The 110,816-nt window shown below is 44.8% G+C and overlaps 1 long non-coding RNA gene across 1 annotated transcript; it reads right to left on the reverse strand.

The window, feature by feature from the left end:
- Positions 1–8,864: 8,864 nt before the first annotated feature.
- On the reverse strand, positions 8,865–50,431 carry LOC138667408 (uncharacterized). The gene is made up of 5 exons (XR_011318745.1): positions 50,379–50,431; positions 43,755–43,832; positions 15,729–15,871; positions 10,406–10,631; positions 8,865–9,586 (listed from the first exon to the last, which is right to left on the reverse strand). It is a non-coding gene; the product is annotated as an uncharacterized lncRNA (long non-coding RNA).
- Between the last annotated feature and the right edge of the window lie 60,385 nt (positions 50,432–110,816).

Here is a 110,816-nt window from a genome sequence, read left to right on the forward strand (position 1 = left end):
GTCCCCGTGTAAGGTGGTATGGTATGCGGGAAGGGGAATCTGACTTTCAGCAGGGTCACAATCTTGCTGTGTAGCGTGCACGGGGAATGTTGCGTTATGGGTCAATGTACCAGCAGACTCATCTATCACTGGCTGGGTAATGGGCAGGATGAGGATGAAACAGATATGGGCCCAAAGAATAAAGTGGGCTAAATGCAGTTCAAAATTGGTAACAGGACTAACCAGGGGGCATTGCTTTGTTCAATGGAGGACAACTGTAATGAGAGGCTGACACAGAGAGTAGGCCCAAATCAGTAAGTAGTCTAAATGCAGTTCAAAATTGGCAACAGTAGTAAACAGGCGGCACAGCTTTGTTCACTGGAGGAGAATGGCTGAGTGGCGCAGCCAGACACTACAAGTAGGCCTTACACCACAAAGTTGGCTCGACGCAGGTTAAAAAAAGGTTACATGGGTACACGGTCTGCATTGGTGTGCTCAGTGGAGGACAATTGGAAGGAGGGACCGCAGAAAGACTTAGTAGGCGTAAAATAACAAAATAGGCTCTATGCAGCTTTGATTATGTGGCAACCTGGAGAACACCTTGGAGCGGCAGACACCATCTCTACGACCCAGACCCAACTTGTAGGCCTAATGTAGTGTTGTTTCAACAACTACTTAACATGAGAATGAAGATTGAAGCAATGGAGAGGCAACCTGGAGAACACCTTGGAGCGGCAGACACCGTCTCTACGACCCAGACCCAACTTGTAGGCCTAATGTAGTGTTATTTCAACAACTACTTAACACGAGCATGAAGATTGAAGCAATTCAGAGGCAACCTGGAGAACACCTTGGAGCGGCAGACGCCGTCTCCACGACCCAGACCCAACTTGTAGGCCTAATGTAGTGTTGTTTCAACAACTACTTAACACGAGCATGAAGATTGAAGCTATGGAGAGGCAACCTAGAGAACACCTTGGATCGGCAGACACCGTCTCTACGACCCAGACCCAACTTGTAGGCCTAATGTAGTGCTGTTTCAACAACTACTTAACACGAGCATGAAGATTGAAGCAATGGAGAGGCAACCTGGAGAACACGTTGGAGCGGCAGACACCGTCTCTACGACCCAGACCCAACTTGTAGGCCTAATGTAGTGTTGTTTCAACAACTACTTAACACGAGCATGAAGATTGAAGCTATGGAGAGGCAACCTGGAGAACACCTTGGAGCGGCAGACACCGTTAGTAGGCCTTACCGAAGTAGTAGCCCCAATGCAGTTTTCAAATTCCTATAGGCTGAAAACCAGACTATTGACGCTCAGCTTTTTTCAGAGGAGGACAGCTGTATTGAGTGGCGCAGACAGACACAGGTAGTAGGCCTTAAACAAAAAATTTGGCTCAATGCAGTTTAAAAAAGGTTACAGGGGTACACAGGCAGCATTGCTCTGGTCAGTGGAGGACAATTTCAATTATGGACCGCAGACAGACTTAGTACGCCTACAATTAAAAAAAGGATGCTCTATGCACTTTAAAATAGGTTCCAGGGGTACACGGGCAGCAGTGGTCTGGTCAGTGGAGGACTATTGGAAGGAGGGACCGCAGACAGGCTTAGTAGGCCTAACATAACAAAAGTAGGCTGTAGGCACTTTAAAATAGGTTCCAGGGGTACACGGGCAGCAGTGGTGTGGTCAGTGGAGGACTATTGGAAGGAGGGACCGCAGACAGGCTTAGTAGGCCTAACATAACAAAAGTAGGCTGTAGGCACTTTAAAATAGGTTCCAGGGGTACACGGGCAGCAGTGGTCTGGTCAGTGGAAGACTATTGGAAGGAGGGACCGCAGACAGGCTTAGTAGGCCCAACATAACAAAAGTAGGCTGTAGGCACTTTAAAATAGGTTCCAGGGGTACACGGGCAGCAGTGGTATGGTCAGTGAAGGACAATTTCTATAATGGAAAGCAGACAGGCTTAGTAGGCCTAACATAAAAAAAGTAGGCTGTAGGCACTTTAAAATAGGTTCCAGGGGTACACGGGCAGCAGTGGTCTGGTCAGTGGAGGACTATTGGAAGGAGGGACTGCAGACAGGCTTAGTAGGCCTTACATAACAAAAGTAGGCTGTAGGCACTTTAAAATAGGTTCCAGGGGTACACGGGCAGCAGTGGTCTGGTCAGTGGAGGACTATTGGAAGGAGGGACCGCAGACAGGCTTAGTAGGCCTAACATAACAAAAGTAGGCTGTAGGCACTTTAAAATAGGTTCCAGGGTGTTATGACCTGGTGGTTAGGACAAGAATGGACCTGATGGTCAAGAGCACCCGGAAAGACCTGATAGCTACAAAAACAAAGGACAAGCTTTGGGAAGTGGAAACTCTGCTGACCGCAATCCCTAATCCTATCACACACACTAGAAATAGCCGTTCATTGCTCCTAACGCTCCCTATGCAACTCGTCACAGCCTCAGAACTAGCTAGCCCTAAAGAAGGAAAATAAAGCCTACCTTGCCTCAGAGAAATTCCCCAAAGGAAAAGGCAGCCCCCACATATATTGACTGTGAGTAAGATGAAATCACAAACACAGAGATGAAATAGATTTAGCAAAGAGAGGCCCGACTTACTGAACAGACAGAGGATAGGAAAGGTAACGTTGCGGTCAGCACAAAAACCTACAAAAAGCCACGCAGAGTGTGCAGGGAAAAAAAACCTTCGGCACCGACTCACGGTGCGGAGGCGCCCCTCTGCGTCCCAGAGCTTCCAGCAAGCAAGGCAATATTCACAATAGAAAGCTGGACAGAAAAAATAGCAAACAAGAAAATAGCAAAGAGGAACTTAGCTTCTGCTGGAGTAAACAGGTACCCAGAACGATCCAGGAGCGAACTAGACCAATAGTACAACATTGACAGCTGGCATGGGGCAAAGATCTAAGTGGAGTTAAATAGAGCAGCCCAATAACGATTTAGCCTCGTCACCTGTGGAAGGAAACTCAGAAACACCCACAGCCACCAGAGGAAGTCCATGGACAGAACCAGCCGAAGTACCATTCATGACCACAGGAGGGAGCCCGACAATAGAATTCACAACAGTACCCCCCCTTGAGGAGGGGTCACCGAACCCTCACCAGAGCCCCCAGGCCGACCAGGATGAGCCAAATGAAAGGCACGAACCAGATCGGCAGCATGAACATCGGAGGCAAAAACCCAGGAATTATCTTCCTGACCATAACCCTTCCACTTGACCAGGTACTGGAGTTTCCGTCTCGAAATTCGAGAATCCAAAATCTTCTCCACCACATACTCCAACTCCCCCTCAACCAACACCGGGGCAGGAGGATCAACGGATGGAACCACAGGCGCCACATATCTCCGCAATAACGACCTATGGAACACATTATGGATGGCAAAAGAAGCTGGAAGGGCCAAACGAAATGACACAGGATTGATAACCTCAGAAATCTTATATGGACCAATGAAACGAGGCTTAAACTTAGGAGAGGAAACCTTGATAGGAACATAACGAGACGACAACTAAACCAAATCCCCAACACGAAGTCGGGGACCCACACAGCGCCAGCGGTTAGCGAAATGTTGAGCCTTCTCCTGGGACAATGTCAAATTGTCCACCACATGAGTCCAAATCTGCTGCAACCTGTCCCACCACAGTATCTACACCAGGACTGTCTGAAGACTCAACCTGCCCTGAAGAGAAACGAGGATGGAAACCAGAATTGCAGAAAAACGGCGAAACCAAAGTAGCCGAGCTGGCCCGATTATTAAGGGCGAACTCAGCCAACGGCAAAAAGGACACCCAATCATCCTGATCAGCAGAGACAAAGCATCTCAGATATGTTTCCAAAGTCTGATTAGTTCGTTCGGTTTGGCTATTTGTCTGAGGATGGAAAGCTGAGGAAAAATACAAATCAATGCCCATCCTAGCACAAAAGGATCGCCAAAACCTCTAAACAAACTGGGAACCTCTGTCCGAAATGATGTTCTCCGGGATACCATGTAAACGAACCACATGCTGGAAAAATAATGGCACCAAATCAGAGGAGGAAGGCAATTTAGACAAGGGAACCAGTGGACCATCTTAGAAAAGCGATCACAAACCACCCAAATGACCGACATCTTTTGAGAGACGGGGAGATCCGAAATAAAATCCATAGAAATATGCGTCCAGGGCCTCTTCGGGACCGGCAAGGGCAAAAGCAACCCACTGGCACGAGAACAGCAGGGCTTAGCCCGTGCACAAGTCCCACAGGACTGCACAAAAGAACGCACATCCCGTGACAAAGAAGGCCACCAAAAGGATCTAGCCACCAAATCTCTGGTACCAAAGATTCCAGGATGCCCAGCCAACACAGAACAATGAATCTCAGAGATAACTCTACTAGTCCATTTATCAGGGACAAACAGTTTCTCCGCTGGGCAGCGGTCAGGTCTATTAGGGTATGTGTCCACGATCAGGATGGCCGGCGGTATCGTCGGAGCGGCTTAGCCGCTCTGCGGTAAGCCCCGCCCCCTTTCTGGGACGCGATGATGCCGGATGTGTTCACCGCACACATCCGGCATCATCGCTCCCCACCATAGGGCCCTGTGCTATATCTTGCGGCGACGCAGCGTCGTCGCAAGATATACGGACATGCTGCGATCTGAAAAGACGCGCAGCATGTCCGGAGTCGCAGGGCCGCCGCGTGCGTGTTAACACGCATAGTGGAGACGGGATTTCATTAAATCCCCTCCACTATGCTGTAACATCTGGACGCTGCGTGTCTGACGCTGCGGCTCTATGCAGCGTCAGACACGCAGCGTTTCCTGCACGTGGACACATACCCTTAGCCTGAAATTTTTGCAGCACCCGCCGCAAATCAGGGGAGATGGCAGACAAAATTACCCCCTCTTTGAGAATACCCGCCGGCTCAGGAACACCCGGAGAGTCAGGCACAAAACTCCTTGACAGGGCATCAGCCTTCACATTCTTAGAGCCCGGAAGGTACAAAACCACAAAATCAAAACGGGAGAAAAATAACGACCATCGAGCCTGTCTCGGATTCAATCGTTTGGCAGACTCAAGATAAGTCAAATTCTTGTGATCTGTCAAGACCACCACGCGATGCTTGGCTCCTTCAAGCCAATGATGCCACTCCTCGAATGCCCACTTCATGGCCAACAACTCTTGATTACCAACATCATAATTGCGCTCAGCAGGCGAAAACTTTCTAGAAAAGAAAGCACATGGCTTCATCACCGAGCCATCAGAACTTCTTTGCGACAAAACAGCCCCTGCTCCAATCTCAGAAGCATCAACCTCAACCTGAAACGGGAGCGAAACATCTGGCTGGCAGAACACAGGGGCAGAAGAAAAACGACGCTTCAACTCCTGAAAAGCTTCCACAGCCGCAGAAGACCAATTGACCACATCAGCACCCTTCTTGGTCAAATCAGACAACGGTTTAGCAACACTAGAAAAATTAGCGATGAAGCGCCGATAAAAATTAGCAAAGCCCAGGAACTTTTGCAGGCTCTTCACAGAAGTCGGCTGAGTCCAATCGTAAATGGCCTGGACTTTAACAGGGTCCATCTCGATAGTAGAAGGGGAAAAAATGAACCCCAAAAATGAAACCTTCTGAACTCCAAAGAGACACTTTGACCCCTTCACAAACAAGGAATTCGCACGAAGGACCTGGAACACCATTCTGACCTGCTTCACATGAGACTCCCAATCATCCGAAAAGACCAAAATATCATCCAAATACACAATCAGGAATTTATCCAGGTACTCTCGGAAGATGTCATGCATAAAGGACTGAAACACTGATGGAGCATTGGAAAGCCCGAATGGCATAACCAGGTACTCAAAATGGCCCTCGGGCGTGTTAAATGCTGTTTTCCATTCATCGCCCTGTTTAATACGCACAAGATTATACGCCCCTCGAAGATCTATCTTGGTGAACCAACTAGCCCTTTAATACGAGCAAACAAATCAGACAGCAACGGCAAAGGATACTGAAATTTGACTGTAATTTTATTAAGAAGGTGGTAATCAATACAAGGTCTCAAAGAACCATCCTTCTTGGCCACAAAAAAGAACCCTGCTCCTAACGGTGATGACGACGGGCGAATATGGCCTTTCTCCAAGGATTCCTTTATATAACTCCGCATAGCGGCGTGTTCGGGCAGAGATAAATTGAACAATCGGCCCTTAGGAAACTTACTACCAGGAATCAAATTACATAACCAATATCCAAAAAAAAGTGGACTCACCACCTCCAATAAATCATATAATACCAACCAACACCCTATCATAAAGGGTGAAAAAGAGGCATTAAGCGCTAATGATGTATTAAAAAACTTAATATTTTATTATTACACAAAAAACAATAAACAATAAAAACTTCAAGACAAGAAATTACAAAGAAATTACTGATATGGCGCATACAAGAGAAGGAATAAACGGACAAGACTGCAATATATTATGACACCTTCAAAATATGTTCATGGGAACCAGCCCTATACAGATAAAGAATATTACATAAAGCGGCAGGCACATATCAAGTTTGATTGCTGAAAAAACGCATCTGGCTAATGAATTGACATGTAAGTATATCTGCTATAATAATTAAAACTATAAATTACCTCGTATAAAATACTTTGGTTTTAATCAAAAAACACATATCAATATAGACGTATGTGCACCACCTGAAAACCAGGGGAGAAAAAGAGTTTTTTTGCAGAAAATCACCAGAATGTATTAAATAAGCAGTAGTGACAAAACACCCATTACTCAAAAAATACTAGTATTTATGGTAAACAAATTGAAAATAAATAAATCCGCACCATTAGCAGGTAAAATAAAGGTGCCTAGTGCTGTGCAAAACAACGCAAGTGTGTGTCAGCAGTAGAAAATACTAGTATTTATGGTAATAAATATTTTTTTGAATATAAATATATCTGCACCATTAGCATGTAAGATAAAGGTGCCTAATGCTGTGCAAAACAACACAAGTGTGTGTCAGCAGTAGAAAAAGCTATAGGCAGGATGTAAGCGTGTCTGCTACGCTAAAGAAAGTGCCAGGTACAAAATAACAAACAAGTATGTTGAAAGAAGATATGTATTAGCAGCTAAATCCTGTATACCTCACTGTGAGTCCTTCCTTGTGTGCCCATCAGCGACCCCGACAGCGCCGTTTCGCCTGGTGGCTTCTTCAAATGGGGGCATGTATGTGCGCTGCCTAGCCCCGTATATTTATAACCCTGCTCACAGCTGAGTCTAATGTCGGCATTCGTGGTTCTATATTGCGCATGCGCCGACAACCGAAGCTCCCACATAGAAAGTGAAGTCTTCATAGACTCCGCACTGGGGATGCAAGCAAGAAGCGCTCAACATCGCCGATGATGGGCGGAGTAGGAAGACAAAGGGAAGCTCTTATCTGCGCATGCGCCTTCCAAGTGCCGAGGTAGAATCGCAACTATACAATACTGGAAACAGGAACACATGGGCTACTTGCACAGTGAACAAGTCTGTATGATCATGTTCACACACCACCAAGAAACCTGAAGACACAAAAGAGAATAGTAAAACCAAAAACACTCAGTTTGAAAAAATGTTGCAGTAATCCGCAAGTGCTAGTAAAGATGTAAAAAAACAGGGTATTTGGTTGATACGTTTTTTGCAAAAAATGTATACTAAGCTGCTCTACCAAACTTCACGGTATACCCTTATCAGAGCAGTCCTAACTAATGTATGCAATCCCTATCTGATGTATTTAAAAACCTGATCATCTGTATATTACCTGTGTGAACAGGGTTCAGAGAGGAAAAATCCATGTGTGCATACAGGGTAGAACAGCTTTTGTGCAGATAGCCCAAGAGGAGTGGTGGAACTCCCCAGTCTTGTAGACACAAGAGAACAATTATGGAAACAGGAACACATGGGCTACTTGCACAGTGAACAAGTCTGTATGATCATGTTCACACACCACCAAGAAACCTGAAGACACAAAAGAGAATAGTAAAACCAAAAACACTCAGTTTGAAAAAATGTTGCAGTAATCCGCAAGTGCTAGTAAAGATGTAAAAAAACAGGGTATTTGGTTGATACGTTTTTTGCAAAAAATGTATACTAAGCTGCTCTACCAAACTTCACGGTATACCCTTATCAGAGCAGTCCTAACTAATGTATGCAATCCCTATCTGGTGTATTTAAAAACCTGATCATCTGTATATTACCTGTGTGAACAGGGTTCAGAGAGGAAAAATCCATGTGTGCATACAGGGTAGAACAGCTTTTGTGCAGATAGCCCAAGAGGAGTGGTGGAACTCCCCAGTCTTGTAGACACAACAGAACAATTATGGAAACAGGAACACATGGGCTACTTGCACAGTGAACAAGTCTGGTAGAGCAGCTTAGTATACATTTTTTGCAAAAACGTATCAACCAAATACCCTGTTTTTTTACATCTTTACTAGCACTTGCGGATTACTGAAACATTTTTTCAAACTGAGTGTTTTTGGTTTTACTATTCTCTTTTGTGTCTTCAGGTTTCTTGGTGGTGTGTGAACATGATCATACAGACTTGTTCACTGTGCAAGTAGCCCATGTGTTCCTGTTTCCATAATTGTTCTCTTGTGTCTACAAGACTGGGGAGTTATCCACCACTCCTCTTGGGCTATCTGCACAAAAGCTGTTCTACCCTGTACGCACACATGGCTTTTTCCTCTCTGAACCCTGTTCACACAGGTAATATACAGATGATCAGGTTTTTAAATACATCAGATAGGGATTGCATACATTAGTTAGGACTGCTCTGATAAGGGTATACCGTGAAGTTTGGTAGAGCAGCTTAGTATACGTTTTTTGCAAAAAACGTATCAACCAAATACCCTGTTTTTTTACATCTTTACTAGCACTTGCGGATTACTGCAACATTTTTTCAAACTGAGTGTTTTTGGTTTTACTATTCTCTTTTGTGTCTTCAACTATACAATACTATAGAATAAGCTATACTGGCTAAAAAGATAATGCTACATGCGCTCCAAAATAAGTGAACGATTCAATAAAAGAATTAACCCTGTGTAAACTAGTGATACCGCACCTATAAAGTGAGTGTATACGTATATAAGAAATATAACAACTCTGCCATAATATGATGACAATTCTATTAATATAAACAGTAATATGAATATTATACTAAAAATAAGAATATTAAGTATATACATTACAAAAAAGGTATATATGGTAACTGTAATAAGTAAACCCACAAGTACATGACATCAATAAATAATAAAATAATAAAACTATAAAGAACACCATTATATTAATCAATGTGTGAATTTTAAAGGCAGTGCATATATTAAAAATAAAAGTCCAGAAAACCAGATATTGCAAGAATCAAAATATCCATAAAAAATAAGTTGGAAATGGGAGAAGAGAGAATATACAGAGCAACAAACATGTTAAAACTATAGAGGGTATATGTTCTTCTTATAATGTTGTTGACGAAAATTCTCTGTCCCAGGATAATTCCGTTAGTGCTCAAAATCTTCAAAATCTAGAGCTCGCTCATCTTCAATAAGGAATAAGAACAGAGATATATTTCATAACAGACCCTTCATGAACTAAGATAAGAAATAAAAAATAAATAAGTAATAAATTATTAAAATATGACAAGCAACACACAACACAAGAACTATATTAAAAGCAGGATAGACGGGAAATTATTCTTAATCTGGTTTAGAGACCTCAAATTGCCAGAATGAACATCACAGAAAGGCATTAAAGCCTAGGCTCTCATTAAGGCCTTGCGGGGCCATAGTGCCTAGTAGGAATATCCATTTGCTTTCTTTCTGAGCCAGAATTTTACCAATATTACCTCCTCTAAGACCGAGACATACTTGGTCTATAGCTTGAACTTTCAGACCTGATGGATCACATTTATGATACAATCTGAAATGCCTTGGTAGCGTTTTAAGGGTACTGATATCATCACATATGGCTGCTTTTCCAATATCCCTTATGTATTCCCTTGTCCTCACTCTCAATTCACGCGTTGTCAAACCTATATAGATTTTATTGTACGGACAACAGGCATGGTACACTACTCCTTTTGACGTGCATGTTAGGGTCTTCCAAATCTTGTAGACTTTTGTTCCTTTATAGTTCTCAAATGAGGTACTTTTAAAATGGTTATTGCACGCCTTGAAGGAGTTGCATGGGAAAAAGCCATTTAGTTCAGTCCTAGATTTTTTTATAGGAATTTCAGAGTAGTGACTATGCACCAAATAGTTTCCTAAATTTCTAGATCTTTTAGGTGTCATTAGGGGATGGCTAGGTTGAATATTCTTCAGGATTGGGTCCGATAGTAAGACCCCCCAATGTTTTTGCATGATGGACACCAATTCTGGCCATTGTTTGTTGTATTCGGTAATGAACCTTACCTGGTTATTTTTCTCTGTCTTTTCTTTTTTCTTCTGGGTATATAGAAGGTCTTCCCTGGAACATCTTAATGCCTTTTTAAAACCTCTTTTTATTTGCCTGTTACTATACCCTCGATCTTTTAATCTTCGAGTGAGGTCCTCTGCTTGATGTTTGAAGTCTTCTTCTGTAGTGCAGATCCTCTTGATCCTCATAAACTGTCCTGTAGGGATTCCGTTTAGAGTCGACCTATGATGGGCAGAAGAGGCACATAAAAGGGTATTCGTAGCTGTAGGCTTTCTAAAAACATCTGTAACAACCCTTCCGTCCGGGAGGGCCTCTATTTTAAGATCCAAGAATTCTACCTTTCTACCGCAGTTATAGGTCAATTTAATGTTCAAATTATTTTGGTTTAATCTTTCCATCAACATACGTAGGTTATCCAGAGAGTCCTCCCAGATAAATAGGACGTCGTCTATATAACGACTCCACCCGTGAATTGCCTCATTACCCAGAATACCATCATCCTGGAAAATCTTGCGCTCCCAAAACCCCATAAAAAGATTTGCATAAGCGGGGGCACATTTGGCCCCAAGGCTGTTCCTTGCATTTGCATGTAAATATCCTTATTGAAAATGAAGACATTGTGTTCTAATATAAATTTCAGTAATGCCAGTAGTAATTCAATTAGGGGTGGATCTAGGTTGCTTTCGTATAAATAATGTGAGACAGCATCCAACCCGTCAGAATGTCTGATAGAGGAATATAGTGCCTTTATATCTGTTGTGACAAAAAATGCCCCTTCCTCCAACTGTACGGAGTCTAACCTCTGCAACATCATTGTTGTATCTTTTATATACGAAGGCAGAGACAAAACGAATGGTTGTAGATAGTGGTCTATAACTGCACAGACTGTCTCACATAATCCCTCTACACCCGACACTATAGGTCTCCCAGGGGGGTCTACTGGGTCCTTATGCAGTTTTGGCAGAATGTAAAAAGTAGCCATCTTCGGTTGTAATTTACTGATCACTTCAACAAATTTCTTGGGGATAATTCCATCTTCATATGCTGTTTCTAAGATACCCACCAAATCCTGTTGGAATTGTGTCAGGGGATTGAAACCCATTTTTTTGTAACATCCTTTTTTATTTAGGATCTTAGCTACTTGTTTCTCATAAAGGGAGTTGGGCCATATGATTATGTTTCCACCTTTATCAGCTCTTTTGACTACTACATCATCAAAGGACTGTAGTTCCCTCAGGGCTTTATTCTCTTCTACACTCATATTAGAAATCCAATTAGGAATAGACGGCAAGTCCTCTACCTCTTTAGTGACTAGTCTTGTAAATATCTCCACAGCTGAGCATGTACTTAGGCTAGGGAAAGTTTTAGATTTACCCATAAGGTGGAGTGGAAACTTACCCTCTTTATATTTTTCATTCTCTTTACTTTCAATTGTCTTTTTATTGAATTTTTTTTTAGAATAATATAACAGCTATCGGTAACAGTTAGCATAACATGTTGCCTAGTTTGAAATACATGAATTACATGGTAGGCATAACTGTTCACTTTAAATGAGGACATAAAAGAAGTAAATAGAAGGGGAGACAACAGGGTAGGGGGGGAAAAGGGTGGGGAGCGGCAGTTCCTTGGGTCAATTGTGTATTCATGATGATATTGTGGAGAGAAATGTCGATCTAGTTCTAAATAGGGTCCAAGATCTCCAGGTATTGTGAAATTTATCGATGGTATGATTTATTTTTGAGGCTAGTTCTTCTGTGTGGTAAAGCTGTTCAATCTTGGAATATATTTGTTGTGTAGTAGGTATTGTTTTTGAGTTCCAAAATTTCGGAAACAGAGTTTTTCCTGCCGTCAGGATGAATTGTGCCAATTTGGAAGCATTCCTATCATCTGGCCAGATTGGCAAGTTTAGGAGGACAAATTCTGGCTTCAGGACAGTACATTTACCCACTATTTCGTGTATGATAGATTCCAACACCCTCCAGAAAGTGGAAAGTATTGGGCAAGACCACCATATATGTTTGTAGCTGCCTTCACCTGTTCCGCATCTCCAACAGTTTAAAGACGAGGCACGGCTCCATTTTTGCATTCGATTGGGTGTCACATACCATCTAGTGATAATTTTAAATGAGTTTTCCTGAATGCGCACGCATTTAGAGGGACCGTGTGAATGTCTGTATATATGATTAATTTGTGATTCAGAAAAGGAGGTACCCATGTCCTTTTCCCATTTCATAATATAGGCTCGTTTCAGCGATGTTTCCAGTTTTAGTATAGATTGGTATATTATTGAGAGGATACGAGTTGGTGGTAGCTTTCTGGCACATAGTGTTTCATAGGAGGTCAGGGGTCTATTGAAGTCGACCGAATGGTGACTCTGGCGAAGAAAATGTGTGAGTTTACCGTATTGCAAGAATGTTAGACCTGAGAGTCCGGTGATTTTGCGTATTTCTTGTAGGGAAAGAAGGGTTCCATCTTCACATAGTCGCTCCAATGAGATGTGTGCCGCTTGGTTAGGCAGTGAGTCTAAAATGTCTATGACTTTTGTTAGTGGAGAGAGGGAAGGGATCAGGGCACGATGAAGTTTACCCCATATCTTTAATGTAGCTAGTGTATGTAGATTTTTTGATTTAGTTAGAGTCGGGTCATTGTTTTGCCCTAGCAGAATAGAGCGTAGTGGTAAAGGGGACATTGCTTCTTCTATTTTGAGCCATTGTTTGTCTTCTGTGTTTCTGATCCAGTGGATCGTTCTAGATAAGTGCGATGCTTGGTAGTATTTTACAATATCTGGTGCACCCATTCCACCCATATCTTTTGGTAATGTAAGAGTTTTGAAATTAATACGCGGTTTATTTTTGTGCCAGATATATCTAAGAAATAGGGAGTGTATTTTAGCTAAGAAAGAGTCGGGGACCTGGATAGGGATCATATTAAACATATACAGAAATTTTGGTAGGATAAAACTTTTTAAGATGTTTTTTCTCCCAATCCAGGATAGAAAATTGTCCTTCCAGGACCTAAGAGATGAAGTCGTATCTCCCAATAGACGATTATAATTAAGAGTGAAGAGGTCTTTATCAGTAGCACATAACTGAATGCCTAAGTATGTTAAGCTTTTCTGTTGCCAGGGAAAAGGATATGTAGACTTGATGTAGTTCACCTCTCTGGTTGGTAGGCCTATGTTTAGTAATTCGGATTTTGTTTTGTTCATTTTAAAATTTGATAGTTTACCGTAGCGCTCTAGGATATCCATTATGGCTGGCATACTTTTTAAGGGTTTTGAAATTACTAGTAAGAGGTCGTCTGCAAACGCTGCTGTTTTGTAGTGGTTGCCGCAGATCTGCATGCCCTCTATGTCTCTGCATTGTTGTATGGCTTGTATGAGAGGTTCTAGGGACAGAACAAAAAGTAGCGGAGACAGTGGGCAGCCCTGTCTGGTACCGTTTAGGATTTGGAATGAGTCAGTGAGAAATCCATTTATTCTGATTTTCGCTGTGGGGTCTGAATACATGCCCATAATTGCCTTTATTGTTGCAGGGGGTTGTTGCAGGGGTAAGCTAAATTTTATTAAAGTTTCCTGTAGGAAGATCCAGTCAACCCTGTCAAAAGCTTTTTCAGCATCTATACTCATTAGTGCAATCGGAATCTTTTTTAGTTTGGCATATTGTATCAAGTGTAAAATTTTATATGTGTTATCTTTCCCCTCTCTACCTTTCACAAATCCAGTTTGGTTTAAGGAGATTAACTGAGGCAGCACGCCCGCTACTCTATCCGCCAACATTCTCGCGTAAAGCTTTAGATCCAGATTCAACAATGATATGGGTCTATAACTACCACATTGTTCTGGATCTTTCCCTTCTTTATGAATTAGTGAGATCCTTGCTTCAAGAAGTTGGCGTGGCGCCTGCTCACCTCCCTGTAAGGCGTTACACATTTTGAGAAGGTAAGGGAGCAAGATTCCGGCATTGGACTTGTAATAATGGGCCGTGAAGCCATCAGGGCCCGGAGCTTTCCCCTTGGGGCACTTCGACAGGGCTGACTGGAGCTCCACAAGAGTAAATGGTTTAATTAGTAGTTCTTGTTGGGTTGTTGAGAGGGATGGGAGATTTAAGCTTTTTAAGAATGTTTGGATGTCATGTTTCCTCTGGTTTTTTCTTGTCCCTCTTCATTAAGGTGCAATTGGTAAAGGGATTTATAATAGTTTAAAAATTCTTTTTCTATTTGGGAGTAATTTTGGGTTTTAGAACCGGTTCTAGTTAGAATAGAATGAATAAATGTGCGTGCTTGTCTTCTCTTGATTAATGACATGGATAGTTTTGAGGCTTTATCTCCATGCACTAGTATGTGATTTTTCCAAGAAGTGAAAAATTTAGCTGATTGCTGTCTAAGAATATCCTTTAATCTTTGTCTTTTTTCTGTGAGTTCTGTTAGGCTCTGTTGTAGTAATGTTTTCTTGTGTTGGGATTCTAGCCGTATTATTTTTATTTTTTATTTTATTCAGGTAAGACGCCAGTGATATCAGTTCACCCCTTATCACCGACTTGTGCGCTTCCCAAAGTATTAATGGTGATGTTTCGGCTGTATTGTTTAATTCAAAATATGTTTTAATGGCTTTAATGATACGAGGTTTAATGGTGGGGTTGTCTAAGAGGGAATCGTTTAGTTGCCAAGATCTATTGGGGGAGAATTCTTTGGACAGGAGCAGCGAAGTTACCACTACCGAGTGATCTGAGAACAGCGAGGGGATAATGTCTGCTTTTTGGATACTAGATAACAATGATCTAGGTGCAAATAAGTAATCTATCCGGTGATAAGAACCATGTGGGCGTGAGAAAAAAGTATAGTCTCGTTCAGTCGGATGTAAATATCTCCAAATATCTATGAGGTTTAAGGAAAGAAGAGCTTGCTTTAGTCTTGCCAGGTCTTTTAGTGAGACCGCACTTTTTTTCTTTGTAGTATCTATGGAAGGTTCTAAGGCCAGGTTGAAGTCACCCCTAGTATGAGAGTACCTTCTCTAAAAATCTCTTATTTTCTTAAACATAGACAGGAGCCATTTTAATTGTTTCTTGTTGGGGGCGTATATATTACAGATCGTAACAGCCACTTCCGCCAAAGTTCCTTTTATCATTAAATAGCGGCCATTTATATCTGCCATTTGGTCTTGGAGTAAAAATGGGATTCCTTTAGCTAAGGCTATGGATACTCCTTTGGATTTTGCCTGGGGGGAAGTGGCATGGTACCACCTGTCATAGTATGCTTTTTCAAATGTAGGAACTTTATTGCTAGTGAAATGCGTTTCTTGTAGGAGTGATATGTCAATACCTTTTTTCTTAAAATGTGAGAGGGTTTGGCCTCTTGGTATCGGAGAATTGAATCCATTGGTATTGGAAGTGAGCAGCTTAAAGACCTTCTGGTTGTCAGCCATGTGGTTGTATTTCCCAGCGATAGTGTGCGTCCCAAGGTGCCTGGAGGAACATAGTAACATAGTTAGTAAGGCCGAAAAAAGACATTTGTCCATCCAGTTCAGCCTATATTCCATCATAATAAATACCCAGATCTACGTCCTTCTACAGAACCTAATAATTGTATGATACAATATTGTTCTGCTCCAGGAAGACATCCAGGCCTCTCTTGAACCCCTCGACTGAGTTTGCCATCACCACCTCCTCAGGCAAGCAATTCCAGATTCTCACTGCCCTAACAGTAAAGAATCCTCTTCTATGTTGGTGGAAAAACCTTCTCTCCTCCAGACGCAAAGAATGCCCCCTTGTGCCCGTCACCTTCCTTGGTATAAACAGATCCTCAGCGAGATATTTGTATTGTCCCCTTATATACTTATACATGGTTATTAGATCGCCCCTCAGTCGTCTTTTTTCTAGACTAAATAATCCTAATTTCGCTAATCTATCTGGGTATTGTAGTTCTCCCATCCCCTTTATTAATTTTGTTGCCCTCCTTTGTACTCTCTCTAGTTCCATTATATCCTTCCTGAGCACCGGTGCCCAAAAATAAATCTTTATTTTTATATAGCGCTAACATATTCCGCAGCGCTTTACACATTATCATCATTGTCCCCGATGGGGCTCACAATCTAGATTCCCTATCAGTATGTATTTGGAATGTGGGAGGAAACCGGAGTACCCGGAGGAAACCCACGCAAACACGGAGAGAACATACAAACTCTTTGCAGATGTTGTCCTGGGTGGGATTAGAACCCAGGACCCCAGCGCTGCAAGGCTGCTGTGCTAACCACTGCGCCACCGTGCTGCCCAAAGGAAGAGAAGGATGAGGAAGGATGGGGGAGGGAGAGAGAGGGAGGGCGTAGAGAAATTATGAGAATAAAAAGTTAGAAATTGGAGAAACATAACATAGTGCCAATTCAGGCGTAACATTTCGAAATATGATATCAAAATATTGAGGTAATGCCCGCTGGTAGGAGGCAAAATAACTTGTAACAGTAGCTACATTTTAAAACTTGTGATATTACTTTGAGCTATAGAGAATATTTATAAAAAAGAGAAAAAAAAAAAAAGAAATGAATAAGGAGAAGAAATGGTCAAAAACCAGGGTATGTTCTACAAATTACTCCCAAAGGGTCTCAGTACAGCTAAAACCGACTAATTTCCAGGTCAAACTTTCAAGTGTCTTGATCTTTGATAGGAGTCGATTTGGGTCCTTTGCGCTTTGATTTCTGGGACTTAGGAGTTGAGACCTGGTGCCAAGGGGCGGGAGCAGGTAAAGGTTGTAATTGAGCAGCTGCATGGAATGTCTCGATGTCGGGGTATTGGTCTAATGAGATGTTCAGTTCCTTGCATAATTTTTGTATTTCAGCAGAGGTTCTGGCTTGTAATCTTTTATCTTCAGTGATGACTTGTATTCCAAATGGGAATAACCAACGGTACTGAAGTTTTTTATGAAGTATCGCATCGGTGAACGGTTTTAACAAATATCGTTTCTTTAGGGTGATTGCTGACAAGTCCTGGAATAGTTTGATCTGCGTGCCTTCGAATTTGATGTCCTGTGCTTCTCTCGCACGCCTCAACACCAAGTCTTTAGTGCGAAAGTCTAAGAATCTGCATATTATATCTCTAGGCGGATCTCCTTGCTTAGGTTTGGGACGGAGTGCTCTATGAATTCTTATGATTTCCATGTCTTTGGGATCTTGTTCCATTAATAGGGAACCGAAGATTTCAGTTGCTGCCTTATTTAAGGCTTCAAAGGCGACAGATTCCTGCAGGCCCTTTATTCGAATATTATTCCTGCGCTCCCGGTTCTCATGGTCCTCTAAAGTAGCTTGGACGATTTGTAGTTGTTCTTCCTGAGCTTTAATACAGGTCAAAATAGCATTAGAGTGATCTATGCAGCTGTTTTGAGTGTTTTCCAGGGTCTCTAGTCTATGGCCTTGTTGGGATATTTCCTGCTTGATATCTGCCAATTCTTTTCCAATAGGCCCCAGTGCCTCGGATAGGATCCGTTTAATGAAGGAGCGTGTCACCGGTTGGTCTCTATAATCAGAACCTATGTCCGAATCGCTTTCCATGTCTGTATCTGTTTCCCCTACTAGTGCTGGGTTAGCAGGGTAGTTTGCTTTGTTGTCACTGGGGTTAGTAAGACGCTTTTTTAGATATTTATCTAGGTCTGATTGGGTGGCCTGTGAGTTTGTCTTAGTTGACCTTGGTGTCTTCGTACTGGTTTTGACCATTGTGTATCTTGTAAAACACAAAGAAAGCAACTGATTCCTCCTTTTACCAGCAGGCAAAATTTCTATTGCATCATATTACTGGAATATTTGCACTGTAGCTCAATCATTAATTTAGTTATCACTGTCCCAGCTATAGAAAAGAAGAGCTACAGTTCTTTTAAGTGGCCACTAGGTGTCAGTGTCAGCTCACTTAATTATTTTCTCCCACTGTAATAGTGCACTATACTAGCAAGTCTCTTGTTGGACTGGCTGGACTCTTGTTCTTATATAGGTATAGCGTTGATGAGAGGTTAAATATTAAATGGTTAATAGAGTTCAACCTCTCATTCAGATGCGGATCACAATTTTCAGGTATCCGGTTTTAAGGTCAGACTTGCAAATGGTTTTATGTGTCAACTGTAGTTTCAGTTCAGTTTGTGTAAGGTTAACTGTTCTGAGCTACCAGCTATGTTGGTTACTAAAGAGTGTATTGTGCTCTTGGGAGCGGGATAGCAGGTGAAGAGGTCTACAAGAGCAACTGGAGGTAAGGGTACTCCTGCCTCAGATCTGGGATGTAGCAGGTGCTGTTACCAGCAGAGAGAAACACATTAAAGGATGATATAACGCCTGGTGCAGTGGTTAACTAAGCTGGATCCCCCTCTCTCCACACCTCAGACACTGAGCGATAGTCAGAACGGAGTCAGCTAAGGGGGAGAGCCTAGGACAGATAGAAAAGGGGTCCAGTTTCTTGTGCTCTATCGTCAATCACAAACACCTCCTCGTATCGGAATTAGTCCCCCTGGGACGATATCTCCCTGTGGGTCAGATGGCTGCCAATCGCTTCCAACAGGGCCCCTGCACCACAACAGTCAAACGCCAGTGCCGGATCTGAGGGGGTATCAGAGGAGGCCAACAGCCGAGGGGAAGCGCGACCCAGGACAGGGACGACTATACCTTCAGAGAGCCTTCTCAGTCTGCCGCCTGTGTGTAGTCCAAGATGGCGCCTGCCTCCTCGCACCGCACCCCCCCTCAGCACAGGGCCGACCAGCGGAGGCACCGGTGAGTTGTCGCTAGATCCGGGGCAGCGGCCGCTGCAGTCGGCGCCCCTCCACTCCGCTCTCCCAGGTGCGCCCCTCCACTCCAACGTTCTCCTGGTGATCGCGGTGAGGGCGCCGGCGGTCAGCGACGGAGATGCTGGAGCCGCTCCAGGGAAGCTGCTCCGGGGCACTCGACCAGCAGGTGTCAGATGGCATCCTCCGCGGTGTATATTCTAAAGTCGAGGTTCCGGTGCAGGCGAGGGGGGGGGGGAGGGAGAGCCAGGCGGGAAAGCGTCCCCGGTGCGTCCGCAGTCCGCTCACCTCCTGCAGGGTCTTCCACCAGTAATCGTTCCTCCCTGGCAAGAAACACCGGCCCCCAGCAGTGAGGCGCGAGTCTCTCCACAGTCTCCTCTATCCGACCTCCTCTCCGTGGAGGGGAGATAAGCCGCAGGTCTGCGAGCAATTGGCGGGCTTTTTCTTCTCCAGTCAGGCTTTAGGCCTGCCTGTCGGCCTCAGGATTCCAATGTGCTTGGAACGCGGATTTGCGACCAATATGAGGCACAGATGTCTTTAGAGTTCAGAGGCAGATATATAATGCCCTCCGGATGCGTGGATGAGTCCACAGACTCTCGGATTCATTAGATTATAATCTCCCACAGAGAAGCTCGTGGAAAGTGAGTCCTGCTCCCTCAGTTGCTAGCCACGCCCCCCCATATTTTTCATTCTCTTCCAAGAGGTCTTCCAAATCTTTTAAGGCTTCCATTTCCATACTATTGCAATCAAAACCATCCAAATCACTTTTATGATGTAACTTCTGTAGAATAATTTTGCGTGCAAACAAATGCACGTCTTTTACTACTTCAAATTTATCTAAATGTGAGGAGGGAGAAAAAGTCAAACCCTTTTCTAAAAGTTTTAATTGTGACTCACTCAAAACATGATTAGACAAGTTAATTACCTTTGATTTATCATTATGCCGTTTATTCATTTTCCTCTGATTGAAGATATCTGGGTATTTCCGTTTTTCCCGATTATTAGCCCTTGTGCGCATCTGGTGTTCATTTGAACTCTCTGCTTCGCTGCATGAGGTACTGCTTTCAGCAAAGGAGGTATGATCTCGTCCTGAGCTGTTATAATTTCCTCCGCCTTCTTTTTGCTTTTTTTTGGGAAGCTGCCATCTAAAAATTTTATCAGATTCAAAATCGGCCATGTCCCTTTGGAATTTTTTCAATTTGAGCTCGCTTATTTCATTTTCCCACTTATCAATATCTTTCCCAATAGAATTAATAAAACTCTCCATTTTATCGACAGCCAGATGTTTTTTAATATTTTTATGTAGTTCTTCAATATTGGCATCTAGGATACTGATACTAGCCGCATTTTTGTCCACTATAATTTTAATGAATTCCAGGGAGCATGTTAAAGCTGCTTTTTTCCATCTCTGGATTAACTCGGGGTCTTCCAACTCAAAAGAGGGGTACACTTGTACTCTTAGGCCCCTGGGGACAATGCTCTGTGCCAAATAATTTTCTAGAGTGGCCCTGTTCCACCATAGTTTCGTCTTTCTGTGTATGGCATTCTTATATTGCAAAGTAAGGTCTTTATTTTCTACCGTCAATTCCTGTGATACCAATGTAGCTCCTTGCTTGAATAAATCTGTGACTTTGGACCGCCAAGTGGTTTCCCTGGCTTTCAGGTCTATCATATATAATGCGGATACTCTGTTAGAAAACAGAAAAAAAGTCTTATGCATAACTAATATCCAAAAAAAAGTGGACTCACCACCTCCAATAAATCATATAATACCAACCAACACCCTATCATAAAGGGTGAAAAAGAGGCATTAAGCGCTAATGATGTATTTAAAAACTTAATATTTTATTATTACACAAAAAACAATAAACAATAAAAACTTCAAGACAAGAAATTACAAAGAAATTACTGATATGGCGCATACAAGAGAAGGAATAAACGGACAAGACTGCAATATATTATGACACCTTCAAAATATCTTCATGGGAACCAGCCCTATACAGATAAAGAATATTACATAAAGCGGCAGGCACATATCAAGTTTGATTGCTGAAAAAACGCATCTGGCTAATGAATTGACATGTAAGTATATCTGCTATAATAATTCAAACTATAAATTACCTCGTATAAAATACTTTGGTTTTAATCAAAAAACACATATCAATATAGACGTATGTGCACCACCTGAAAACCAGGGGAGAAAAAGAGTTTTTTTGCAGAAAATCACCAGAATGTATTAAATAAGCAGTAGTGACAAAACACCCATTACTCAAAAAATACTAGTATTTATGGTAAACAAATTGAAAATAAATAAATCCGCACCATTAGCAGGTAAAATAAAGGTGCCTAGTGCTGTGCAAAACAACGCAAGTGTGTGTCAGCAGTAGAAAATACTAGTATTTATGGTAATAAATATTTCTTTGAATATAAATATATCTGCAATGAAGATCCAGGAAATGAAGAGAAATAAAGTGGCACTCACCCGATATTACTATATGAGAAATGTCCTTTATTCAGAGTATACACTCACAGACATCTGGTGGAGAGGCGGCTTGGTAGGAAGGAAGGTGCAAGAGGAGGCAAGAGGACGACGGCCGTTTCGCGCCTGCGCGCTTCAACGGGTCCAGGTGCGTGAATTAAGAACGTCACATCCTATATAGAGGACTAAATATCTTGGTGTGAACAGGTGATACCATTAAAAACATATTTGGATACAAACACCAAATTATGCTAATAAGCACAAGCATAAACGCTTTCTGTATATACTATACATAATGCTAATACAGTAAATATAATTCTTACAGGAAAATAGACATGTCCAATTTGTCATTCAATCCTATTGCGCCTTGCGCATTCGTTTCAATAATCCACCTCGCTTCTCGTTGTAGCAATGCATTACCCCGATCTCCTCCATTCTGGGGATTTTTTACGATTTCCAAGCCTGCAAACCGCAAAACATTCAGGTTTGCGTTATGTATATCGCGCATATGTTTGATAAAGCGGGGACAGCCCTTCCCAGAGGAGACCGAACTATAATGTTCTCTAAACCTATGGTAAAGTGGGCGGATAGTTTTACCGATATAGAAGGAATGGCATGGGCACATAATTAAATAAACCACATACTGTGATTTACATGTTATTAATTGACGGACTGTGTGACAGATGGGACCGATATGAATGGGATTATCAAGTAGTCTAAATCGACAATAACTGCAGTTTCCACATTTGTGGTTACCTGTAGGTTGCAGTTCCCTCAACCAATTTGAGTTTTCAATGATTGACAAGCGGTTTTTCACAATGAGATCCCCCAAATTTTTTGTTCGTCTGTAGGCGAAAATTGGGTGATTTTTTGTCAAAGATGAAAGTTCCCGATCAGACTGCAAAATGTGCCAGTTTTTCTGTATAGCCGCATAAATTACTTTATTCATCGGGCTATGCATAAACGTAAATACAAATTTATGACTATCACTGTCACTAGGGGAACTTTTTATTTTTTTACGATTTTTGAGCAGGTCTTCTTGTACTAATTTTCTAACCCTATTTTCAGCTACAGACAGAATTTTAGGGGGATAATTTCTTTCCAGAAAATTGGTTTTGAGTTCAGCTATTTGTTTATCAAAAACTTCCTCATTATTGATAATTTTCCTATATCTAACCATCTGGCTGTAAGGTATGCTGTTTTTTGTGTGGAAAGGGTGAGCGCTATTAAAATGTAATAAACTATTTGTCGCTGTCAATTTTTTATGTACCGATGTGTTAATTTTACCTTCGGCTATCTCGATCTTGACATCTAAAAATTCAAGCGACAAGCCCCCAAATACGGCGGTAAACTGCATATTATCATCATTATTATTATTGAGATAAGAAACGAAATTCTCAAAATCCTGTTTTGAGCTGTCCCACACAATAAAGACATTGTCTGCAAACCTATAATAGGCACGTATGAACCGTAAAAACGGGTTATTAATAGAGGTTATGTACCGTTCCTCAAATACTGCCAGAAATAAATTCGCAAAAACACATGCGACCGGCGTGCCCATTGCGGTTCCGGTTCGTTGTAGGAACCATTTATTAATGAACCTAAATGCATTGTGGGATAATACAAAGTCCAGGCTTTCAGTGATAAAATCAATGAAGTCCTGGTCTTTATTACAATTCTGTAATATCAAACGTATTGCTTCGATGCCTTTATTGTGGGGGATCCGTGTATACAAATTCACGATATCGATTGAGACCAATGAAAAAGTGGGCTGCCAGTCTAAAGCGCGTAAAGCTAGTAAAAAATCCCCAGAATCCTTAACAAAGGAGGGAACTTTATGCAGCAGGGGTTTGAGCAACCAATCCAGGAATTTAGACAAGGGCTCCGTTAATGAGCCAATGCCCGATATTATGGGTCTTCCGGGCGGTTTAGTAGCATGTTTATGAATTTTTGGCAAACTGTACCAGTTAGGGATGGTAGGATGCTCAGGAAGCAGTTTCTCTGCTTTATTTTTTAATAGAACGCCTTTTGTTACATATTTATTTAAATGCGCTCTCAATTTTTCTTTAAATTTCGAGGTAGGATTGAAATCTAACGGAGTATATGTGCATCTATCATTCAACTGGGACATTGCCTCCTCAATATAGTAACTTCTATCAAGAATAACTATATTGCCCCCCTTGTCTGCTTTCCTGAATATTGTGTCATTCCACTGCTGCATTTCATGAATAGCATTCTCCTCTTCCCTTGACAAATTTTTTTGGGGACGGCGATATAGAATGGCTTCCACGTCCTTTATCACCAAGTCCTGGAATAAGTCTACAGCATTTCCTGGTGAGATGGGAGGCATAAACGTTGATTTTGTGCCCCCTTTAAAAGGTTCTATACTGGGGGTAGCCTCTGTAATAATATTTAAATCACGTATTGTGGCCATTGATTCATCCAGATTGGCAAGGAGCCATGCATCTTCAATATCTTTCTGATCAGTAGGTGGAAAAGCCATGAAGCCTAAACTCCCAATACGGGCAGGACTTTCTGTGGAAATATCAGAAGAGGATTTTTTCTCTTTAATATTAGAAAAAAATTTTTTTAGATGCAGCTTTCTTGTGGCTTTGAACAGATCGATCTTGAAATCTGTAAAATTAAATTCCTCTGGGATGCAAAAATTTAAACCCAACGATAGTACTTTTTCTTGCTCCTGGGTCAAAGTTCTCTTAGACAAATTAATTATTTGCAATTTATTATTATCAGTTATCACTTTCTCCAGGATACTTGTTTGCGTTTCTTTTGTGGGTTTCTTTTTTCGTCCACCTCGTCGGGTCTTTTTTCTAAAGGGATATCACTGTGAAGGCAAACAGCTATGGCTCCTTGATTGTCTGGACCCTCTTCTACCCCACTAGAATCAGAGTCCGTTACCCATCCGTCTCTTTGCGTTTTTCGTTTATTAAATTTTCTAAAAGATTGATTTCTTTGAAAATTTCTCTTTTTGTTACTAAACTTGTTCCAGGAGAAAATCTGCCCAGTGGCAAAATCATTTTTGTCTCTCAAAAATTTATCTTTTTTCTTTTGTTTTGTTTCAATCTGTATTAAAACCAATTTTTTATTTAATTTTTTTAAAAATGCCTTATTTTGAATTTCTGCAACACGTGAACTCAGCTCTTGTTTAGCTAAACAAGAACTGAGTTCATGTGTTGCAGAAATTCAAAATAAGGCATTTTTAAAAAAATTAAATAAAAAATTTCTGCACGTTAGCTAAACAAGAACTGAGTTCACGTGTTGCAGAAATTCAAAACAGCATACCTTACAGCCAGATGGTTAGATATAGGAAAATTATCAATAATGAGGAAGTTTTTGATAAACAAATAGCTGAACTCAAAACCAATTTTCTGGAAAGAAATTATCCCCCTAAAATTCTGTCTGTAGCGGAAAATAGGGTTAGAAAATTAGTACAAGAAGACCTGCTCAAAAATCGTAAAAAAATAAAAAGTTCCCCTAGTGACAGTGATAGTCATAAATTTGTATTTACGTTTATGCATAGCCCGATGAATAAAGTAATTTATGCGGCTATACAGAAAAACTGGCACATTTTGCAGTCTGATCGGGAACTTTCATCTTTGACAAAAAATCACCCAATTTTCGCCTACAGACGAACAAAAAATTTGGGGGATCTCATTGTGAAAAACCGCTTGTCAATCATTGAAAACTCAAATTGGTTGAGGGAACTGCAACCTACAGGTAACCACAAATGTGGAAACTGCAGTTATTGTCGATTTAGACTACTTGATAATCAGATTCATATCGGTCCCATCTGTCACACAGTCCGTCAATTAATAACATGTAAATCACAGTATGTGGTTTATTTAATTATGTGCCCATGCCATTCCTTCTATATCGGAAAAACTATCCGCCCACTTTACCATAGGTTTAGAGAACATTATAGTTCGGTCTCCTCTGGGAAGGGCTGTCCCCGCTTTATCAAACATATGCGCGATATACATAACGCAAACCCGAATGTTTTGCGGTTTGCAGGCTTGGAAATCGTAAAAAATCCCCAGAATGGAGGAGATCGGGGTAATGCATTGCTACAACGAGAAGCGAGGTGGATTATTGAAACGAATGCGCAAGGCGCAATAGGATTGAATGACAAATTGGACATGTCTATTTTCCTGTAAGAATTATATTTACTGTATTAGCATTATGTATAGTATATACAGAAAGCGTTTATGCTTGTGCTTATTAGCATAATTTGGTGTTTGTATCCAAATATGTTTTTAATGGTATCACCTGTTCACACCAAGATATTTAGTCCTCTATATAGGATGTGACGTTCTTAATTCACGCACCTGGACCCGTTGAAGCGCGCAGGCGCGAAACGGCCATCATCCTCTTGCCTCCTCTTGCACCTTCCTTCCTACCAAGCCGCCTCTCCACCAGATGTCTGTGAGTGTATACTCTGAATAAAGGACATTTCTCATATAGTAATATTGGGTGAGTGCCACTTTATTTCTCTTCATTTCCTGGATCTTCATTGCTTCTTTGTTGAGCACCACCCTAATGCTATTGATTATCGCATGCCGCAGTGGTTCTGAATTGAGTCTTCATTTTCCAGCGCTGTTGATTTGCAGTCTAGGCGAACTCCACGTTATATCACATTTGTGGAGAAAACACTTGGTGCCATTCTATCTTCACTTTTATATCTGCACCATTAGCATGTAAGATAAAGGTGCCTAATGCTGTGCAAAACCACACAAGTGTGTGTCAGCAGTAGAAAAAGCTATAGGCAGGATGTAAGCGTGTCTGCTACGCTAAAGAAAGTGCCAGGTACAAAATAACAAACAAGTATGTTGAAAGAAAATGTGTATTAGCAGCTAAATCCTGTATACCTCACTGTGAGTCCTTCCTTGTGTGCCCATCAGCGACCCCGACAGCGCCGTTTCGCCTGGTGGCTTCTTCAAATGGGGGCATGTATGTGCGCTGCCTAGCCCCGTATATTTATACCCCTGCTCACAGCTGAGTCTAATGTCGGCATTCGTGGTTCTATATTGCGCATGCGCCGACAACCGAAGCTCCCACATAGAAAGTGAAGTCTTCCTAGACTCCGCACTGGGGATGCAAGCGAGAAACGCTCAACATCGCCGATGATGGGCGGAGTAGGAAGACAAAGGGAAGCTTTTTAATATATGCACTGCCTTTAAAATTCACACATTGATTAATATAATGGTGTTCTTTATAGTTTTATTATTTTATTATTTATTGATGTCATGTACTTGTGGGTTTACTTATTACAGTTACCATATATACCTTTTTTGTAATGTATATACTTAATATTCTTATTTTTAGTATAATATTCATATTACTGTTTATATTAATAGAATTGTCATCATATTATGGCAGAGTTGTTATATTTCTTATATACGTATACACTCACTTTATAGGTGCGGTATCACTAGTGTACACAGGGTTAATTCTTTTATTGAATCGTTCACTTATTTTGGAGCGCATGTAGCATTATCTTTTTAGCCAGTATAGCTTATTCTATAGTATTGTATAGTTGCGATTCTACCTCGGCACTTGGAAGGCGCATGCGCAGATAAGAGCTTCCCTTTGTCTTCCTACTCCGCCCATCATCGGCGATGTTGAGCGTTTCTCGCTTGCATCCCCAGTGCGGAGTCTAGGAAGACTTCACTTTCTATGTGGGAGCTTCGGTTGTCGGCGCATGCGCAATATAGAACCACGAATGCCGACATTAGACTCAGCTGTGAGCAGGGGTATAAATATACGGGGCTAGGCAGCGCACATACATGCCCCCATTTGAAGAAGCCACCAGGTGAAACGGCGCTGTCGGGGTCGCTGATGGGCACACAAGGAAGGACTCACAGTGAGGTATACAGGATTTAGCTGCTAATACATATCTTCTTTCAACATACTTGTTTGTTATTTTGTACCTGGCACTTTCTTTAGCGTAGCAGACACGCTTACATCCTGCCTATAGCTTTTTCTACTGCTGACACACACTTGTGTTGTTTTGCACAGCATTAGGCACCTTTATCTTACATGCTAATGGTGCAGATATATTTATATTCAAAAAAATATTTATTACCATAAATACTAGTATTTTCTACTGCTGACACACACTTGCGTTGTTTTGCACAGCACTAGGCACCTTTATTTTACCTGCTAATGGTGCGGATTTATTTATTTTCAATTTGTTTACCATAAATACTAGTATTTTTTGAATAATGGGTGTTTTGTCACTACTGCTTATTTAATACATTCTGGTGATTTTCTGCAAAAAAACTCTTTTTCTCCCCTGGTTTTCAGGTGGTGCACATATGTCTATATTGATATGTGTTTTTTGATTAAAACCAAAGTATTTTATACGAGGTAATTTATATTTTAATTATTATAGCAGATATACTTACATATCAACTCATTAGCCAGATGCGCTTTTTCAGCAATCAAACTTGATATGTGCCTGCCGCTTTATGTAATATTCTTTATCTGTATAGGGCTGGTTCCCATGAAGATATTTTGAAGGTGTCATAATATATTGCAGTCTTGTCCGTTTATTCCTTCTCTTGTATGCGCCATATCAGTAATTTCTTTGTAATTTCTTGTATTGAAGTTTTTATTGTTTATTGTTTTTTGTGTAATAATAAAATATTAAGTATTTTAATACATCATTAGCGCTTAATGCCTCTTTTTCACCCTTTATGATAGGGTGTTGGTTGGTATTACAGGAATCAAATTAATTGCAAAATCGCAATCCCTATGAGGAGGTAGGGCACTGGCTTTGGGCTCATCAAATACATCCCGATAATCCGACAAAAACTCTGGAACTTCAGAAGGAGTGGAAGACGAAATTGACAAAAATGGAACATCACCATGTACCCCCTGGCAGCCCCAGCTGGATACAGACATAGATTTCCAGTCCAATACTGGATTATGAACCTGTAGCCATGGCAACCCCAAAACGACCACATCATGCAGATTATGCAACACCAAAAAGCGGATATCCTCCTGATGTGCAGGAGCCATGCACATGGTCAATTGGGACCAGTACTGAGGCTTATTCTTGGCCAAAGGCGTAGCATCAATTCCTCTCAATGGAATAGGATACTGCAAGGGCTCCAAGAAAAAACCACAGCGCCTAGCATACTCCAAGTCCATCAAATTCAGGGCAGCACCTGAATCCACAAATGCCATAACAGAATAGGATGACAAAGAGCAAATCAGAGTAACGGACAATAGAAATTTAGACTGTACCGTACCAATGGTGGCAGACCTAGCGAACCGCTTAGTGCGCTTAGGACAATCGGAGATAGCATGAGTGGAATCACCACAGTAAAAACACAGCCCATTCTGACGTCTGTGTTCTTGCCGTTCAGCTCTGGTCAAAGTCCTATCACATTGCATAGGCTCAGGCCCATGCTCAGATAGTACCACCAAATGGTGCACAGCTTTACGCTCACGCAAGCGTCGATAGATCTGAATGGCCAAAGACATAGACTCAATCAGACCAGCAGGCATGGGAAATCCCACCATGACATCCTTAAGGGCTTCAGAGAGACCCTTTCTGAAGATTGCTGCCAGGGCACATTCATTCCACTGAGTGAGCACAGACCACTTTCTAAACTTCTTACAATATATCTCCGCTTCATCCTGACCCTGACACGGAGCCAGCAAGATTTTCTCTGCCTGATCCACTGAATTAGGTTCGTCATAAAGCAATCCAAGCGCCAGGAAAAACGCATCTACATCACGCAATGCCGGATCTCCTGGCGCAAGGGAAAATGCCCAGTCTTGAGGGTCACCACGTAACAAAGAAATAATGATCTTTACTTGTTGAACAAGGTCACCTGAGGAGCGAGGTTTCAAGGCAAGAAACAATTTACAATTATTTTTGAAATTCAAGAACTTAGATCTATCACCAAAAAACAAATCAGGAATTGGAATCCTAGGCTCTGACATCGGATTCTGAACCACAAAATCTTGAATGTTTTGTACCCTTGTAGTGAGATTATCCATCCAAGAGGACAGACCCTGAATGTCCATGTTTACACCTGTGTCCTGAACCACCCAGAGGTAAAGGGGAAAAGAGAGACAAAACACACTGCAAAGAAAAAAAAATGGTCTCAGAACTTCTCTTATCCCTCTATTGAGATGCATTAATACTTTGGGCCAGCTGTACTGTTATGACCTGGTGGTTAGGACAAGAATGGACCTGATGGTCAAGAGCACCCGGAAAGACCTGATAGCTACAAAAACACAGGACAAGCTCTGGGAAGTGGAAACTCTGCTGACCGCAATCCCTAATCCTATCACACACACTAGAAATAGCCGTGGATTGCTCCTAACGCTCCCTATGCAACTAGTCACAGCCTCAGAACTAGCTAGCCCTAAAAAAGGAAAATAAAGCCTACCTTGCCTCAGAGAAATTCCCCAAAGGAAAAGGCAGCCCCCACATATATTGACTGTGAGTAAGATGAAATCACAAACACAGAGATGAAATAGATTTAGCAAAGAGAGGCCCGACTTACTGAACAGACAGAGGATAGGAAAGGTAACTTTGCGGTCAGCACAAAAACCTACAAAAAGCCACGCAGAGTGTGCAGGGAAAAAAAACCTTCCGCACCGACTCACGGTGCGGAAGCGCCCCTCTGCGTCCCAGAGCTTCCAGCAAGCAAGGCAATATTCACAATAGCAAGCTGGACAGAAAAAATAGCAAACAAGAAAATAGCAAAGAGGAACTTAGCTTCTGCTGGAGTAAACAGGTAACCAGAACGATCCAGGAGTGAACTAGACCAATAGTACAACATTGACAGCTGGCATGGGGCAAAGATCTAAGTGGAGTTAAATAGAGCAGCCCACTAACGACTTAGCCTCGTCACCTGTGGAAGGAAACTCAGAAACACCCACAGCCACCAGAGGAAGTCCATGGACAGAACCAGCCGAAGTACCATTCATGACCACAGGAGGGAGCCCGACAATAGAATTCACAACACCAGGGGTACACGGGCAGCAGTGGTCTGGTCAGTGGAGGACTATTGGAAGGAGGGACCGCAGACAGGCTTAGTAGGCCTAACATAACAAAAGTAGGCTGTAGGCACTTTAAAATAGGTTCCAGGGGTACACGGGCAGCAGTGTGTTGTGAATTCCGCTCTTGGGCTCCCTCCGGTGGTTTTAAGTGGCACTTTTGTGAGTTCTGCTCTTGGGCTCCCTCTTGTGGTTTCTAGTGGTATGGCTGCTCCTTGGAGTTAGCTGTCTTCAGCTGCTTCCACCTGATCGTCGTTTCTGCTCGGCTATTTAAGCCTGGCTTTCCCTTCAGCTTGTGCCACTTGTAAATGGTTTCTGGTTGGATTCACATCTCTTTGGATTTCCCTGTTATCCTGACCAGTTCAGCTAAGCTAAGTTCTTGCTTGCGCTTTTCTGTCCACAGATTGTGGACTTATCTGTTCTGTGTTTTCTATGTTTGTCCAGCTTATCAATATGAATTAATTCGGTCTTGCTGGAAGCTCTGGGAAGCAGATTTACCCTCCACACCTTTAGTCAGGTGTGGAGTTTTTAGTAAACTCTGCGTGGATTTTTGTAGTGTTTTATACTGACCGCACAGTATTCCATCCTGTCCTATCTATCTAGCTAGACTGGCCTCCTGTGCTCATTCTGGTTTCATTCTGTGTATGTCTTTTCCCTCTCCACTCACAGTCATTATTTGTGGGGGGCTAATCTATCCTTTGGGAATTTTCTCTGAGGCAAGATAGTTTTCCTGCTTCTATCTTTAGGGGTAGTTAGCTCTTAGGCTGTGTCGAGATGTCTAGGGAGTGACAGGTACATCCCACGGCTACTTCTAGTGTGGTGTTGAGCTTAGGGACTGCGGTCAGTACAGATACCATTTCCTTCAGAGCTCATTACATGTTGCTCCTAAACCACCACATCATAACAGCAGTGGTGTGGTCAGTGAAGGACAATTTTTATAATGGACCGCAGACAGGCTTAGTAGGCCTAACATAACAAAAGTAGGCTGTAGGCACTTAAAAATAGGTTCCAGGGGTACACGGGCAGCAGTGGTCTGGTCAGTGGAGGACTATTGGAAGGAGGGATTGCAGACAGGCTTAGTAGGCCTAACATAACAAAAGTAGGCTGTAGGCACTTTAAAATAGGTTCCAGGGGCACACGGGCAGCAGTGGTCTGGTCAGTGGAGGACTATTGGAAGGAGGGACCGCAGACAGGCTTAGTAGGCCTCACATAACAAAAGTAGGCTGTAGGCACTTTAAAATAGGTTCCAGGGGTACACGGGCAGCAGTGGTGTGGTCAGTGGAGGACTATTGGAAGGAGGGACCGCAGACAGGCTTAGTAGGCCTAACATAACAAAAGTTGGCTGTAGGCACTTTAAAATAGGTTCCAGGGGTACACGGGCAGCAGTGGTCTGGTCAGTGGAGGACTATTGGAAGGAGGGATTGCAGACAGGCTTAGTAGGCCTAACATAACAAAAGTAGGCTGCAGGCACTTTAAAATAGGTTCCAGGGGTACACGGGCAGCAGTGGTCTGGTCAGTGGAGGACTATTGGAAGGAGGGACCGCAGACAGGCTTAGTAGGCCTAACATAACAAAAGTAGGCTGTAGGCACTTTAAAATAGGTTCCAGGGGTACACGGGCAGCAGTGGTGTGGTCAGTGGAGGACTATTGGAAGGAGGGACCGCAGACAGGCTTAGTAGGCCTAACATAACAGAAGTAGGCTGTAGTCACTTTAAAATAGGTTCCAGGGGTACACGGGCAGCAGTGGTCTGGTCAGTGGAGGACTATTGGAAGGAGGGACCACAGACAGGCTTATTAGGCCTAACATAACAAAAGTAGGCTGTAGGCACTTTAAAATAGGTCCCAGGGGTACACGGGCAGCAGTGGTGTGGTCAGTGAAGGACAATTTCTATAATGGACCGCAGACAGGCTTAGTAGGCCTAACATAACAAAAGTAGGCTGTAGGCACTTTAAAATAGGTTCCAGGGGTACACGGGCAGCAGTGGTCTGGTCAGTGGAGGACTATTGGAAGGAGGGACCGCAGACAGGCTTAGTATGCCTAACATAACAAAAGTAGGCTGTAGGCACTTTAAAATAGGTTCCAGGGGTACACGGGCAGCAGTGGTCTGGTCAGTGGAGGAATATTGGAAGGAGGGACCGCAGACATGCTTAGTAGGCCTAACATAACAAAAGTAGGCTGTAGGCACTTAAAAATAGGTTCCAGGGGTACACGGATAGCAATGGTGTGGTCAGTGGAGGACTATTGGAAGGAGGGACCGCAGACAGGCTTAGTAGGCCTAACATAAGAAAAGTAGGCTGTAGGCACTTTAAAATAGGTTCCAGGGGTACACGGGCAGCAGTGGTCTGGTCAGTGGAGGACTATTGGAAGGAGGGACCGCAGACAGGCTTAGTAGGTCTAACATAACAAAAGTGGGCTCTATGCACTTGGAATTATCTTGCAGGGGTACACAGGCAGCATTGGTGTTGTCAGCGGAGGCCGATTGTAAGGAGTGTCTGACAGTTAGTACTCCCAAAAAATAAATAGATGTTAATGTCTCGCAATACAACAAAACCAAAAAACAGAAGGGTGACATACTTAGGTACAGGGGTGGGCTCCTCTGCTGAGTTTCAGACCTAGTAATTTGGCGCAAAGTATTTACTGGTGTAAATATAGGACACTGCCCCTGACTATTTTAAGTAGCATCATACATGTCAACACATTGGTATTGTCAGTGCCAGGCATTGAAGGATGTCAGCGCATAGACTAAACATTGGTGGAGCTGTGAGAGATAATTTTGCAAATCGTAGAGCACTGTTTGAGCTGGGGGGTGGGGGGTGGGAAACTGTCTTGTGGCCGGCGGTACAGGCCCAGGGCCCCTCATGTTACAACGGTTTGTCTGGCGTTGGTTGAGCGCCACCACCGCCAGAGACACTTTATTGTACTATGAGGGACCCAGTTGCAGTGCCGTCGACCAAAAGCGTGCACACCCACCTCTTCAGACAAACGGCACTCTCACGGGTGCTTGCGCCAAGCGGCGAGACCACGGCCCCGTGGGGGGAGTTTGGCCATTTAGGGAGGTGTAAACATGTCGTATGCTGGACAAACAGCTGCTGCAAATTACGAGATTGGAAAACTCAGTCAGAGCAGTCCACAAGCAAGACCTTTTCATAGGAAAGCTAGGTGTCAGCCGGGAAAGGTGGGGCAAAATAATTCGAAATCCAGTAGTGGTTCATTTTAATGAAGGTTAGATCATCAACATATTGGGTAGCCAGACGAGTCCTTTTTTCGGTTAATATTGAACCAGCAGCACTGAATACTCTTTCTGATAGCACACTAGCTGCTGGGCAAGCAAGCTCCTGCAATGCATATTCTGCCAATTCTGGCCAGGTGTCTAATTTGGATGCCCAGTAATCAAATGGGAATGACGGTTGAGGGAGAACATCGATAAGGGATGAAAAATAGTTAGTAACCATACTGGACAAATGTTGTCTCCTGTCACTTTGAATTGATGCTGCAGTACCTGTCCTGTCTGCGGTCATAGCAAAATCACTCCACAACCTGGTCAGAAAACCCCTCTGTCCAACGCCACTTCTGATTTGTGCACCTCTAACACCTATGGTCTGCTGCCCCCTGCAGCTCGTGTGAGAACGATCACCGGCGCTGTGTGCTGGGAATGCCTGAATCAAACGGTCAACAAGAGTTGATTGTTTGGTTGCTAATATTTGTTCCAGGTTCTCATGTGGCATAATATTTTGCAATTTGCCTTTATAGCGAGGATCAAGGAGGCAGGCCAACCAGTAATCGTCATCGGTCATCATTTTAATAATGCGTGGGTCCCTTTTGAGGATACGTAAGGCATAATCCGCCATGTGGGCCAAAGTTCCAGTTGTCAAATCTGCGGTTGTGCTGGGTTGAAGGGCAGTTAGAGGCAAATCTACGTCACTTGTGTCCCTCAAAAAAACAGAACCCGGCCTTGCCACGCCACCAATTTCCAGTGGCCCCGGAGAAGCTTCCTCATTAAAAAAATACTCATCCCCATCATTCTCCTCGTCCTTCTCCTCCTGTTCGCTCGCTACCCAATCTAACCCAAGAAGAGGTGCGAAACCGGCTAAATAAGATTAAAATAGATAAATCTCCGGGTCCGGATGGCATACACCCATGAGTACTAAGAGAACTAAGTAATGTAATAGATAAACCATTATTTCTTATTTTTAGGGACTCTATAGCGACGGGGTCTGTTCCGCAGGACTGGCGCATAGCAAATGTGGTGCCAATATTCAAAAAGGGCTCTAAAAGTGAACCTGGGAATTATAGGCCAGTAAGTCTAACCTCTATTGTTGGTAAAATATTTGAAGGGTTTCTGAGGGATGTTATTCTGGATTATCTCAATGAGAATAACTGTTTAACTCCATATCAGCATGGGTTTATGAGAAATCGCTCCTGTCAAACCAATCTAATCAGTTTTTATGAAGAGGTAAGCTATAGGCTGGACCACGGTGAGTCATTGGACGTGGTATATCTCGATGTTTCCAAAGCGTTTGATACCGTGCCGCACAAGAGGTTGGTACACAAAATGAGAATGCTTGGTCTGGGGGAAAATGTGTGTAAATGGGTTAGTAACTGGCTTAGTGATAGAAAGCAGAGGGTGGTTATAAATGGTATAGTCTCTAACTGGGTCGCTGTGACCAGTGGGGTACCGCAGGGGTCAGTATTGGGACCTGTTCTCTTCAACATATTCATTAATGATCTGGTAGAAGGTTTACACAGTAAAATATCGATATTTGCAGATGATACAAAACTATGTAAAGCAGTTAATACAAGAGAAGATAGTATTCTGCTACAGATGGATCTGGATAAGTTGGAAACTTGGGCTGAAAGGTGGCAGATGAGGTTTAACAATGATAAATGTAAGGTTATACACATGGGAAGAAGGAATCAATATCACCATTACACACTGAATGGGAAACCACTGGGTAAATCTGACAGGGAGAAGGACTTGGGGATCCTAGTTAATGATAAACTTACCTGGAGCAGCCAGTGCCAGGCAGCAGCTGCCAAGGCAAACAGGATCATGGGGTGCATTAAAAGAGGTCTGGATACACATGATGAGAGCATTATACTGCCTCTGTACAAATCCCTAGTTAGACCGCACATGGAGTACTGTGTCCAGTTTTGGGCACCGGTGCTCAGGAAGGATATAATGGAACTAGAGAGAGTACAAAGGAGGGCAACAAAATGAATAAAGGGGATGGGAGAACTACAATACCCAGATAGATTAGCGAAATTAGGATTATTTAGTCTAGACAAAAGACGACTGAGGGGCGATCTAATAACCATGTATAAGTATATAAGGGGACAATACAAATATCTTGCTGAGGATCTGTTTATACCAAGGAAGGTGACGGGCACAAGGGGGCATTCTTTGCGTCTGGAGGAGAGAAGGTTTTTCCACCAACATAGAAGAGGATTCTTTACTGTTAGGGCGGTGAGAATCTGGAATTGCTTGCCTGAGGAGGTGGTGATGGCGAACTCAGTCGAGGGGTTCTAGAGAGGCCTGGATGTCTTCCTGGAGCAGAACAATATTGTATCATACAATTATTAGGTTCTGTAGAAGGACGTAGATCTGGGGATTTATTATGATGGAATATAGGCTGAACTGGATGGACAAATGTCTTTTTTCGGCCTAACTATGTTACTATGTTACTATGTTACCTCGTCCTGTACACTGCCCTGACCAGACAATGGCTGACTGTCATCAAGGCTTTCCTCTTCCTCTGCTGCAGACGCCTGCTCCTTTATGTGCGTCAAACTTTGCATCAGCAGACGCATTAGGGGGATGCTCATGCTTATTATGGCATTGTCTGCACTAACCAGCCGTGTGCATTCCTCAAAACACTGAAGGACTTGACACATGTCTTGTACCTTCGACCACTGCACACCTGACAACTCCATGTCTGCCATCCTACTGCCTGCCCGTGTATATGTATCCTCCCACAAATACATAACAGCACGCCTCTGTTCGTACAGTCTCTGAAGCATGTGCAGTGTTGAGTTCCACCTTGTTGCAATGTCGATGATTAGGCGATGCTGGGGAAGGTTCAAAGACCGCTGATAGGTCTGCATACGGCTGGAGTGTACGGGCGAACGGCGAATATACGAGCAAAGTCCGCGCACTTTGAGGAGCAGGTCGGATAACCCCGGATAACTTTTCAGGAAGCACTGCACCACCAGGTTTAAGGTGTGAGCCAGGCAAGGAATGTGTTTCAGTTGGGAAAGGGCGATGGCAGCCATGAAATTCCTTCCGTTATCACTCTCTACCTTGCCTGCCTCAAGATCTACAGTGCCCAGCCACGACTGCGTTTCTTTCTGCAAGAACTCGGACAGAACTTCTGCGGTGTGTCTGTTGTCGCCCAAACACTTCATAGCCAATACAGCCTGCTGACGCTTGCCAGTAGCTGCCCCATAATGGGACACCTGGTGTGCAACAGTGGCAGCTGCGGATGGAGTGGTTGTGTGACTGCGGTCTGTGGATGAGCTCTCGCTTCTGCAGGAGGACGAGGAGGAGGAGGAGGGGGGGCGAACGGCTACAGCCAGCTGTTTCCTAGACCGTGGGCTAGGCAGAACTGTCCCAATATTGCTGTCCCCTGTGGACCCTGCATCCACCACATTCACCCAGTGTGCCGTGATGGAAACGTAACATCCCTGGCCATGCCTACTGGTCCATGCATCTGTTGTCAGGTGCACCTTTGTACTCACAGATTGTCTGAGTGCATGGACGATGCGCTCTTTAACATGCTGGTTGAGGGCTGGGATGGCTTTTCTCGAAAAGAAGTGTCGACTGGGTAGCTCGTAGCGTGGTACAGCATAGTTCATACTGCAGGTGGTGCGGGAAATGGTGGCCTTACAGTGACGGAAGGGATGTAGCGTTGCTGACTAGCTTCATTGGCCGAGGGTGCTACAACCTTAAGGGACGTTTGGTAGTTAGTCCAGGCTTGCAAATGCATGGTGGTTAAATGTCTATGCATGCAACTTGTATTTAGACTTTTCAGATTCTGACCTCTGCTTAAGGTAGTTGAACATTTTTGACAGATGACTTTGCGCTGATCAATTGGATGTTGTTTAAAAAAAATGCCAGACTGCACTCTTTCTAGCATCGGATACCTTTTCAGGCATTGCAAACTGAGCTTCTTTAACCGGATGGCCACGCTGTCCTCCAACTGGTTTTGGCTTTGCCACGCGTTTTGGGCCAGATACGGGCCCGGCAGATGGAACCTGTTGCGATGTTGATGCCTGCTGCGGCCCCTCCTCCTCCGCTTCAGAACTACTGCCACCTGCACCCTGTTCCCCCAATGGCTGCCAATTGGGGTCAACAACTGGGTCATCTATGACCTCCTCTTCTATCTTGTGTGCAACTTCGTCTGTGTTACCGTGTAAGGCTGGTTTCACATTTGCGTTTTTTTGGGTGCGTTTTTGCGGTAAAAAACGCAAAAAAACGCATGGCGTGCAAACGCTGCGTTCTTTTGACGCATGCGTTTTTGCATGTGGTGAAAAAAACGCGGTGTTTTGACGCGTTTACATGCGTTTTTTCATGCGTTTGCGTTTTTTTAAACGCATGCTGAGAAATGTGTGACAGCCGCCAATCATCAAAATAAAGTAAAAAAACCCTCTATAAAGAGAAAGTTAGGGTTAGGGTTAGGGATCATAACCCTAAAGGGATCCTAACCCTAACCCTACTGCTAACCCTAACCCTAAAGGGATCCTACCCATACCCCTAACCCTACCTCTAACCCTAAGGGATCCTAACCCTAACCCTACCCCTAACCCTAAAGGGGTTAGGGTTAGGGGTAGGGTTAGGGTTATGGTTAGGATCCCTTAGGGTTAGGGGTAGGGTTAGGGGTAGGGTTAGGATCCCTTTATCACCTTTATGTTGGGGGGTGGCATATCAGTGTGTTTTCTGTTTTTTTAATATAAAAACGCATGCGTTTTTTAACGCAAAAAAACGCATGCACAAAAAAATGCATGCGTCCCCATTGACTCCAATGTATTTTTTGACCCAAAAAAACCGCATGAAAACACATGCGTTTTTTTTTGGTCCAAAAAACGCTCTAAAAAATACTACAAGTTGCATTTCTGAAAAAGAACGCATGCAGCAAAAAAAGCATGCATTTTAAAACGCGACCAAACGCGTACAACAAAAAACGCATGCGTTTTCAATGTTAAACATAGGGAAAAAAAACGCATGCGTTTTTTGTGCAAAAAACGCTGCAGACAAAAACGCAAGTGTGAAACCACCCTAAGCCGGTGGTATAGCGTTTGTGACGGGGCACCATAGTCTCATCAGGGTCTGATTCTGGATCAGTACACTGCGAGGGCAATGATGTGGTCTGAGTCAAAGGAACAGCATAGTAATCTGGCTGTGGCTGTGCATCTGTGCACTCCATGTCCGATTCAACTTGTAATGGGCATGGCCTGTTAACTGTTTCACTTTCTAACCCAGGAACGGTATGTGTAAAGAGCTCCATGGAGTAACCCGTTGTGTCGCCTGACGCATCCTTCTCTGTTGTTGTTTTTGCTGAACAGGACAATGGAGCGACTTGTCCCTGAGCGTGAACATCCACTAACGACGCGCTGCTTTTACATTTACCAGTTTCAGAAGAGGAGGCAAAAGAGCTAGAGGCTGAGTCAGCAAGGAAAGCCAAAACTTGCTCTTGCTGCTCCGGCTTTAAAAGCGGTTTTCCTACTCCCAGAAAAGGGAGCGTTCGAGGCCTTGTGTAGCCAGACAACGAACCTGGCTCCACAACTCGAGACTTAGGTGCTATATTGCTTTTCCCACGACCACCTTATGCTCCACCACCACTACCATCATTACCAGCTGGCAATGACCGCCCACGGCCACGACCTCTTCCACCAGACTTCCTCATTGTTTGAAAATTGTAACCAAACTAACGGTATTTGTTACTGTAAAACAACTTACAAGGTGAACTCAAACTTCTGTAGGATTTAGATATCCCTTTATAGGTGGGTGAGACTGCAAGGAAAATCAGGCACAATGTTACACACTAGGTTTTCTGTGGCACAAAATGAGAGAGATGCCACACACGCAGGACTGTCACTCAAGCACAAATGCCAATATTAATCTCCCACTATTTTTTTTTTCAGGGAGAATACAAAAAACAAAAGACAAAACAGACACTAGGCTTTCTGTGCTCCACAATTTGAGAGACATGGCACACACGACTGGCACTCAAGCACAAATGCCAATATTAATCTCCCACTATTTTTTTTTTTTATTTCTGGGAGAATTGGCAAGAAATCAGGCCCACTGTTAGACTGTATGTTTTCTGTGCCAGAAAATGAGACACAGATGCCACACACAGGACTGCCACTGATGCAGATTTGCCAATTTTAATCTCCACCCTTTTTTTTTTTATTCAGGGAGACTAGTGAATAAATCTGGGCCACTGTATTAGAGCATATTTTCTGTGGCAGAAAGTGGCTTGAACAGATGTAACGAGAAAAAAAAAAAAAGGGACTGTCCTACAATTACTATCTCCCTGCAGTAATCTCAGCAATGTATGGCAGGCAGCAATAACAAGGAGTTGACTGCTGCACAAATTAAATAAAAAGTGTGGACAAACAAACAAGATAGCTTTGCAGAAAGGAAGGAACAACAGGATTTGTGCTTTGAAAAAAGCAGTTGGTTTGCACAGCGGTGTACAAACAGCAATGCAGCTATCAGGGAGCCTTCTAGGGCAGCCCAATGAGCTACAGCGCTGAGGAAAAAAAAATGTAGCCTCCACTGTCCCTCCAAACAAAAGGTGGTGTTGGACAGTGGAAATCGCTACAGTACAAGCGGTTTGGGGGTTAATGGACCCTGCCTAATGCTATCCCTGCTTCTGACGAAGCGGCAGCAACCTCTCCCTATGCTCAGATCAGCAGCAGTAAGATGGTGGTCGGCGGGAACGCCCCTTTATAGCCCCTGTGACGCCGCAGACAGCAAGCCAATCACTGCAGTGCCCTTCTCTAAGATGGTGGGGACTGAGATCTATGTCATCACTCTGCCCACACTCTGCGTCCACCTTCATTGGCTGAGAAATGGCGCTTTTCGGGTCATTGAAACGCGACTTTGGCGCGAAAGTCGCGTACCGCATGGCCGACCCCACACAGGGATCGGGTCTGGTTTCATGAAACCCGACTGTGCCAAAAGTCGGCGACTTATGAAAATGACCGACCTGTTTCGCTCAAACCTACGTGCCACACAAGAGGTTGGTACACAAAATGAGAATGCTTGGTCTGGGGGAAAATGTGTGTAAATGGATTAGTAACTGGCTTAGTGATAGAAAGCAGAGGGTGGTTATAAATGGTATAGTCTCTAACTGGGTCGCTGTGACTAGTGGGGTACCGCAGGGGTCGGTATTGGGACCTGTTATCTTCAACATATTCATTAATGATATGGTAGAAGGTTTACACAGTAAAATATCGATATTTGCAGATGATACAAAACTATGTAAAGCAGTTAATACAAGAGAAGATAGTATTCTGCTACAGATGGATCTGGATAGGTTGGAAACTTGGGCTGAAAGGTGGCAGATGAGGTTTAACAATGATAAATGTAAGGTTATACACATGGGAAGAAGGAATCAATATCACCATTACACACTGAACGGGAAACCACTGGGTAAATCTGACAGGGAGAAGGACTTGGGGATTCTAGTTAATGATAAACTTACCTGGCGCAGCCAGTGCCAGGCAGCAGCTGCCAAGGCAAACAGGATCATGGGGAGCATTAAGAGAGGTCTGGATACACATGATGAGAGCATTATACTGCCTCTGTAATCCCTAGTTAGACCACACATGGAGTACTGTGTCCAGTTTTGGGCACCGGTGCTCAGGAAGGATATAATGGAACTAGAGAGAGTACAAAGGAGGGCAACAAAATTAATAAAGGGGATGGGAGAACTACAATACCCAGATAGATTAGCGAAATTAGGATTATTTAGTCTAGAAAAAAGACGACTGAGGGGCGATCTAATAACCATGTGTAAGTATATAAGGGGACAATACAAATATCTTGCTGAGGATCTGTTTATACCAAGGAAGGTGACGGGCACAAGGGGGCATTCTTTGCGTCTGGAGGATAGAAGGTTTTTCCACCAACATAGAAGAGGATTCTTTACTGTTAGGGCGGTGAGAATCTGGAATTGCTTGCCTGAGGAGGTGGTGATGGCAAACTCAGTCGAGGGGTTCAAGAGAGGCCTGGATGTCTTCCTGGAGCAGAACAATATTGTATCATACAATTATTAGGTTCTGTAGGAGGACGTAGATCTGGGGATTTATTATGATGGAATATAGGCTGAACTGGATGGACAAATGTCTTTTTTCGGCCTTACTAACTATGTTACTATGTTACTATGACGCAATAATTAGCTTCACCATCTTGCTTCTTAGCATTCTGAAAAGCTCTCTGCTCACAATTAAAGAGGATGCATTGCAGGCAGAGCACAAGGACATGGAGCAAGGAACCATACAGGGGGATTACACTCAGCCCAGCCTCATGTCTTCTCAACGTGGATTGGTAGATAATGAGGAGGAGGAAGAACAGGAGCTACTTTCATGCGCTATAGACAGTACTACAAGCACAGCTGTCATACCATCAGTTCAGCGGGGATCGCCTGAGGACAGAGAGGAGGAGGATGAGGATGAGGAGGACAGCATGGTTAGCCATCTTGTTGGTGAGGACACAGAAGTCTTGCCTGTCAGCAGTCTGGCACGCATGGCTGACTTTATGTTGCGCTGTGTTTCACGTGACCCTCGCATTATAAAAATTTTGGGTGACACTCATTACTGGTTGGTGACACTTCTAGACCAATGCTACAAGGAGAACTTTCAATCTCTTCTGCCAGAGGGAGAGAGGTGTACTAAAATGTTGCAGTACTAGAGGGCCCTTCTAGCGGAATTACTTCGAAAATTCCCATGTGAGAACGCTGGCAGCAGAAGTCAGAGTTTGTTGTACAACCAAGGAGTCCAAGCGAGAGAGACAGAAGTACAATCCAGCTCAGGCAGGGACACAGTGGAAAAGTTCTGGGACAGTTTTCTCAGACCCTCCCGCCGTGACGGCACAGAGGCAAGGGGTGCTGTCACAAGAAGTGCAATGTTTGGGAAGATGGTGAGAGAGTACCTTGCAAATCGTACAAACGTCCTCCGGGATTCCTCTGTGCCTTTTAAATATTGTGTATCCAAGCTGGACACGTGGCATGAACTGGCTCTCTACGCCTTAGAGGTCCTGGCCTGCCCTGCTGCTAGCGTTCTGTTAGAGCGAGTTTTTAGTGCCGCTGGTGGAATTATAACAGATAAGCGCATCCAGCTGTCAATTGAAAATGCTGACAGGCTGACTCTTATAAAAATGAACAAGGGCTGGACTGGGAAAGACTTCTGTACACCACCAAGTGAAAACAGCGAAACATAACCTCAAATACATTCTCTGTTTTGGGGAGGTGTATTCTCATGCACCTCTTCACAACAACACATGGGTATACGCTTCCAGATTTGGTCTGTTTGTTCTTATCCTCCTCCTTATCCTCATCCTCATCATCCAGAATCACTAGATGACCAGGGTGAATGTGCTCTGTACTGTTATAGGCCGGTGAATTTTGGGCAAGGGGGCTGTGATGGTGCTATTTTATTTATTAAAAAATGGACCCCCATTGGGGAATTGTTTGTCAGCTCATGCCCTCCATTACAAGTCTCGGAGACCCACAGTCTTACCTTGGGCCTACTTAACTCTGTCTTCTACAATGTTTCGTCCTTAGCTGCCACTAGATCACCAGGGTTAACGTGATCTGTACTGTTATAAGCAGGGGTGGATTAAGGGGAGCCAGGGCACCGGGCTGTTAAGACACTGTGGGCCCCCCGGTCATGTGACGGGGTCATGTGACGGGGTCATGCGACGAGGTCATCATATACCTGAACCAGATTATTCCAGAAAAATAGTTTCTGTGTGAAACTATAACCTGTCAAACATCCATTGATCTAGTCAATTTACCCTTCAGTTCAGTATACAGTATACAGTGTATAGTGTCAGTGTATAGGTAACACTGACTCACCAGTGACGTATCTAGGTGAAGTTCTTCATCTTTTATCCAGCACAGACTGCCATCACTTCATCCAGTCAGGACTCGTCTCTGCAGGAAATAACACAGTTATCTCAAGCTCCGCTTGTAGAACACATCACGTAATTTTTCCCAACTTCTACATTACACCACATGAAGAAAGAGAGGCGACATAGTATCACTCTACACAGTAACAGGACCGCCCCCCATTTAAAATAGTGTCCTCAAAAAATAAAATAGATACATCACTGCAGTAATAATATCCCTTAAAGGGAACCTGTCACCCCGTTTTTTGAGATTGAGCTATAAATACTGTTAAATAGGGCCTGCGCTGTGTGTTCCTATAGTGTATGTAGTGTACCCCGATTCCCCACCTATGCTGAGAAATAACTTACCAAAGTCGCCGTTTTCGCCTGTCAATCAGGCTGGTCAGGTCGGGAGGGCGTGGTGACATCGCTGGTTCTTCCTCAGCTTTACGTTGGTGGCGTAGTGGCGTAGTGGTGAACAAGCAGCGCGCGATCTGCGCTGTCATCTCTTTCGTCGGTGGGGGCGGCCATCTTCCTGGGGCCGCGCGTGCGCAGATCGAGTGCTCTGCTGCACGGGGCTTCAGGAAAATGGCCGCGGGATGCCGCGCGTGCGCATTAGAGATCGCGGCGGCCATTTTCCCAAAGCCGAGATGCAAACTCGGCTTTGGGAAAATGGCCGCCGCGATCTCTAATGCGCACGCGCGGCATCCCGCGGCCATTTTCCTGAAGCCCCGTGCAGCAGAGCACTCGATCTGCGCACGCGCGGCCCCAGGAAGATGGCCGCCCCCACCGACGAAAGAGATGACAGCGCAGATCGCGCACTGCTTGTTCACCACTACGCCACTACGCCACCAACGTAAAGCTGAGGAAGAACCAGCGATGTCACCCCGCCCTCCCGACCTGACCAGCCTGATTGACAGGCGAAAACGGCGACTTTGGTAAGTTATTTCTCAGCATAGGTGGGGAATCGGGGTACACTACATACACTATAGGAACACACAGCGCAGGCCCTATTTAACAGTATTTATAGCTCAATCTCAAAAAACGGGGTGACAGGTTCCCTTTAATTAGCCCCTATGGTAATAATAATATCATCCATCCTGGCCCCAGCCATATGTTCTCCCATTCTGCCCTCATGAGTATCCATCCTGCCCCATATGATCTCCCCATCCTGCCCCATCAGTATCCATCGTATCCATCCTGCCCCATGATCCTGCATGATCTGTCTCCAATCCTGCCCCATGTGTTTCATTCTGCCCCATGTCTCCAATCATGCCCCGTATCTACATTCTGCACATGTCTCCAAACCTGCCCCATCTGTCTCCAGTCCTGCCCCCAGTGTGTACAGTATCTCTGCCCCCAGTGTCCAGCATCTCTGCCCCAGTGTGTGCAGCATATTGCCCCTAGTGTGTCCAGCATCTCTGCCCCAGTGTGTCCAGCATATTGCCCCCAGTGTCTCCAGCATATTTCCCCCAGTGTCTCCAGCATATTGCCCCCAGTGTGTCCAGCATATTGCCCCTAGTGTATCCAGCATTCTGCCCCAGTGTGTCCAGCATATTGCCCCTAGTGTGTCCAGCATTCTGCCCCTGTGTGTCCAGCATTCTGCCCCTAGTGTGTCCAGCATTCTGCTCCAGTGTGTCCAGCATCTCTGATATTCCATACAGATGCTGTTTAAAAGCCTCTTGATGATGTAAGTATACTGTATGTAGTTAATCTTTATATATTCGCAGTCAATATATGTATTTATTCCTTATTAACCGTTGTATGTTAAGTACATATACAAAAATGTACGCATTCATACTATTCAATCGTACTATTCCTTGAATTTTGTAATTTGCAATAAAATTGCATTGTATTGCAAGTATTAGCCTTCTTTAAAGCCGCATCTGAACCATAGTGTTAAAAACGTGGCAAATAAAATTGCCAAATTCTCCTGTAAACCATCATACCATTAAAAAATACGAGTGGATTTTCATGGACCCATCCAGTATGTGGGTTCAAAGGCATAATGGGGTGCATATGACTATGTAGCAGGGCTGGCCTTGCTGCCAATGTGTAAAACAAAGGAGTACGGGAGTACAAAAATGCATATTGTGAAGTGGATATTCATGGGCCCATCCAGTATGTGGGTTCCAAGGCATAATGGGGTGCATATGACTATGTAGCAGGGCTGGCCTTGCTGCCAATGTGTAAAACAAAGGAGTACGGGTGCACAAAATGAATATTGTGAAGTGGATTTTCATGGGCCCATCCAGTATGTGGGTTCCAAGGCGCAATGGAGAGCATATGACTATGCAGCAGGGCTGGCCTTGCTGTCAATGTGTAAAGCAAAGGAGTACAGCAGAACAAAACGAATATTGTGATGTGGATTTTCATGGGCCCATCCAGTTTGTGGGTTCCAAGTCGTAATGGGGTGTATATGACTGACTATGCAGCAGGGCTGGCCTTCCTGACAATGTGTAAAACAAAGGAGTACGGGAGTACAAAATGAATATTGTGAAGTCGATTTTCATGGACCCATCCAGTATGTGGGTTCAAAGGCGTAATGGGGTGCATATGACTGACTATGCAGCAGGGCTGGCCTTGCTGCCAATGTGTAAAACAAAGAAGTACCAGAGTACAAAATGAATATTGTGAAGTGAATTTGCATGGGCCCATCCAGTATGTGGGTTCAAACGCTTATTGGGGTGCATATGAATTGATAGCAGGGCAGGCCTTGCATTCAATGTAACATTTTTTCAGGAGGCCCTCCTGGACATCTTATGACAGGGGTATTGTGGTGCGTTTAATTCTTGGCAGCCCATCCACTCACAGCATAGGCTACAACAGTTTAGGAGACCCACTGTTTAATAATGGCCCTTTAAGAAGATTAATGCTGCCTGATGCACCAGTAAAAATAGGCCCTGTGACTTTAAGGCTAAGTGCACACGTTGCAGTATTGCCGCAGAAATTTCGCAACTCCTGACACGGATATATCGCATGCAGAATTGGCATGCCTTTTCCTGCTAAACACTAGCGTTTTACAAGCGTAATTAGCTGGCAGAATGCTAGCATTTTCCAAGCAATCTGTAGCATCGCTTGGAAAAGTGATTGACTGGTTGGTCACACTTGACAAACATAGTGTTTGACAAGTGTGACCAACTTTTTACTGCCTATGCAGCATCAATAGTAAAAAGATCTAATGTTAACAATAATAAAAAAATAATAAATCGTGATATTCTCACCTTCCGGCATCCCAGACAACCTTCCCCGCTCCTTGCAATGCTCCGGTCACAGTAATGCTTTGTGGCATGACCCCAGATGATGTCACGTCATCACAGATCATTTTCGCAATGCATTACTGGGACCGGAGCGTCACGAGGAGCAGGAAGCCTGCCGGGGGACGCTGGAAGGTGAGAATGTCATTATTTTTTATTTTAATTATTTTTTTAGCAATTATATGGTACCTAGGGCCTGGAGGAAAGTCTCCTGTCCTCCACCCTGGGTACCAACCGCACATGATCCGCTTACTTCCCACATGGTGGACATAGCTACATGCGGAAAGTAAGCGGATCAATGCATTCCTATGTATGTGGAATCCCCACGATTCCGCACAAGGAATGAACATGCTGCGTTTTTTTCCAGAATGTGATTCCGCTGTGGAAAAAAAACATGTGCACAAAAAATGCGTAATGCATTCTAATAATAGGATGCTTAATGTGTGCGGGTTTTTTTGCGGTTTTATTGCGCTTTTATAGCTAAAAAACACGAAAAAAACAAGAAAATTCCTAAACGTGTGCACACAGCCTAAGACTCCCTCCTTCATAAATGAAACAAGATGGGTCTGCTTATGTGTCACACACCACATGGCCAGCTAGGGGTGTTAAATGTTACAATGACATTTTCTAGTGAATGTATTTGTAGTGGTTGAAAGCAATGTTAAAGTTGAAAAACTCTTAAAAAACTCTGCGTCTGAACTAAGCCCAAGTAGGGGAGGAAATTTTCGGTCTGTGGTTAATTATTTGGCCTTACAGGCAAGTCATTAACCTACAAAGGATGTGCATTAACATATTTCCCTGCAAAATCCGTTTTGGCTTCGTTTTAGTGTGTTTTTTTTTGGCACTGGGGAAAAAAGTAAGGGAATGTCAGAAAAAATTGTTTAAAGCTGTGAACTAGGAGTCAGGAATGCTTTCAGGGGCCATCCCCATGATGTTCCTGTGTCATTTGAGCAGTGTTTCCATCATTAAAGGACCCCCGGGGGAATCATGGTAAAAATACTCGGGTCTCCCATAGACTTACATTGGGCTCGTTGCTCGAATCAACAACAAGTGGAACACAATTGTGAAGTTGAACGAAATGTATTACCGTATATACTCGATTATAAGCTGAGATTTTCAGCCCATTTTTTGGGGCTGAAAGTCTCCCTCTCGACTTATACTCGAGTCATACCCAGGGGTCGGCAGGGGAGGGGGAGCAGCTGTGTAATTATACTCACCTACTCCTGGCGCGGTCCCTGCGCGTCCCTGCTTCTTCCAGCGCTGCAGCTTCTTCCTGTACCTCCCATAGAAGTGGAGCCGCATATTCATTACTGTAATGAGCGGTAACTGTGACCGCTCAATACAGGAAGAAGATGCAGCGCTGGAAGACGCAGGGACGTGCAGGGACCGCACCAGGAGTAGGTGAGTATACGGGGAGGGGAGCACTGCGCTGCGCGATATTCACCGTTCCTCGTTCCGGTGCGGCTTCGTCTTCAGCGTCCTCTGGCTGTGACGCTCAGGTTAGAGGGCACGGTGACGTAGTCGGGGGTCCTGAGCGACGAGAGGTGAGTATGTGAATTTTTTATTTTTTTTTATCGCAGCAAAAGCATATGGGGCAAGTGAATGTATGGAGCATCTTATGGGGCCATAACGTTTGTGCAGCACTATATGGGGCAAGTGACTGTATGGATCATCTTATGGGGCCATAACGCTTGTGCAGCACTATATGGGGCAAGTGACTGTATGGAGCATCTTATGGGGCCATGTGCAGCATTATATGGGGCAATTATCTGTATGGAGCATTTTATGGGGCCATAACGTTTGTGCAGCACTATATAGGGCAACTATCTCTATGGAGCATCTTATGGGGCCCTTATTACCCTTTATGCAGGATTATATAGGGCATATTTTAATATGCAGCATCTAATGGGGCCCATCAAACTTTATGGAGCATTATATGGGGCTCCTGATTCAATATGGATATTCAAAAACACTTAAACTGATGTCTCAATTAATTTTACTTTTATTGGTATCTATTTTTACTTTTGACATTTACCGGTAGCTGCTGCATTTTCCACCCTAGGCTTATACTTGAGTCATTAAGTTTTCCCAGTTTCTTGTGGCAAAATTAGGGGGGTCGGCTTATACTCGAGTATATACGGTAACTCCTTTTCTGAAAACTTTGTCATCACCCCTCAAAGGGCGCTTCTTTCCCTTGACATGGAGCAATTTGACCCCTCGGTTAGAAATGTCATCATACATCCTCCTAGTTGTCAAAAATGCATTGGCATTCTGGTGGAAAAAACCCGAAACATCCAAATTCTCAGATATTTTGGACAAAATTCACCAACATAGCGCTCTGGAATGGAGATTTGCGGCTAACAATAGCAGTGTTTGCAAATATTCTAAGAAATGGAAGATCTGGAACAGCAAATATAAGGTTTAAAAATTGCCATTTTGTGCCTCTTTCCTCGGAATTGTATACATGTAAGTATGACATCTACATACAACATTCTTCACATTGCAAATCAGTATTTGTTTGTTAGAGACTGTTATTAGGGTTCTCTAATTTTATTGATCCCTTCCACTGTCCATTGTTAACCCTTCCCTTCCCTTCACTCATTTCCCTAATCTCAGTTTTTAATTCAAAACCTAATAAAAATATTTTAAAAAGAAAAATGAAAATATGGGACTAGTGTATGCAATGTTACTGTGCAAAAAGGGAAATAATAAAAGTGCAGATGTGCTGCTAAGTGCTAAACTGATAATTATCCCAATTGTAAAAGATATTTTTTGCGGTTATTGTGAACAGTTAAGCAAGTTAAAGGTTAAATGATGTCTAAAAGGCCTAAAGTTAAAGATAACACATTTCCTTTGTATTTTAGGTATATATATATATTTGCATTTTTTACATTTTAAAAAGAGTACAAAAAGGAAAAGGCGGTGATGTAAAAGTTTGGGCAACGCTTGGAGATGTGTGTGCTCAGATAACATTGACCCAGGTTTCACACCTTAATTAACCTGTTAGGGTTATCCCTTGTTCACTATCATTGTTAGGAAAGGTCAGGTGATGCAAATTTCCCAGCTTTGTAAAAACCCGGCCTCCTCCAACCTTGTGCCAAAAAACAGCAGCCATGGGCTCTAAGCAGCTGCCGAGCTCTGACAATGGTGGAGGCCACAAAGCAGGAGAAGGATAGAAGAAGATAACAAAGTGTTTACAAGTTGCCCTTTCCTCAGTCCTAAATGTAATTAAGAAATAGCAGTTACCAGGAACAGTGGAGGTCAAGATAAGGTCTGGAAGACCAAGCAATATATTTCTAATATTAATGCGCCAAAAATGGGGAATCTCCACATACCTTCACCTGCAGAGCCGCACACCACATATATGGCAGTTCTGTGCGCACAGGACCTGTGATGAGGTCACAGGAGGGGAGGGGTCAGGGGTCACATGATCAGGGGTCTCAGCGTATGCAGGACTCTGCTGTGCTGGTTGTCATGGTGCTGGATGAGGGGAAGTTTATGTGTGGGGTCAGGAGGGGTTTACAGTGTGGATGTAGCAGAGCCGTGTGTGTGCAGGGTGTACGGAGCGGAGCCGTGTGTGTATGAGGTGTATGAAGTGGAGCCATGTGTGTACGAGGTGTACGGAGCGGAGCCGTGTGTGTATGAGGTGTATGAAGTGGAGCCATGTGTGTACGAGGTGTACGGAGCGGAGCCGTGTGTGTATGAGGTGTACAGAGCGGAGCCGTGTGTGTACGAGTTGTACGGAGCGGTGCCGTGTGTGTACGAGGTGTATGAAGCGGAGCCGTGTGTGTGCAGGGTGTACTGAGCAGAGCCGTGTGTGTACGAGGTGTACAGAGCAGAGCCGTGTGTGTACGGAGCAGAGCCATGTGTGATGTATTTAGTGAAGCCGCCTGTGTACAGGGTGTGTTGAGTGGAGCTGCGTGTGCAGGGCCGGCGTCAGCACCCGGCGTACCCGAGCAAATTCCGGGGCCCTGGCGAGATGGGGGGGCCCATTTACGGTGCGCAGCTGCAGCCGGAATACTCACCTCCGGGAGTCGGGACCGTCTGTCACCATGGATACGCAGCCAGAGTCACTTCCGGGCCGTGCCTGCTGCTGGGACTGAGTTTCACACAGCTGCCTGCAATACTCACCAGTCACCGCCGGCGCCGCCATCACCATGGATACGAGTCACTTCCGGGCCGGCGGTCGCTCTGTCCTGACACTTCCGGCTGCTGTAATCCACGCGTCCACCATCCAGGAGTCCAGCGGCAGCGCAGGTGCAGTGGCAGCGCCAAGAAGAAATACGAGCGGAGCAGGAGGCAGGAGCAGCAGTCAGGTGCACGGACGGTGCACCCGGTCCCAGGCGCAGGCTGTGTCCCCAATGGAAACAATGGCGAGTGAGTGAGTCTTCCTCCAAGTTCATGGACCTGGTCCCAATGCATTGCGGTGGTGGGGGGGTCTTTTTGGCAGCCTGCTGTGAGCCAGGCCTGGTTGACTAGTCCTAGCCTAGACTGTCTATACTAAATGGCTGGCAGTCTGTGCTATATACTACGTGGGTTGTGCTATATACTGCGTCTGTGTGGGCTGTGCTATACACTACGTGAGCTGTGCTATATAATACGTAGCTGTGCAATATATTACGTGGCTGGGCAATATACTACGTGGCTTTGTTATATACTGCGTGAGCTGTGCTATATACTATTGAGCTGTGCTATATACAACGTGGGATGTGCTATATACTACGTAGCTGTGCAATATACTACGTGGCTTTGTTATATACTGCGTGAGCTGTGCTATATACTACGTGGGATGTGCTATATACTACGTAGCTGTGCAATATACTACGTGGCTGTGCTATATACTATGTGGCTGTCCTATATACTACATGGATGTGCTATATACTACGTGGCTTGACAATATACTACGTGGCTCTGTTATATACTATGTGGGCTGTGTTATATACTACGTGGCCTGTGTTATATAATACGTGGGCTGGGCTATATACTGCGTGGGCTGGGCTATACACTGGGTGGGCTGTGCTATACACTGCGTGGGCTGTGCTATATAATACATGGGCTGTGTTATACAGTGCATGGGCTGTGCTATATACTACGTGGGCTGTGTTATACACTGCGTGGGCTGTGCTATATACTATGTGGGCTGTGCTATATACTACGTGGCTGTGCTATATACTACATGGCTGTGCTATATGCTACGTGGCTGTTATATGCTACATGGCTGTGCTATATGCGACGTGGGCTGTGTTATATGCTACGTGGGCTGTGTTACATGCTACCTGGCTGTGGTATATTTCTCTGCTGTATCTGTGCATCATGAATCGTGGTATGTGTTAAAGAGGGGGGCCCACTGAGGCTCTTTCGCCCGGGGCCCACAAAAACCTGGAGCCGGCCCTGTGCGTGTGTACAGGGTGTACGGTGCTGAGCCGTGCATGTACTGTATGTACAGACCAGTTGTTTGTGTATGGACAGGAGCCATGTTTGTACGGAGTGAAGCTGTGTGTCTACAACATGTACTGAGCAGAGCTGTGTGTATGAGGTGTATGGAGCGGAGCCGTGTGTGTATGCAGCTGAGCTTTTTTTGTTTAACCCCTTCATGACCTTGGGATTTTTCGTTTTTCCATGTTCGTTTTTCACTCCCCTCCTTCCCAGAGCTATAACTTTATTATTTTTCCGTGAATCTGGCCATGTGAGGGCTTATTTTTTGCGGGACGAGTTGTACTTTTGAACGACATCATTGTTTTTAGCATGTCGTGTACTAGAAAACGGGAAAAAAAATCCAAGTGCAGTGAAATTGCAAAAAAGTGCAATCCCACACTTGTTTTTTGTTTGGCTTTTTTGCTAGGTTCACTAAATGCTAAAACTGACCTGACATTATGATTCTCCAGGTCAGTACGAGTTCATAGACACCTAACATGACTAGGTTATTATTTACCTAAGTCTTGAAAAAAAATTCCAAACTTTGCTAACAAAAAAAATAAAAATTGCGCCATTTTCCGATACTCGTAGCGTCTCCATTTTTCATGATCTGGGGTCGGTTGTGGGCTTATTTTTTGCGTGCCGAGCTGGCGTTTTTAATGATAGCATTTTGGTGCAGATACGTTCTTTTGATCGCCCATTATTGCATTTTAATGCAATGTCGCGGTGACCAAAAAAACGTAATTCTGGCGTTTTGAATTTTTTTCTCGCTACGCTGTTTAGCGATCAGGTTAATGCTTTATTTTATTGATAGATCGGGTGATACCAAATATGTGTAGGTTTGATTTTTTTTTATTGATTTATTTCGATTGGGGCGAAAGGGGGGTAATTTAAACTTTTATATTTTTGTTATTTTTTTTTTAACTTTTGCCATGCTTCAATAGCCTCCATGGGAGGCTAGAAGCAAGCACAGCACGATCGGCTCTGCTACATAGCAGCGATCTGCTGTTCGCTGCTATGTAGCAGAAAATCAGGTGTGCTGTGAGCGCTGACCACAGGGTGGTGCTCACAGCTGCCGGGGATCTGTAACCATAGGGATCCTGAGAAGCACAAGGAGTTACTGCAGACAATAAAGACGTTTCGGGACGATGAGATGGAGCACCATGATACAGGACTGGAACATGATGCCGAACAGGCTCCCGCTTATTTCCTGCTGAAGAACGCCATACAAATCGGATGTCGAGCCACGGTATATTTATCAGAACAAATATAAGGAAAGAAGATTTTTTAGAGGTCTCAAGGACCTCTATGGTTACAATACTGAAGCATCGCCGACCTCCGATCATGTGACGGGGGTCGGCAATGCAGTCATTGCCGGCTTTGATATGGAAATTTGGGTTGGATAAATCTATCCCGTGTGTGCTGCGGCCGTTCCCAATAAGACTGAGTATTTTGAGCGCTCAAGGAATGAGACTGCACACCATTGTGTCCATAGCATTCCATCAATACTGATCCTTTATTTCCTGATACATAGTTTTATGATTGCATATAGAAAGGAGTGGTTAGGAGTGGTTAGTGAATTAACGTATTGTCTAGCTCCTATGTTATTGGTTATCTGAATATATATGGAAAATTGTGATTAATGCACATATGATTGCTGATTAAGCAACTAAAATGTATCTCTGCATCTGGGACAAAGTTGAGACATTTCATCAGCACTTAATACATCTGGAGTTCTTCTGCTTTTCGGGTGGAAATCACCGATCAGTCTGTCTGGCTTATATCAGTTTATGTCAGCCATTTTAAGCAATTGATTATAGTGTATATAGATATATTTGTGTTTATATGAGTATATATGATTATAGAGGAGTATACATGCACGTGAGATCTACATGATATAAATATTTCTATCACAAGCCCCCCTTAGATATCACTTGTCCTAATCCTAGCCTCCTGTCCCAAAGCGCTGCAACTCTTTTGTCCTGCCGGCGAACTGACGCAAGCCTAGTGCCCACACCCTACACAGTACAGACTTTTTGCAAACGGGCGGTCAGGAGATCTGTCCCTAACGGGGGTTAGTTGCAATCAGTCTCTTAGTCAATAGCATGTGTAGTGTATTCTTTATCAGGTAGGTCATCTATTCGGTCAGGCAGGGCATCCACAACATCGTTCTGGCTTGGGTGTCAACTTCTGGTAGGGGAGCGTTCTTGCAATGCGATGAGTGGATCCAAGTGGGTCTTCCCACCGGCTTCACAGAGGTTGGTGTCATCAGCGGCACTTGGACAGGACCATCAGATCTGGGATCGAGTGGTGTTCTCCTTACAAACTTTTTTCACCAACACCCAGTCTCCTGGCTTCAAGGAGTGCGTACCGGACACTGAATCTGGATCTGGCAATGAAGAAAAAACTCGAGAATGGATGTTAGCAAGTTTCTTGGTGAGTTCAGTTACATAAGCAGACAAAGTATCATATTACATAGTCAGCTGCTGAGGGAAAGAATACCCCTAACCTGGGACTAGACCCAAACAAAATTTTATATGGTAACAGCTTTTCTGGGCCTCTGGAAGTGTGCCTAACACTAAGTAGTGTGATTGGGAGTGTGTAGGCCTAAGTCTGACCCTACTGCTGACCAGATCTCTCGTGTGAGACTTGCTGTGAATGCGGGTCCCTGGTCACTGCCTATCACTTCTGGGACCCCATATCTGCGTATCTCATCTCTGAGGGTAGTCTCTTTGCAGTAGTCTTTGCTGACTGGTTCCTCACTGGGAAAACTTCTGGCCATCCTAAGAACACGTCCACGACCACAAGGGCATATTCAAACCCTCCACTTGGCGGCATCTGGATGTGGTCTATCTGGATCCTCTGGAAGGGCTACAGCGGTCTGGCAAGATGATGTGTAGGAACTTTCTCTATTCCTCCAGGGTTGCATTTGCTGCTGGTCAGACAGCTGCTAGTGAACTTGGCAGTTAGGGTGGAGATCCCTGGAGCGAACCAGTAAGCACCTATCAGATCATTCATCTGTGTCTTTGATCTGTGTGTGGGCCCATGTGCCCACTGGACCACCATAGGATACATGCTTCGGGATAAACAGGGCGGGGTAAACAGGGTTTTGTAGTCCATTGCATATACCCTTCCTTCTTCATGTGTTGCTCCATTCCGCATCCAGCATTCCTTCTTGTCCTTTTTGGGGCTTGCTCTTGCAGGTTTTTGAGCAGATCCCAGGACGTCATCTGGTCAGGTTTCTTGTCTTCAGTCGTCATGTAGTAGCTGTCCAGCTCTGCGACCTCTCCCACTTCTCCATTTTGCCTTCCTTTGGCTGCTTATTTGGCTGCTATATCCGCCATGTTGTTACCCCATGCCTCTACTGTGTTCAATTTTCCATGTGCTTTGACTTTTAGTACTGCCACCATTTTTTGGAAGTTGGAGTGCATCCAGCAGGTCCTTGATGGCTCCATGATGCTTCACGGTTGTTCCGCTTGCTGTGATGAAGTCTCTTGCAGTCCAGACGGGTCCAGAGTCGTGTGCTATGCCATGCGAGTACCTTGAATTGGTGTATATGTTCGCAGTTTTGCCTTCTGCAATCTGGCAGGCCTTCGTCAGCGCTATCAGTTCTGCTTTCTGAGCTGACAGACTAGGCGGCAGACTTCTGGACCACAGGATCTCTTGATTGCTGGTCACTGCACATCCCATGTGGAATCTTCCTTCATCATCTGCAAATCTGGAGCCATCCATGTAGAGGATCAACTCTGGTTTGGTCAGTGGCTCTTCTGCCACCTTAGGTAGTCCTGCTGTTTCCTGTTGCATGATGCTGAAGCAATCATGGTCATCCGTCCGGAGCAAATCCAGATCCCTGCGGAAGGTATCATGCAGATTTTGATCAGAATTTTGATCTGAGGGTCCATATCTGTATCCCCCCTTGGGAGTGGGAGTAGAGTGGACGGGTTGAGGACTGTGCATCTGGAGATGGTGACATTGTCAGGCAGGAGTAGAGAGCACTGGAGGCGAAGATGCCTGGCGGTGGAGAGATGTTTTGGCTGGGTTTGGTTGAGGATTGCTGAGATGTCATGCAGGAGGGGGCTTCCCTTGCAACTGGATCCAAGCAAGCTGAAAATTAGCCCAAAGGTCTCGGCTTTCCCCCCTGAAGCTGCTTCAGGACTCCAGTAGAAAGGTCTTCTTTTTCCTTCAGGTAGAGACGGAATGACTTCTCGTAGTCCGGTAAGCCTAGTGCTGGTGCTGAGACTAGAGTCTTTTAACTTCTTGAACGAGCTGAAGTCTGCATCTGTCAGGAGGAACGGGGTTATGTTGACACAGTCATACAGATGCTGCATTAGGACTGAAGCATCAGGAATCCAGGCTCTGCAATACGAAACTAGACCAAGGAAGGCCTGTAGTGCCCTTGGAGTTGTTGGAGGAACCGTCTTCTCCACTGTGGTCTGCACAAAGGAGTAGATTGCCCACGTATTGTAGCAGGGTTACTTCTGCATGTTATGTGACCCAGTTGGTAAGGACTGTGGACATTGCTTTGCTGAACTGTGAAGGGCTGTTCTGGACCCGCTGTGGCATAACTGTCCATGTGTGCTGTCCCCCCTGGGGTGTTAAGGCAATCAGGTACTGGTCTTCTGGATGAAGTGAACACTGGAGAAAGCATTAGCCAGGTTGGTCACTGTGAACACTTTTGCTGTGGAAGGCACATTTTGAGAGCAGAGTGGGTGGATTCGGCACAATTGGAGTTTTAAACACCGTGGTGTCATTCACATCTCTCAGGTCATGCACCATTTTGAACTTGGCTGGCTCTCCTTTGCAATCTTTTTCTTGACAGGGGTATTGCAAGGTGATGTGCAAGGAACAATGATTCCTCTTTACAGGTAGATCTTCAGTTGGTCAGAGACAGCTTGACTCTAGGCCTGGCCTGGGCCTTACGAGGGTACGGGGTACCTGGCTTGAGTGACACCTGTACTGGGGCAACTTGAGGTTTTCCCACATCCTGAGGTCCCTTAGACCATAAACTTTCTGGTACTACGTCCAGTACCTCCTTGGGTAGGCCTCCGTCGGTTGTTTGAGGTTCTTGTAGGGCCGCCAGCATGACCATGATTCCTGTTGGGTCAGGGATGAAGAAAGTGTCATGGCCCCATCTTCCTGGAACACTGTGGTTGCCTTCAGCTTCTGCAGTAGGTCCGCTCCCAGCAGGTTGAGTGGCAGGTTCTTGACACCACAAACTTGGACAGGATATAGTGTCCTGGCTGAGTGCACACGCTCAGAGGCTTTGTAAGCTGAGAATGTCTGACTTGACCATCAATGCCCATGCGAGACAGAGGATTCTGATGGGCAGGTGGGATCAGCGAGTTCCACAGGTCTCATCACACTTCTGGCTGCACCGGCGTGCAGAAGAAAAGATCTGACAACGCCATCCACTTTCAGGGCAATTTGAGGTATTGGTCCTGCAGACGGGGTTTTACATGTCAGGAGTGTAGTGTCTTGCAGACCTGGCTTGCTTATCCCTGTCCCATGGACGGTGTACTTCACTGCCTTCTGTACTTCTTCCTTGACCTGTTTCTCTGGATCAACTCTTGGGTTGCATGGGTGCTCTGCACTGGTTCCAGAAATGGCCAAACTTGCCATAGATGTAACACTTGACACTTCCTCTGTCTTTGTAGGGTGGTTGCGCTTCCAGGTCAGTGGTCACCATGAGAGGGGCTGTCTTCTGCACTCCTGGTTGGGACTCAATCCCTTTGGCTACTGTGGACAAGGGCATGATGGACACTGTAGCGGCAGCGGGGTCCGGCCTGCTGATTGAAGCTGCGGTGGTAAGATGGGGCCTGCAGGTGCGTCCGTGGCGAGGCCCAGGGGTGCCATGAGACCGGCGGCTGCATCCAACCCAAGGTCTTGGGGCATTACAGGGGCTGCGGCTGCATCTGCCATCACTTCTTCCCCCTGGTTTGACATAACTTCTCCCCTTTGCTAACCTTATTGAGGTCGGTGTCTCCTCTCCAGAGTCTGCAGCGGTTCTTCCGGAGTGTCGCTCGACACTTTGCAGCGTCTTCACCTCTGGCTCCCCTTCCGGCGTTCTCAGCAGCACAGCACCCGTTTCCTTCTTCGCGCGCTTTGTGGCGCTATAATGGCAGCAGTTTTGGCGACAATTGGCAATAAACAGTCTCCCAGGCGCACATAACTCGTTTTGCTAGGTCAGTCCACTGCTATTGACCTGTTCTCGGGCCTAGCCACTATCAGTGGTTTCCTGATTGGCTGTCTCAGTCCATGCACAAAGGCCTGTGCCAACATTTTCGTGTGTATCTGGTCATGAATGGTGAATCCCAAGTCTTGGAACACTTGCATTACTCTGCCATGAAAACTTCTTTACAGACTCTGTCTTGTCTTGACTCATGTCATGTAAGCTGAGGGCTTGTCCTGCCAATCTGCCTTTGGCCCACTCTCTGAGCTGTTCAATTAGCTGTGGTCCTGACTCCCAAGCGTGAACATCTAATTCTGCTGGAAGTTTGAATTGTTCCTTCATGATTGGCCAGAGTGCATCACCTGCTTTTATTTCCACTTATGGCCCAGAGATCATTCCAGATGACTGTATATGTTCGCTGGTTCTGCTACATTCTTCAGTAAAATGGCATGGGATGCATCCTTGGGTCTGAAAGATTGTCACCTGACTTGAAGTGCATATAGTGCAATGGTGGTGCCTCTATCTGCCCCTGCATTCTTGGTGCCTGTGGGTTTCTTTAACTAGTACTGGACAGCATGTATGATGGTCCCTCCTCATCTTCATCAGAGGAATAGTTGTGATAGTGTGTGCTGGAGTCACACAGTGGCTGATTTTGGACTTAGAAGCTGCCTTTTTGTGTGAGGATGTCTCTCCCCTTGCTGAAGCTGTGGTGGACTAGGCTTATGGCTCTATGTTAATGTGAATGTAGGCAGCTCTGACTGGTGCTGAAGTTGTACATTATCAACCGATGGTGAGTCCTCCCCCCTCTGCACCCAGGGCTGAGCTGTCTGCTGCCTGATGTGTCTGTATCTTGGGGGGTGCCTTCTACTGGGGGATTTCCACCTTCCTCCCCCGATACCATGACTGTCAGAGGCTGGGCTGTATTGGAAACATATAATGTGCCTTGTGCTGTGAGCACCGGATACAGAGACACCTCACTGCTTGAATCTGGCACCTGCCCAACAGGCGGAAAAGCAGGAGAAGGAGAGTGTGAAACAGGAAGAGATACATGGTGCGGAGGAAAAGAAGGAGGTAGAGATGTAAGGTACGCAGAAGGTGGGACGTTCGGAGGTGAAGAGTGAGGGAGGGGAGCTGATAGAGCAAAAGACGGGTGGTTTAGAGAAGGGGGAGAGAGATAGGGAGGCAAATGGTGTGGTGAAAGAGAAGGAGGAGGTGTGGAGTCTGATGTAGAAGGAGGGAGGAGAACAGAGGGAGAAGATGGGAGATGTGGAGGAGAGGCAGAGAAAAGAGGTGTGGAGATGGGTGTGGAGAAGGAAGAGCAGGGGGAGATAGGTGTGGCGGGGGAGTGAAGAAGGAGGGTGAGTGAAGGAGGAAAGAGGTATGGAGAAGAAGGAGAAGGAGGAGTAGATGTGTAGAGGAGATAGAGAAAAGTGTGGAGAAAGAGGAGAGGAAAAGAGAGTGAGAGAGGAGAAGGAGGAGAGAAAGAGTGACAGAGAAAAAGGAGGATAGAGAGGAGAAAGATGGAGGAGAAAGACAAGAAGATAATTCCTTCTTCTTTGATGGCAGATGCAGCCTGAGACTGCATGGTCAGAGCAACAGCGCCATCTCCATGTACAAAGGTTGGGCGGGGCGCACCACATACTGTGCAAAAACTCCCTATACCATAGAATCTATTGAGAGCATGGGGAGGCGCTAATGGCTTAATACCTTTCCCCATTTTATATACATAAAAATCACTTCCTGGTTTGCTCACATATCTCTCTGTACCACCTAAACGATGTAAGTTCTGCTGCTACTGTATACCATGTATCAGCATTCAGCAATGTAACATCAGCTAACTTCCCTTATTTTCCTTTCTATGTCATGCCATTCTGCAGCTTGCATTCTGCCGTTCTGATGAATTTCACATACTTTATACCTTCTAAAATTCTTCACGTACTTAACACCTTCGTGTTCTACCACTATCTGGTTGGCCGTTTTCTCATCAGGAAGTAAAAGGCTTTCCTGTTGCTTGGCCACTTTATTCCCCATTGCAAAAAGAAAAATAGAAAACACAACAATAAAAACCTCAAGGAGGTAGATATATAGAAACACGAAAAATAAAAGGAAAAGGAGGCTTTCAAAAGATTGATGCAAGATGTTGAAATCAAAACATAAAAAAAACATAAAAAACTCGGTACACGATCCAAAACTCAGGATCTTTACAGAAAAGGAAAAAAAAACCTTTTAAACAAAAAAATAAAGAGTCAGAAAAGAAATGAAGCTTTGAAAAACTTTAAAAAAAAAAAGTCTAAAAACTTCAAAATGCAACAAAAACAGAAGGACAGAAGGAAAAAAGACCCTTCAAAAGAGTAATAAAAAAGATTAAAACAACTTCTCTTCTCCCTTTTTTTTTTCATGAAATCTGCGCTCAAATGCAGTCATAGACACACTTCCCCTTTTTATAAGCAGCTGCTGTTTTACCAAAAATCACGTATGTCACATCAAAAATGATCTAGTTTCAATTTGTTTCACTAAAAAATGCTATACCATAGCCAGATATATGCAAAAACAGAAAAAAACATATGACTGTGTGATTTACAATGGATATATCTCTGCTTGCGGCGTGGAAAAGGGGAAGTTCAGAAGAGAAAAAAAAACAAAACTCTCTTTTACAATTGTATGCTCTTAAAGCAGCGATACATGAATCGAACCAAACAGACGTCCGGGAGGTGCCCCTTTTCATTCTGTGACACGTGCAGGTTGTGCTGGGAACAGACTACTGCCAATCGCACTGGGCACTCCTGTGCCCGGGCCGCCTGAGTGAGAAGCACAAACACAAGCGGGAAATCTACCACTCCGGTCCGTCATCCTGACTGGCTTGCCGGCACTACGGGAATCTGCAGTAGCCCTCTAAGTTATCACTACCCGTGCCTGGATATGGAGCCACCTGCCCCGAAACTACCTGTTCCTTCTATGCACGCGAATCCTGCAATAACTTATCGAGCGATTTGACCTCCTGCGGTCTGTTACCCAGCAACCACAAGCAAAACAGCCACTGTTCCAACTGTCTCCCGGATCTTACACAAACATGGAACACATACACGGCACACAGCAGACACCTTGATCCCAGGGTTTTGGGTACAGGCTTTGGACTTTTACACTACCTGGGAATGCAGTGGTGACCACACCTGACCAGCAAGAGGTATAGACCCGGACTGGGCACAGGGGACTTTCAAGTAAGATAACATTTTCTTACCTTACTTATGGAGCTGCGCAGTCTCCGTCCCGAAAACCAAGGCCATGGCCAACACCTCCGTCTCTCCCGTCAGCAGGGTCCCGTGTGTTTCGTCCACGCCTTGCATTTGGGTTGGATAAATCTATCCCGTGTGTGCTGCTCCCAATAAGACTGAGTATTTTGAGCGCTCAAGGAATGAGACTGCACACCATTGTGTCCATAGCATTCCATCAATACTGATTCTTTATTTCCTGATACATAGTTTTATAATTGCATATAGAAAGGAGTGGTTAGGGGTGGTTAGTGAATTAACATATTGTCTAGCTCCTCTGTTATTGGTTATCTGAATATATATGGAATATTGTGATTAATGCACATATGACTGATGATTAAGCAACTAAAATGAAGTTCTCTGCATCTGGGACAAAGTTGAGACATCTGCACTTAATACATCTGGAATTCTTCTGCTTTTCGGGTGGAAATCACCGATCAGTCTGTCTGGCTTATATCAGTTTATGTCAGCCATTTTAAGCAATTGATTATAGTGTATATAGATATATTTGTGTTTATATGAGTATATATGATTATAGAGGAGTATACATGCAAGAGAGATCTACATGATATAAATATTTCTATCACAGATGCGGTAGTTAAATGCCACTGTCTGCGTTTGACAGCGGCATTTAACTAGTTAATAGGTGCGGGCAGATCGCGATTCTGCCCGCGCCTATTACGGGCACATGACAGCTCTTCAAAACAGCTGACATGTACCGGCTTTGATGCGGGCTCACCGCCGGAGCCCGCATCAAAGAGCGGCTTCTGACCTCGGACGTACTATCCCGTCCGAGGTCAGAAAGGGGTTAATAAGTAGATTTTTTTTATAAAAAAAATGATTGGATCCATCTCAATATTACATGTATTGTTCTCCAATATTTCCTCTCTATTATTCCTATCTGTGTATTATCATCTTGCGTCTTTTTCCTTCTTCCTAATATTATTCTGTTCCGCAGCTGCAGGAGAAAATGGTGAAAGTAATGACTATCATGAAGTAGGATCTTCTCCAGGCACAGGCAAGGGTCTATGACCAATCAGCGAGACTGAAGCAGTTCCAGCCTGGGAACCCCATGCTAGTGCTTTCACAGTAAAGCACCATGGAATAAATGGTGCTATAAAAATGTACAATAATAATAAAATAATAATAGTGCTTATCTGTATGGCGGAGAGCAAGTTCCTAGCTAAGTGGAAAGGCCCATATGAGGGTGTGGAAAAACTGGGTGAAGTTAATTACAAGGTACGCAGCTGGGCCGAAGGAAGCCGCACCAAGTCTTATCATGTGAACTTGCTAAAACTTTGGCGAGACTGAGAATCGCTGGACGTCCCTTGCCTGGGAGCCAATCCCCAAGCCACAGTGGATGATGTCACTGTTGTGGAGACTCTAACACCCACCCAGAGGCAACGGTGTCAGGAGCTGTTGCAGCAGAACCATGACCTGTTCTCGGAGGTGACAAGGCATACTCAGGTGGTAGAGCATAACATGTTAACAGAACCGCATGTCAGGGTGAGCCTCAAGCTCCGGAACCATGTCAGGAGGTGATTTCAAATGAGATGAAGAGGATGCTAGATCTCAAGGAGATAGAGGAGTCAAAAATTGGGTGATCGAGTCCAGTCTTCCTCATGCCAAAGCTCGATGGTTAGTGGCGGTTCTGCAATGACTACCACAAGCTGAATGAAGTCTAAAGATTTGATGCATACCCGATGCCTTGTGTGGATGAGCTCATTGGGAGACTTGGCCCACAAGGTACATTACAACCCTAGACCTGAAGAAGGGCTATTGGTAAATCCCCATGTCCCATAGTGTCAAGGAGAAGATGGCCTTCTCGATGCCTAATGGATGTCTTCAATACACCAGAATGTCCTTCGGTCTTCAGTGGGCCACGGTAACCTTCCAGAGGGCGATGGATCCGCATAAGAAGTATGCCGCAGCGTACCTCGATGACATTGTGGTCTTTAACCCTGACTGGGCTAGTCATCTGCCAAAGGTACAGACAGTTATGGATGCTTTTAGAAATGCGGAGTTCACCATAATTCCGAAAAAATATGCCACGTACCTGGGCTATGTCGTTTGGAGGGGCGAAATTAAGCTACAAATAAACAAGATCAAGGCGATTCAAGAGTGGCTGCAACCACTTTCCAAGAAGCAAGTGAGGGCGTTTCTTGGAATTGTGGGGTACTATCTGCTATTCATTCTGAGTTTCGCTATAACAGCCGTGCAATTGACAGATCTTCTTAAAGGCACCTGTTAGAAAAAATAACAATTTCTTACTTTTGAACTAAGAGCACAGTGAGGATAGAAATGAAAACATAATTGAATTGTGTGGATAAAACAAATCTTGTTTAAAGTTCATTCAAAAAATTGATTAGAAAAATGAAGAAAAGTAAGTTCATAGCACACAAAAATATGTATTAGATTATAGAAGAGAAAACAAGCATTCAGTGGTTCTTACATATGGTCTTGAGGTTGATGTGGTCTGGGTTGGAAATTCTCAAGGTATGAGAGATCTGTCTGAACAGGAGTTAGGTCGGCTTATGTACTATTTTGACCCATAGACTTACATTGGTTTCTATTTTTCCTGTCTCATAACCACATATGGCGATTTGCCGCTATATTCATACCCTCTACCATATTAGAACAACACTAGTAACTTATGGAATATGATTTTTAATTATTTGCACATTACCTCATTTTGAAATACTTAAGCCTATAGCCTATGACCTTTGGGAACCATTTACTATCTCCAAATAGACACATATTGACAGTTCTGACAAAAGTCCTATAGTTCTGACAAACAGAGAACAGATGTATCTACCAAAGTCCTCAGAATAACTCAGTCGCCCACTAACCAGAGTTAGACTTAACTTCATATGGTAAGTAATCTATATTTTTCATTATTGAAATAGATATTTTGCATTCCCCAGATTATGATTTGAGAAATATTATAATCAATCCTAAACTCATTCTCTCACCATTCATATCACATTCATTCTTTATTCTGAAAACTTTGTATCAACACCTGTGTTGAATGACATCTGAGCTTTGAAAATTATATAAAAATTAAATCAGAGAGTTATCTTTTTCCGCTTTATCATCTCTCTTAAAATATCATCTCTTTTCATTTCTGTCTTTATCTTTTTATAAATTCTCTTAATTTTACACATAACTGACATATTATACACAGCAAAACTACAATAAATATAAACAATCAGATTAGATAATACGTTTCCTGCTGCCATTTTCGCTGAAGACTGTGACAAACTAGTTAGTGATTTTCCTAAATTTCTCCACCAAGATGAGCCTGACATACTCGTCCATTCATGTTCAATATAATTTAAATTCCCTTGCTCATGTCTGAATACAGTTTCAGCTTCTTTTAATTGTTTTGTTAAGGCATTTAATGGGAACCTGTCACCCCCAAAATCGAAGATGAGCTGAGCCCACCAGCATCAGGGGCTTATCTACAGCATTCTGCAATGCTGTAGATAAGCCTCCTTTGTGTCCTGAAAGATGAGAAAAAGAGGTTAGATTATACTCACCTGGGCGGGCAGTCCGATGTGATGGGCGTCGCGGTCCGGGGCCTCCCATCTTCTTACGATGACATCATCTTCTTGTCTTCACGCTGCGGCTCTAGCGCAGGCGTACTTTGTCTGCCCTGTTGAGGGCAGAGCAAAGTACTGCAGCGCCCAGGTGCCAGGACTCTCTGACCTTTCCCGGCGCCTGCGCACTGCAGTATTTTGCTCTGCCATCAACAGGGAAGAAAAAGTACGCCTGCGCCGGAGCGTGAAGACAAGAAGAGGATATCATCGTAAGAAGATGGGAGGCCCCGGACCGTGACGCCCATCGGACTGGACCGCAGCGGGACCGCCCCTGGGTGAGTATAATATAACCTCTTTTTTTATCTTTCAGGATAAATCGGGGGCATTACATAATGCTGTAGATAAGCCCCTGATGCCGGTGGCCTTAGCTCACCTTCGATTTTTTGGGGGTGACAGGTTCCCTTTAACAAACCCTCGTCTTTCTTTATCTCAATTGTCCACATATCCCAAGGAAAATTATTTATTTGTGACAAACAACTGGATCGGGAGGATTTTCAGATTTCTTGTGCCTGTTGATGTAATATTTATACTTCCTTCCTTTTTTGAGAGTTTTCACATTTTCCTCAATACAATATAAACCTATTGTCAGACTTTCGGCTTGTACACAAGATGAAAAGAATGCAGAAACAACTTCTTTTTCTGCCATAACTTGGAAACAAATCTTGTCAACGCTTACTGGTGTCACCAAGTCCTGGATCGTGTGTACATTCTCCACTCTGGCAGGTCATGAGGTATGATTATGGAAACATGAATAATTAATGACTTTATCCTGTCCAGGTAGACACATTACCTTAGAAATAACATTTAAGCATGAGAAAATGTCTAATTGTTCAGTGTTTGTGCCATCAAATGCAAAATCTCTGTCCTGTAAAGGTACTGTCACATTTTGCGACGCTGCAGCGATCCAGACAACGATCCCGATCGCTGCAGCGTCGCTGTTTGGTCGCTGGAGAGCTGTCACACAGACAGCTCTCCAGCGACCAACGATACCGGTCCCCTGGTAACCAGGGTAAACATTGAGTTACTAAGCGCAGGGCCGCGCTTAGTAACCCGATGTTTACCCTGGTTACCAGCGTAAACGTAAAAAAAACCAAACACTACATACTTACCTTCCGCTGTCTGTCCCCCGGTGCTGTGCTTCTCTGCACTGACTGTGAGCGCCAGCCGGAAAGCACAGCGGTGACGTCACCGCTGTGCTCTGCTTTCCGGCTGGCCGGCGCTCACAGTGCAGAGAAGCACAGTGCCGGAGGACAGACAGCGGAAGGTAAGTATGTAGTGTTTGTTTTTTTTTACGTTTACGCTGGTAACCAGGGTAAACATCGGGTTACTAAGCGCGGCCCTGCGCTTAGTAACCCGACGTTTACCCTGGTTACCAGTGAAGACATCACTGAATCGGCGTCACACACGCCGATTCAGCGATGTCTGCAGGGAGTCCAGCGACGAAACAAAAGTTCTGGACTTTCTGCACCGACCAACGATGGCACAGCAGGATCCTGATCGCTGCTGCCTGTTAAACTGAACGATATCGCTAGCCAGGACGCTGCAACGTCACGGATCGCTAGCGATATCGTTCAGTGTGAAGGTACCTTAAGTGATAATATAGCAATTGTGTTTGACTTAAGGTACCTTCACACTAAACTATATCGCTAGCGATCCATGACGTTGCAGCGTCCTGGCTAGCGATATCGTTCAGTGTGACACGCAGCAGCGATCAGGATCCTGCTGTGATGTCGTTGGTCGGGGCTAGAAGGCCAGCACTTTCTTTGGTCGCTGGCTCTCCCGCTGACATCGCTGGTAACTAGGGTAAACATCGGGTTACTAAGCGCAGGGCCGCGCTTAGTAACCCGATGTTTACCCTGGATACCATCCTACAAGAAAAAAAAACAAACGCTTCATACTTACCTTCGGCTGTCTGTCCCCGGCGCTCTGCTTTCCTGCACTCACCGCTCTGCTTTCCGGCCGCTGTGCTCACAGTGAGTGCAGGAAAGCAGAGCGCCGGGGACAGACAGCCGAAGGTAAGTAAAGCGTTTGTTTGTTTTTCTTGTAGGATGGTATCCAGGGTAAACATCGGGTTACTAAGCGTGGCCCTGCGCTTAGTAACCCGATGTTTACCCTAGTTACCGGCATCGTTGGTCGCTGGAGAGCTGTCTGTGTGACAGCTCTCCAGCGACCAAACAGCGACGCTGCAGCGATCCGGATCGTTGTCTGGATCGCTGCAGCGTCGTTTAGTGTGAAGGTACCTTAACAGGAATTCCCAGAACAGTAATAGAAACCAGGGTTTCTTCTCTTCCCGACAACCATTGTTCTATTCCCATTTCCATGTTAATGAGATGTGATTGACATTGGGGATATCTAGAAGAGATTTCCCAGTTAGACAAGTTAAAAGTCCATATCATAGTCATAAACACTCCATCTCGTAATAAAGGTTTAGATTGGAATTGATTGATTTGGAAAGGAGTAGATGGTTGAAACCTTGTCTACTGCTGACCATCCACTTCACATTCACATCTTTACATTGTTTGTAGTTATTTTTACTTAAAACGCAACATTGGTAAAGTCCAGAATCCTAAGGAGGTGGATTATCTACAGAAAAAATAAAATTCTTATTCAACCAACTCACATTACCGGATTCACCTCTGTGAATAACATTTATTGGACCATTTGAAAAACTTCCCAAAAATAATCTATCTTTGGTCCATGTCAACAGAGATTCTGAAGGTAATTCTAACCTTGTGTTGCATTTTAATAATAAAGGAGACATATTTTCTTGACTATGTACTGCTTGTGGTGTAACCCTTACTTCTGGAGCTAGAGTATTTGTTACTGTAAAAACTATAGCTACCTGTACTTGTATTGGTTCTCTGTAAGTTCCATGTTTTTACCCAATCTTCATCTCCTTCTGTAACAGAAAGTAATGAAGGATCCAAAATTTTCCCAAACAGTTGTGTCGTTAGCCAAATATCGGTTTTGGATCTTCCATCTTTCCGTTTTGTGATCATATCATTTGTAATATCACTTGAGCACACAGCTTTTTCTTCACCTCTTACCTCTATATTCCAGTATAACAGATTTGTAGGACTACATTCCCATGGGCCTGTCTTATTATTGTGTACATAATCTCCTTGTAACTGTATAAACCCAGTCTTAGGTCCTGTGGTAGCATGTAATATTATGTAAGTGTCATGTATGAAGTGTAGCTCAATACAGCATTTTACACCATAACCCATGCAAATGTTTCCGGTAATATCTACTGAATCGTCCAGTATGGCTTCATCTATTAGGCTTTGTAGACTAGATCCTCTTGGTTTCTGTGAACGTAGAGTTCTTTTGAAAGGTTCATTCATTTCACTAGTATTCATTCCATGATGTAAAATATCTTCTGCATAGATCACAGTTGAAATATTACAAAGAAGCAGAAATTTAATTCCCATCAGATTGTAGCTTTTCCTGGGAAACCTTGTCCCATGGTTTCGATTATCTCAAAGGGACCTTCCCAGTTACTTTCCCATGGTCCACTCTTCCTGAAAGTTTTAATCATCACTAGAGCCCCTTTTCTTGAATTTGGATTCATATGGTGGCTCCATTCTCTGCATTCTTGATGCAACATGTGGAAGAATAGTTTTCAAGTTTTCCGGGAGCAATTACAACCATTTGGATCTTGCAACACCATCTTTTTGAGGTGTAGACAAAAATGGTTCATGTGGAAAAATCAATGGCATTTTTCTTCCTGTCATTAGTTCAAAAGGAGTAAATTGAGTTGTGGAAGAAGTTGTTCCTCTCACTCTCAACAGCACAAAAGGTACTGCAACAACTCAAGTATTGCCTTTGTCCAATAGCATCTTGGCAATTCTGGATTTTATTGTTCTATTCATCCTTTCCATAATACCGGCAGACTGTGGATGGTAATGTACATGGGACTGTTGTTGTACCCCTAGAATAGTATATACTTGCATGATTTTTCCTGTAAAGTGACTTCCTTGATCAGAGGAGATCATTCTTGGGATCCCCCAAGTACAGAAGACATGATTAACTAATGCTCTAGCTGTAGACAAAGCATCATCTTTCCTGACAGGTAAAATTTCTATCCATTTAGAAAAAACATCTGCAATCAATACATACCCGAGACCATTTTTACCTGATGGTAACAGACCAATGTAGTCGATTTGTAACATAGACCGTGGACCATCTGTAGGTGCGGTTCAGAGTAGTGGCGGTTTCTTTCCTTTTGGTCTTGGATTAATTTGGGCACAAATGAAACATGATTGAACAATACTTTGTACTGTCTCTTCCATCTTTTCCCAGTAAAATTTATCTCTGAGAATGCCTAACAAATTCTGTTGGCCCAAATGACCCCAACTTTCATGATTATATCTTGTGAACTCAACTTGCAGATGTTTTGGTACAACAGGACACAACTCCCCATTTAAGTCATGACACAAAACCCTGTTTTCACAAACAAAGGGAGGTTTTGGATAAACCCGGTAAGCAACAAGAGATATGTCTTCTTGTTTTTCCACAAAAGAAGGGATATTCGTGTCTGTTCTTTGAACTGCTGAAACCTCTAGAGGTTCAGGTTCAAACACTTCTTCTCCTGTCAGGCTGCCTCTTTGGCAAAAATATCTGTGGTGGCATTTCCAACAGATAATTCATCATCAGATTTTTTATGGGCAGGGACTTTGCAATAGCAAAACCATTAGGGTTTTTTGATGCTATCTCAAAACTTGTTTTCAGCATATCACTATGTACAAAAGTCTTATAAGAATAATCTACATAGCCTGTTTTTTTTCCAAACTGGCAAGTAATCTGTCAATGATCTAACAACATAGGAGCTATCCATTGTTATTATTATTTATTTATAAAGCACCATTGATTCCATGGTGCTGTACATGAGAAGGGGTTACATACAAATTACAGTAAACAAACTAACAATTACAGACTGATACAGAGGGGCGAGGACCCTGCCTTTGCTGGCTTACATTCAACAGGATGGTGGGGATTGAGACAATAGGACGAGGGTTGCAGGAGCTCCGGTAGTGGTGAGGCGGTAGCTGCAGTAGTGTTGAGGCAGCGGGGTCAGTGCAGGCTGTAAGCTTTCCTGAAGAGGTGGGTTTTCAGGTTCCGTCTGAAGGATCCAAAAGTGGTTGATAGTTGGACATGGGGGGCGTGGCTAGCAGCTGAAGGAGAAAGACGTGCACCCACGGAGCTCCTCTGATAGCTACCCTAATCTAACTAATCTAAAGCTATATAACGTCCATCCATACAATCACAAGGTGGCATCCACTTGCCAAAAGACTTTAGTGGCATCCTACAACTTTATTGGGCACGAACTCGAGCTGTGGGTGCTGAGGAGGACTGAGGCCTTTGAGTAAGCCCGAAGCCTGTCGGACATATCTCCTGCCCGCATCCTGGTAGAGGCTCTGCTACCATCTCCTCTCTCTCCCGGAGAAAGACTACAACAACTCCGGTAAAGATTTAGCCCACCTTCACAGCGCCTTGTGATCCGGGCAATCCCACGTTTGCGCACCGATCCCTGAGGCCGCGGTCCCTTTGGCAGTGCCTCCCACCCGCCGCCTGTCGCGGTGACTGCCTAGCCGCGCTCTGCCTGGTGTGGAGTTGGCGCTCAAAAGAAGACCCGCTCGGCTTACCTGACAGGTGCACGAACTGAGGCGTCCCTCCTGCGGTGAGCCCGTCTGTCAGGATTCCCCTGACCGCTGGCCCCAATTGTCACGATTCGGGGTGACTTTAGGCCAACAGACACCTATCACATGTGCAGGGGGGCTTTTCTTAGTTATCCCTCCACTGCTAACAATGTGATAAGAAAACACACACAAGGCTATTGACCTCTTAGTTTACAGCAGGGGCTTATTCTAGGTATCCCACTGCTTTCAATATACCACAAACTGCGGGGATTTATGTATATCCCGCTTACAGTTCCACTTAACACTTGCAGCTCTCTGGCGCCCCCCTTACACTCAGGTCAGATTAGGTACTGCACCCTGGGTAATTAGTCGCCAGAAAGGCTGCCTGCTATGTACTGGCTATTGGGCACGCTGCAGCGACGCGATAACTACTCCCACTCAGGCAGGAACAATAATTATCAACGCCGCAGTCGCTACCGCATCACTCAACAGTCAGCACACTATCGCTGCCACCAGCTTCGATTAAACGGGTTCGAAGCTAACCCAACACAACAGTAACAGTAGCGTATTTCCCTTCAGAAGACTTAGGGTACGGTTTAGAACAGGAGAACGAACTAATATTAAATATATCCCATAAAAAATTAGGCAGTGCTTTATCAAAAATATTTTATAAAGATGTTACAAATGAGACAATTGCAAATATGTACAAGGGTAATTATAACATAAAGGGAATAAATGAGAAAAAGTAACACTCACATGTTCAAAGCATGACAGGCAACCAGGCTAGGGCAGTTTTCCATACGTCCCAGCTCATGGGATGTACTCAGCTCTTCCAGGAAAATAGGACAAGAAGAAGCTGGGGATGTGTGCAGACAGTTATAGCTTAAGCCTGTAACATCCCAGAAAGGGGTTGGATCACCTCGTCCCTCCTACCTCTTCAGTTAACTCATTTTTTCTAATCTATATCTAATTTCGATAACTCCGCTACAAAACATGTTATAGTCCTAACAAATCCATCATTCATCTTGGATTAACGTGAGCATTCTAATGAGATCAAATATGTCCTATCTGGGATACATATTTACAGAGAAATCCCTACTTCTTTACCAGATGGAGTAAGAAGCTCGTGTTTTGCGGGATGGGTAGATACACCGAGTGAGAATAAGAATATATATTTTCGTATTTCTAGCTTAAATCGTTTGCCTAATATCTAACAAAAACTAAACAAAGAATCTTTCATGGATCCTCGAAGTTTCTACTTCACTTATAGCTGAACAAGAGCTTACACAGGAAATGCCGGTCGTAAATACTTTTGGCTCTCCTAACCCCCACACTCTCTGAGAAGGAAAGCCAGGAATTTGCAGCTACAAACTGTTGCAGTATCACTCCAAGAAGGGGGGCTTAGCCCACGCAGGCTAGCAAGAGAACTACTTATGATATTTCATACCATATCATGACACCTCCCCCTTTTGGTGTGCGCTAGGGAGGCAGTACCCCACGGTATGCCTCCATGGGCACCTCAGTAGGTTCACCCAGGCAGGAGAGTCCATCTGCATTCCCATGCTCTTTGCCCGTTTTGTGTTCAATGGTGAAGTCAAACTGCTGAAGGGCAAGGCTCCAGCGTAGCAACCTGCCAGTGGTTCCACACATGGTGTTTAGCCAGCGCAGAGGGACGTGGTCGGTCACCACAGTGAAGGTGCGACCGTACAAGTAGGGCTGCAAGCGCTGCAGGGCCCAGACTATGGCCAGGCACTCCTTCTCGATGGTGGAGTAGGCCACTTCCCTCGGCAAAAGTTTCCGGCTCAGGTATAACACGGGGTGCTCTTGGTCCTCAGAGTCAACCTGGCTGAGCACAGCACCAAGTCCAAACTCACTGGCGTCGGTCTGCACCAAGTACGGTCGACTGCTGTCGACTGCTTTCAGCACAGGAGCGTTGCACAGTGCGGTTTTCAACGCCTGGAAGGCCCCCTCACAGCCATCTGTCCAGTTGACGATGTGGGGTAGCTTCTTCCTGGTGAGGTCCGTCAAAGGTTTTGCCAGGCTACTATAGTGCTGTAAAAAGCGCCTATAGTACCCTGCAGTGCCCAAGAAGGACATCACCTGTTTCTTGGTCACGGGAGTGGGCCAGTTCACGATCACGCCCACTTTGTCAGGCTCTGGCTTCAGGGTGTTCCCGCCTACCCGGTGCCCCAGGTAGTGAACCTCCCTCATGCCCATCTGACACTTTCCCGGCTTGATAGTCAGTCCTGCTTGGTGAATTCGCCTGAGCACCTCCTTGAGATGCCGCAGGTGTTCCTTCCAGGAGGAACTGAAGATGGCAATGTCATCCAAGTATGCCACGGCGTACTTCTCCAGTCCCTGGAGCAGGAGGTTGACCATCCGCTGGAAAGTGGCAGGGGCATTCTTCATGCCGAAGGGCATGACCGTGGACTCATACAGTCCAAAGGGTGTGATAAAGGCGGACTTCTCCTGTGCATCGGGGCTCAGGGGAATCTGCCAGTATCCTCCACTCAGATCCATTACTGTTAGGTAATCTGCGCCAGCTAACTTCTCAAGCAGCTCCTCGATGTGCGGCATTGGGTGCGCATCCGAGGCTGTGATGGCGTTGAGCCCCCTGTAGTCCACGCAGAACCGGGTGGTCCGGTCCTTCTTTGGCACGAGAACTACAGGTGATGCCCACGCGCTCTTTGACCGTCGAATCACCCCCAGCTGTAACATCTCATCAATCTCTTGGCACATAGTCTGCTGCACCTGGTCAGAGATTCGATAGGGTGTTTGCCGTAGTGGGGCGTGATTCCCGGTGTCCACCTCGTGGACTGCTAACTGAGTCCTCCCAGGTCGGTTGGAGAACACGACCCGGAAGGGTTCCAGTGTGGTTTGCAACTGCAACCGCTGGGATTCAGTTAACGAGGCGCTTACCTCCACATCCTCGATGGACCCATTGGCCTTGGCTTGGGCCAGCATGTCCAGGAGGGTGTCTTCCTCCCCGTCTTCGGGCAAGCTGCAGACCGGTAGGACAAAAGGTTCACGTTCGTGATGAGCCTTCATCATGTTGACGTGAAAGGCCTTTCGCCTACCCCGAGCGTGGTCAAGCGTGACCACGTACGTGACCGGGTTGAGCTGTTGGTGGACGACGTACGGGCCCTCCCAGGCTGCCTGAAGCTTATCCGTTGGTACGGGGACCAGCACCCACACCTTTTGACCCAAGTGGTAGGTCCGCTCCCGGGCGTTCTGGTCGTACCAGTGCTTCTGATCAGCCTGAGCCTGCGTCATGTTGTCATGCACCAACTGCGTCAAGGTCTGCATCTTGTCACGGAAGCGCATGACATACTCCACTATGGACACTTCAGAAGGGTTCGGCTCCTCTTCCCAGGATTCTCTTACCAACCCAAGGGGTCCCCGGACTCACCTGCCGTACAGGAACTCGAAGGGGGAGAACCCCGTCGAGGCCTGCGGAACCTCTCGGTAAGCGAACAGCAGGTGTGGGAGGTACCGCTCCCAGTCGCGCCCTTGAGTCTCAACCAGCATGCGTAGCATCTGTTTGAGGGTACCATTGAAGCGTTCACACAAGCCATTGGTCTGTGGGTGATACGCACTCGATACCAGGTGCTTCACCTGCATTTTCTTACAGAGAGCCTCCATTAGGCGAGACATAAATTGGATCCCTTGATCAGTAAGCATTTCCCTGGGAAACCCTACACGTGAAAAGATGGCCAACAGGGCATCCGCCACCTTATCTGCCCTAGTTGACGACAGAGCTACTGCCTCTGGGTACCGGGTAGCATAGTCTACCACAGTAAGGATGTATTGCTTTCCAGAGCTGCTGGGGACGGCCAGCGGGCCCACAATGTCCACCGCGATCCTCTGGAAGGGCTCCTCTATCACTGGCAAAGGGATCAGGGGAGCCTTAATAGCAGGCCCCACCTTCCCCACTCTTTGACAAGTGATACAGGAGCAGCAGTAGTTTGACACATCTGTCCCCATCTTAGGCCAATAGAAGTGTTGAGACAGCCGGGCCTTAGTTTTGCTGATCCCCAAGTGTCCAGCTAGCGGGATCTCATTGGCAATCCGCAACAACTCACCCCGGAATTGCTGCGGGACGACCAGCTGTCTTTCCCTCAGCCACTCCTTTTGTGATTCTCCGGGTACTGTCTCCCGGTACAACCTTCCTTGTTTCCAGAACACCTTCTCCTTATCAGTCTCGGAGAAGTGCGTCCTGGCAAGTTGTCTCAAACTCTCTAGGCTCGCATCTGTGTGCAGAGCGGCCTGAAACTCCTGGCTAGGGGAAGCCAGCAGCAATGTCAGGGTCCCTTCCCCACGGGAACCCTCTTGGACCTGCTCTGGGTCCACCTCTGGTTCAGTCACAGTGATGACTGAGGAGGGTCCGGAAGGCAGACAGTTATCTGCGTTCCGGGCACTCTGATTGCGGGTGACATCAGCTACGTAGGCTGTCTCCCCGGGGGTTTCTACAGGCCCATCAGCCGGCGCTGCTATGGGCTCTACCTCCCCATCCACCCCCAACACTCCAGGGGCAGTGCTACTTATGGGCCAGTTACCTTCCTCGGTGGCACTGGTCACTTTCATGGCATCACCTTCCTCACGGTTCCCATGCATCTCCCCATTTCCTGTAACACCGACACTTGCCCCTGTTAGGGGTTCCTCAGCCGTCTCACTCCGCAGAGCGACGTGGCTGGGCACGCCTGTAGCTATGGACACATTAACCTTCACAGAAAAATCATTATCAGGTTCAGCTGGCACAGGTACAACATTTTCACCATCAGTCCTAGGAAAAAAATGGTTAATAGATGCATCATCTACTATATAAAGCTGAATGTGTGTGTGTGTGTGTGTGTGTGTGTGTGTGTGTGTGTGTGTGTATGTATGTCCGGGATTGGCATCTGCACCGTCACAGCTACAGCCACAAAATTTTGCACAGTCACACGTCTGGACCCCGAGAGCGTCATAGGCTATATTGTGAGGTGAAATTTTAACCCCGCGCGTTCCAATTCACCAAACAATTTTGCCCCTATCTACATAATGGGGAAAAAAGTGAAAGGAAAAGTGTTGGAGGCGTCGCAGCTACAGAAACAAAATTTTGCACAGTCACACGTCTGGACCCTGAGAGCGTCATAGGCTACATTGTGAGGTGAAATTTTAACCCCGCGCTTTCCAATTCACCAAACAATTTTGCCCCTATCTACATAATGGGGAAAAAAGTGAAAGGAAAAGTGTTGGAGGCGTCGCAGCTACAGAAACAAAATTTTGCAGTGTCACACGTCTGGACCCTGAGAGCGTCATAGGCCATGTTGTGAGGTGAAATTTTAACTCCGCGCTTTCCAATTCACCAATTTTTCCCCTATCTACATAATGGGGAAAAGTGAAAGGAAAAGTGTTGGAGGCAAATTGACAGCTGCCAGATGTGAACAAGGGGGACTTAAAGAATGAGACCCATGGCGCAAAAGAGTATATACCGATCAGTTGCTAAGGTGGGGCCCCGACATGGGATACTCACCACACACGGGGATATGAACACACACACAAAATGCGCCACACACTACCACGTGCTTGAACACATATACCACCCTCAGCACCCATTTCACCACACATACACCAACCTCGCCACATAAAAGTCGAAACACAAAAGTCGCCGCTCAAAACTCGCCACGCGCAAAACTCGCCACATGCAAAAACTAGGCTCACGCAAAACTCGCCACAAGTGCAAAACTCACCTCATGGAAAACTCGCCACACGCAAAACTTGCACACGCGGAAAAATTGCCACATGCACAAAATTTGCAACACATGCAAAAGTTGCCTCACACAAAACTTGCACATACTCAAAAGGCACCAGATATAAAACTCACCACACGCAAAACTCGCCATGCGCAAAACTTGCTGCACACAACTTGCTACACTAACCTGTTACATGCAACTCGACACACAAAAAGTTGCTACACGCATGTTGCCACACAAAACTCATCTCACAAAAGTCGCTACATGCATTTCGCCACACACAACTCAACACACACAACTTGACAAACGAAACTCGCCCTAAAACACACACAAGTCTGGTATTAGCCTTCAAAAATAAAAATCTGATTAATAAGCAGACAAACTACAAGAGCAACAAATGTACCATATAGGAAATACAGCAGCTGTCAGTCACATGACCTGTCTATTATGTGTATGTGTGAGCGAATATATACTGCCAGGGAGAGAGCTTCCTGTTGGCTGGGGATTTATCAGGCTGCCAATTTATCTTACAAATACTGAGGTAAAAATACTGAGCAAATAACGTGTTAACGAGGTCTAATACAGGAGATCACACAGGTATATACTATATACAGGGGAGATGACACACAGATATATACTATATACAGGAGAGATAACACAGGTATATACTATATAGAGGAGGAGATGACATACAGGTACATACTATATACAGGAGGAGATGACATACAGGTATATACTAAATACAGGAGGAGATGACACAGGTATATACTATATACAGGAGCAGATTACCTACAGGTATATACTATATACAGGAGGAGATGACATACAGGTATATGCTATATATAGAAGATGACATACAGGTATATACTATATACAGGGGAGATGACACACAGGTATATACTATATACAGGAGGAGATGACATACAGGTATATACTATATATAGAAGGAGATGACATACAGGTATATACTATATATAGGAGGAGATGACATACAGGTATATACTATATATAGGAGGAGATGACACACAGGTATATACTATATACAGGGGAGATGACACAGCAGGTATATACTATATGCAGGGGAGATGACATACAGGTATATACTATATACAGGAGATGACATACAGGTGTATACTATATATAAGGGAGATGACAAACATGTATATACTGAGGTGAAAATGAGAGGTGTGAGGTGAACATGAAAAGGTGTGTGCAAAATGAGAGGAGTGAGGGAAAATAGTGTAGTGATCGGAAAATGACAGATGTGAGGTCGAAATGACAAGTGTTAGGGGGGAATGAGAGGAGTGAGGGAGAAAATGAGAGGTGTGAGGGAGAAAATGAGAGATGTGATGGGAAAATAAGAGAAGTGACGTGCTATAACTAACCACAGATATTTGCTATGCCCAGGCAACGCCGGGCTCTTCAGCTAGTTACAAGATAAAGCATGGTCAGGTAATACATGCGATTTCCCATCATCATCATCATCAGGGTTAACTTTACCCTCATTAGTAGATTGGGGAGGGGTGTCAGGGACGTAGTATGCAACCATCCTCCCCAAATCAGTCCCCAACAAAACATCAGTGGGCAAATTATCAGACAGCCCCACTTCCTTCACCCCGCTCCCGGCACCCCAATCAATAAAATCCCGGGCCATCGGTAAGGGACAGCTGATGCCCCCAATCCCAGTGACAGTTAGGGTTTTCCCCGGAACGATTTCTTCAGGGGCCGCCAGTTCGGGTCGGATGAGGGTTCGTTCAGCCCCGGTGTCCTTGAGGCCTGTAGCAACATGGCCTCCCACAGTGACGGGCTGTACGTTGTCACACACCCTCCCAACCACACCACCCACCAAAAGAACTGCTGCATTAGGCCCTGGGGCCTTGGCTGGGGGGTTCTTCGGCTTGGTTGGGCAGGAGGGACTGATATGACCAGTCTGATGGCAGGTGAAACACTTGCGAGGTTCGGTGGTAGGTCTGGCGCTGTTGGCTACGGGGACAGGACCTCTGGTGTGCTGGCTGGCAGGAGTACTGGCGTTGGTTGCAGGCTTACCCCCTCTCCAGCTGGTGGTGACTGGCTTCCGCACTTCCGATCTACGGTTGGCCTCATAGGCATCGGCAATCTGCGCTGCTTTCGTCACATCTTTGGGTTCTCTGTCCATCACGAACTGTCGCACCTCAGCTGGGCAAAGATGAAAGAACTGGTCTTTGATCATCAGGTCTCGCAGCTGTGCAAAGGTGGTCACTGACAGTCCTTGGGTCCACTGGTCAAAGTGGGTCCCCAGTCCATGCACCACATCACTGTAACTGTCGTGTGGGCCACGTTGGAGGGTCCGGAACTTTCTACGGTACACCTCGGGTGTAAGCTGGTACTTGGCTATCAGACCCTGCTTGATGGCCTCATAGTCACCATCTTGTTCTTGAGGGAGGGCAGCAAATGCCTCCAGAGCTTTACCTCTCAGCCCTGGTGTCAGGTATCGGGCCCATTCATCTGTAGGCAGCCGGTACTGTCTGCAGGCTTTCTCAAAGGTCCGCAGAAACGTGTCCAAGTCTCCGTCCTCCATAACAGGGAAGTGATTGGGCCAGGGCTTAGGCATCTGAGTGCTGCTGGGCTCACGGCTGGACTGGGACGACCCCTGCATTTGCAGTTGGGCTAACTGCAGCTGGTACTCCCGCTCCGCTTGGGCCTCTCTCTCGGCTCGCTGGGCCTGTCGCTCAGCTCGGGCCTCTCTCTCGGCTTGCTGGGCCTCCTGCCGGTATTGCTGAATCAGCTGCCGACGTCCCTCATGGTCGTCAGTGGGGAATTCTTTCAAGGCCGCCTGCAGGTGGGGGTCCAATTTGCCCGGATTGCTAACAGGGCCAGCATTCAGTGGTTGGACCTCTGCTGCAGCACCATGTTCGCTGGTGCTGGCTTCTGCGGCCTCTGTGATCTGGCTTGGTCAGCTTCAAATTGCACCAGGTCAGCGACCATTTGAGCTTTAGACTTGTCCTGGGGGTTCAGGCCATGGTACAAGCATATCCCAGCAAGAATGTCCTTCTTCTGCTGGTTGTACCAGGCTTCCCCTTTCACAGCCATGGTTGCCAAATAAAAGATAGGATAGAAAAACGAAGAGAAAGGGAGGGGATAATTACCCGTACACAATTGTCTCAAGACTAATAAAACACTGAGTTCGTTCTCCAAACTTATTTGCGTAGAGTCCTCGCAAGAACTTTCTGCAAGTTTTTAGTGAGAGGAATGATTACTCAAACCAAATCACTAATGCTCTAAGCTATCCCACCGCCTTGCCACCAAATGTCAGGATTCCCCTGACCGCTGGCCCCAATTGTCACGATTCGGGGTGACTTTAGGCCAACAGACACCTATCACATGTGCAGGGGGGCTTATCTTAGTTATCCCTCCACTGCTAACAATGTGATGAGAAAACACACACAAGGCTATTGACCTCTTAGTTTACAGCAGGGGCTTATTCTAGGTATCCCACTGCTTTCAATATACCACAAACTGCGGGGATTTATGTATATCCCGCTTACAGTTCCACTTAACACTTGCAGCTCTCTGGCGCCCCCTTACTCTCAGGTCAGATTAGGTACTGCACCCTGGGTAATTAGTCGCCAGAAAGGCTGCCTGCTATGTACTGGCTATTGGGCACGCACGCGATAACTACTCCCACTCAGGCAGGAACAATAATTATCAACGCCGCAGTCGCTACCGCATCACTCAACAGTCAGCACACTATCGTTGCCACCAGCTTCGATTAAACGGGTCCGAAGCTAACCCAACACAACAGTAACAGTAGCGTATTTCCCTTCAGAAGACTTAGGGTACGGTTTAGAACAGGAGAACGAACTAATATTAAATATCCATAAAAAATTAGGCAGTGCTTTATCAAAAATATTTTATAAAGATGTTACAAATGAGACAATTGCAAATATGTACAAGGGTAATTATAACATAAAGGGAATAAATGAGAAAAAGTAACACTCACATGTTCAAAGCATGACAGGCAACCAGGCTAGGGCAGTTTTCCATACGTCCCAGCTCATGGGATGTACTCAGCTCTTCCAGGAAAATAGGACAAGAAGAAGCTGGGGATGTGTGCAGACAGTTATAGCTTAAGCCTGTAACATCCCAGAAAGGGGTTGGATCACCTCGTCCCTCCTACCTCTTCAGTTAACTCATTTTTTCTAATCTATATCTAATTTCGATAACTCCGCTACAAAACATGTTATAGTCCTAACAAATCCATCATTCATCTTGGATTAACGTGAGCATTCTAATGAGATCAAATATGTCCTATCTGGGATACATATTTACAGAGAAATCCCTACTTCTTTACCAGATGGAGTTAGAAGCCCGTGTTTTGCGGGATGGGTAGATACACCGAGTGAGAATAAGAATATATATTTTCGTATTTCTAGCGTAAATCGTTTGCCTAATATCTAACAAAAACTAAACAAAGAATCTTTCATGGATCCTCGAAGTTTCTACTTCACTTATAGCTGAACAAGAGCTTACACAGGAAATGCCGGTCGTAAATACTTTTGGCTCTCCTAACCCCCACACTCTCTGAGAAGGAAAGCCAGGAATTTGCAGCTACAAACTGTTGCAGTATCACTCCAAGAAGGGGGGCTTAGCCCACGCAGGCTAACAAGAGAACTACTTATGATATTTCATACCATATCGTGACACCGTCTCCCTGCTGCTCCTCCCGACGTGAACTCTCACAGTCGCTGCAGCTGCTGGTGCTGCGCTGTGAGTAAAGTTTTTCAGCCTGGTGGGGGTGAGGTGAGAGAGACAGCCACGATCTCCGCTTCCCAGAGCCTAGCACACTGAGGTGGGCGGGAAGGACCTGGTGCAATCAGTGAGCAAATAAAAGATAAGCTCCGAGGTGTCCTCCTGCTGAGCCCTAACCGTGACTGGAGAGCCCTGACGTTCCTACCTGAGGGGAGGGAGTGAGGCGACGAGCTGGGGGGTGGAGGGCTCGTGTTCCCTAGCCTAAGACTAATCCTGTTGCCTGAAGCCCTGCAGTGAGACGCCTGGAGCTGCAGAGGCTGAACGCTTCTGACAAACCTCCCCATAGTTAAGGAGTGCACATAGCTTTCCACAGAGAGTGCACAGCGTGGGCTGAGAGCTGTGTGGCCCCCTCTAGCTAACGCTGATGATAAAAGAAGTCTGTTTGGCACTGACAGGGGACTTTTTTTTCTTTTCCCTTCCCTTCATTGAACAGCAACTGAGGGGATATCGGGGTGTTGGTGGATCCTCTGTCAGAATTGGCACCGTTTTCTACCAGGTCCCTGACCCTGAAGGCAAAAGCTCCTCTGCCTATAAGTGGCTTACTCTTGCAGCCCTCAACTTATTCACTCCTGCAAAATCACTTATTCTATTTGGGGAACTTAACTAACAGGAGACCTGTTATTATCCGAAGGCAATTGTGTGACAATAGGCTGACACCTAGTGGCTAAATTGAGAACAGGCGCTCTCTGACAAACATAGCCGCATTTACAGCACCTAAATTATTACTAACACTTGAGAAATATGAAATTATAACCTCCACATCTGCTACCTAGAGAAGGAATCATAAGCATCTCTTATATCTCATCACACAACAAAAATGGCTAAATCAAGCACTAAAACGCCTAAAACAGCCAAATCAACTTCTCTAGCCACTCAGTCGGATCTGGATAAATATTTAAAAAATCGCCTCACTGACCCCAGTACTACTAAAACAAACTACCCACCAAGTTTTCTCCCGGAAGGAGAAACAGATACAGATATGGAAAGTGACTCTGATATAGGCTCGGGCCCCAAGGACCAACCAGTGACATGTTCTTTTATCAAACGAATTTTATCTAAGACCTTGGAGCCTATCGGAAAAGAACTATCCGATATCAAACAGGAAATCTCCCAACAAGGTCATAGACTGGAGTCCTTGGAGAGTGCACAGAGTAGCGGAGCAGAATATTCCAATGCTATCTTATCTTGCATCAAAGCCCAAGAGGAACAATTACAAATTGTACACTCCACCCTGGAAGATCATGAAAATAGAGAGCGCAGAAACAATATTCGGATAAAAGGCCTCCCGGAATCTGTTGCCTCCGAAGCGCTAAACACCGCAGCAACTGAAATCTTCCGATCCTTACTCTTGGAGCAAGACCCCCAAAACATCGAGATTGTAAGAATACATAGGGCGCTCCGTCCTAGGCCTAAGCAAGGAGATCCACCTCGGGATGTACTGTGCAGGTTCCTAGATTTCCGCACCAAAGACCTAATACTAAAACGTGCAAGAGAGGCACGTGACATTGAATTTGAAGGATCACACCTCAAGCTCTTCCAAGACCTGTCAGCGATTACATTGAAAAAACGTTACCTACTCAAACCGGTCACTGAGGCGATTCTACAGAGAAAATACCAATACCGATGGCTCTACTCGTTTGGGATACAGATTATCACAGAAGATAGAAGACTACGAATGTCGGCTGAAGATCTTGCTTGTAAAGTCTGCAAAGAATTGGATATTCAACTGGACCAATACCCGGATATCGAGACCTTTCATGCAGCTTCACTACTGCAACCTCTCCCTATCCCTGCCCCTTGGCAGTCTGTATCCACTCCGAAATCCCAGAAAACAAAACGCAAAGTCTCCAGGATGACTCCTACTAAGGGCACGGAAACCTGAAGACATTAAAGTCAGCTACATTGGCTGTTTAGACAGCGTTTGAAATCTCTTTAATACAATTTCTACTAATGTTTTGCTCTGATTAACTAATTGTGTGAATTTATGACATACTAAGATTTTTTTTTTTTTTTTTTGTTGTTCATTGCCTTAGTAATGAAATAACTGGTTAATTTGCCTCCTTCTAGGTGGCAGAGACTTATCACTCTCAGATTTTTCTTAATTTGTTATACTCTGTTGGGTACTTTACTATGCCCCATCAATTTCTAATGTTTCTTTTTCATGAATCTTCTACACCACCCCTCTCTCTCTCTTTCTTTCTTTCTTCCTACCCTCCTTTCCCCCCCCCCTCCCTTCACCTCCCCCCAGGCACCTTGGGATATCCATTGTCGCTGTGTGATACATCCAGATGGCTGATGACCAGAAGGTATTCAAAGTAACCACTTTCAACACCAACGGATTCAACTCTCCGATCCCCAGAGGCCAAACACTTTCACACTTCAAAAAACAAGGTATTGACATACTACTACTCCAAGAAACCCATTTCACTGCTAACAAAGTTCCTTCGTTTGGGAAATCGCACTATGACAGGTGGTTTCATGCCACCTCCCCCCAAGCAAAATCAAAGGCGATAGCCATAGCTAAAGATATTTCATTCTTACTACACGACCAAAAAGTAGATGCAAATGGCCGCTATATACTGATAAAAGGAATCTTGGCGGGAGTGGCTGTCACTATTTGCAATGTGTACGCCCCAAACAGGAAACAATTAAAATGGCTTCTGTCCATATTTAAAAAAATAAGAGACTTTGGAGAAGGCTCACTCATAATGGGAGGAGACTTTAACCTGGCCCTTGAACCATCTATTGATACAACTAAGAAAAAAAGCGCAATCTCTTTGAGAGATTTAGCAAGGTTGAAGCAAGCTCTTCTCCCCCTAAATTTAATCGATATCTGGCGCTACATGCACCCAGCTAAACGTGATTATACCTTCTTCTCTCACCCACATGGCTCTTACCATAGACTTGATTACTTGTTTGTTCCACAGTCCTTGTTACCCAATATACAACAAACAAATATAGTCCCCTCACTCTTCTCTGATCATTCGTATGTAATAATCACTCTTCTCTGATCATTCATATGTAATAATGGAGCTAACCCTATCTAAACAATTCAGCCCTAGTAGATCCTGGCAATTAAATGACACTCTATTAGACAATCCCACGACTAAAGATCGTATTAAAAAAGCCATAAAAAGATATTTTGAACTAAATCATACAGCCGAGATATCTCCCTTAATATTGTGGGAAGCGCACAAATCAGTAATAAGAGGAGAACTTATCTCTATTGCGTCCTACTTAAAGAAAATAAATAACAAAGAATTAGATTCCCTCTATAGTGAAATAATACATCTAGAATCTCAACATAAGAAAACATTACAGTCGCAAATACTATTAGAACTCACAGGGAAAAGACAGAGATTAAAAGATATGCTTAGGGAGCAATCGGCTAAGCTCTTTACCTCTTGGAAAAATCGCATTTTTGTACACGGGGATAAAGCTTCTAAATTAACCATGTCACTAATTAAAAAGAGACAGTTTCGCACTTTCATTCACTCCATTAAAATGAAAACTGCTCACACAACCCAGAATTATTCCCAGATAGAATAAGAGTTTTTAAACTACTACAAATCTTTATACCAATTGTGCCCAAACGAGGGGGAAAAAGAGAAAACCCAGAGAAAGCAAGAAATCCAAACTTTCTTTGAAACCTTAAATCTCCCAACTCTCTCCACTTCCCATCAAGAACAATTAATTAAACAATTTACCCTTGAGGAGCTACGGACGGCCCTGTCAAAATGTCCCAAAGGGAAAGCCCCAGGACTGGATGGCTTTACAACTCAGTATTATAAATCCAATTCAGACATCCTACTTCCTCACCTCCTAAATGTATGTAATTCCCTACAGAAAGGTGAAAAAGCGCCTCGCCAGTTTCTGGAAGCCAGAATTTCTCTGATCTATAAAGAAGGAAAAGATCCAGAACAATGTGGCAGCTATAGGCCTATATCATTGTTAAATATGGATCTAAAGCTGTATGCGAGAATAATGGCAGACAGAATCGCGATCGTGCTACCACAATTAATCTCTCCAAATCAATCTGGATTTGTGAAAGGTAGAGAGGGGAAAGACAACACATATAAAGTATTGCACTTGATGCAATACGCGAAGCTGAAGAAAATACCATTGGCGCTAATGGGTATAGATGCTGAAAAAGCATTTGATAGAGTTGACTGGACGTTTCTACAGGAAACTTTATCAAAATTTGGTTTCCCCCTATCAACCACAACTGCAATAATGGCAATGTACTCAGAGCCCACAGCTAGAATTAGACTAATGGGGCCCTTACAGACTCTTTTCAGATTTTCAACGGTACAAGACAGGGTTGTCCGTTGTCTCCTTTACTCTTCGTTCTGTCTTTGGAGCCTCTTCTGCAGGCCATTCAACAATGCGCTAATATAGAAGGTTTGCAAATTAAGGGCATACATTATAAAACTGCGGCATTTGCAGACGACTTATTATTAATCATTTCTAAACCCTTAAGGAGCATTCCAGCCATAATGAATATTATGGAGATCTATAGCAAATTATCTAATTTCAAAATAAACAAAACAAAATCTGAATTACTAAACTTAGGATTACCAGTCAAAGTAGTAAATAACCTAAAATCTGCATTTCCCTTTCCCTGGCAAACGAAAAGTCTAACATATTTAGGTATACAGCTATGTGCATCTGACAAAGATCTCTTTACTCTTAACTTTAATCAATTATTAACGACCACAACATCACAAATCCGTTCCTGGAAATACACTTTCCTGTCTTGGATAGGAAGGAAAAACATTTTAAAAAGCTTAATAATACCAAAATTTCTTTATATCTATCATGCCCTTAGCTGCAGGTTCGGTCTCTGCTGTGAAGGGAGACCGGCACCTTTCACACAACTCCACTGGTACTACTCACCCTGTCCGTGGCTCCAGACGATCAGCAGTTTCTTTCTCTGCTAAGAACCTGCATCCTCTTGGCAGGTCTCCTGGAAATGCTCTTAGGAGGCGCGCCCCGCTTCCTGCACATACTTAAAACAGCAGAGCACCTGTTCTCTATTTAGGCTCTCTGTGCTATGATGCTCTGTGCATAAAAGGCATCCTCCCATTATGGGAGGTGCCTGGACAATGTGTTCATTCTATTGTTTATGGCCCTCTGCTCAGTCCACACTCTGCTGTGCTCTGCTCTGCAAAGTGTAGTTTACTTTTGGTTTTCTAATCCCTCTGTCTCCTCAGTATCCTCCGCTGGCAGTTCCCTATTCTGGATCCTTCAGGACTCTCTGGTTTCCACTCCAGGCTGACTGAGCTGCTCCTCGCAGAACTATCCAGATATTGCTGCCGGCTGGATCAGCCTTTCCGAAACTACACAGAGCTTCCAGGATCCTCTTCACTGATAGAGCCTGAATTCCACCGTCTTGTTTATATGGTCTGTACGGGTCGTCTCTCTGGTCCGGGTACTGCGGCATTTAGGCCATCTGGTGTTGTGACGGGGGAATCCCTGTATAGGGGTACACCTTGCCCGGTGCTCCACTACGTGGTTCAGTGTTGTGGTCCAGAGGGTTCTTCTCTCAGGCACCTCTTTCTGTTTGTTTAAAATGTCTTTTAATTAAATACCTTTGCATTTTGAAGCCATTCTCCTGTCTCTTGTGTACCGGGTATACAGCTACCACTGCTCCATCAGTGTTCTAGTGAGTCCACTATATTTTCCCATGCCCTGTGGGCGTAACAGTTTGTCCAGGCCATGGACTCCACTGATACCCGATACTCACTTCAGAGAGAGCTGGCTACGCTTTGTCAGGGCCAGGATCAGCTAGTTTCCTTCATGCAAACTCTGGATACCCGCATATCTACTCTACAGGTTGCCGAGTCCACCAACGTGACACAGCTAGCAGAGCTCCGTCTGGAATTCAATCGCCAACTTGAGATGCAGACCCGCTTGTTGGACTACATGACCTCTGTGGATGACCGGTTAACTAAGGTAAAGCATCTGACGGTTGAGCCCACCATGAGACCCTGTCCTTGTCTCTGCAAGCCTCCTCGTTACTATGGTGACCCCAAGTTGTGCAGAGGATTTCTCAACCTATGCTTGCTGCATTTTCATTTTTTGCCTCAGCATTTTCAGACAGACATGGCCAAGGTGGCTTTCCTTGCCTCTCATCTGGAGGGAGAGGCTTTAGCTTGGTTCAACCCCCTAATGGAGCGGAATGATCCCATCGTGTCTGATCTGCAGGTATTCTTGGACACGTTCCGCAAGATATTTGATGAGCCTGGTCGTGCTACATCTGCCATGGAGTCTCTCTTCAATCTGCAACAGGGCTCGCTCTCGGTCGGTCAGTATGCCATCCGTTTCCGCACCCTAGCTTCGGAGCTCCAGTGGACCAATGAGCCTCTGGTCGGAGCCTTCCGGCGAGGGCTATCTGGAAGAATCAAGGATGAGTTGGCAGTCAGGGACCTACCCGAGACTTTGCATGATCTCATATCCCTCGCCATTCGGATTGACCTGCGTCTTCAGGAGCGCTCCAGAGAGAGGATCTTCGAGAAGCAATTTCCACATCCAGCATCTTCACCGAAACCTCGGTTTCCGCCTTCTCATGCTCTTGTCTCTGGGGATGGAGCTTGATCGCGTAAAGGTGAAGAGGAATCTGCAGGAGGAGATGCCCGCTAGAAATCTGTATTGTTATAGCGGACGCTTCGCTCCCGAGCAATGCAGTGGAGCTGAGAGGCCAGAAGAACTCTTCTGCCTAGGACAGGTAAGGGAGGTCTCCCTAGGTGAGAATGATTCCTCTCCTCCACTAACTATATCCATACAGGTGATCTACGGAAAGGTGCGGTTCTCCGAGACGGCCTATCTGGACTCTGGGTCTGGTGGAAATTTCATTCAGGAAACTGTGGCCAGGCGGTTCGGGATCCCAATCATTCCTCTACAGCGGACCCAGTGCATTATCTCTGTAGATGGAAGACCCCTGAAGGATTCCATTCTTGGCATCACCGAGGAGGTGGAACTTCAAATTGGAGCACTCCACAGGGAGAAGATTTCTTTCTAGGTGCTACCGAATCTTTCTCCACCATTTCTACTAGGTCTTCCGTGGCTGCGTCTCCATGAACCTGTCCTGGATTGGCTGTCTGGGGATATCCTTCGTTGGGGTCAGTCCTGTTTCGATCACTGCCTCAAACCGCTTTTGGCCTGGTTCTATCCCGCGGCCTCCTGCAGCTTTACCCGGGTTACCTCGTGCCTACTGGTCCTTCGCAGATGTGTTCGACAAGAAGGAAGCCGAGACTCTTCCTCCTCACAGGCCTTACGATTGTCCCATCGATCTTGTTCCTGGATCTTCTCCACCTCGAGGTAGGATCTACCCTCTTTCTCCCACTGAGACTCAAGCCATGACCGAGTACATTAAGGAGAATTTGGCTCGAGGGTTTATCCAGAAGTCCTCCTCTCCGGCTGGAGCTGGATTCTTCTTCGTCAAGAAGAAAGATGGATCTCTTCGCCCGTGCATCGACTATCGTGGTCTCAACCTAATAACTGTAAAGAATAGATATCCTCTTCCCTTAATTCCAGAGCTTTTTGATCGTCTTCGAGGTTCCCGAATTTTCACCAAGTTGGATCTCCGTGGGGCTTACAACCTCATCAGGATACGATCTGGGGATGAGTGGAAAACTGCCTTCAACACGAGAGATGGTCATTATGAATATCTGGTGATGCCCTTCGGGTTAAGCAATGCACCCGCCGTCTTCCAAGAGTTTGTCAATGACGTATTCCGTGACCTGCTCTATGTTTGTGTGGTGGTGTATCTGGACGACATCCTGGTGTTTTCTCCCGACTTACCAAGTCACAGGAGGAATGTTCGTCTTGTCCTTCAACGATTGAGGGAGAATCGTCTCTATGCAAAGTTTGAGAAATGTCTGTTTGAACAGAGGTCTTTACCCTTTCTTGGCTACATCATTTCTGATACAGGTCTCGAGATGGATCCAGAGAAGGTCTCTGCCGTGCTTAAGTGGCCCCAACCTGAGGGAATCAAGGCCATTCAGCGGTTCCTGGGATTCGCCAACTATTATCGGCAATTCATCCCTCACTTCTCCTCTTTGGTAAGTCCACTCACTGCCTTGACCTGTAAAGGTGCCAAACCTAAGAATTGGACTCCTGAGGCTGAGTCAGCTTTCACCTCCCTCAAACAAGCTTTCTCAACTGCACCGGCCCTGCACAGACCAATGATCAACAAACAGTTTTTCCTTGAAGTGGACACTTCGTCATCTGGAGCCGGAGCGGTCCTCACACAAAAACTGCCTACCGGTAAGATGGTGACCTGTGGTTTCTTCTCTAAGGCATTCTCGCCCTGTGAACGTAACTACTCAATTGGGGATAGAGAGTTACTGGCAATTAAGCTCGCCTTAGAGGAATGGCGATATCTGCTTGAAGGCACAGTTCATCCAGTCATCATCTACACTGATCATAAAAATCTGTCCTATCTTCAGTCTGCTCAAAGACTCAACCCTCGCCAGGCTCGTTGGTCTTTATTTTTTGCTCGGTTCAATTTCTCTCTCCATTTCCGTCCAGCAGAAAAAAATATTAAAGCTGATGCACTTTCCAGGTCCTTCCTGTCTGACGACCTTGAAGAGGAGCCTCAGCATATCATTGAACCGTCCAAGATGATCACGGTGGCTCCAGTCAGGCTATCGCAGCCCCCTCCCGGTAAGACCCTTGTAACTGAAAGAGACAAGAGGAGAGTTCTACACTGGGGTCATTCTTCTAAGCTTGCCGGACACGCCGGTCAAAAGAAGACTTTACAATTAATATCTCGACACTACTGGTGGCCCACCTTGCGCCAAGACGTTTTGGACTTTGTTGCAGCCTGTCCCTCCTGTGCTCGTAATAAAACACCCAAGAAACTGCCAGCCGGTCGCCTCCTCCCGCTACCGATTCTGTCTGCTCCCTGGCAACACATTGCCATGGACTTCATCACAGATCTGCCAGCATCATCTGGTTGTACAGTAATCTGGGTTGTTGTGGACAGGTTCCCCAAGATGGGACACTTCACTCTGCTATCTGGTCTCCCTTCTGCTCCTAAACTTGCGGAGCTCTTCATTCTGCATGTCCTTCGGCTTCACGGACTTCCACTGCATATTGTCTCCGACAGAGGAGTTCAATTCATCTCCCGATTCTGGCGGTCCCTCTGTAAGCTGTTGGAGGTCACCCTGGACTTCTCCTCGGCCTATCACCCACAATCTAATGGCCAAGTGGAGAGAGTGAATCAAGTCCTCACCCACTATTTGCGACACTTCGTGAATGGTCACCACAGCAACTGGGCTGACCTGCTGCCGTTTGCGGAGTTTTCTTACAACAATCATGTTGGTGAGTCTTCCTCTAACTCCCCGCTTTTCATTGTTTATGGACAGCATCCTAGGATCCCGACTCCATTGCTTCTTGCCTCCGGCAATCCTGCGGCTGACTCCCTGGCCAAGGACTTCACAAAGGTTTGGACTGAGACCAGGACCTCTCTGGTGAAGGCATCGGTTCAAACCAAGAAGCAGGCGGATAAGAGACGTCTGGATCGACCACCTTTTCAACCAGGAGATAAGGTATGGCTGTCTTCTAGGCACATCCGTCTTAAGGTCCCTTCTTATAAGCTGGCTCCTCGTTTCATCGGTCCCTTTGAAGTGCTCCACCGGATCAATGATGTGTGCTATCGTTTGAAGTTGCCTGCCTCCTTACGGATCCATAACTCCTTTCATGTCTCCCTGCTGAAGCCAGTTGTTCTCAGTCGCTTTACCCAGGATCCAGGTAATTTTCCTCCTCCTGTCTGTTCCAACGATGTCTATGAGGTGAAGGACATATTGGCCATGAAGAAAAGAGGGGGCAGGTCGCTCTTTCTGGTTGATTGGAAGGGATATGGTCCTGAGGAGAGGTCCTGGGAGCCTGAGGAGAACATTAATGCCCCGGTCCTTCTTAGAAAGTTCCTGGCAGGTTTGAGGAAGGGGGGGGGGGGCGCAAGGGGGAGGGTACTATCATGCCCTCAGCTGCAGGTTCGGTCTCTGCTGTGAAGGGAGACCGGCACCTTTCACACAGCTCCACTGGTACTACTCACCCTGTCCGTGGCTCCAGACGATCAGCAGTTCCTTTCTCTGCTAAGAACCTGCATCCTCTTTGTAGGTCTCCTGGAAATGCTCTTAGGAGGCGCGCCCCGCTTCCTGCACATACTTAAAACAGCAGAGCACCTGTTCTCTATTTAGGCTCTCTGTGCTATGATGCTCTGTGCATAAAAGGCATCCTCCCATTATGGGAGGTGCCTGGACAATGTGTTCATTCTATTGTTTATGGCCCTCTGCTCAGTCCACACTCTGCTGTGCTCTGCTCTGCAAAGTGTAGTTTACTTTTGGTTTTCTAATCCCTCTGTCTCCTCAGTATCCTCCGCTGGCAGTTCCCTATTCTGGATCCTTCAGGACTCTCTGGTTTCCACTCCAGGCTGACTGAGCTGCTCCTCGCAGAACTATCCAGATATTGCTGCCGGCTGGATCAGCCTTTCTGAAACTACACAGAGCTTCCAGGATCCTCTTCACTGATAGAGCCTGAATTCCACCGTCTTGTTTATATGGTCTGTACGGGTCGTCTCTCTGGTCCGGGTACTGCGGCATTTAGGCCATCTGGTGTTGTGACGGGGGAATCCCTGTATAGGGGTACACCTTGCCCGGTGCTCCACTACGTGGTTCAGTGTTGTGGTCCAGAGGGTTCTTCTCTCAGGCACCTCTTTCTGTTTGTTTAAAACTTCTTTTAATTAAATACCTTTGCATTTTGAAGCCATTCTCCTGTCTCTTGTGTACCGGGTATACAGCTACCACTGCTCCATCAGTGTTCTAGTGAGTCCACTATATTTTCCCATGCCATGTGGGCGTAACAATATCTTTAATATGCTCCCAATCCAAATCCCCCTCTCTTACCTGTCCAAATTACACTCCTTATTCTTCAGCTATATTTGGCAAAAAAGAAAACCATGCATTAATTCTAAGACCCTTACTCTGCCGAAAGACTTCGGAGGAATGGGTGCCCCGGATATTGTAAAATATTACCAAGCAACACATATAACAAGAATGATCTATTGGATTAGAAAATCGGATGATAAACAATGGTTAAACATAGAAGAAGCAATGTGTCCTCTCCCTTTGCGTTCCATTCTACTTGGACAAAACAAAGATCTGTCCTCATACAAAATAACAAATGTACACACAATAGCCACAGTTAAAATTTGGGAGAAACTAGGCATGTCCTTAGCCCCACCCCTATCTCCACTGACTAAAATCTCAGATCTCTTAGACTCACTTCCCAGTACCGCTATGCACATACCAATAGAACAGTTGTTTAAGGATGGAGTATTACTATCCTTACAAGACTTAAAATACCTGGACTCTCGGGTCTAACGTTCTTGCAACATGGCAAACTCTCCTATCTTTTTCACCAAAAGTACCGGTTGATTGACACTAATAGATCTTTAACCCCCTTTGAAAGCTTATGTGCAAGAGCGAAAACCCCTACCCGAACCCTTTCAATAATATATCAATCATTAATTAGTATTGATACACCATTGAAACGTGCTTATTTGGCTAGATGGGAAAAAGACATAGGTACCTCCTTCTCTGAAACACAAACTAAATATATATATAGAAACTCGCATGGTCCATCTACATGTGTGCGGATTCAGGAAAATTCGTATAAAATTATCTCCAGATGGTATATAACGCCCAAACTCACCCAGAGATGGCATTGCAATATAAATACCAACTGTTGGAGATGTGAAGTAGCAGATGGTTCCTACATACACATGTGGTGGTCCTGCTCGCAACTTACTCCAATTTGGAGTGAGATTAACTCTATTATATATAAGGTCTTGGGAAAACAGACAACTCTGAAACCGGAAAATGTCCTTTTAAATCTTCCTCTTTGGCCAAATGAAAAGAACATCTCTAAAATGGCTCAATTCATTATAGCGGCTGGGAAATCTTTAATTCCGTCATATTGGAATACTAAGAACATACCCACCTCCAGCCAGCTTTACTCCAAAATTGAGCAATTGTTCCACATAGAAGAATTAGCTGCAAGAGTAAATCATACCACTGATAAGTTCTATAACACTTGGAATTCATGGATCCAATTCAGAACCCAAAATACTTTTTACTTTGCAATAGCATATTAAACCATTCAATCCTCAAGGTGTCATCCTAATCCACCCCTCCCACCCACCCCCACCCCCTATCTTACCTCTATCTCTCTCTGTTCCCCCCTATACCTTCTTTCTAAATCTATAAAGCTACTCCCGTATTAACAATTTTGAACGAGTTGTTAGACTCATTTTCTTTAAAAGTATATGGACTTATTAGTGTCAGTTGGCCTGAGTTTATATCGCTAACTTGTCACATGTTCTTTTGCACTTTGATATGCTCATTCGTAGTTCTTGATGTTCTACTTGTCTGTAATTATTAAAACTTCAATAAAAAGAAAATTGAAAGAAAGAAAGATAGTCGGACATGTTGGGGCAAAGAATGCCAGAGGATGGGGGATATTCCGGAGAAGTCTTGGAGGCGGTTGGGTGAGGAGCGAAAAAGTGTGGAGGAGAGGAGATCTTGGGAGGACAGGAAATTACGCAAGGGAAGATATCGGGAGATTAGTTCAGAGATATATGGAGGAGACAGGTTATGGATGGCTTTGTAGGTCAGTATTAGTAATTTAAACTAAATAAACTGAGGGAATGGGGACCAGTGAAGAGCTATCACTGTAGATTACAATGGGACACGGATATCAGCTTTGTTCACCTGTAGTACCATTTTTTACCGCTTCTAGCTCTGCCCTTTGAGCTGAAAAATGACGCAGCAATTTGGGTTTCACAACCTGTCCTCTTTTGAGATAAAAAATGGCATATCCTGAATAATGGTGCCCATCTGAATAGAATCTGGAACCATCTACAAAAATTGTTTCATCTATTGCCTTCTGTCTGAAAAGCGATGGACTAGGATCCTGAAAATACTGTAGACAATCAAGAGTTTGCCCTTCATATTGTATCAACAGAGGAAGAACATATTTGGCCTTATAATCTACCCAGAGGCATAGCTAGGGTTTTGGTCCATGGGGGGCAAAGCTTCTGAGTGGGCCCCTAGGCAGGTAACCTTGATTACAACTAGATGACGCACCCTAATAGTGGAGAACCCCAGCAGATGACCGCGCTGTTGCTGAAGATAATCTCTATATAAAGACCAATATGGATATTACCGCCATATTGTCAGTGGTAGATACCAGCCCTACAGAACATATAACAGATCACAGCACAGTTACAGATAATGACTTACCGCTGAAGTCCTTTCTGATGGAATCGTTCATTTTTCCTGTCTTTTCCATCTGGCCAAGACTGACATGACAACTTCTTCCAGCAACGACTCACCTGCAGAGAATACAACAAAGACCCATTTCACTTATCATATTCCAGCCCCATCACCATCTATTCCCAACCTGCACAATCTCCTCATCCTGCTGATACCCCAATACTGAGCCGCTGCTGCTGTATGTGTCCCTATTATTCCACCTGATACCCCAATACTGAGCCGCTGCTGCTGTATTTGTCCCTATTACTGCCCCTGATACCCCAATACTGAGGCACTGCTGCCATATGTGTCCCTATTACTGGTTCTCTGTGCCCTCTAGATTCTAAAGCAACGCTCTACAATATAGTAATGCCAGGTGCAAGTGCCTTAGAAAACAGTGCCCATATTTTGCCCCTAGAAAGTAATAATGCTCTGTGTGCCCCTTTGATGGCAACAGTAACCTGAGTTCCCCTATAACAATAAGTGCCCACTTTACATTTAATAAAGTACCGAGTCTCCCCCTGTACAGCTCCCCTATACACAGCATAATGCTCTCTTATACACAGTATAATGCACCCACACAGTATACTGACTTCTTAGTAGCCCCCAAACTGTTTGATGGCTTGAACAATGTATAATGACCCCCACACTGTAATCTCCATATTGTATGATGGCCCCCTAGATATCCTCCATATACAGTAGCATAATGCACCAAATAGTCCACAATATAGTATAATGCACTCGCCATAGACAGACTCTATAGCATACGGCAGCCCCCATATGCAGACACTGTAATAAGGCAGCCCTCCATAGGCAGACCCTGTAATAAGGCAGCCCCCTATAGTCAGACCCTGTAATAAGGCAGCACCCCTATAGTCAGACCCTGTAATAAGGCAGCACCCCTATAGTCAGACCTTGCAATAAGGCAGCCCCCCATAGACAGACCCTGTAATAAAGGCAGCACCCCTATAGGCAGACCCTGTAATAAGGCATCACCCCTATAGGCAGACCCTGTAATAAGGCAGCACCCCTATAGTCAGACCCTGAAATAAAGCACCCCTATAGGCAGACCCTGTAATAAGGCAGCCCCCATAGTCAGACCCTGTAATGAGGCAGCCCCCCTACAGTCAGACCCTGTAATAAGGCAGCCCCCATAGTCAGACCCTGTAATAAGGCAGCACCCCTATAAGCAGAACCTGTAATAAGGCAGCACCCCTATAGTCAGACCCTGAAATAATGCAGCCCCCACAGTCAGACCCTGTAATAAGGCAGCCCCCCATAGACAGACCCTGTAATAAGGAAGCACCCCTATAGGCAGACCCTGTAATAAGGCAGCACCTCTATAGTCAGACCCTGAAATAAGGCACCCCTATAGGCAGACCCTGTAATAAGGCAGCACCCCCATAGGCAGACCCTGTAATAAGGCAGCCCCCCATAGGCAAACCCCCACCCATAGGCAGACCCTGCAATAAGGCAGCAGCACCTATTAAAAAAATAAAGAAATACTCACCTCTCTTCTTCCTGGTTCCTGCACTGCTCCCACTGATCTCCTGACAGCGGGCGCCGGGCAGTGACGTAATCCCACCCGCTGTCAGTGTTGGCGACGTCAGATGCCGGCACTGACAGGGATGATGGGAGGAGCGTAGCACTCCTTCTCCCATCATTGCGATCAGCTGTATCGGCTACATGCCAGTACAGCTGATCTGCCGATGACGGCGGGGGGCCCACTGCTGGCACCGGGCCCCCCGCCTGCTCAGGGGCCCATAGCGGCCGGGCAGCAGAGCAGGGAGATCGATTCTCCCTGCTGTGCCGCACAATGTAACTGTATCGGCACGCGCAGCGCCCACACCCTCTGCCCCGGTAGCTACACTACTGAATCTACCTCAATTTGTTTGTCAGACAATGACAATAACCAATCAGTAAATCTCTGATGTGACACTACCTGGGATTTTGCTCTCAAACAGAAGTTTTAGTGTAGAATGAGGAGTTTGCAAAGTGATTTTATTTAACCCAGCAATGTGTTTAGTTGCTTTGACTGAAAAGTACTAACACCTACCAAATCAATACTATAGAGGAAAGAATCCTACACCGCTGCAACACCCGAGCCCAAATATACACCGTGTGTGATTACCACATCAAATACACCGCCCTTTCGGATTCACGGGTGCCAAACCCTGTCTGTAAGCAATTGCATAAATCCATATACTGAAGAGAAAAAAGGGTGGCACTCACCGTTTCTAAAATCTAATCTTTATTGTGACGATTTAAAAGATCTTGAGCAGAGGGGTGTAGAAAGGGAAGAAAAAAATCAGACGACGGCCATTTTGATTCTACGGGTCCTGTTGGTACTGGGAAGTGACAAGGCAGAACAAATACCCTATAGCAAATAGGGTCCTCCCCCATTGTGGGCGTGTGATAGCGATGCGCTCGCCATTGAAAGTAATGGCGGCGTTAACGGACTATGTTACACCGCGCTATGCCGCGGTGTAACGTAGTCCGTTAAACGGGTTCACACAGCGCAGTGTGAACCCAGCCTTATGAGTGCCCATACCCATCCAGTCTTTTTTATCAGCCCTCATGCGATTATGAAGGAGTACATCTCGCAGACTCGTATTTCTCCTACAAGTAACCAATGGTCCCCTATTGGCCATTTCTGCTATATCTGAATCTCGTTCCAAGATATGCCAATTTTTCCTAATAGTCGTACGAATCTGTCTGTCCATTAGACCATACTTGAAGCAAAATACAAATCTATCATTGGAATTTTTCTTTCTCCTCCTACCATCATGTGTTAAATCCTCCAAATTATCTTATCTTTCTAAGCCTGTATCTAATAATTCTTTGGGATACCCCTTTCCCTAATCCTATCATATATCACAGCAGATTGTTTTTTGAAACCTTCAACATTATTATTCACCCTCTTAAGTCTGAGAAACTGACTAAAAGGTAATGACTTTTTTACATGCAGGGGATGCGTACTATTAGGATGTAGAAGGGAGTTCGTTGAGGTAGGCTTGCGATAAACTTCCGTGGTGATTGTACCCTGATTTGTACATCCAAAAACTCAAGGGATAAACCTCCAAAATTGGAAGTGAATTTCATGTTCATGGTGTTGGATAGAATGAGAAACTCCACAAATCCCTGGAAATCCTCCCTGCTTTTATGCCACACCATGAACATGTCACCCACAAATTGCATATATAATTTGATGTGTTTCAAAAAACTGTTTTGATCAGAACAGACATTTCTCTTCGAAAACTGCCAAAAAAAGATTAGCAAACGTACCTGAACTCCTGGGGTGCCACATGCACCACGGTGGTGCTGCCTTCCTCTCTGGGAAAGTGACATCATGTCTGGAGACAGGAGGGATCCCTTTGGCAGGTAATCTTACATACAACATATTTTGACTTCAGGCCAGAAGGGGGAGCTCTAAAGCCGGTTTAAGGGGAGCTTCCCTACATACATCCTGGTCTGGAGGAGGAGTTAGACAGTCTGGTGCAGACAAGAGACAGAGAAGGAGCAGAGGAGTGATCAGGAGCTAGAGGAGGGCTGCGATTGGGCCTCCTCTAGGGCCAGAGCACAGAAATCAGTCCCACAGCAGAACCTGAGGGCAAGAAGCTAACAGTGACTTGACGAAATAACACCTGAGGTACAGCAGCATTCAGAGCCCGGAGTCACTGTGTACAGAGACCCCAAGGGAACGGCTCAAGTTGCCAACCATGCAGGTACTGTCCCAGGATAGGAGAAAAAGGGTACCTTGTCAGACAACCACATTTACTAAGGGACCAGAAACCAGAACAAAGTGGAAGGCTCCCAAACTGACCTGTCAAAGGAATTCCCACTTGTTTCTGGGCTGCCTGGACTTTATTGACACCAGTTGCCGGTACCCTGGACTGAGGCTAAATGCAACATCAATAAACCAGGTAAAGACTGCAACCCATTGTCCTTCATTTATTTGCCGGCATTCACCATCCCTGCCAAACACACCGGAAACCCTGGGGATCCCGCTTCACCTGTGGGAAGCGTCACCATCTTTGCTGCAGTAACATCGCCCCAGGGGACCCCTTTAAGCAGCGTCAGTCCCTTCTGACCGAGAACCAAAGGTGGCGTCACGAACACAAACTTTATTCCTATAATCCCTTTTAAGACTTTACCCTTAACTTGGGCACCCAGGGCCACAGATCGGGTCGCTGCCACCATGACCACCCCTTTAATTACGACCAGACCCGGTACCGAGTACCCCACAGCCCTGGTGGGCGACTCATACATGCTACCAGAGTTCCCATCACAGTACCGGTTGTTTGCATACTCCCCTCCAGTCACCGCTCACAAAGGGTTAATGCCAGCGGTAACGGACCGCGTTATGCTGCGGGTAACGCACTCCGCTACCGCTGCTATTAACCCTGTGTGTCCCCAACTTTTTACTATTGATGCTGCCTATACAGCCTCAATAGTAAAAAGATGTAATGTTAAAAATAATAAAAAAACAAAAAACCTGCTATTCTCACCTTCCGTCGTCCGACGATGCGCTCGCGCCTGCCGCCATCTTCCGTTCCCAGAGATGCATTGTGAAATTACCCAGAAGACTTAGTGGTCTCACGAGACCGCTAAGTCATCTGGGTAATGTCGTAATGCATCCTGGGAACGGAAGATGGCGGCAGCCGCGTGCGCATCGCCAGAGCTTCGCTGTATCCCGGCGGGTGAGTATGTAACTTTATTTTAATTAATTTTTTTTAACAGGGATATGATGCCCACACTGCTATATACTATGTGGGCTGTGTTATATACTGCGTGGCTGCTATATACTATGTGCCCTGTGTTATATACTGCGTGGGCTGTGCTATATACTACGTGCCCTGTGTTATATACTGCGTGGCCTGTGTTATATACTACGTCAAGAGAAAAAAGAAAATGTGGAAAACCAGCTCACCTAATAGGCATGTATTGTGGGGAAGCCCGGATAAATAATAATAATAATAATTTTATTTATATAGCGCCAACATATTCCGCAGCGCTTTACAAATTATAGAGGGGACTTGTACAGACAATAGACATTACAGCATAACAGAAATACAGTTCAAAACAGATACCAGGAGGAGTGAGGGCCCTGCTCGCAAGCTTACAAACTATGGGGGATACCGTGCAATCATCACGTGGAACGATAAGGCAAACAAAAAAAGGGAAAATCCAGCTTCCAAAAATATCGAAATTTTATTGAGAATAAAATCCAAAGTCCAATCACATGGTTCACAGGAGAATGGGTAGCAGCAGGCTACGAGTTTCGAACAGTGTGTTCTTTTTCAAAGCTGATATATATACTAAGTCGCCTGTGTTAGATACTGCATGGCTGCTATATACTGCATGGGCTGTGTTATATAGTACGTGGGCTGTGTTTTATACTGCGTGGGCTGTGCTATATACTACGTCGCCTGTGTTAGATACTGCGTGGCTGCTGTATACTGCGTGGGCTGTGTTATATAATACGTGGGCTGTGTTTTATACTGCGTGGGCTGTGCTACATACTACGTCGCCTGTGTTAGATACTGCATGGCTGCTATATACTGCGTGGGCTGTTATATAGTACGTGGGCTGTGTTTTATACTGCGTGGGCTGTGCTACATACTACGTCGCCTGTGTTAGATACTGCGTGGCTGCTATATACTGTGTGGGCTGTGTTATATAGTACTATTCTGCAATTTAGCTACGGTCGCATGCCGACCAGTGGATCTGCGGCAGCCAACAATTTATGCTTGTGAATATTCTACATCAGGTGAGCAGTTAATTTTACAGGTAAATCTTCTATAATTTGTGAGATAAAACACTATCTGCGCTCCTTGTTCTTGCAAGTTATTTTACTGGTCCTAATTTTTGGCAGCTCTTGCACTTAGGGTATGTGTCCACGTGCAGGAAACGCTGCGTGTCTGACGCTGCATAGAGCCGCAGCGTCAGACACGCAGCGTCCAGATGTTACAGCATAGTGGAGGGGATTGAATGAAATCCCGTCTCCACTATGCGTGGTCAAATAAACACCGTGTGCACTGCTATATATGTGGTGCAGAGACTAGGTTCCCAAACCATCAGCAATCAATATGAAAGTCTCGCACTCAACTTCAGTTTCTTGGATTAATGAATTTTATTGGTGCAAGGTAGCACTGGAAACGTTTCAGCTCACATGGAGCTTTCATCAGTCACGTGCTGAGCCATACATGTATGGACGGACAAATCTTAAGTTGGTGAAGAGATGGTCCTTGATGTAGCCAAAAACCGTAGGAGAATTGAACAATCGTTCTGTGTTTTAGAGTCAAAAATTATAGAATCTTGTATAAATAAATAGATATAACTGGAGAGGGTGGGCCCGATGGCGACCAACAGGAAAGAAGGGGCTTATAATTGTAAAGACTGTGGAGGAAGGTGGTAGCTTCCAATCTGATCATACGTGGAACAGAGGCTTATATTTATAGTGTCCACGGAGGGAGGAAGTGGCCTCCAATCTGGCATGGGCGGAACAGGGGCTATAATGTCGAGCCGCCTGGAGCTGGGTCGCCACCTCTGAGACGCGGAGCCCCTTCTTTCCTGTTGGTCGCCATCGGGCCCACCCTCTCCAGTTATATCTATTTATTTATACAAGATTCTATAATTTTTGACTCTAAAACACAGAACGATTGTTCAATTCTCCTACGGTTTTTGGCTACATCAAGGACCATCTCTTCACCAACTTAAGATTTGTCCGTCCATACATGTATGGCTCAGCACGTGACTGATGAAAGCTCCATGTGAGCTGAAACGTTTCCAGTGCTACCTTGCACCAATAAAATTCATTAATCCAAGAAACTGAAGTTGAGTGCGAGACTTTCATATTGATTGTCCACTATGCGTGGTAACACGCACGCGGCGGCCCTGCGACTCCGGACATGCTGCGCGTCTTTTCAGATCGCAGCATGTCCGCATATCTTGCGGCGATGCTGCGTCGCCGCAAGATATAGCACAGGGCCCTATGGTGGGGAGCGATGATGCCGGATGTGTGCTATGAACACATCCGGCATCATCGCGTCCCAGAAAGGGGGCGGGGCTTAGCGCAGAGCAGCTAAGCCGCTCCGGCGATACCGCCGGCCATCCTGAAAGTGGACACATACCCTTAGTGTTTAGGCTTTATGAGGAGGCTATATTATTGTAGGGCAAGCTGCTGGATCAGGGATAGTTTAGCATTAGAGGCATATATGCAGGGTTTATTGCCTTACAATCCTTGCTGCTGCAAGTTAAAACCAAAAGTCCTTTATTCGGGCTACATCTGTTCTTTTCCAAGATGTTCCAATCATCACGCAATTTAATGCAAATACTCACCTCCTTAGAAAGATAGTAAATAGACATTGGGATATTTTAAAGGAGGACAAGATCATTGGGGAAAAGTTACCGGAACGTCCAAGATTTATCTATTAAAAGGCCAAGAATCTGGGCAATAAAATAGCTCCTACTGTCCCAAACCTTCATGTTCCAATAACATTCTTTTCATTACAAGTGCTCAGGCTTTTATCCATGCTTAAAATGCAAACCTTGCAAGCAACTTAAGACAAAAAAAAATTCTCGATCTCTAATGGTACTATGGACTGGTCAATTAAAGACTATATATCATGCAATACAGAAGGAGTCATTTATTCAATTAAGTTCACTTGTGATAAACTAGATACAGGGAGAACGAAACGTCCCCTTCATGTAATAAAAGAACATCTACGGAACATTAACAATAAATTTCTAGGCCCTCCATTATCAAAACATTGTGTGACTCATCATGGATGTTCAATAAAAGGTACCATTATCACTGGCTTGAAACTAGTTCATAAAAGCTGGAGAAAAGGTAATTATATTCAGCAAATGTCAAGGGAAGAAAGCGAGATGATATTTGAATTGGACACTTTGATGCCTAATTGTCTCAACAGCGAAATTGAGCTGTTTGCATTCAATACATAAATAGGTCAGGTGATCGCTGCTGGAGATATAGGTACAGACATCCTTCTATGGACCATCCCTGAGGAAGGAATATGTCTACTCCAAAACGCATAGGAATTGGTCCACCGCGCTCTCCTTATCCAGTCACGTGAGCAATCACGCAAGGTCCTGTACCTACAGTAAACCGAGTGGCTACACAAGCGCAGCGTTCATTTACTCCACGTTGGCAACTACTTAGGGGTGTTCTGCCGCCGGCCGGGGCAGCGCCCACAGTCCTTACACCGCAAGGAGATATTTATGACCTCCTAATACGGATTTTTGGAATGGTAACATCAAAGGATCAGAAGAGAGTGAATCATATGCCTAGGCGCATCAGGTAAATTCACCTTAGTCATACTGTAAGCAGGTGTTTTATGGTCCTCATGTGATACTTTTTAATAGACATTTACACATTTATTAGATTTCTTTTATATTTTTTACTACAGCTGCAGGGGATTGAATAGGCGAAGCACGCTTTCTTATCCATTATCCTTGTACAGGACTAGATCACCATTATTGACTATAAACTAAGTGCTATTTTGCTACTTGTTCATATAACAAGGGAGGGATTGAATCTAGCGCAGATATAAAATTACATACATATATTGCAGTCTCTCCCTCTATTTTTTTGGCAGCCCTTGTACATAGTTCATAGGCTTTAGCAGTCTAGGAGTCCCACTGTTTTGAAAATTCTTTCTTTCATTCAAGTTAAGTTCTTGCTTTTTCCCATCTTGTTCTATTTCTCATTGTCTCATGTCAGTATCATCTAATGGAAATCAGTTTTCCTTCTGGTCACATAAATCTCCTCCACAGTCATAACAGCTGTTTCCATGAATTCTTGGACAAATGTAGGCTGTTTGTGGTCATCTGTAGACAGATATTCACAATGCAGCAAAATGTAACGTGGCCCAAGGAGGTAGTCATGGGAGAGGGATCCATCACAATCTTTATAAAATTGGCAAAAAAATTATACCGACGTCATCCTCTAAGTGTCTTTGTAAGGGATCTCACAGGGGAAGGGGGCGGGTCAACTTCGCTCACCACGGCGGAGGGGAGAGAAGGAGAGAAGGACCCAGCAGGGATCAGGTCTCTGGCGCCACCATCTGCCTCAGGTCAGTCAGGGAACTGAACCGAAGGCAGATAGTCGCTGGAAAGGATACCATTATAGATACGAGTTAGTGAGGGAGAAAATATATCACTAGTCCAGGCTGGGGATATATATCTAAACCTCCAGGACGTCGTTGCCAGAGTTCCTCACTAAAACAGTATGGTATTCTGCCACTAGTTCCTCATTTGAAGTAAGCCCCTTCCGACAGCAGGCTTATATCGGGCCAACTGAGTGTGAGGACGTGGGGATTCGTGGATAGAGATAAAAGAGCAGCCCAAGATTAATTTTATATTTAATCGCTGATGAGGAGCACTAGAAACTACAGTTATATATACAAGAGCAAATATATACAGTCAGGAGTGTAGTACAAAGATAGGGTATAGATAGGTTGCAATTACCGTGCTATGTAGCATGTGACCACAGGAAGGCGCTGATGGATCACAGGTCCAAATCTTAGTAAAAAGCTTTTTGGGCTACGTCAGCTAATGTATCCTCCGGCCATCAGAAAAACTAAGCCTAAAATGAGGGGCTACCTTATTTCTCCTAGGCTGCTACCTCACACATTTGCTCCCACCCCTGGGTGGTGCAGCCTCTCTCCTCCCATCTCTGAGAACATGATGATCTGTCGAGAATGGTGGCTGGCACATAACTTTGCGGCCAAGGCTCTGAATGGGTTGGTTGTACCGCCACTAGATTCCGCTGGATGTTATCTGTGCATAGAGACTAAATTTGCCTACCGTATGTAATTCCTGTTAGCTATGCTTTATAACTCCATAATCCAGAGTGCTACATGTGGCTAAATAATATGGGCGCGTGAAGAAAGGAACGATGATTCAGATTATGTGCTTGGCTAGTCTCAGAGATATTTCATTCTGCTATTATAAATCATTTTCCAGATTCAATACCTCAGAGCTTGCTGTGACTTGTTGTACCATGTGCTTAGTCACACAAAGGGGCCAGCTGGCTGGCAGCTGCAGAAGATTTCACACCATTGTGTCAAGAGCTTCAAAGAGCTTGAGTTAATTAAAGGTAAAACAATGATCCTGGAGAATGAATGCCAAGGGTGGGGGTAAATTTCAGGAGTGGAGAGACATTTACTTTGTCCCTCACAGTCTCCCATAGTGTATTGCAGTCCCTCTGTAGAGACATTGGGGTCAGCGGGTGCTCTAGTCCGCTAGCCGAAATCGCATGGACCAGAGCTCATCCCACTGAATGCCCGCTCTCTTTTTATCGTGTGCACAATACTACTCAGACAACACAGGATGAGGATAAAACAATGTGTCAATTCTTTATTAAACCACAAAACAGGCAAATAACTAATTAGATATGTATTATGAATATTCGCGCTGATACACCTTGGTAAAATTGAAAAATGACTGGTGAACAGTGTGAGCTAGCTTTGGGCCTTTTAGAGCTAGCTTTGGGCCTTGTGCCTGTTCACACCAGTCAGTACAAAGAGGACCCATAAGATAGTATAACATATAGAATGATCTGTGGGCAGTGTGGATAAAGGGGAAGTGAACTGGATTAAAATACTGTAGACCTTGCGCCTATTCACACTATTTTAATTGTGAAAGATGTCCAGTTAGTTGTTCATGCATATAAATACTGGTAGGTACTGTTAGATGAAAGGGCTGTACTCATTAACCCCTATTTCCACAAGAAAAAGTTATGCAATTATACACAATAAAGAACAATGCATATTCATTATGATGCACGGGGTCTATTAAAGATAGATGTTTCAAGTCACCATATCCCGTGCCAGACCCCCATGTTTTCCAACAAAATGTTTAGAGAAAGGTGTCCTGTTATCCGAAATGCATTGGTTTGAATGGTCATTACTATGTTCCATACCTCTTCCAAGTCACGCAGACATCAACTGGTCTAACACATCACACAGGCCCTGCTCCAGCCGCAGCAATTACCTTACCGGCACGTGGAGTACACAGGAACTGAGAAGCGTCGGAACCTGCACTAGCCACAGCGATCGCAGTATCGAGGCGCAGCACCGAGGCACTGTGACGGGACCCACCGCTGATCTTAGAAGATACTGAACAGAGATTTGCTGGCACTGGCCGGGGCAGCTCTCCGCTATTTCTCTTGTGCAATTGCCTGGCAGGCAACAATCCAAGGAAGACATTTGATCCTTCAGTGCTGAGACGGAGCCATATTCTATACGGTAGCAGTCAGACTAATACTGCTTTTACCGTACCAACATCTACCATTTATACACTCTGTGCAGCATAATGAATATGCATTGTTCTTTATTGTGAAATTCAAAAAATATGGAGTCAAAACTACTGTCTACAAAATACAAAAAAGCATTTATTAAATAGCAATGTCACATAATAAAGTCAAAGTTACAAAAGTACAATTAAATACATATAACCATCACATGGGTATAAAAAGCAAGAAGGACACAGGTAGAGTCCAGAAAACCACACTGAAAGTCCGACCAGAGGATTCAAGTTCTTAAGGCTAGTAAGCCTTATAATGAAGTATATGTAGGTCTTAAAAAAACGCTAATCAGATAGATGAGCCCAAGATTGATCCTCACCCATAATGGTCGCAGTGTGGAAGCGGACTGCCAGCCCCTCTTCCACACTGCCACCAATATGGGTGAGGATCAATCTTGGGCTAATTGATCTGACTAGAGGTTTTTTAAGACATACATATACTTCATTATACGGCTTATTAGCCTTAAGAACTTGAATCCTCTGGTCGGACTTTATCGGTGTTATTTATTTAATAAATGCTTTTTGTATTTTGTAGACAGTAGTTTTTTGAATTTTGCATGTAATTAGGAGTTCCTATCAATATTTCCAGATTTTGTACGATACTTTTATTGCTCTGATCTGTATATTTACATTGTTCTTTATCTACTATATAATTGTCTAAGGGTCACTTCCATCTTTTTGTCCTTCTGTCTGTCTTTCCGTCTGTCACGAATATTCAGTGGTCGCGGCCTCTGTCTGTCATGGAATCCAAGTTGCTGATTGGTCGTGGCAAAACGCCCAAGACCAGTCAGCGACGGCCACAGTCCGGCGGCAATACGGTCGCTCTTTCCTCCCCGCAGTCAGTGCCCGCTCCATACTCTCCTCCAGTCATCCAGTCAGCCCTCACACAGGGTTAATGCCAGCGTTAGTGGAGCGCGGTGTAACGCACTCTGGTTACTCAGCTATTAACCCTGTGTGACCAACTTTTTACTATTGATGCTGCGTATGCAGCATCAATAGTAAAAAGATCTAATGTTACAAATAATAATAATAATTAAAAAAAAAGTTATTCTCACCCTCCGACTTCGCGTCCTGTCCTCAGTAGTGCAAGCGGCAGGTTCCGGTGCCAAGGATGCTATGCGAGAAGGACCTCCCATGACGTCACGGTCATGTGACCGCAACGTCATTACAGGTCCTGTGCTCATACCAACCCTGGGAACGGAAGCTGCCGCGTGCACCGCACACAGGCGACAAGACTACAAGGGGCCCTCGGAAGGTGAATGTTTCTTTTTTATTTTTTAACCTGTTACCAAACTGACTGGCCAGGTACAAGGCCCAAAGCTAGCTCACACTGTTCACCAGTCAATTTTCAATTTTTGCCAAGGTGTATCAGCGCGAATATTCATAATACTTATTTAGTTTTCCGGTAATTGCACCGTGCATAAACTTTATGAGTCTAGAAGTCCCACTTCCTAACAATTTTAAAAGAATGTTTATGAGACCCTCCTTTATGTGTAATACAGGGTGTATCAGAGTCCCTCTTCCTACTCATTTTTGGAAGTTCTTGCATTGTCCGCATAGGATTTGTGATATTCAGAGTCCCTTTATAAAGTAAACAGGATGTGTCTCACTATGTCACACACCACATGTTCAGATAAGGTATTAAAATTACATTTACAATGAATGTTTTTTTCACCATTGAAAGCAATGAGAAAATGGAAAAATGCAGCAAAGAGGCTATGTGTCAACACAAACTAAGGGGTGAAGGAAGCTTATTTTTTCTCTTTTTTAAATTGCCTTATATACAAGAACAAATGTTTTTACTTGTAAAACACATTTTATTTTCGTAATGCAAATGCTGAACCAGCAAATCACAATGGCGCTAGTCACAATGTGCCTGAAGCCAAAGCAGCAGGCAATCCAAACAGGTGTGGTGTGTAAAACTGCCTTAAAACCGAGAAATAAATGAACAGTAAAAGTTAGATTGCTGCGCTGAGAGGCACTTACAGGTGCACGTGTGGTCCTGTAAAGGGTGGTCGGACTTGCGTGGTAGTTTCCTGCGGGAAGGGGGGGGGGGGTGTGACTGAATGGTGACGTCACCTGTCCGTTAATGACGGACGTGTGTAGGTGCCAATCCCCCTGTACATTTTATTTTCGGTTTTGGATGTTTTGTTGTCACTCCTTAAAAGTGGCGTAATACTCCGACAACATTGATCCCAAAAGTGACCCGGGAGTCAGAGATGCATCCAGCCATCTTCCCCATGCTGTTCTCATTCCAATTTAGTGCTGTTTTCATCCATTTTAGCAATTTTCCTGCCCCCTCAGTCTTCCTGGAAAAGTCTGCTGAGCATGCGACCTGTTGACTCAAATACTTTAGTGCTCACTCATCGCTAATAATGACTGCTATCTGTGTGGGATTTTAGATGTTTAAAAGGGTTGTCCACTACTAGGAAAACCCCTTCTTATTCCTCATGATTGATCTATTTAACCCCTTCAGAACCAGGGTTATTTCTGTTTTTGAGTTTCCATTTTTTGCTCCCCTTCTTCACACAGCCATAGTTTTTTAATTTTTTCGTCAATATGGCCATGTGAGGGCTTGTTTTTTGCAGGACAATTTGTACTTTTGAAAGGCACCATTTATTTTATCACACCATGTAAGGGAAAATGGGGAAAAAAAAATCCAAATGCGGTGAAATTGCAAGAAAAGTGCAATTCCACAACAGTTTTTTTTTATTTTAATTTTTTACCATGTTCACTAAATGCTAAAACTGACCTGACATTATTATTCTCCAGGTCATTACAAGCTCACAGACACTAAACTTTTTTATTTAAGTGGTGAAAAAAAATTCCAAAGTTAATAAAAAAAAAAAAAAAAAAGTTGCCATTTTCCGAGACCCATAGTGTCTCCATTTTTCGGGACCTGGGGCTGGATGAGAGCTTATTTTTTGCGCACCGTTTTTATTGTTACCATTTTGGTGTACATACGATCTTTTGATTGCATTTAATTGCAATATTGCAGCGACCAAAAAAACAATTCTGACGGTTCAATTTTTTTTCTCGCTACACCGTTTACTGATTGGATAAATTCTTTTTATACAGGTCCTTCTCAAAAAATTAGCATATAGTGTTAAATTTCATTATTTACCATAATGTAATGATTACAATTAAACTTTCATATATTATAGATTCATTATCCACCAACTGAAATTTGTCAGGTCTTTTATTGTTTTAATACTGATGATTTTGGCATACAACTCCTGATAACCCAAAAAACCTGTCTCAATAAATTAGCATATCAAGAAAAGGTTCTCTAAACGACCTATTATCCTAATCTTCTGAATCAACTAATTAACTCTAAACACATGCAAAAGATACCTGAGGCTTATATAAACTCCCTGTCGGGTTCATTACTCAAAACCCCCATCATGGGTAAGACTAGCGACCTGACAGATGTCAAGAAGGCCATCATTGACACCCTCAAGCAAGAGGGTAAGACCCAGAAAGAAATTTCTCAACAAATAGGCTGTTCCCAGAGTGCTGTATCAAGGCACCTCAATGGTAAGTCTGTTGGAAGGAAACAATGTGGCAGAAAACGCTGTACAACGAGAAGAGGAGACCGGACCCTGAGGAAGATTGTGGAGAAGGACCGATTCCAGACCTTGGGGAACCTGAGGAAGCAGTGGACTGAGTCTGGTGTGGAAACATCCAGAGCCACCGTGCACAGGCGTGTGCAGGAAATGGGCTACAGGTGCCGCATTCCCCAGGTAAAGCCACTTTTGAACCATAAACAGCGGCAGAAGCGCCTGACCTGGGCTACAGAGAAGCAGCACTGGACTGTTGCTAAGTGGTCCCAAGTACTTTTTTCTGATGAAAGCAAATTTTGCATGTCATTCGGAAATCAAGGTGCCAGAGTCTGGAGGAAGACTGGGGAGAAGGAAATGCCAAAATGCCTGAAGTCCAGTGTCAAGTACCCACAGTCAGTGATGGTGTGGGGTGCCATGTCAGCTGCTGGTGTTGGTCCACTGTGTTTCATCAAGGGCAGGGTCAATGCTTTATGGTGATGAAGATTTCATTTTTTCAGCACGACCTGGCACCTGCTCACAGTGCCAAAACCACTGGTAAATGGTTTACTGACCATGGTATTACTGTGCTCAATTGGCCTGCCAACTCTCCTGACCTGAACCCCATAGAGAATCTGTGGGATATTGTGAAGAGAAAGTTGAGAGACGCAAGACCCAACACTCTGGTTGAGCTTAAGGCCGCTATTGAAGCATCCTGGGCCTCCATAACATCTCAGCAGTGTCACAGGCTGATTGCCTCCATGCCACGCCGCATTGAAGCAGTCATTTCTGCCAAAGGATTCCCGACCAAGTATTGAGTGCATAACTGAACATTATTATTTGATGGTTTTTTTGTTTGTTATTAAAAAACACTTTTATTTGATTGGATGGGTGAAATATGCTAATTTATTGAGACAGGTTTTTTGGGTTATCAGGAGTTGTATGCCAAAATCATCAGTATTAAAACAATAAAAGA

Source organism: Ranitomeya imitator, chromosome 2 (assembly GCF_032444005.1).
Source record: "Ranitomeya imitator isolate aRanImi1 chromosome 2, aRanImi1.pri, whole genome shotgun sequence".
Lineage (NCBI taxonomy): Eukaryota > Metazoa > Chordata > Amphibia > Anura > Dendrobatidae > Ranitomeya > Ranitomeya imitator.